Source organism: Staurois parvus, unplaced genomic scaffold, assembly GCF_062004578.1.
Source record: "Staurois parvus isolate SC_StPar_1 unplaced genomic scaffold, SC_StPar_1.0 ptg000198l, whole genome shotgun sequence".
Taxonomy (NCBI): Eukaryota; Metazoa; Chordata; class Amphibia; order Anura; family Ranidae; genus Staurois; species Staurois parvus.
Window position 1 is genome coordinate 16,245,259 of NW_028317994.1, and position 144,179 is coordinate 16,389,437.

The 144,179-nt window shown below is 41.9% G+C and overlaps 1 protein-coding gene across 1 annotated transcript; it reads left to right on the forward strand.

Moving 5' to 3' along the window:
- Positions 1 to 12,862: 12,862 nt before the first annotated feature.
- Positions 12,863 to 99,662, forward strand: PLGRKT (plasminogen receptor with a C-terminal lysine). Its single transcript, XM_089678140.1, has 5 exons — positions 12,863 to 13,030; positions 25,894 to 25,974; positions 68,028 to 68,158; positions 84,995 to 85,104; positions 99,293 to 99,662. Exons 2-5 carry the CDS (start codon positions 25,894 to 25,896, stop codon positions 99,424 to 99,426), a joined length of 456 nt encoding a protein of 151 aa, XP_089534266.1. The 5' UTR covers positions 12,863 to 13,030; the 3' UTR covers positions 99,427 to 99,662.
- The last annotated feature ends 44,517 nt before the right edge of the window (positions 99,663 to 144,179 follow it).

Genomic DNA, 144,179 nt, shown 5'->3' on the forward strand with positions numbered 1-144,179 from the left:
TTCAAAAAATATAATCAAACCAAAAACACTAAAATTTGAAATACAGAGGCAAATTCGCACATCGCTGAGCAAAGTCGCAAAATCGTTTTCAGTGTCTGATGACGAATTTCCCCCACGAATCATTATCACTCAATTCTGCAAGTGGTTCTGATTTACTATCGCTGTTCTCTAGCTGATCTAAAACCACTTTTGACGTAAAGGGACGCTTTTTGGACGCCATGGACGTTTCTAAGTTTCCAGGCAGAAATGCAGGCAGGGCACAGGACAAAGCAGTAGGGACAAAATATATGAGAGATGCATTGAAACAGCAATGTTTTACTATATAATAATCATTTTTAAAAAAATGAGCGAAGGACAAGGTAAGCTCTGCAGGGACTCCCTTAGCAACACCGCATGCTAAGCCCGAGTGTAGCTCGGGGTTACCGCTCTTGGTACTGAAATTTTACCCTGAGCTACACTCGGGAATACCGCCAGGGAGGTTAAGGTTTCTGTTTCTTTTGGATGCATTTAGATTTAGTCTGGGTTCACATATATGCGGTGCGGTATATCACATGTGATTCGCACAGGAACCGCACCGCATTCCTGTGCAAATCACATGCGTTTTGTGTGCAGTGCGATTGGAGCCATACATTTTGTATGGCTCTAATCGCACCACACCAAAAACGTGCAGGACCCTTTTTTTGGTCCACACTAGAATTGGATTGCATGGGTATTCACACCTATGCGATCCGATTCTGCACACCGCACTGCATTTTGCAGACCGCTTTCGGGGCATTGTAAACTTAACATACACACCCGCAGCAGTTCGCATGAACGGGGTACGATTCTGATGCAGTGCGGAATTTGCAATGAAAACGCTGCAAATTCCGCAACACATCAGTGTGAACCAGGGCTTAGTGTTAAATCATCTCTGGCTCCTGACGAAGTGGATAAAATCCAAGAAACGCGTGAGCTTTCAGAGAGTCTAAATCTGTTTCCCGCGATTTGTAATGTATCTAGAGTTGTTGCTTTTAAGGCAACTGTGATTTTAGTTATACAATTTGATGTCAAAAATTGTTTTATTGTGTATGTATCAATAAAATGTATATATTATGATAATGGTTGTACTGTGTCTTGAAAGTCTCACCATGTCAAATGTCAGTTCATATACCTGCACACTGAGAACATTCAGCTGATATATATTGATTCACTTTATATGGGCTGCTTGCGCACAGTTGCACGCTAGTACAAAACGTAAACAAACTGCTCTTAATGCTGCATGGCCATGTGAATGAGCCCTAAACTTATGCACATGTGTAAGGGTGTAGATGTATTCAAGTGGATGAAGAATGATAAGCTTTTAAATGCTGTCTGGATGTATACGTATCTAAGGGCTCATTCAGATGGGTGGTGAGACCCATCCTCCATGCTGAGCTGCCTGTAAAACCCTCCCTGAAGCTGCATGCAGTCAGCCCATAGAAGTGGATGCAGATGCTGCACAGTCACATGTCAAAATCTGACGTGGGTAGGAGTGGGTTCCTAGATCCATGCTCATGCATGTATGTCAAATTTTGACATGAGACTGTGTCCGTGTAGCTGCTTCATGTGTGAGGAGGGTGCAGCGTGGTGTAGGACAGAAATAACACAAAGCCGAGTAATATTAACTGTATATTGTAAACTTTCCAACAACTAGGCTTGGTAGGTGTTCACAGATCTCCATAGCCACTTACGGGATACATAGCAGCGATTCTGTAGCTTGAACTTTGCTGACAGATTCTACATTGAGCAGCAGGAATGAAGGCCTCTTGAACCTCCTTTAGGGAAAGGGAGCCTTGACTATTGGAAGCATGGCATCACTGTGGGCATGAACCTAAAGGAGGAGTTAAGTGGCTCCCTTAGGATTGGCTACAAAGACCTGAGGTGACTGGGTGAAGCCTGAACTCTAGGAGAAGGCTACGTGGGTGCATGTTCAACTGCTCTGAGGAGATTCAGCTGTCACAAGAGTTGCCCATTCCCCGCCTGTTGTGATGTTTTGTCACAGCTTTATTGGCAATTTTGACCTAGCCAGCAATTGATGTTGCTTTATGGGCTATGCCCTCAAGTTAAAATCTGGAGTCAGTCTAATGCCTGTTTGGCACAGCTGGTAAGGCCGCTTAGACCATGTGAGTTTATTTTTATGGGTGCTCACATTATACCTGTGACTGGCATTGTTCTTTGGTACAACTTAATCAGATTACATGTCTTTTGGTTTATTAGTTGGTCATAAATGAGCCTATACTTCTTAGCAGTCATGCGGCCTGGCCAGTCCAACCCAAATACGAGGCTTCCTAAGTGGAGATAGCATAGTCCCTGCACATTCCCTACTCCTCTGGAACCTCTCCCTGCCACTACCTGTCCATAACAGACAGGGAATCTGTCCCTACCCTACCTACTCTCAGAATGCACCCAAATCAGGGCCTAAATAAGAGCTGCCCTCACCTAAGATGGCCGTAGAAGTCACGTGGAGCCCAGCGTCCACTCAGAAAGCTGCACACAGGTGACTGAAAGAAATCATAGAAGAACTAAGGCCGGCCATACATGGGTCGATTTTCAAACGATTTTTTGTTCAAAAATCGGACCTAAGAATAATCAGCTGATTTTTGCTCTGTTAGTGGGGCAATGGCACTGGCCGATTTTCGTGGTTCCTCCCCATTTCGTTTATCGGGCACGCTGGAAAATGTGTGAACAACAACCAATTTTCGAAATCATTGGTGGCACCATCGGATTACAGAACAAACTATGTTTTCGATTATTGATCGAAAAATTTTTGGAATTCGACCCATGTATGGCCTGCTTACATTTCCCACAACTTCCTTCCCTTTCTGTATTGCCACTTTAGCTCAGAACCGCCTACAGTGGGGAGCTTAGACTGCACCTGCTTACACATGTGCATCCACATCTATGGGGTGCCTGCACACAGCTCCAAGGTGGATGCACCCACAGCAAAAAACATGGACGACAGTTTTCAGTGCCCATCTGAATGCCATAAATGTGCAGAAATACAAGAGGTTATGCCACTATGTGACATTTAAAACTGGATATTTTTTTTCAAGTAGGATCCTGCATAGATATGAGTATTTTAAAATTACACTTGTGTGCATGAGCCCTTATGCATGAAACAATGGACACTTTTTGTGGAAAATTCTAGCAGCACAGAGAGCCTAGCTCCTCACATATGTGCCCTGGTCTTAGGCAAGGGTTCCCACCTCATCCCTTTAAACCAGAACACATATTCATTACACAGGTTCTGAGGATAATTAAATGCAGATAAGGCATTAAGTGAGTTTCACTACCACCTTAATCTGCCCCAGAACTTGTATAAATAATATGTGTTCAGTGGGGTTGCCACCTCATCCCTTTAAAACCAAACACATATTCATTACACAGATTCTGAGGCTAATTTAATGCAGATATGGCACTGAGTTTAATCACCACCTTACCCATATGCCCTCCAGAAGATTTACCTCCCTTCCTGACCAGGCCATATTTTGCGATACCGCACTGCGTTACTTTAACTGACAATTGCGTGGTCATGCAACGCTGCACCCAAATCAAATCTGTCCTTTTTTTCCAACAAATGGAGCTTTCTTTCAGTGGTATTTGATCACCTGTGTGGTTTTTTTTTTTTGCGCTATAAACAAAAAAAACCAACAACTTTGAAAAAAAAATTTGGGGACTTTTTGCTATAAAACATGTCCAGTAAAATTAAAAAAAAAAAATTTTTGACAGAAATTTAGGCCGAAATGTATTCTGCTACATGTCTTTTACGTGTAAATTTATTGGTTTACGTGAAAGTTATAGCATCTACAAATGGTGGTACATATAATGGGATTTAAATTTTTTTTTTTTACTAACAATGTCGGCGATTAGCGACTTATAGCGGGACTGTGGGACAGCAGCGGGCATTCAGACACTGGGGGGAACTGACTAACTGCCACTGACATCCTCAGTGACACTAATACAGTGATCAGAGCTAATAAAAAGCACTGACACTGTACTAACCACTTGCCTTCCTGAGGATTTACCCCCCTTCCTGACCAGGCCTCTACTCGGAGCTGCACTAATTCAACTGATAATTGCGCGGTCATGCAATGCTGCACCCAACAAAATATACGTCCTTTTTTTCACACAAATAGAGCTTTCTTTCGGTGGTATTTGATCACCTGTGCGCTTTTTATTTTTCACGCTATAAACAAAAAAAGATCAAAAATTTTGAAGAAAAACGATATTTTTTTACTTTCAGCTATAAAAATATATAGTAAACTCAAAGTTAGTTATAAATTTAGGCTAAACTGTATTCTGCAACATGTTTATGGTAAAAAAAAATCCCAATAAGTGTATATTGATTGCTTTGTGTAAAACGTATTGTGTCTACAAACTATAGAATAGATACTGCAATTTACGCCATTTTTTTGCTATACAGCGCTGCACTAGTTTAACGGACAATTGCGCGGTCATGCAATACGGTACATAAATTAAATTTATGTCTTTTTTTCACACAAATAGAGCTTTTTTTGGTGGTATTTGATCACCTGTGCACTTTTTTATTTTTGGCGCTATACACAGAAAAAGTTTTGAAGAAAAAATTTTTTTTTGAAAAAAACAGTATTTTCTCATTTCTGTCATAAAAATATCCAAAAAAACTAAAAAGCCTGAAGGTGCGTAACTTCCTCATTACACTTCCTCACTACCTATCACAGTTTCGAAGGCCCTGACATGCCAGGATAGCACCAAACCCCCCCTAATGACCCCTTTCTGGAAAGTAGACACCCCAAGGAATTTAAAAAGAGGCATGGTGAGTATTTTTCAGATCTCATTTTTACTCACAAGGTTTTGAAATATAAAAAAAGAATAGAAAAATGTTTTTGTTTTTTTTCTTCATTTTCCAAAAACAAATGAGATCTGCAAAATACTTACCATGCTTCTTATCAAATTCCTTGGGGTGTCTACTTTCCAAAAAGGGTTCATTTGGTGGGGGGGTAGGTGCTATCCTGGCATTTAAGGGTCTCCGAAACTGTGATAGGTAGTCTGGAAGTGTAACGAGGAAATAAAGCCCTTTAAAAGCCTGAAAGTGCTTATTGGATTTTGGGGTCCTGTACTTGGCTAGACTGCCAAAACGTCTCTCACATGTGGTACCCCCATACTCGGGAGAAGTAGAAAAATGTATTTTGGGGAGTAATTCCACATATACCCATGGCATGTGTGAGCAGTAAATCATTTAAGTGATAATTTTGTGTAAAAAGAAAATTTTTTTTTGTCATTTTCCAAAAACTTGTGGTAAAAAAATAAATTCTTCTATTGATTCAACATGCCTCTCAGCAAATAGTTTGGGGTGTCTACTTTCCAAAAAGGGTTCATTTTGGGGGGTGGGGGCATTTTATGCCCAGCATTAGAAGTTTATGCCACACATCATTCACTATTCTAACCACAAGCTTTTTCTGACACTTTTTGTTCACATGAAAAAAATCTGTATTTTTTGCTACGAAATTCATTTAAACCCCCAAACATTATATATTTTTTTTAAAGCAGACACACTAGTGAATAAAATAGTGGGTACTACAATTTTTTATGGTACATAGTACTCACGCAGCGATTTTTCAAAAGCAAATTTAAAAAAAAAAAAACTTTTTTTAACTTTTAATGCACAAAAACACAATATATTGGCCAATTATTTGGTAAATTATAAAAGGTAATGGTATGCCAAGTAAATAGATACCAAACATGACATGCTTTAAAACTGCGCATGCCCCGTGCAATGGCGACAAACTGCATACATTTTTAATATCCATAGGCAACGCTTTAAAAGCCTTTAACCTCCCTGGCGGTTTTCCCGAGTGTAGCTCGGGGTAAAATTTCTATACCACAAGCGGTAACCCCGAGCTACACTCGGGCTTACCATGCGGCGCTGCTCTGGGGGTCCCTGCAGCACTTACCTTGTCCTTCGCTCCCACGATGTGTCCCCTGCAGCGTCCCCGGCCATCTCCTCCGGCCGATGCCGGCATCCGGCTTCTGTGTTCCGGTTCCCGTGAAATCGGGACGTACGGGCGCCGGCGGCGGCGGGAAATTTAAAAAATTTAAAAAATGTCATTTTTTTTTTTTCAATTTTAAATAGTAAAACATTGCTGTTTCATCCCATTTCACATACATATTGTCCCTAGTGCTTTGTCCTGTGCCCTGCCTGCATTTTGTCTGTTCTTTCTGCCTGGAAACTTAGAAAAGTCCATGGCGTCCAAAAAGCGTCCCTTTACGTCAAAAGCGGTTTTAGACCAGCTAGAGAACAGCGATAGTAAATCAGAACCACTTATAGAATTGAGTGATAATGATTTGTGGGGAAATTTTCCTAAAAATTACAGCCTACAATAAAAAACTATTTCCATGCGAAAAAATGGTACCGCTTTCAGCACAAAAAAATCGGAAGGAATCATACCGCTAGGGAGGTTAAAAGCTGCCATTTTAGATTTACAGAGGAGGTCTAGTGTTAGAATTACTGCCCTTGATCTGACGTTCACGGGGATTCCTTACATGCATGGTGCAACCGCTGTTTACATACCGGCACAGGGTCAACACCGGCACAGGGTCAACACTTGTGCACACAGGTGTGTGCACATGGGAGGGGCGAGTTTTTTAAAAAGTTTTTTATTATTTTCACTGTACCTTTCATTTTTTTTTTTTTTTTGCATCACTTTTAATGCTATCACAGGAAATGCAAATATCCCCTATAACTTCAATGGACATTGTCATATATTCTTTTTTGAGAAATCTGGGGTCTATCATACTCTGGATATCTCCTCTGCCCTTACATTATCTAATCAAACCAAAATCAGTGTGATCAGATGCTTTCCCAATTTACAAATGGCGCTGTTTATATCCTGCCAAACTGAAGTGATGAAATGCTCATAGCTTCCGAATTCCTAGACTACAGAGATGATTGGCACCACTCTGGTCTCCAATCAGCTCTATGGTCAGCTGGCAGAAACACCGGCTGCATTCTCAGGTTCCCCCGATGGCACAGGACTGCCCGAGAAAGCAGTGGAAGGCAGGTGGGCATCATCTCCCGCTGCTTTTAAAAGCAATACTGCAGCTTATTAGCCACTAGGATTGCTTTTACATGAAAGCCGATCGCCGGCTGAAAAAAATTATACCAGGATGATGCCTGCAGCTGTAGGTATCATCCTGGTATAACCATTCAAAGTCCAGTGATGTACCAGTACATCGCTGATCCTTGTTGGGTGTATATGCTGTGTTCTTTTTTTTTGTATGCAGCCTGTGGACTGAATGAAAAAAAGAGAAGAAATCTCTGTCAGAAAAAGTGTGTGGTATGCCCACCATTAGAATATACCGCCCTGCATCCACCCACTTCTAATGGTGGGCACACATTAGGTCACACTTTGCCACAAGCGCCAGTTCCAAGATTGAACAAATGTCTAAATAGTGGCACGCTTGAATAAAAATTGTCCACATATAAGTGGTACCCCATATGGAAAAAGGATGACACCAAGTCCCAAACTATCTTGTCACTGCTCCCCATGTAGTCTGGGCATCCGGGGGGCTCCACGTGACTATCTTTTCCCTCGTAAATCCGAAACTTAGAAGTATAGCCTGTTGCCCTCTCACAGGTCTTCTACATCTTGACCCCATATCTGGCACGCTTGCTGGGGAGAAATTGTTTGAATGCAAGGCGGCCAGAAGAATTAATCAGGGACTTATCAACGCAGATGTTTTTTTGGGGAGTAAAGACATCTGCAAATTTTTAGTTATGGTGATTTACGAGGGGCTGAATTTTGTGGAGCTGGTAAAATTCAGGGTTACCCCAAAGACAACAGAGTGCATTGTCGTTGAAATGCATAAAACACATTATACTCTCATATCTATGCCTGGCCATGGCAGCAGAGAACACGGCATATGATGAATCGGGTCTGTGGACCAATACAACCGCAATTCATTTCTTTTAGTAATGCCCATGTTGAGGGTTAGGCCCAAAAACAAATGTAAATTCGGAAACCGTAATGAGTTTCCATGCGAATGGTCTGGCAAGGTTTGAACTTGGGTTGGCGGCGATAAATTGTTGTGCATATAAATTGCTTTGATCCACAATCAACGGATACAGATATTCTGTGAACAACAGCTAAAAAAATCAAGGGGAGGAGTTAAATTTGCTATTTCCACCTGAATTCCGGGTTGGGCAGTGAAGTACGGGTGCTGCAGAATTTGTGGGCTGTCAATCAGGATTTGCAAGCACATCTGGAAGGATACTAGGGGCTCTACATGCCTGTGTGCGAATTCTCGGTGGCTGCGGGACAATACTTTTGCTCGCCACCAGCTTGTATTGCACTTATGGGACTCACCATGTCGCCAAGTCATACTGCAGTGATGGTATTATTATTATTATACAGGATTTATGGCGCCAACAGTTTGCTCAGCGCTACAATATAACGGGAGACAATACAGAACAATACAGTTCAATACAAGAGGGTTAGGAGGGCCTGATCCTGGGAGCTTACAATCTAAGAGATATGTGAAAGACCAGGATGTACTAGGCCACTAGTACTTGCCAGTTCACCAAAAGGTAGCGTGGCACTAGTACTGGCACTCTGCTGCATATGAGAGTCATCAAAATTTACTGACAAGTGCTAACAGAGATCAGGCCTGATTCTGCGAACACTGCAGTTTTGTGTGTAATGTATCAAGTGACAGTGACCTACTGACACTGCACTTGCTGGGGGAGAAGAGGGGGGTAAGCATAGGGGCTATACGCAGGTGCTGGGGCTCATCCCGCTAATGCTGCATTTTTGGAGACACTATACTAATGTGGACGCTGGTATAGTGCTGATCTGATCAAAGATATTGATTCGTTCAGACATTATACTAGCAATGGAGGTTTATTGTGCATGCGCGTGTTCCTGGCAATCAAGGGGTTAAATGTGATGACTGGTGTACTGACGGACAATCTGACGCTATCTGGGAGGGGCGTGAACACGTATATATATATATATATATATATATATATGTATATATGTGTGTGTGTGTGTGTGTGTGTGATTTTGTGCACCCATGCCGCCCTGTAGCAGTATTTCTGCTACAGGGCGGTCAGGAAGCGGTTACAAACAAATAAAATTGTATAAAGTGAGCGCTCCTAAATAAGCAGCTAAAGCACTAAAGGTAATCACAGTATACCTATAAAATCACAAGTAAAACAAAGTGCAGCGCTGAAATGTATAAAATATATATTAATTCATATGAACGAGTCCCAAGGATAGCTGATGAAAACAGGAACCAATGGAAAAAGTGCGCACTCACCGGACACGCATGGATAATGCGCATATAATTAATATCCACTGGAATCTTTATAGTAGATGAAGAGGGTAAACTTCCATCTATAGATCATTCAGCCTGGGAGAATATATACAGTCAGGTCCATAAATATTGGGACATCGACACAATTCTAACATTTGTGGCTCTATACACCACCACAATGGATTTGAAATGAAACGAACAGGATGTGCGTTAACTGCAGACTGTCAGCTTTAATTTGAGGGTATTTACATCCAAATCAGGTGCACGGTGTAGGAATTACAACAGTTTGCATATGTGCCTCCCACTTGTTAAGAGACCAAAAGTAATGGGACAATTGGCTTCTCAGCTGTTCCATGGCCAGGTGTGTGTTTTTCCCTCATTATCCCAATTACAATAAGCAGATAAAAGGTCCAGAGTTCATTTCAAGTGTGCTATTTGCATTTGGAATCTGTTACTGTCAACTCTCAAGATGAGATCCAAAGAGCTGTCACTATCAGTGAAGCAAGCCATCATTAGGCTGAAAAAACAAAACAAACCCATCAGAGAGATAGCAAAAACATGAGGCATGGCCAAAACAACTGTTTGGAACATTCTTAAAAAGAAGGAACGCACCAATGAGCTCAGCAACACCAAAAGACCCCGAAGACCATGGAAAACAACTGTGGTGGATGACCGAAGAATTCTTTCCCTGGTGAAGAAAACACACTTCACAACAGTTGGCCAGATCAAGAACACTCTCCAGGAGGTAGGTGTATGTGTGTCAAAGTCAACAATCAAGAGAAGACTTCACCAGAGTGAATACAGAGGGTTCACCACAAGATGTAAACCATTGGTGAGCCTCAAAAACAGGAAGGCCAGATTAGAGTTTGCCAAACAACATCTAAAAAAGCCTTCACAGTTCTGGAACAACATCCTATGGACAGATGAGACCAACATCAACTTGTACCAGAGTGATGGGAAGAGAAGAGTATGGAGAAGGAAAGGAACTGCTCATAATCCTAAGCATACCACCTCATCAGTGAAGCATGGTGGTGGTAGTGTCATGGCGTGGGCATGTATGGCTGCCAATGGAACTGGTTCTCTTGTATTTATTGATGATGTGACTGCTGACAAAAGCAGCAGGATGAATTCTGAAGTGTTTCGGGCAATATTATCTGCTCATATTCAGCCAAATGTTTCAGAACTCATTGGACGCCGCTTCACAGTGCAGATGGACAATGACCCAAAGCATACTGCAAAAGCAACCAAAGAGTTTTTTAAGGGAAAGAAGTGGAATGTTATGCAATGGCCAAGTCAATCACCTGACCTGAATCCGATTGAGCATGCATTTCACTTGCTGAAGACAAAACTGAAGGGAAAATGCCCCAAGAACAAGCAGGAACTGAAGACAGTTGGAGTAGCGGCCTGGCAGAGCATCACCAGGGATGAAACCCAGCATCTAGTAATGTCTATGCATTCCAGACTTCAGGCTGTAATTGACTGCAAAGGATTTGCAACCAAGTATTAAAAAGTGAAAGTTTGATTTATGATTAATATTCTGTCCCATTACTTTTGGTTCCTTAACAAGTGGGAGGCACATATGCAAACTGTTGTAATTCCTACACCGTTCATCTGATTTGGATGTAAATACCCTCAAATTAAAGCTGACAGTCTGCAGTTAAAGCACATCTTGTTTGTTTGATTTCAAATCCATTGTGGTGGTGTATTGAGCCAAAAATGTTAGAATTGTGTCGATGTCCCAATATTTATGGACCTGACTGTAGTAGGTCTGGAGGTCCCCTTAAGGATGGTATGGCGCTCAGCCAGGATCCAAAGCTCCGTCCCTCTGGTGGTGGTGGATCAGACTACAGGTGTCCTTCAGCTTTCTTCTCTTCCTCTCTATGTGTTCTTATAGTTGATCGTGACCCTAAAAAGGGCCTACAAGCTTTCGGGATCACTCCTGGACCCTCCAAGACCGGATTCCTCTTAATAGTATCCTCCAAACAACCTCACATCAGGTGAATGCGTATAAGCCTTCCAGCCTACTTTGTTTTACTAGGAAGCGGTTACAGAAGCGGTTTGTGTTACGTCTCTGCGTTACTTTAACTGACAATTGCGTGGTCATGCAACAATGCACCCAAATTAAAATTACGTCTTTTTTTCCCACAAATTAAGCTTTCTTTCGGTGGTATTTGATCGCCTGTGCGGTTTTTATTTTTTGCACTATAAAAAAAAGGCAGACAATTTCGAGAAAAAAAAAATATTTTGGACATAAAATATTTAGACATGTTTTATAACTTTTTGTTATAAAACATGTCTATTAAAAAAATGTAAAAATCAAATTTCGTCATAAATTCTGGCCAAAATTTATTCTGCGACATGTCTTTGCTAAAAAAAATCCCAATACGTGTAAATGAATTTGTTAACATGAAAGTTATAGGGTCTATAAATGGCGGTATAGATACTGGATTTTTAAATTTTTTTAAACTAATGATGGCGGCGGTCAGCGATCATCCCCAGTGACACCAATACAGCGATCAGTGCAGTGCAGGGGGGGTGTACTTTACAGGAACACACTGATCCCGATAGCTAAACTCTGCTCTCAGGAACAGTGTGTTGGGAACTGACAGGGAGCAGAGCTGCATTGAAAACAATGCAGCTGTGCTCTGTGTCACTGTTTGCCGGCAATCGCCGGCATTGACAGGGGAGAGCTCTGTATTGTTTACATACAGACCTCTCCCGTCAGTGTTCCTCGGCGATTGATAGGGTGCTGGTGGGGAATCTCCGGCCGAGACCTGCTGATTGACAGCTGTAGCCGCCAATGGCGGCGTGGGTAGGGTGCGTGCGCCCCCTACCCAGAGATACAAAATCACTGCGGGGATCGTTGACATGCAAGCTATACGGGGTTAACTGATCTCTCCACGAAAAGCCAAGTTTTAAAGCAAGCCGACGATCCCCGCAGGATGGATCGGATCTGCGGATTGGGGAGCATAATGGATCGGACTCCGATCCATTATGCTCAATCTGCAGATCCGATCCATCCTGCGGGGATCGTCGGCTTGCTATAAAACTTACCTTTTCGTGGAGCGGGTCCGGTGTCACCCCATGCGATAGGTGTCACCCAGTGCAGCGTGCACCCCCCACACCTGCCTAGGGACACCACTGAGGAAAACGCATAGATGTGAACATAGACTTAGGCTTGATAACAGAGCATTTCCTGTCACCTTCCTGGTGCCAGGTCTCTAATGCCAGCTGTCCCTTCAGAGCAACTTCCTGAACTTTAATACACAAAAATATATGGTTTATTGCTAAATCATCCACTTAGCAACTAAACCCGTTCGTGTTGTCACATGGTCTAAAAGGAAGGTCACAAGGCAGTGAGATCACGTGGTAGGAAAAAAGCCTTGCTTTGTTAGTTTGGTAGTGTGCTGCGATATTAATGAACTGTCCATAGATGGCGCCCTGATACCGGCAGACTATACTCCATTCACCACAAGACGGCTCAGCCTCTAGCACGCCCACCAAGTTGCAGACCCCTCCCTTCCTGTACTGCCGGGAACACCTTCCATTAACCACTTAGCCGCCGTTACTGAAAAGTATTGTGTGAGAAATGCATAGACTTGTAGGCCCAGGGCGGGACACGAAGAGTTAAGAATGTAAATGTCATTGAGAAGCCTTTGACCTATCTCCTGTACGGTAACGTGTGTCAGTGCTAGGAAGGACGTCTGTGGTCGGAACGGTAAATGTTTTCTTGTAGATGTGTTCCTATACAGGGAGGTGACCGTAGCACCATGTGTACTCCTAGGAGCCGAGTGCTGGATGATCTCCTAGCCTGTGTACATAGTGCTGGTGTATCTGGGGCAGGGGAAGGCTTATGGGAAGAAATAAAGTCATATTAAACCCAAAGCAAAATGTCATACATGGCAGCTTACCGGGTGTTCGGTTATATTCACACCACATGCGATGGGATTGTAGGGTTGTCACCTCATCCTTTTAAAACCGAACTCATATTGATTACACAGGTTCTGGGGCTGATCAATGTGGTAATTAAACTCACTTAGTGCCTTATCTAAATTAACCTCTTGGCGCCAGCCGAACACAAATGTGCGGCCTCCCGGCGTGTGGGCCTAGACACAGAGCGGCCGCACATTTGTGTTCTTTTAAAAAAAAAAGTGCTGAGAGTGCGCTCCCAGAGCACATGTCCGGTACTCACAGAAAGGTCCCGATCTCCTCTTTCGATCGAGACCTTTCCCGGTCATGTGACGCCGTGTCACATGACCCTAAATCCCACCCTGCCCTGGCTTCTGAAACCCTTAAAGGGTTGGGAGGTGTCGGCACCAAGGGGTTAAATTAGCCTCAGAACCTGTGTAATGAGTATGTGTTTGGTTTTAAAGGGATGAGGTGGCAACCCTATGGGATTGCATCAGGCGGCTATTCCAGTGCAGACTCTCCGTATGGATGAGGCAAAATCCCTTGTCTCCTGTGTGCCTGGTTCACACTGCTGTGCTGCGATGGTGTGCAGGTGCCTTGCACTGAGAAAAAGTACTGCATGCAATACTTATCAGCACAGTGCGTGGCAATCCACTGACTAGAGCGCACAGCCAGCAATTTAACTTTATGAGATGTCTGTGTGACGTCTCAATAAAGTTTGTTTAACCACTTGTCTACAGGGCACTATCACCCCCTTCCTGCCCAGGCCAATTTTCAGCTTTCAGTGCTGTCACACTTTGGGTGACAATTGTGCGGTCATGCAACACTGTCTATATGAAATATTTATAATTTTGATCACACAAATAGAGTTTACGTTTGGTGGTATTTAACCACTTGCTCTCCTGAGGATTTACCCCCCTTCCTGACCAGGCCATTTTTTTGCATTATGGCGCTGCACCACTTTAACTGACAATTGCGTGGTCATGCAAATGAAATGTACGTCCTTTTTTTTGCTATGAATTGAGCTTTATTTTGGTGATCTTTGATTGCCTGTGCATTTTTTATTTTTTGCGCTATAAAAAAAAAAAAGACCGACAATTTTGAGAAAAAAACAATATTTTAGACTTTTTGTTATTAACCATTTGCCGCCCGCCCTATGGCCGAATGGCAGGCAGCAAATGTCATCAGCGTTCCAGGTGGACGCCATATGGCGTACTCCCACACATGCGCAGATTGCGCTCCTGCAGAGTGGCGCTAGAAAGCTCTAGTTGTGTAAAGAAAATTATAAAATTTTAGTTTGGGTACAATGTTGTATGACCGCGCAATTGTCATTCAAAGTGTGAGAGCACTGAAAACTGGCCTGGGCAGGAAGGTGTAAAATTGCCCGGTATTGAATTGGTTAAACATGTCCAGTAAAAAAAAAAAATCAAATTTCCTCATAAATTTAGGCCAAAATATATTCTGCTACATGTCTTTGATAAAAATAAAATCCCAATACGTGTAAATTCATTGGTTTACGTGAAAGTTATAGTGTTTACAATTGACGGTATAGATACTGGAATTTTTTTTTTCATTTTTACTAGTAATGGCTGTGATGACTTATAGCTGGACTGCGGTGGGCATTCTGACACTGGGGTGAAGTGACTTGGTGTCACTGACATCTCCAGTGACACCAATACAGTGATCTGTGCTAAAAAAAAAAGCACTTACTAAGAGCACTGGGCAGGAAGGGGTTAACATGAGGGGCGATCAAAGGGTTAACTGTGTGCTGTTTCACTGTAAGCTTTGTCTGTGTGCTTCTTTGTAATCACACTGCTTTGCATGGCTGTGCTGTGCACAGCCATCCAAAGCAGTGTGCACGAGTTGACAGGGAGGAGAATTGTATTGTTTACATACAGTTCTCCTCGTCGGAGATGCTCAGCAATCACCAGGCGCCGGCGTGTAATCACCGGACGGGACCCAGTGATTGCAGACGTGAATGGTGGCGCGGGTAGGACGCGCGTGCACCCCCTACCCGGAAATGCAAAATCACGTGTATACGTGATTTTGCGCACCAATGCCGCCCTGTAGCAGTATATCTGCTACAGGCAGTCGTGAAGTGGTTAATCACTTCAATACCAGGCACTTTTACCCCCTTCCTGCCCAGGCCAATTTTCAGCTTTCAGTGTTGTCGCACTTTGAATGACAATTACACGGTCATGCAACACTGTACCCATTAAAAAAAGTATCATTTTTTTCACACAAATAGAGCTTTCTTTTGATGGTATTTAATCACCATTGAGTTTTTTATTTTTTGCTAAATAAACAGAAAAAACCCCTGAAACGTTTGAAAAAAAATGTTTTTTCTTCATTTTTGTTATAAAATAAATAACACTTCTTCATAACTTTAGGTCACAATTTCTTTGGTGAAATTACCCCAAATTAGTGTATATTATTTAGTCTGTAGGAAAGTTATAGAGTCCGCAAACCATGGTATATATATCTGACAATCGATCTACCAATGTACTGATGGCTAATCTCATTTCTTCATACCAAGACCAGCATAGTACAAATTATCCCCAAATTACCCATTTTTGGAAAATAGACAGTCCAGGGTATTTAGTAAGAGGCATGGTAAGTTTTTTGGAGGTTGTGAATTGTGTTATTTTGCAAATAATATTTTTTTTTCCTGCCTTGAAAGGCACTGATGAGACTGCACTGATGTGCATAGATGGGCACTGATATGCTGCACTGATAATCAGGGCACTGTTGATCATTGTCCTTATTATCAGGGTAAATGGACACACTGCAGGTATTACACCATAGTGACAGTGTACTACTTTGGGAGGATGATCAGGGATATTTTTTTTTTTGTGATTGCTTGATGATTTGTGATTGCTTAAGGGCAATTGTTTAAACTGTCATGAATAGCTTTTATTCGTGACTCATTGTTTACTATTGTAATGCTGTAATTGGCCCACAGCTATCACATGGTACAGGGTGCTGTGATTGGCCCATGTACCATGTGATAGCTGTGGACCAATCACAGAATCACAAAAGTATGCAAGCTCATGTCACGGATAGATTTCATTCATGACAGTTTTGCTTACATGTTATGTGATCGCTATGATTTGTCATAGCAACCACTTGATACCCTGACCCGGTCGGGTACTGAGCATCGCGATCTGCTGTGTCCTCCTTAGACCCTCATTTTCCCTCCAAAGCAGGTGATCAAACAAAGACCTGTTTTATCAGCTACTTCCCTGGCCACTAACACAGCACTGAATCTGCAAATGACGAAAATCTTCATCACTTTCAGCTTCAGCTGGGGGGAACAGATGTTCCTCCATCTACTCTGTGGACAGCCAACCCCACTGTTATCAGCATTTTTGGGCCTCCCCTGTGGAACAGCAGTGGCCGAAAGGTGTGTGTGTGTGGGCGGGGGGGGGGGGGGGGGTTGTGGTCTTTCAAGCCTTGTAAAGGTGATAGCTGCTCAGGTCACTTTTACCTGAAATCCAACCATCGGCTCTAAAAGAACAATACAAGATCCTGGCTGCAGCCATGATCCTGGTATAACCACTTCCCATGCACAACATATACACAGCTCAAAGAAATTAACAGAACACTTTTTAATCAGAGTATAGCAATTAAACTCCTGGGATATTGATCTAGCAGAGGGGTTTGTTAATCAGTTTCAGCTGCTTTGGTGTTAATTAAATTAACAACAGGTGCACTAGATGGGCAAAAAGGAGACAATCACCAAAACAGGAATGGTTTTACAGGTGGAGGCCACTGACATTTTCTTTCCCTACTCATCTATTCTGACTGTTTTTCACTAGTTTTGCATTTGGCTAGGGTCATTGTCACTACTGGTAGCATGAGGCAATACCTGGACCCTACAGAGGGTACACAGGCAGTCCAACTCCTCAAGGATGGCACATCAATACATGCCTTTGCCAGAAAGTTTGCTGTGTCTCCCAGCACAATCTCAAGAGCATGGAGGAGATTCCAGGAGACAGGCAGTTACTCTAGGAGATCTGGGCAGGGCCATAGAAATTCCTTAACCCATCAGCAGGACTGGTATCTGCTCCTTTGTGTAAGGAGGAACAGGATGACCACTGCCAGAGTCCTACAAAATGACCTCCAGCAGACCACTGTTCCTCTAGTTGGCCCTGCGCTCACTGTGTGGCACCATAGAGCTCAATTGGCATTTGCCATTGAACACTCGAATTTGCAGGTCCGCCACTGGTGCCCTGCGCTTTTCAAAGGTGAGAGCATGGAGTGACGCACAGACCTCTACAGGCTAGACAATGGCACCCAGATTGCCATTCGGTATCGGGATGAAATCCTTGGACCCATTGTCAGACCCTACGCTGGTGCAGTGGGTCCTAGGTTCCTCCTGGTGCATGACAATGCCCAGCCTCATGTGGCGAGAGTATGCAGGCAGTTCCTGAAGGATGAAGGAATTGATATCATTCAATGGCCCCCACGCTCACCTGAACTAAATCCAATAGAACACCTCCTGGGATATATTGTTTCAATCCATCCAACACCACCAGGTTGCACCTCAGACTGTCCAGGAGCTCAGTGATGCCCTGGCCCAAATCTGGGAGGAAATACCCCAAGACACCATCTGTTGTCTTATTAGGAGCATGCCCCAACGTTGTCAGGCACGCATACAAGCACATGGGGGCCATACAAACTACTGAGTACCATTTTGAGTTGCTGCAATGAAATTTCAGTAAAACGGACTAGCCTGCTGCATCATTTTTCACTTTGATTTTCAGGGTATCTTTGAATTCAGTCCTCTGTAGGTTGATCATTTTCATTTCCATCCAATGATAGGGCATCCTTATGTTCCTAACACATTACCCAGTCCATATCAGTATAGATATCCAGCATAATATTTTTCCCCATTGAGATCTGATGTGTTTTCAAAGTGTTCCTTTAATTTTTTTGAGCAGTGTATATACATATGCTGGACAGGTAGTGGTTAAGCTCATTTTCACCCTCAACTTCATTTAAATCAGGATCAAAGGCTGAAAAAATTGTTAACATGTAGTTTCTTTCTGCAATAAACTACACCTACCTGCCTCTTCACAATCCTGTGCAAAATGTATATTGCCAGCACTCTGCTAGCTTTCCAGGATGACTGTACTCCTGTGCATGTGCGGGAGTGATGTCATCCTGCACTGGCCAATCAAAAAGGCCAAAGAATGCCATCCGGAAGAAGCTGGGAAGAAGAAACTGTGTAACTTCTTATGAAGGTAATCTAGGCTGTTAGTGGCAAACCTTTTCCTATATGACATGGCCATTTTTTTGTGGTTAGCTCTCTATGGTACACCAATTGATTTAGACGTATGTATACCTGAGGTCTACTTCTCAGCCCTGCAGGAGTAGAGGGTCTCCATGCCTTGCCCTCCCTAAGGAAGGCCATACATTGAACACTTTTCTTTCCTTCAAGAATGATTACTGCTGCTGGCTATAGCTGGCGGCAATAATCAAACAAAAAAATAAAACCGACAGGTTGGTTGTCCTGAAGTTAACCTATAGATTGACTTCTGTACAACCAGCCTGCCCATAGATGGATTTGTCCGGTTCCTGCTAACGTGGCCAAAGTTTGATCCAGCTATGGCTGGTTTAACCTAGTAAGATTTTGTTTAGTCTCGTGCTGTCCTGAAAGACAATTTGGGAAAACCAGACTTGCCTCTAACTATTTCCAACTGTCTTCCAGGGCAGTAGGGTAACTATCCTTTTATGTTCTTTTGTGGTATATGAGATTACATGCTTTTGGTTTTTACCTTTTACAGTTTGTAGTGATGCATTTACTGTTCGTGAGGAAATACCTATCTCTCATGCTATCCTGGAAAACTTTTGTAAAAAGAATTAATGGTAAGTCTAAACCTAGCCATACAGGATAAGATTTCTCTCATTCAGCCCTGAAGGAATCATCCAAAATTTGAGCCCTGGTTCTTGTGTAAAAAGTTTAAATAATAATGGTAAATTATAAAAAAGCAAACAATAATAGTGGTGAAACAGAGGAAGAAGCTAATAGGGGCCTAGTAAGGTTAACTAAGGAGTTAAGTAGGTAACATTTTTATTAAAAAAAATGAAAACATCTTCCTTTAGTTGAAAGGTTGCTTTAACTGATGTGATAATCAAGACTACCCCATTCTGCATATAAAGTACCTAGTCTAGGCACCCTGTAACAATAATATGGTTACAGTGTACTAAATCACTTGCTGCCCACCGACAGTGCATTTACTGCTGGCAGGTGTCTCCCACGGCTCAGCGACATACCTGTACCTTGTGCTGAACTTCCGAGTTTACAGGCACGTGCCCCTGCCTCATGTGCTGTGGTTGGATACAGCACAAGTTTGTCAACCGGCTCACAGCCAATGATTATGACCTTAAATCTGCTGATTGCTGGGGCCAATCATAGCGTAGATATTGTTTGTGTTCGTAAACACACAAGCAAGATATATCTGGTTCTACTTCCTAGTTTCATTTACCACTCAGAGCTGAAATCAGGGAGGAAAGCCAGCCAGATCTGTGAGTAAAGCAACATATATACACTTACATACACTTGTTAGGCACATATTTAACCTCTTGATTGCCCTGATCACCCGTCACCCAGCCAGTGCCAATAGTACAAATCTTCAAAGAGTATTAATGCTGATCACTATGTTAGTATCACTAGCAATGTCAGCCATTGTCAGCGCCAGTCCCTGATTGCCCACCACACTATCACAGTCACACTTTACGTCGCTCATCACCGCCATTACTAGCATAGTGTCATTCTAGGTCCGTATCCTGGTCTCGGTCAGAACTATACTAGTGTCCCCAAAAATGCAGTGTTAGCAAGATCAGCCTCAATCACTGTCAGCACTTGTGTTTAACACCCCTCCCTCCAACAAGTGCAGTGTCAGTATATTATTTCTGATCACTGCCACTTCTGATACATTGTCCTCGACCACAGTTTTATCAAGATCAGGCCTGATTTCTGCTAGAAGTAGCAGTTAATTTTATTTCTAGGGCGCAAGCAGTCCCTGATTGCAACCAGGATCTCTTTTTCCTATAGTCACCACTAGGTACCTGTAAAGTTAGTGCCCACAATGTCCAAAAAAAGGTAAACTAGTGAGCTCTTTTTCCTATAGTCACCACTAGGTACCTGTAAAGTTAGTGCCCACAATGTCCAAAAAAAGGTAAACTAGTGAGGAGGCATACAGGATTCTGAGCATGTCAGAAGAGAGGTCTCACTGTAAGAATCGGGCTCAGAATGTGAACCTGTAGAAGGCAGTGGCACCCTAGCAGCTAGCTCGTACAAGGGTGCAGAGGTTCCTGCTAAAAAACAGGTTTGCCCAACCCGATGTTGCTGAAGTGCTGGAAACACATGATTATGCTCAGATGCATCAAGACGCAAGTACTAGTGCTGCACTACTTTTTGGTTATCTGACAAGCACCAGCAGTGTAGTGCATACTGGCCTTTTAAACACTAGCACTGCAGTATTTTATGGTGACGTGCTGTGCACCAATAGTGCAGTACAAGCTGGTGAGATAGCTAACACTCGTAGCATAATGGAACCGCAGCCACCAAGAATTCAAGCACAGGCTCATGGTAGCCTTCCAGAGGTGCTCGCAAACCCTAATTGGCTGCCCCTAGATTCAGTAGCACCCACTATCCTCCCATCCCAGCTCAGGATTAAGGTGGAAACAGCAATCTTAACAACACCCCTTGACATTTTGAGCTGTTTTTCATCGAAGACCCATATAATTTGATTGTGGATCAAAGTAATGTTTATGGCGAACAGGTCGCCTCCAACCCAAATTACCTTGCCAAGCTATTCAAGTGGAAACCTATCACAGTTTTCAAATTTAAATCTTTTTGGAGCCTAACCCTTAACATAGGCATTACAAAAAAAAAATGAACTGCGGTCATATTGCTTAACAGACCCAGTTCATCATATGCCCATGTTCTCTTCTGCAATGGCCAGAAGAAGATATGAGACAAAAAAGCGTTTGATGCATTTCTGTGACATTAACCTCTGTCGTCCCTTTTGTGACCCTAACTATGATTGGCGCCACAAGATTTGGCCCCTCATAAATTACCTGTCCCAGAAATTTGCAGAAGTGTATATGCCCCAACAAAACATCTGCATAGATAAGTCCCTTTTTTACTGGCAGGTTTGTATTCAGGCAGTATCTCCCCAGCAAGCATGCCACATATGGGGTCAAAATGTATAAGCTCTGTGAGAGGACCACAGGTTATACATACCCCTTAAGAATTTATTAGGGAAGAGACAGTCAAATGGAGCCCCTGGGATGCCCAGACTGCATGGGGAGCAGTGATAAAACAGTGTAGCACTTGTTGTCACCCTTGTTCTGTATGGACTACCATTTCTACCTGGACAACTTTTATGTGAGTGTGCCACTTTTTAGACATTTGTTCCTTCAAGAACTTGGCAGCTGTGGCATCATATGACCTAAGCACAAGGGCTTCCCCCAAGGGCTTGTTAATACCGCACTTAGAAAACAGGAGAAAGCCTGCTTGCAGAATGAAGAACTACTGACAGTAAAATGGAAGGACAAACGTGATGTACTGTATTCATCTTGCCTTCCATTCAGCCAGACAAAACAGTAGAAAGTCACAATTATAATCTGAATATGGGAGGTGTAGACTTCAATGAACAAATGATGAAGCCATATTTAGCCTCCCGCAGAGCTTTATACTGGTACAAAAAAGTGTCTATATAATTTTTTCAGTTGGATCTATACCAGGGGTTAAAATTTCGAGTCCAGACCTACTAGCCAGGCACAAACCTTACTCGTGTCCCCCAAGGCGTTGCAGAGCGGGCCTCGTGTCCCCAAGGCTTTGGAGAGCGGGCCTCGTGTCCCCCAAGGCATTGGAGAGCGGGCCTCGTGTCCCCCAAGGCGTTGGAGAGCGGGCCTCGTGTCCCCCAAGGCGTTGGAGAGCGGGCCTCGTGTCCCCCAAGGCGTTGGAGAGCGGGCTTCGTGTCCCCCAAGGCGTTGGAGAGCGGGCCTCGTGTCCCCCAAGGCGTTGGAGAGCGGGCCTCGTGTCCCCCAAGGCGTTGGAGAGCGGGCCTCGTGTCCCCCAAGGCGTTGAAGAGCGGGCCTCGTGTCCCCCAAGGCGTTGGAGAGCGGGCCTCGTGTCCCCCAAGGCGTTGGAGAGCGGGCCTCGTGTCCCCCAAGGCGTTGGAGAGCGGGCCTCGTGTCCCCCAAGGCGTTGGAGAGCGGGCCTCGTGTCCCCCAAGGCGTTGGAGAGCGGGCCTCGTGTCCCCCAAGGCGTTGGAGAGCGGGCCTCGTGTCCGCCAAGGCGTTGGAGAGCGGGCCTCGTGTCCGCCAAGGCGTTGGAGAGCGGGCCTCGTGTCCCCCAAGGCGTTGGAGAGCGGGCCTCGTGTCCCCCGAAGGCGGTGGAGATCGGGCCTCGTGTCCCCCGAAGGCGTTGGAGAGCGGGCCTCGTGTTCCTCGAAGGCGTTGGAGAGCGGGCTTCGCCCCCGCGGCGGCGGAGAGTGGGCCTCGTGTCCCCCGCGGCGGCGGAGAGCGGGCCTCGTGTCCCCCGCGGCGGCGGAGAGCGGGCCTCGTGTCCCCCGCGGCGGCGGAGAGCGGGCCTCGTGTCCCCCGCGGCGGCGGAGAGCGGGCCTCGTGTCCCCCGCGGCGGCGGAGAGGGTGTCTCCTCTCAACGTAGGAGAGCAGACCTCTCCTGCACGTGCCCCCTCAGCGGCACTGCCACTATAATGGCGATGCCGCGGAAACCAGAAGTTGTAATCCGGACCTCGGCTTCACAATGAGGCTTGGAGCGCATGTGCAGTCGCTCCATGCTTCTTCATCTGTGCTCGCAGCCGCTCGCCACAGAGGAATTTCTCCTCGCATTTGGCGAGCGGGAGAGCGGCTTTTTCAAGCCCTGATCTATACAATGTGTTTGTTATTTACTGAACTACAAAAGAACTGGATCCTTCCTAAAATTTTAGGAAGCTATCATCTCAGCCCTTTTATATCCAGAAGGCTCTCTTACCAAAATCCAAATGCAGTTAGCCGGCTGCACGAAAGGCATTTTTAAGATGTCCTTCAACCTACCCCAAAACAAAAGTCACCCCCAAAAAAAGTAATGTCTATGGTAAATGCAGAATAAAGGACAACTCCCATTTTTTTGTCCCTCCTCTCCTAGCCATCCTGGCCTGTGCCTCAAGGACTGCTTTGGTCACTACCACACTGTAGTGGCTATTAGTCTAGGGTACAGCACTGCACAGTATAGGGGTCCACACAATTTTGCACAAGAAGGGTCTCTAAAGATATTCGGTAGTCAGTTAGGTTGTTAGGTAGTCTCATTTTGAGAGACCCTAAAATCATAGGCTTGAAAGGTGATTGTTCTGAAAAGTTGTTACCAAAAAAAGGAGGAATCTGTTCTTTTTTTTTCGTTCAACCTTTGGCCTGTATGTGGCTAGGCTGCCAAAAAGTCTCTCACATGTGGTATTCCCATACTCGGGAGAAGTAGCAGAATGTGTTTTGGGGTGTAATTCCACATATACCCATGGAAAAAAAATTTTCTGTAATTTACCAAAAACCTGTGCCAAAAAATACAAGCGTCTATGGACTCAACATGCCTCTCAGCAAAAGGGGTCATTTGAGGAATGCTTGAACTGTCCTGGTATTTTAGCACCTCAAGAGATGCGATTAGTCAGAGCTGCTTGAAGGCTGACTAAATTCCAGTATACAGTGCCTTGAAAAAGTATTCATACCCCTTGAAATTTTCCACATTTTGTTACAACCAAAAACCTAAATGTATTTTATTGGGATTATATGTGATAGACCAACAAAAAGTGGCACATAATTGTAAAGTGAAAGGAAAATGATAAATGGTTTTCAAAATGTTTTACAAATAAATGTCTGAAAAGTGTGGCATGCATTTGTATTCAGCCCCCTTTACACTGATACCCCTAACTAAAATCTAGTGGAACCAATTGCCTTCAGAAGTCACCTTATTAGTAAATAGAGTCCACCTGTGTGTAATTTAATCTCAGTATGAATACAGCTGTTCTGTGAAACCCTCAAAGGTTTGTTAGAGAATGTTAGTGAAGAAACCGCATCATGAAGGCCAAGGAACACACCAGACAGGTCAGGGATAAAGCTGTGGAGAAGTTTAGAGCAGGATTAGGTTATAAAAAAAATTCCGAAGTTTTGAATATCTCACAGAGCACTGTTCAATCCATCATCCGGAATGGAAAGCGTATGGCACAGCTGCAAACCTACCAAGACATCCACCTACACTGACAGGCCGGGCAAGGACAGCATTAATCAGAGAAGCAGCCAAGAGGCCTTTAGTAACTCTGAAGGAGCTGCAGAGATCCACAGCTTAGGTGAGAGAATCTGTCCACAGGACAACTATTAGTTGTATACTCCACAAATCTGGCCTTTATGGAAGAGTGGCAAGAAGAAAGCCATTGTTGAAAGAAAGCCATAAGAAGTTCCATTTGCAATTTGCAAGAAGCCATGTGGAGGACACAGCAAACATGTGGAAGAAGGTGCTCTGGTCAGATGAGTCCAAAATTGAACTTTTTGGCCTAAAAGCAAAATGCTCTGTGTGGCAGAAAACTAACAATGCACAGTACTCTGCACACACCAGCTCCACCATGAAACATGGTGGTGGCAGCATCATGTTGTAGGGATGCTTTTCTTCAGCAGGGACAGGGGAGCTGGTCAGAGTTGATAGGAAGATGGATGGAGCCAAATACAGGACAATCTTAGAAGAAAACCTGTTAGAGTCTGCAAAAGACTTGAGAATTGGGGTGGAGGTTCACCCTCCAGCAGGACGACAACCCTAAACATACAGCCAGAGCTACAATGGAATGGTTTAGCTCAAAGCTCAAAGCATATTCATGTGTTAGAATGACCCAGTCACAGTCCAGACCTAAATCCAATTGAGAATCTATGGTAAGACTTGAAAATTGCTGTTCACAGGCACTCGCCATCCAATCTGCCAGAGCTTGAGCTATTTTGCAAAGAAGAATGGGCAAAATGTCAAAGATGTGCAAAGCTGGTAGAGACATTCCCAAAAAGACTTGCAGCTGTAATTGCAGCGAAAGGTGGTTCTACAAAGTATTGACTCAGGGGGGCTGAATACAAATGCACACCACACTTTTCAGATATTTATTTGTAAAAAATTTGGAAAACCATTTATCATTTTCCTTCCACTTCACAATTATGTGCCACTTTGTGTTGGTCTATCACATAAAATCCCAATAAAAAACATTTATATTTTTTGTTGTAACATGACAAAATGTGGAATATGTCAAGCCGTATGAATACTTTTTCGAGGCACTGTATATACCATGGTTTTTATTGGATATGTTTATAACAGAACGTAGAAAATATTGTTTATTTTTTTTTCAAAATGTTCTGTCATTTTCGTTTATATAATAAAAAACCCAGTGGTGTTCAAATACCACCAACACAAAGCTCTATTTGTGGGAAAAAAAATGATTTAAATTTGAGTACAGTGTAACATGACCAAGCCATTGCCAATTAAAGTAGCACAGGTTTGAGTAACAAAAATGCTCTGGTCCTAAAGGCAGTAAAACCTTCTGGAGGTCAAGTGGTTAGAAATGAAACTTATAAATATTGTGCAGTAAATATACATTTAAAGTGTAATATTAGTGTTTATTTTTTATTTTATAGATGGGATCCTTTTTCTCCAGAAGTATGGACGCAAACCTAAAGAAACAGCAAGAATTTATGTTGATAAACTCACAGCTACAGGTAAAGTCCTATACTTTATCAGTCACTGGATTGTGAAACTTTATGGTTTACCATATTTGTTTTAAAAAGTTTATTAATTATTGTATTTTGTGATGCTACGCAAATGCTATTTATTACAAATTGCAGTTAGGCAGTGGATCTCTCTCTGCAATGAAAGCTGTTATCTTTCATGCCTGCTTGGTTGGACACTGTTTTTTGTGAATTTCAAAGGGTTAAAGAATATTTAAACCCACATTTTATATACCTGATATGTGCCTGCTGTACCATGTACTTGTATAAAAAAGTATCCTTTTCTCTTTGTATTGCTTCCTTTGTGTGAAATCCCTGGTGTTCTTGCCTGTCCCTCTGCTTTCCTAACAAAAACTGACCGCAGGATAAAACATTGTGGTCAGTTCTCGAACTATGCTGGGAACTAAACCTGCTCTCCTCCAATGATCAGACTTTTCATGATGTGCCTCCCCTCCACAGCCTTTCATTGGGTGTACTGCTGTTTCTCCTCCCCCCAGCTCTTTTGCAGCTGAGAACAAAGGGAGTGTGATCACTTATAAAAAAAAAAAATGGTATTTATAATACAAATGTTTTACCTTTCATTTCTATTTTACACTGATTGGGTTGTTTACAAGGTGAGGGCTTAAAATCAGTTTAAGCCAGTTACATGTCAATTGTATTCCTCAGGAACTGGACAAAATTTGCTACATAGATGGCCCTGTCAGTCACTTCCCACACAGCATCCCTTCATTGAAAAATTAAAGGAGGTGGGTGGAAAATTGAATGGATGGTGAAATCTGTTCCACTATTTTCATTCAGCCCACAGGTTGAATGAAAATAATCTATGTGTGTGCCCAGCTTAAGGCCTCATTTACACAGGGCGTTTTTGCAGTCTCTTTTAGGAACGTCAGGTGTTTTGTTTTTTTTACTGCTTGTAAACATCCTTATGTTATCTTATGTGTCCATACACACATAGATTTGTACAAGCTTTTAGTGCCAGGAGCGTTTACAGGCAGGGAAAAAACCCAGGGCCAGTGCGTCCGGGAGCTGCTGCGTTTTGCCAGAAAAAACGCTTGACACATCTAAATGCTTGTTAAAGTGGTAGTAAACTCTCTCTAACAACTTTATCCCAATAAATTCTGCATTAGAAACCTTACTGATCCATGGTTTCAGATGTCTCTTTGCTTGCTTGCATTTCTAGTAATCCGTCCCATTTTAATTTTTAATGACTTAATCGGCGCATGCGCATATATTCTGTGATTAACAGCGCGATCTGTGTGCCATCCCTCTGTAGAAGAAGACGCCGTGTCTCGCATTTCCGCTCCCAGCGGCACAGCTACCAAAAGCCTCAAGACTACAGCTTGTATGTAAACTTCTTGCTCTATCCCATGCTCTATCTATGTGACGTCACAAGTGGGTGTAATCATGGCCACAAGCAGTATGGTAAAGCAGCACTATCTATCCTGTGGAGTAAAACAAGTCAGCTGTGAACAGCGGAGCACAGTTGCCATAGGAACATCGGATCGAAAACGAGGCTGTTAGAACACTACTGTGCATGCGTGAGATTTTGGCAAGAGCTAGAGAAATGCACAGCAATGTGATCTCACAGAAACATTACCTAAGATGGTGTCACCGAACCCCAGGAGAAAATATTCTTTCAGCATTACTAAACCAGTATGTAAGATGTCGTTTGGACTGTATTACAGTGTGTAATGCTTCTTAATAACATTCTTTAATGAAACATAAAAACAGCAGAAAAGAATTGGGAGAGTTTACAACCGCTTTAATGCTAGACAAATTTGGCACTTGAGTGTTAATTCATTTAATTGGCTAGAATAAATTGTTATTCTGGCCAGTGACAAATTAATGCCCAAACGCTTGACGCCTGGAAATGCACCTAAACGCTTGTAAAAGCATTAGATACTTTTACACGCTTCGTGTTTTTTCTGCAAAAATGCTGTTGCCAGGAGGAGAGCTTCTAAGAGATTTCTTTTTTTAATGTCCTGTGTGCATGAGACCTAACAGTTGTTTTTTTTTTTTTTTAACTTTTCAATTGTAGTCATTGCTTTGGTGATCTCCCTCTTGTTTCCCAAAAACAGAAAAATAATAACTTGGACAACTGTGAAAAGCCATAGACAGGAGCAGAATACTACAGAAAATTTTGGGGGTACATGTAGCCATAGTTAGTCTTCTATTTTGAATAAAATACATATTGGTAATGTATAGTTGTGCTCATTCAAAAAGCATGTTTGCAGTTCTACCTGCATTTAAAAATTAAAAGAGACAAATCTTCCCACTTGGAAAGGAACAGAATTAAGAAGAATTAATATTTTGAACATATTTTAATTACAATGTTGACAGGAATAGGAGTGTTTCTTATAAAAGATCACCAATGTTGTAGGTCATGGGTTATTTATTGCAGCTGTTGCTGATACCTGTTAACTCCAGATGGTGATGCTCATACTAAGGCTTTAATGGCATATTGTGCCATGGATATGGGGTGCATGGTTCCCACTCAATGTCAGTCCAGATGTCTCTCCCTCTCAGCTGGCTTGTAAACATTTATCAGCTAGTGGGTGGGAGGCGTGTCTCCAGTAATTAATATGTGAAATAGAAGAAACATAATTTCATAGGTTCTTTTATCATTCAATTGCATAATTTTGTAAGCATGAAATCCAAAATACAATGACAGCTGATGTCTATAATCAGTAAACTGAGAACCCAAAAATATTAGTTTCCTCAGATTCCTCTGAAGTGGAAGAAAGTACAGTGTATCACTAACGACAGAGGGTAATTGTCATGGTGTCCCTCTTCATCATCTTCTCTTGTGGCTGTCCTTAAAGCGGAGTTCCACCCAAAAGTGGAAGCCCCGCTTGTTTGCCTCCTTCCGCCCCCCACTGCCATATTTGGCACCTTTTGAGGGGGAGGGGGGAGCAGATACCTGGTTTTGACATGTACCTGCTCCTACTTCCGGCTCAATTTGCCTCAGCCCCCTCCTTCCTTCCACAGTCTCCTGGGAACTTTCACAGGTCCCAGAAGACTGCTGGACCAATCAGGTGGCACAGCGCGACTCGCGTATGCGCAGTGGGCACCAGGCTGTGAAGCTGCAAGCTGTCACATCCTGATGCCCACAGTTGAGATGCCAGCGCCATAGAAGAGAGAAGGAACCGCGTGGGTGAGTACATTGCTGGACCCTGGGACAGATAAGTGTGTATTTATTAAAAGTCAGCAACTACAGTTTTTGTAGTTGCTGACTGTTAAGAAACACAAAAATGGCTGTAATCCCGCTTTAAAGGTTAGTAAGTAGGGATCTTTTTTTTTCTACTTTCAGTCCCCTAGACTGTCCTCCTGTTGAGTGAGGGTCGGGCCCCTTCCTCACCTATAAAAACACAAGTCCCCTTCCTCAGCTGCTTCATAATACTAGGAATGCAGAGTCTCTCCAGGCTGGGAGAAACTGGGCTTTGGGAAGCTCAGCTTCTTTGGACCACAAGATTTTCCTTCCACTAAGGGTAAAGGCTCTCTCTTGTGGTGGAAAGAAAGATGAAATCTCTCCAGAGGTCTTCTGTGGTCCTTTCTGCTTTCCAAAAGACTCATGATGGATACGATTGCCTGGGTTGGGGCATATACAGAAGGTGGCATAGAGTTACTGGTACAAGGCAGAGTCCAGGAACACCTCCAATTAGCAGGAATTACAGGCTGTATGAGATACACTTCAAGTCTTTCATCAGGATCTGGAAGGTCAACCACCTTTGAATTCTATCAGACAATGCAACTACAGTAGCTTCCCTGAACAAACAAGGGGGCACTCAGTCTGCCCTTGTGCATGCTGGCACCTACTGTCTCTTTTAGCAGCCTGTCTCAAGGGGACTCTGAATTGTTTAGCAGACTCCTTGAGCCAGAGATTAGAAAATCGGAATGGATTCTGAATCCAAAGGTCTTCTTGGCAATAGTACAGAAGTTGGGAGCCCCACAGATAGGCCTGTTTGCCAATCAAGCAAATACCAAGATGTTCAGTATCTTCTATCTTAACAGAGGGAGTGTGGTACTAGGGATAGATGCACTGGCCCATCCTTGGTCATTTCTGCTCTGTTACATATTCCCTCCTTTCAAGCTTCTTCCGCTAGTCTAGAAGAAATCTGATGAAGAAAATGCAATTATGATCCTAGAGTTTCCACTTTGGCAGCAAAGATCTTGGTTTTCCAACTTACATTAGCTGCTGGTTGATCCTCTTCTGATGCTACTCCTCCTTACAGGATTTTCTCTCTCGAGACCCAATCATTTACCTTCAGTTAGAGACACTAAACATTAAAACTGATGGCTTAATATCTGAAGAAAAGCTTCTAAAAAGTAAGGGCAGAGTGGTTAAGTCTTATTGCTTGTAGAAAAAAGGTCACCAGAGTTATGTATAGCAAAACTGTGTTTGAAATTGTTAGTTTTGTGCAGATCAAGGTATGGCTGTCTGCACATTAAAGGTATGGGTTGCCTCTTCCAAGTGTCTTTTTGGACCAAAGAAAGCCCTTTCAAGATCTAGACCAATTCCAATTAAAATCTGTTTTTAATCTCTCTGGTTTTTCAGAGGCTGGTCAAAACTAATTTCAAACCCACAGGTTATTTCTATTGGCACGGCCCTACTGGTGGCTGTTACTTCAGCTAGGCTCATCATTGAGATGCAAGCCCTGTTTGTAACACAACCTTTCTTAGGAGTTAAAATTATTCTCAATACTGATTAAGACTTCCTACCTAACGTTTCACCTAATTGTCATTCATCTTGAGATATTGTATTGCCCTACTTATGCTCTCGTCTTGCTAACAAGAAAGAGGAAGAACTATATTTGCTTGATGTTAGAAACTGTACATTGCAGTACCTTTTTATAAAGTCAGAAGCCATCTGATTAAAGTAAAGGTCATCAAGCATCCAAAAATATGTTATTGGACTAAAAAAGCTATCCAAGAGGTGTACTGAGCCTTATGTCTTATTCTACTAGGGCTTTATCCACCCCTTAGGCCAAACGGGCTGGTGCCATTCCCGACCAAATATGCAGTCAGCAAGCTACTGTACGTTCTATGTCATCTCTTTTCTCTGGCTCAGTCCTTTGGGATAGTTCTTCTGGCAGTTGTGGAAAAACAATGCCTGGTCTGATGAGTCTCGATTTCAGCTGCGACATTCAGATGGTAGGGTCAGACTTTGGCGTAAACAACATGAAAGCATGGATCCATCCTGCAATGTATAAATGGTTCAGACTGGTGGTGTAATGTTGTGGTGGATATTTTCTTGACACACTTTGGGCCCAATTGAGCATTGTTTAAACCAGGGCTTGACAAATTTGCTTTGAATCTTGGAGCCAGCTAAAAAGGTTAGGAGCCAGGTTGGGGACAGCGTGACAGGAAGAGGGGGGCAGGAGGAAGGCAGCAGGATAGAATGTGGGCAGTGTCACAGGAGGGGGGCAGCAGGACAGACGGGGTGCAGCGTCACAGGAGGGGGCAGCAAGACCGGTGGGGGCCAGTGGGACAGGAGGGGTAATTGTCATGGGAGGGGGCAATGGGACAGGTGGGGGGCAGCAGGACAGGTGTGGGGGCAGCCTCACAGGAGGGGGCAGCAGAACAGGTGGTGGCAGCATCATAGGAGGGGGATGTCACAGGAAAGAGGCAGCATCACAGGAGGGGGGCAGCGGGATAGGTGGGGGACAGTGTCACAGGAGGGGGGCAGAGAAACAGGTGGGGGACAGTGGGACAGATGGGGTGCAGCATCACAGGAGGGTGACAGGGACAGGTGGAGGACAGCATCATAGGAGGGGAGCAGCTTGACAGGTGGGGTGCAGTGAGACGGGGGGGAGTAGCAGGACAGGTGAGGTGCAGCGAGACAGGTGAGTGGCAGAAAGACAGGTGGTGTGCAGTGAGACAGGTGGGCTGCAGTGAGACAGGTGGGGGGCAGCAAGACAGGTGGGGAGTAGAAGGACAGGTGGGGTGGTGCTGCGAGACAGGTGGGGGTTAGAAGAACAGGTGGGGGGCAGTGAAACAGGTGGGAAGCAGTGTTACAAGAGAGGGCAGAAAGACAGGTGGGGGCAGCGTCACACAAGGGGGGCAGCGGGATAGGTGAGGGACAGTGCCACAGGAGGGGGGCAACGAGACAGATGGGGGGGGGCAGCCTCACAGGTGGCGGGCAGCATCATAGGAAGAGAGCAGTGGGATAGATTGGGGGCAGCGAGACAGGTGGGGAGTAGCGGGAAAGGTGGGGGGCAGCGAGACAGGTGGGGAGTAGCAGGACAGGTTGGGTGCAGAAAGAGAGGTGAGGAGTAGCAGGACAGGTGGGGGGCAGAAGGACAGATGGGGGGCAGCGTCACCGAAGGAGGCAGCGGAACAGCTCTCACCTGTCCAGCAGTGGCTCCTCCAGATGTCCAGCTGGTTGTTGTGGTTGGTTGGGGGGGGTCAGCACCGTGGGTGGGGCTGTCCGCTGTCGCACAGGTGGCGGGACTTGGTGGCCCTGGTGAATCAGGTCCTCTGGTAGGGAGTACCGCCACAGTTGAAGGTGGCATTGATGGGCTCTGTGGGGGGGGTTGGTGTGGGAGGCCATGTCATCCGCTCCATGGGCTTTGGGGGGGCTGTGGTGTTCTCCAGGGGGCTGGCTTTCATAGAGCTGTGCAGCTCTGTGTTCCTCCTGGACTCTGTGCACGGGAGGGATGGTGGAGACTCCAGGGCTCCCAGAATGCTGGGTCCCACTTTGTGGGGCGGGGGAGAGGTGCCGGCCGAGGATGTGGGGTGGGGGACAACAGAGCAGTGTGGGCTGAGGGGGGCCCAGGCGCCAGGATGCAGTTTCTGGTCGCCCTGGCTATCTAGCACCTGGGAATTGTCAAACCCTGGTTTAAACACCACAGCCTACCTGAGTATTTTTGCTGACCATGTCCATCCCTTTATGACTACAGTGTACCCATCCAGTCCAGTGGCCTCTATAGTCACCAGATCTCAATCCAATAGAGCACCTTTGGGATGTGGTGGAACTGGAAATTCACATCATGGATGTGCAGCTGACAAATCTGCAGCAACTGCGTGATGCTATCTTGTCAATATGGACAAAAATCTCAGGAATGTTTCCAACACCTTGTTGAATCTATGCCATGAAGAATTAAGGCAGTACTGATGGCAAAAGGTGTCCAACCTGGTACTAGCAAGGTGTGCCTGTTAAAGTGGCTGGTGAGTGTATATCTTGTTTTCCATATTTTCTTATTAGAAGATTTTGAGTAAGTTATTATGGAAAGGAAATGACATTTCACTTATAAGACTCTTCATAGGGCAATTTTCTCCTTCCTCCAGAGACAATTTTCTCCTTCCTCCAGAGACAGATTGTTATTTGTTAGCCTGTACCTAGTAAATGCTCTCTTTAAAGTGCTTCCCTATCATCACTAATCAATTTCAGGAGCATAACTGCCCCATCCAGCTGTTCATTACATTGGCTCTTCCTGGCAACTAATGAGCTGGCCCTACAACTACCCACTAATTGATCTGTCCCTCTTTCCAAAGCTATAGATTTTGCGTTGTTTGTCATAAACTAGCAATATTTTTTTGACATGTGAGACTGTTTCAGTATCCTTTGAGCAGAAATACCACCAGGTATTAAAGAACGGTCAAGAGTTCTGTTTTCAGGGGTCAAAATCAAGATATTTGTCAAATTAACAAGTCATTACACAATTTGCTTTTGCTTGTATGAGCTTTAGATGTGTAGTTTCCCAAAAGCATGGCTTATAACAGACCTTAAGAGAAACATGTAGAACACTCATGGACTGCCTAAACAATAGTGCTAAAAGTCATTGAACATACACAAGCCCACATATACCTATTTTACTTTTAGCTGAGAATGGAAAGGTCACATGTTGATGTAAGAGTGACGAACAGAAGAGAGCCTGAAACCAGAGGTGACATTCTTTAGTTATTAGCGCTAGAAAGCATAGTCTCCACAGAAAACTCAGCAAGTTCACAGATTCCCATAAGTGGAAGAATTGTTCACTTTTTTTTTGTCAACTTTCTGTGAAGGATAAAATAATTGCTTGTACATGTGTGTCACAGAGATCGTTATCTGGGTCCTGCTAATTTGATCGCGTTTGGCAGTAATAGTCCACATTTTGTCTTCATTATCCCTGAACCATAGATGTCCATCCTACGTAGTCACTCATAATAGCCATCATTAGAGAAATAAGTGAGGCAAAATACAGACGGCCTAAAACGTAAATAAAAAGCTTTATGTCAAAGACGTTCTAGTATCTGTCTCAGTGGAATAAACCTAGTATGAGAATGTATTAAAAGACATACTAATGAAGAAAAGAAAAAAAATTGCTGGAACACCAAAGCTACACTTTTATGATGCCGGTCATTTGAAAAACTATTTTCAGGACATGTTTGATATATAGTTGTGCTTCAGTCTGATGGAGGGCAATCACTGACTTTTTTGGAAGAGTAAGCTGCTTTTTCAGCTTTGCATTTTAGTATTGCTGATAGTCAATAGAGTATGCATATGGTAGTGGTGAAGCTCCCTGACCAGCCCCCTGCTGTCATTATAATTTACCAAACTCCTTCTATAATTGAACTTCTGAAATCCTATGAGTTTAAGTTAAATTCCACCATCCTAATGACCTACTATTCAAGGGCCAAATTTGTCTTTATACAATCTCGAGGCATGTCCAGTTTTTCCCAGCTGCACGTGCCCAAATCTAGCATGCTGCAGTTTGAAAATTGTACACACATCTGCATGTTTTTAGATCGTTTCACAGATAACCTTAAACAGACTACCAGACAGATTCAAGCTGGACAATGAATATTTTAAAATACTGCACAAACATAATTTAACAAGCTATGAAATGCATTTATTTTTTTTAATGCATTTTTGTGTTTCACTGCCATGACTTGGAGAAGTCAGACAAATGGAATAACAAAGAACATTTTAGTGACTTCAAAACTTTAGGTGTTTGATTTATTACTGTACAAAGGTGAAATTTAATTGTGTTATAATTAGTAGTAAAAATCGAAACAATATGGGAGTACAGTCTATAAACCTGAACTTACTGACCTTGTAGAAAAAGCCCTGGAGATTGCGACTAAATGACAGAATGCTAAAGCTAGCAAGAAGTAAAACAGGTTTTTATTTTAATGGTATATTAAATAATTACCAGTTGTAATAGTGATACCAATAGATTTGAGTATGGCCTATATTGATTTTATTTGAATGTTTGAACTCCTCTCTCAACTCTTTCCAGCCCTGGTTGCAATTACAAAATTTCTGACGCATGTTGTTAGTAAAAGATGGAATTGAGCAGTTCAGTTTCCCTGGATCAAAGAGCAGAGGAAACCTAAAATGTATTAATGGAAAAAAAAACCAATAGAAAGACATTCATTATGATAACTCACTGTTTTAAATGCTCTGTTGTCTATTCTGCGTTCAGAAAACTTGTTATATTTCATGTAAGTAAAGGCAATTAAGGTCACTCTAAATAAAACAAAATACCCAATGTCCAACCAAGTGAAAATAAAATTATAATTCAAGTCCTTCCAAAGTCCTCCATATACCCTGATAGAGTCTTCTTTAAGTCCACCAGTTCTTAGTGATCCTTTATTCTCCAATACTCCTCAAAACAATGTGTCTTCTTCTACCCTTAGTCTTTAAAATAAATAAACATAGTGCGTTATCCTTAAACACAAATATAAATAGTCATGTGCATCCAAATGTTCACAAAACCAGTGTCCAGTGATCACATGTACATCCAGTGATTGGGGTTCCTGCTTTTATCCAAACTGAGTAGGAACCGCTTGTGTAATCAACACTTCTCCATGTATGGTGAGTAAGTGCAACGCCAGACAACAATGAGTGATCAAACAGTGCAATCAAATCATGTGACAACTGCCAATTAATGTACCTTACCAAATAGACAGGTAGTGCAGACTTTATTACAGACAAACTCTCTTGCAGAGAGCAGAGGTGCAGAGCCGTTGTGGTGTGTGACTAGGGCTCAGGAGTGGATCAGATCAGTCAGCTGCAAGAGAAGTAGCGGCTGTGACAGCATTTACATCACTGATTTTGGAGTTTGGTACTAAAAACCTGGAACAGCAACCTGGTCTGAGTTAGGGCTTGTTCACACTTGACTTTATTTCTAACTCTTGCCAAACACTCCTATAGCGTTTGACAGGCGTTAGGGAAGTGTTTTTAATTCTCCTCAAACGCTCCCCAAATGCCCCATGCATTTTTTTGAGGCGGTTGATAGATGTTTGCCAAGCATTTAAAACCGAATCACAAATGCCTATAATGAAGTTAAATGGTATTAACGCTCCGCAACCGCCTCGCAACCGCCTCGCAACCGCACCGCAAACACCTGCCAGGCATTTTTGGAGCGGTACCATAGACTTGAATGAGAGGCGTCAACTCCTCCTGACTCGAAACGAGGTGTCAGTTTTGCCGCAACGTGACTCTAATGTTTCAGTGTGAACAGCACTGTGTGCTGCCATGTGCAGAATTTTCATAGGCGTTTGAGAAGCGTTAAAAACGCTTCCCAAATGCCTGTCTGATGCCTGCTGACAAGGCTAGTGTGAACTGAGCCTTAAAGCTTGCACTACCTGTCAATCTGGTAAGGATATGGGTTGACAGGTGTCACATTTATTATCATATCACGTGTTACCTGATCACTTGTTGATGTTTGTTGGGGCACGGATTCACATTACATGAAGGATAATTGACTCCACAGTGTCAGAAGGATCCTGGAGCAAGAGAGTTTGTCTGTTATAAAGTCTGCATTACCTGTCTATTTGGTAAGGTACATTGATAAGCAGTTGTCACATGATTTGATTGCACTGCTTGATCACTCGTTGTGTGGTGTGGCACTTACTCACCATACATGGAGAAGTGTTGATTACACAAGCGAGTTCCTGCTCAGTTTGGATAAAAGCAGGAACCCCAATCACTGGATGTACATGTGATCACTGGACACTGGTTTTGTGAACATTTGGATGCACATGCACATGCACTATTTATATTTGTGTTTAAGGATAATGGACTATTTTTAGTTTATTTATTTTAAGGACTAAGGGTAGAAGAAGACGCATTGTTTTGAGGAGTATTGGAGATTTAAGGATCACTAAGAACTGGTGGACTTAAAGAAGACTCTATCAGGGTATACGGAGGACTTTGCAAGGTTTTGAATTATAATTTTATTTTTACTTGGTTGGACATTGGGTATTTTGTTTTATTTAGAGTGACCTTAATTGCCTTTACTTACATTTGAGGACTCTGGGGGGAGTTGTTTATGCATTGGGTCCTAAGGGGTTTTCACTTTAAGTTAGGTGTGGTTTTGTAACAATATATTTCATACCAATGTCTCCAAGTTTGTGTTATATGGGAAGCGTGAGGGTCTAGGTCAGCGGTTCTCAACCTGGGGGTCGAACGACCATTTCACAGGGGTCGCCTAAGACCATCGGAAAACACATATTTCCGATGGTCTTAGGAACCGAGACACCGCTCCTCTGTCTCAGGCGATGTGTGGGCGGGATGATATGCTGCCCCTGTCACCTGGCCACACCTCCGGGATCGCTCAACAGCTCTGCCTCCTCGCCGCTGATTGGCCACCGGAACTGTAGCTCAGGAGAGGCACACAGGCGGCCAATCACCAGCGAGGAGGTGGAGCTTGGAGAGGAGGAGCCGAGCGGCAGCGCGCGTAGATCAAAGAAGATTGAGGGAGCTGCCGGGGCAAGTGAAGAGGAGAGCGGCCAGAGAAGGAAGACAGCTGACAGGTAAGTGCAAATTTTGCTGCTGCAGCCAGGTATGCAGGCTGTAGATGGGAGAGGGAGAGAGCGAGCCCAGGCTGGAGCAGGGGTCAGCAAGGTAAGTATCATTGGTGTCAGTGGGAGGAATAGTGCCCCATCATTGCTGTCACTAATACCAACGATGGGGCACTATTTCTCCCACACATACACCAATGATGGGGCACTATTCCTCCCCCCACTGACACCAACAATGGGGCACTATTCCTCCCCCCACTGACACCAACGATGGGGCACTATTCCTCCCCCCACTGACACCAACAATGGGGCACTATTCCTCCCCCCACTGACACCAACGATGGGGCACTATTCCTCCCCCCACTGACACCAACGATGGGGCACTATTCCTCCCCCCACTGACACCAACGATGGGGCACTATTCCTCCCACTGACACCAAGAATGGGGCACTATTCCTCCCCCCACCGACACCAACGATGGGACACTATTTCCCCCCCCCCACTGACACCAATGATGGGGCACTATTCCCCCCCCTGACCCCAATGATGGGGCACTATTCCCCCCTCCACCACACTGACATCAATGATGGGGCACTATTCCTCCCACTGACACCAATGATGGGACACTATTCCTCTCACTGACACCAATGATGGGGCACTATTCCTCCCACTGACACCAACGATGGGGCGCTATTCCCCCCACTGACACCAACGATGGGGCGCTATTCCCCCCACTGACACCAACGATGGGGCGCTATTCCCCCCACTGACACCAACGATGGGGCGCTATTCCCCCCACTGACACCAACGATGGGGCGCTATTCCCCCCACTGACACCAACGATGGGGCGCTATTCCCCCCACTGACACCAACGATGGGGCGCTATTCCCCCCACTGACACCAACGATGGGGCGCTATTCCCCCCACTGACACCAACGATGGGGCGCTATTCCTCCCACTGACACCAACGATGGGGCGCTATTCCCCCCACTGACACCAACGATGGGGCGCTATTCCTCCCACTGACACCAACGATGGGGCGCTATTCCTCCCACTGACACCAACGATGGGGCGCTATTCCTCCCACTGACACCAACGATGGGGCGCTATTCCTCCCACTGACACCAACGATGGGGCGCTATTCCTCCCACTGACACCAACGATGGGGCGCTATTCCTCCCACTGACACCAACGATGGGGCGCTATTCCTCCCACTGACACCAACGATGGGGCGCTATTCCTCCCACTGACACCAACGATGGGGCGCTATTCCTCCCACTGACACCAACGATGGGGCGCTATTCCTCCCACTGACACCAACGATGGGGCGCTATTCCTCCCACTGACACCAACGATGGGGCGCTATTCCTCCCACTGACACCAACGATGGGGCGCTATTCCTCCCACTGACACCAACGATGGGGCGCTATTCCTCCCACTGACACCAACGATGGGGCGCTATTCCTCCCACTGACACCAACGATGGGGCGCTATTCCTCCCACTGACACCAACGATGGGGCGCTATTCCTCCCACTGACACCAACGATGGGGCGCTATTCCTCCCACTGACACCAACGATGGGGCGCTATTCCTCCCACTGACACCAACGATGGGGCGCTATTCCTCCCACTGACACCAACGATGGGGCGCTATTCCTCCCACTGACACCAACGATGGGGCGCTATTCCTCCCACTGACACCAACGATGGGGCGCTATTCCTCCCACTGACACCCAACGATGGGGCGCTATTCCTCCCACTGACACCCAACGATGGGGCGCTATTCCTCCCACTGACACCCAACGATGGGGCGCTATTCCTCCCACTGACACCCAACGATGGGGCGCTATTCCTCCCACTGACACCCAACGATGGGGCGCTATTCCTCCCACTGACACCCAACGATGGGGCGCTATTCCTCCCACTGACACCCAACGATGGGGCGCTATTCCTCCCACTGACACCCAACGATGGGGCGCTATTCCTCCCACTGACACCCAACGATGGGGCTCTATTCCTCCCACTGACACCCAACGATGGGGCACTATTCCTCCCACTGCAAAATTACAGTTATGAAGTAACAACGAAAATAATTTTATGGTTGGGGGTCACCACAACATGAGGAACTGTATTAAGGGGTCGCGGCATTAGAAAGGTTGAGAACCACTGCTCTAGGTGAACATGCTTACAGATAAAAGTTTGCACGCATGCTTCCTGTCCTGGTGACAAAACCATCACTGGGACAGAGGGGAAATATATGTTACACAGACAGCAATAAGGAAATAATCTTTTTTAACCACTTGCCCTTCAGAAGAATTACCCCTCTTCTCACCAGGCCATTTTTTGCTATTCGGAACTGCTCTATTTCAGCTGATAAATTTTTGGTCATGCACCGCTGTACCCAAGCAAAATTTATGTAGTTTTTTTCTTCTTCACACAAATAGAGCTTTTTTTTGGTGGTATTTGATCACCAATGGGATTTTTATTTGTTGTGATATATATGAAAAAAGACTGAACATTCTGAAAAAATCCAACATTTTCTACTTTCTGTTATAAAAAATATCCAATAAACTCAAGTTTCATCATAAATTTTTTCCACAATGTATTCTGCTACAAGTCTTTGGTAAAAAAAAATCCCAATAAGTGTATATTAATTGTGAAGTTATAGCGTCTACAAACTATGGCATAGATACTGGAATTTACGCAGCTTTTATTTTCTGACTGCTTATCACATTTTTTGAGGTGCTAAAATGCCAGGGCAGTACAAACACCCCCCCCAAATTATTATTATTATTATTATACAGTATTTATAATGCGCCAATAGTTCGCTCAGCTATTTGCTGAGAGGCATGTTGAGTCCATGGAACATTTATTTTTTTTCCACAAGTGTTTGGAAAATTGACCTAAAAAAAAAAAAAGTGTTTTCTCTTTACACAAAGTTGTCACCTAAAAGATATATTGCTCACACATGCCATGGGTATAGGTGGAATTACACCCCCAAATATTCTGCTATTTCTCCTGAGTATGGGCATGCCACATGTGAGACTTTTTGTATGCACAGCTGCATACGGGACCCCGAAATCCAATTACCCTTTTGAAAGCCTAAAAGTGCTTAATTTCCTCATTTCATTTCCTCACTACCTATCACAATTTCAGAGGCCCCAAAATGCCAGGATAGCACCCCCCCCCAGTGACCCCTTTTTAGAAAGTAGACACCCCAAGAAATGTATTAAGGGGCATGGTGAGTATTTTGCAGATCACATTTTTTTTCACAAAGTTTTGAAAACCTGTGTAATGTAAACTCATGCACAGAGAGATCTCTGATTCGATACAGCCGATCAGCAGGTCCAGGACATCATGTGCCTGGATCTGGTGAGTGATCGGTGCTGTATCGAACCACAGCACTGGTGCGTGGGCCCCCAGCCCGTGAACACGGCAGAACCGAGGATCACGTATATATACGTGATTTTGCGCAGGGTGGCTGGCCTGTAGCAGTAAAGCTACAGGAGGTGGTCGCCAAGTGGTTAACTCTTGGCCACTTTATCCAAAATGGGAAAAAAAACCTTTTCTCTAGAACTCCAATGTAAAGCCAAAATGCAGTTCAGATATCGATAGCAAGACTTGGGTGGATTTTTCTTCTGCATATATACTTTTTCCTGGGATCTTTGTTCCACTCGCATGATCTACCACATCCTCATTACCCTCTTCATTCTCCAGTAGTGACAGACCTTGAATGATGTTAGATTATCATTCAACCTGGAAGAGTAGCAGTGATAGACCATGAAAAACAATGCTTGGGGCAGCACTGGAACATACTGTAGATAGGGTGAGTACTTTCTGCTAATGTGACCCCAGTATTGATGGAGAGGGGCAGGGGAGGAACAAACAAGGATGCTGTGCTGGTGTCCAACATCCATCTTATCAACTGATGACATCACTGGTTGTTAGGACACCTGTGGCTGGCTCACACGGTACTAAGGTTGTAGTGCTGCAAAAAATAAATTGTGGCTTTGTGTAGCAAAAAAGCAGGCTTGATCCACTCAATTGCTTGTTGACAATTTGGGGCATTTTGTGGCAATTTTAGGCATTTTGCCAAGAACCTCTGAAGAACCCAGAAGGCACCCTGGTTGAAAAAGGCTGCTCTTGCGCACAGCTCACTCCTTGAAGTCCATACCACAAGCAAGATCTGTACATTTGGAGATACAACTCAGTTCCATTATCCATACCATCAGTGAGATCTGTACTTATGCAAACAGTGTATCACAGTAGGCTGTTTACCTCTAGTATACTAGGCAAGTGAAAGGAAATTCAAAATCAATTGAACTAATACCAGCTCAATCTATTACCTGTCAGGCCTACTTATAGTTTGACGTTACTTGGGGAGCAGAGAGTAGCAGACAAAGGTGGTTACCTCTGACTAATTTATTACCACTATCACTTTCAGAGCCAGTGACCTTTTCTCCTTCTCCCTTATCTGTCACTTCATATTCAGTCAGCATGGATACATTTTGTTATGTTGCAGTCTTCAAATATATCGTATCATTCAATACATCATATTTATATTGGTCTTTGACAAGCTTTTTTTTAGCATACAATGTGTATGTTCAATTATTTGTTCATTTATTTCTTGTTGACTCATGGCAGCTCTGTTGAATCATGGCAGCCACTAAAACAAGTACATTCCTCCTTTTAAAAGTTAGTTTTTTGGTATAGGTAATTTCTTCATTATCCACAATAAACAGTACTGTTAAAAATACAGTACCGAGTTAAAGTTTTGGAAAAGTTGGCATACGTTTTGCAGTTTTCTAACCCATAAAATGTGCTCTTGTAGTCATGATACACGTTATCCAAACTTGAAGCGCTTCCCGACCGCCCTATAGCAGAACTACTGCTACAGGGCTGCACAAAATCACATATATATAAGTGATTTTACATTTACGGGTAGGGGGCATTCGCACATCCCTACCTGCGCCACCATTGGCAGTTACAGCTGTCAATCACCAGGTCCCGGCAGGAGATTTCCTGCCAGCACCCAGCGATCACCAAGGAACAGTGAAAGGGGAGAGGTCTGTGTGTAACCAGCGCAGATCTCTCCCCTATCAGCACGAACAGGCTGCTTTGTATGGCTCTACACAGCAGAGCCATACAAAGCACCTTGTTTCCCTAGCACACAATTAACCCTTTGATTGCCCCATATGTTAATCCCTTCCTGCCCAGTGTCATTAGTACAGTGTCAGTGCTTTTTATTAGCACTAATCACTGTATTAGTGTCACTGGGGATGTCAGTGGCAGTTAGTCAGTTCCCCCCCCAGTGTCAGAATGCCCGCCGCAGTACCGCTACAAGTCACTGATTGACGCCATTACTAGTATTAAAAAAAAAAAATTCCAGTATATATACCGCCATCCCGTGCAGGCAAGGAAATATACTGACAGTTTTGCAGGAGACCTGCATGGCACCAGCAATCTGCTGATCGCTGGTGCAATGCTTTATTTGCAAAAAAATTAGCATTTATTTTTTTTTTTTAAAAAGGTGAATTTATCCTTTAACCAAATCAAATTTTTTTTAGTCCTGGCAAGTTTATAGACTCTTATTAGGTATTTTATTGCTTTGTGTGGTTGAGGAGATTTCCTATTACTTCCTGTCCCAGTGATGTCTATTACCTGTAAGGACATTGGAGAGATCTCAAGAGGGTCATAGAAAACATAAAAACATTATAAGCATTATTAAAACAAAAAAATATTTAATGTTGTTCATATGTCTTTTGGGGGAGAGTTCCATTCACTTACTGCCTGCTATAAATGTTTGTAGTGGGCACACAGCTCTGCCCAGCCCTGCTCTCCCAGTTCTTCCTTGCTATACTATATCAGCACCTCACCCTCTCCTCATGTTCATATCACTTCATTGTTTGCATTTGCAGCATTCCTCCTCTGCAAATTCAGTGCAGCAGTATTGTTAGCTCACTACACAAAGTTAGGAGCTGACTGTCTTTTGGCAGGATCATTTTGTGTATTTAAGGAGACAACATGCATGTATTCGTAACAGGTGCTACATATGTTTTTCTCTGTCGTCCATTGAAGGACACGGCATGATGATAATTAAGCAACCCAAGGTTATTCTGAAGCCTATAGGAAAAGTGTATGCTAGCAACATAGAAAAAGGAATTTCAGCCCCCTTCTACATCACACGTGCCCAATTCCACTTAGTCTCCTTAGGAGAATGTACTGTATGTCTCTTTCCCTTCTGCTATTTTTTTTTATTTTTGCTTGAATTGAAAGAATTATGGATTCCTTATAGAGTTTGAAGACTAGGTATGACGGTTCACCTGCCCCATCTCTGAAGGCTCACTGTTGTGAGTGACTGGCAAGCTTTATGCTCTTGTTTTACTGAGGTCAGTTTGTGGAGGAGTTAACATTTTCCTTTTTAATACTGGGATTGCTTTGGGACCCCAGCTCTATTTTAAATCTCAGTTTGTGTGTTTTCTTTGCTCCAGTGCTCAAGCACTGTTAGACCTAATTCGCCATTTTAATTTTCCCGCCTCCTCCTTCTCAGGCTTTTGATATTGCATCACTTGGAAAAGGGAGCATGCACAAGACCATCTTAAGGTTTGCATCTAGTGGTGCAGAGCACTTTACAGGACTCCAAAGAGTCTCTCTCACAGTTCACACAGAGTAGCATCTGGTGTACTCCCTAAGAGTGACAGCGTCTCCTCTAAAAACAAATCAGAGTACAGGGAACTCAGCTAGAAGTCTCCATTGTACAGATGACTGTCCAGTTCTCTAAGTCTTCTCTTTTACCCCAGCTCAGTGTCCATGGTCTATCCAGATTTGCAGTGCACTCTGGTGTAAGTGCTAATTGGCAGAGCAACAGTGTAAGAAGGACTTTTTTCGTATACCCTTTGTGGCAGACTGTCTTTTTGACTCTTTGTTGGCCAAGATCATTTAAGTTGTGAAGGCGAGTAAGAGTAGCCAAGTTCCAGTTGCCTACATGTCTTCCTTTTCCACCTCTGATTCAGTGGGTTCCAAATGGCCAAGCTGGGGATAACAACCTGTGGATTATTCTGTTAATTCATGTAGGGTCTTCTTCCAGCAGCTTCTTCAGCAGAGTATTGGGGATACTAGCATATCTGACACATGGTGCTGGAGGTTGTATCCAAAGGTTACAAAACAGCGTTTTACCTCTGTCCACTTTAGCATCAGACAAAGACTTTTTTACCCATTCAGGGTTCTCATTCCCATTCCTCAGAATGAAAAATCTGAAGGTTCTTATTTAAACCTTTTTACAGTTTTCAAATAGATGAATGAAAGGTACACCTCCTCTATTCAAAGACTGCTGTTCATTGATGGCAGCTGAACTACAGCTTCTATGAAAGTGGGGAGGAAAAGCCAGGCATAGTAAGCACTCTTGATAAGTGCCTTTGACAGTTATAGCAACTGTATTCACCCCCACAGCACCAGAAGATTACCATTTTGTGGGGGTATTGAGGGGTCAAAGGATAGAAGATCAAAGCCCTAAATACAATAGACACTTCTAATTGAATCCTTTGTGCTGTTGTTTTTTTTTTTTTTTTAAACCTGTCTTCTAGATCCTCTATTTCTATGTGGATTTGACAGGTTATTGTGCAGACCTATGAGTTGCAAGATAAGTGCCTCCTTTTCCTCTAAGCCTAGCCTTCAAGAGCAGTGAGTGTTTCTTGGCTCTTTACCATCAGGCCTCTGTGCTTCAGATATGAAAGGCTGTATTCTGTGCATTCTTTTTCTAATTTCTGCAAAGTCGATATGTCTGCTTCTGCCTCACTGCTTATGGACATTTATAGGTTGCTTAAGTATCATCAGGCAGTGTCCCTCAGTGAGCGATAGAGAAAAAAGGGTTTTTGGAACTCATTGTGAAATCCTTTTTTGGACCCCATTGAAGGACACATCTCCCTCAAATGCAGTTGTTCTATTGATAGGATTCTTGTTTGCTGAGCACATGCAAAGTGGGGTGATGACTAGCCTCAAGGGGGGCAACCTATGGTTTTCTATGTGCTTAGTAGCCATTTCTCCAAGGTGACAGTATTACACTGTGTTACATAATTAGCATCATACCGTGTCCCTCAATGGACTCTGAGAAAAGCATTTTATGTTCAAAAATTCAGCTTTGTTAGATTTTTGCCTGAGCATATACTTTTTACAGCCAAACTCTGGTCAGCTATAAACAAATTCCATTAAGTCGGCCCCACTCCTGTAATTTCATAATTTAATTGTTGTTTAGGCCTGGTTCACACGATTGTGGATTTTCAGCCCTCGTTTATGGGGGCACGGTAGCCCTTTTTGTTTCGATTCGATTTGTTTTTTGGACAAAAATTTCACTTTCAGAGATACATAGTAACGAATGTCCACAAATCAAAAAAAAAATTATAACGAAATGTATGAATGCATTTGTTTCATCCAGATGATGTCACATAGTAGTTCAAGACCATGGGGAAATTACTAAAAAAAAATTTGTTTGTTCGATCATTCTGATTCGGGTAACGAATGGATTTGAATTTTGTTCAATTTTTTAATTCGGATGCACATGATTAGCTGAGAAAACCCCTCCTGAAGACTCCTGGAATGTATAACAACATTTGATGGGGCAGGAAACCAGGAAGTAAATGAAGACATTTTAAAAAAAGTTTAAAAGAAGTAAATATAATATACACTATATTGCCAAAAGTATTGGGGCACCCCTCCAAATCATTTGATTCAGGTGTTCCAATCACCTACATGGCCACAGGTGTATCAAGCACCTAGGCATGCAGACTGCCGTGATAGGTTGCCACTTGTACAATAAGTCCATCTGTGGAATTTCCTTGCTACCAAATATTCCACGGTCAACTATTAGTGATATTATAACAAAGTGGAAGCAACTGGGAACAGCAACTCGGCCACAAAGTGGTAAGCCATGTAAAATGACAGAGCAGGTTCAGCGCATACTGAAGCGCACAGTGCGCAGAAGTCACCATCTGTCTGAAAAGTCAATAGCTAAAGACCTCCAAACTTCGTGTGACCTTCAGATAAGCACAACAACAGTGCGTAGAGAGTTTCATTGAATGGGTTTTCATGGTCAAGTAGCTGCATCCAAGCCTTGCATCACCAAGTACAATGCAAAGCATCGGATGCAGTGGTGTAAAGCATTCGGCTACTGGACTCTAGAGCAGTGGAGACATGTTCTCTGGAGTGACTAATCACACTTCTCTGTCTGGCAATCCAATGGACATGTCTGGGTTTGGCGGTTGCCAGGAGAACAGTGCTTGCCTGACTGCATTGTGCCAAGTGTAAAGTTTGGCAGAGGGGGGATTATGGTGTGGGGTTGTTTTTCAGGGGTTGGACTTGGCCCCTTAGTTCCAGTGAACGGAACTCTTAAGGCTTCAGCATACCAAGAAATTTGGACAATTTCATGCTCCCAACTTTGTGGGAACAGTTTGGGAATGGCCCCTTCCTGTTCCAACATGACTGCACAACAGTGCACAAAGCAAGGTCTATAAAGACATGGATGAGAAAGTTTGGGGTGGAGAAACTTGACTGGCTTGACAGAGTCCTGACCTCAACCCGATAGAACATTTTTGGGATGAATTGTGGAGACTGTGGGTCAGGCCTTCTCGTCTGACATCAGTGCCTGACCTCACAAATGCGCTTCTGGAAGAATGGTCAAACATTCCCAAAGACACTCCTAAACCTTGTTGACAGCCTTCCCAGAAGAGAGGAAGCTGTTATAGCTACAAAGGGTGGGCCAACTCAATATTGAATCCTATGAACTAAGACTGAGATGCAATTAAAGTTCATGTGCGTGTAAAGGCAGGCATCCCAATAATTTTGGCAATATAGTGTACCTTCTTATCTATTTACTAATGCTAACAACATAAGGATTAAAATAGTCAATGTTGATTGAGAGAATGAAGTTCCACTTTAATATACAAATGAACAGTCATGTTATGTAGTGTTTGGAATAGTTTCACACTTTTAATAAGTGAAAATGCATATTTATAATGTAAATCTAATGAAAAGTAGGAAAAGGAAACAGGTTGCTTTATTAACTGAATATAAAAATATATTTGTGGGTCTAAATTGACATTTAGTGTGTAGATGTGTCTATTTTTGCTTATTTTTAGGCAAACACTTCAGAGTCCCAACACTGAAACCGTGCCCATCCACATGGGTGTAGCTTACTCTTAGCTCTCCTAGCTCTATACCAAATTACATAGTGGCTTATGTAGCAGTTATGTCTATCAGTTTTAACAAACTGATTTAATTAATTCATTTAAATGATCTATGATACTTTTTTTATGAAATTACCATAATCCCATTAGCCCAAAAAATTTAAAAGCAGTCTTAAGCAGACCATATAGCAGCACAGTGGCTAAATGGTTAGCACTTCCGCCTGGCAGTACTAGGGTTATTGGTTCGAATCCCAACCACGGCACCACCTGCCTGGAGTTTGCATGTTGCCCCGTGCCTGCGTGTGTTTCCACCGGGTACTCCAGTTTCCTCCCACACTCCAAAGACATGCTGGTAGGTGAATTGGATCCTGTCTAAATTGGCCCTAGTATGTGTATGTATGAATGTGAGTTAGGGACCTTAGATTGTACACCCCTTGAGGGTTAGGGACCGATGTGAATGTATAATATATATGTAAAGCGCTGCGTAAATTGACGGCGCTATATAAGTACCTGAAATAAATAAATATATTAGGCAAATTTCTTTCCTCTGTGGGGGAATCCCTCCCGCAGAGCTTTTCTATTCTGACAGCAGGAGGTTTCCCAGCAATCAGAGTATAGTCCTCACTGTCGGCTGCCATAGCCACCGGTAGTGATGGAATAAAAAAAACCTGACAGGCTGGTTGTACTGAAATTGATCTAGTGATCAACTTCAGTCAGGGTGGATTTGATTTAAATCACGATTTAAATCACTAGTCAGTAAGGCTTGATTTAAATCCTAGTTTTCTACATGAAGACTAATTCTTGCTGGTATAACTTTAATATGCAAGTAGATGAAGATTTTTAGAATAACAACTTTTCATATTAGTTTTTTTATCCCCAGTTTAAAAGGTTAATCATTCATATTTGGACAACTTTTCTGTTGTACTTAGGAAGGAGAAAAATAATCATTAACTTAATAACAATTTAAATAGATTTATTCAACTGAAACAATAACATTCCAGCATATGTTATTTGCTTAAACAAACATCCATGTTTGTTAACTAATTTGGCTAAACACAATATATATATTTTAAGAAACTTAGACTGTCAGCCCCTTCCTCCTCACACTTAGTTTCACTTTCTTCTTGTGCAGATCTATTCCACTCCAAACAATCAGAAAAATATTGTTTCTATTCTATTCACTGAACTTCTTGAAATTTAGCACTGAAGGGGTTGATTCTGTATTCATAGGTTTGTAGAAGTTAGGATTAAGGTCTTTTTCTTAACTCTGTTCATGTTATAACATTTTTGCTGTGAAGAAGAGGCATGTGATCTCCGCTGAGTCAAATTCAGTTTTGAGAACTGCGAAAGTAAACCAAGCATCTGTGATAGTATCTTGTAGGCAGAGAAACTGCCCAATAATCTTACAAAAACCTCTGGAAGAGCATGACATTGTGAATGGATTCATGGAATTTATTTACCAAAAAAATTAAACATATACAGCCTTATTCTACATAATTAAAAAACTAATCTTTATTTCATGATGGAATAACCTTTGGATGGCAATATATTTTCCTCAAAAAACATTTTATTTAAAAAAATCCGATTTAAATAAAAAAAAATCTGATTTAAATAAAAAAAACTCATTTTTTTTTTTATTTTTTTTAAAAAATCATTGATTTTTATCCACCCTGACTTCAGTACAACCAGCCTGCCCATACATGGATTGGAATTTGGCTGGTTCAGCATTTCGATCTGACTTTAGCTGGCTTTAGAAGTACTCAAGTTACTGAAAAGGCAAAGCAGAAATGTCCAATTCAAAACTATGTCTACAGTCTTCTGGTCTACAGATAATACATTGAGAATGTTTAGAATTTTCACTGAATATATTGTACCTGCGTTCACTCTGAGTACCCAGTCATGTGTATATGAAAAGAAAGAAAAAAAAGAATTTTCATGTGATCTTATTGATGGAAGTGTGTTCAGGTCTTTTTCAGGAGGCAAAGATCAAACATATAAAAAGGGAGCCTTACATGTAAGGTTATAGTGGTTCTATTGCATAGGGAAAATGAGGGAAAGATGAAAACAAAAATAAATAGTTTTACAGATATTTGCATTATTCATCAATTGCCCAGAAATAGAGTTCCCCTTTCTGATAAGTATTCACTTGACAGTGCTACCTGCCACCCTTCCTTTTTTCCAGTTCTTAAGACCTTAGTATTAGTACGTTTCCCCAGAGTAGGATTAAAAGCATTTTATTAATACAAATAAAGATTACATATCTACACTCCCCGGCCACTTTATTAGGCACACCTGTTGAATTGCTTGGTAATACAAACTGCTAATCAGCCAATCACATGGCAGGAACTCAATGCATTTAGGCATCTAGACGTGGTGAAGACGACTTGCTGAAGTTCAAACTGAGCATCAGAATGGGGAAGAAAGGGGATTTAAGTGGCTTTGAACATGGCATGGTTGTTGGTGCCTGACGGGCTGGTCTGAGTATTTAAAAAAAACTACTGATCTACTGGGATTTTCACACACAACCATCTCTAGGGTTTACAGAGAATGGTGTGAAAAGAGAAAATATCCAGTGAGTGGCAGTTGTATGGACAAAAATTCCTTGCTGATGTCAAGGAGAATGGGCAGACTGTTTCGAAATGATAGAAAGGCAACAGTAACTCAAACAAGCACTCGCTACAACCAAGATATGCAGAATACCATCTCTAAATGCACAACACATAGAACCTTGAAGCAGATTGGCTACAGCAGCAGAAGACCACACCAGGTAGCAAGGTGCACCTAATAAAGTGGCTGGTGAGTGTATATTGTACTGTTAGGGTTCATTGTGAAGCATTTACTTTTTTTTTTTTTTTCTTTACAGGATATAGACAAATATGGCAAATAAAGTAATGAACATCAAATTCTTCATTCACCCTTTGCACCATATTCTACGTAAGACTGGACTTTCATTAAGACAAAACATAAGAAAAAAACAAAGCAGGAAATCTGAAGTAATGATGAGAATGTGTTCCTATTAGAGGAAACATGAAACATTTGCTTCCTGACAGTATTGATTAGGGCACAGAGGTCCCATGTATTTGTCTTTTGACAGGTAGCATGAGCTGCTGTGTTTCATTGCAAGCCTTCACACATTTGTATCATTTTATACAGACGCACAAAATACAACCTCAAATTAGGTCCTCTGAGGTAAGATTTCCGAGCATTATTTGCTGTCACGCTTCATTATGACGCCACTGTGTGATCTCGTCAGCCTGGATGGGATAATTAGTGCAGGTTGCGTGCCTTAGTCTTCTTAATTGGTCAGTAGAGCCTGACAAACTTTCTACTTGTGTTTTCTAAGCACAATGTACAATTTTCACTGCTACAGTATTAAATTGGCACTAAAGGACATAATTGTGATATAACCATAGTAAATTATCTATATTTAGTTGTATGCTTATTATGATCAACAACAGGAGCACAAGACAATCATATATACAACGTATTCTAGTATTGGTACAGAGAGTTAAAATGCAAAATGTAAAAACAAAACTTGTGATTAACCACTTGACCTGCGGAAGGTTTTACCCCCTTCATTACAAGGACATTTTTTTGCTATGCAACACTACCCAAATGAGATTTATATATATTTTTTTCACATAAATAGAGCTCTCTTTTGGTGGTATTTGATTGCCACTGGGTTTTTTTATTACGCTCATGTAAAAATAACCCAGTATTGTCTACTTTTTGTTATAAAACATATCTAATAAAAGCATTAAAAAAAGCCAATTTCCTCATAAATTTAGGCCAAAATGTATTCTGCAACACGTCTTTGGTGAAAAAAAAAATATCCCAGTAAGTGTAAATTAATTGGTTTGTATCAAAGTTAAGTTAAAGTAAAGTGTCTACAAACTATGGTATATGTGATGAAACGCCTGTCCCTCCGATTGGGTGATTCCATCAGAGAACCGCTTCCTCGCCACTGGGACACTGGACCAAGGTATTCTAGTTAAGTGAAGCAAAAAATAGCGCACCAACCTTGAGCATTACCTCAGTAATTCTGTGATTTTATTAAATAAAATATATATACTCACAAACAAGGACACAAAACAAGCATTACAGAACCTCAAAAGAACTAGGAAGTGTAGAGCCAGTGTGAGTCATGTCACGAGGGTAGACTCTCAAAGTGACACACAGATCTCAGAGTCTGTGTGTTTTGGGGAGACATGGACTTGAATCCAAAGTAAACTACTCCTAAGGTCCCTCCAGGCACACACCAAAGAATAGAGCCCTCTCAGATGCCAGGGCCATGGTCAGTAGGCAAGAGGCTAGCCTGCAGTGCCCTCCAAAAAGCCCCTGTCCTAGTTGGGTATGTTACAGTATATATAGTGGAATTTATAGATGCTATACTGGTAATGGCGGTGATCAGCGATTTATAGTGGGACTGTGATAGTGTGGATGGCAATCTGGCACTAACAGACACTGGTTGAAAGGGACACTGACTATCTGAGATTGATGTCACTAGTGACACTAATACAGTGATCAAATATAATACTGCACACTGACACTGGCTGGGAGGGGGTTAACATCAAGGGGAAATCAAGGTGTTAACTGTGTGCCTAACAGGTGTAATGTGTGCTGCTTTTACTCACAGATCTGGCTGCTTTTTCTCCCTGCTTTTCATGGAAAAGAAACAGCCATATCACTATTTACAGAGTCCTGTGTGTTTGGACACAGACGCTCAGCAGGTTTCAGCCAAAATCATTGGATGTAACCTGCTGACAATTTCATGCTGCTTCCAGTCACAGCATGGGTTCGCAGGGGGTGCGCACATGCATGCCCCAAACCCGGAAGGAGGCCAGCAACGTACATTTATGTTGTTGAACCTGCATCTGCCATCCACAGTACATTTCCTGTGAGTGAGGGCAAGTAGTTAAAGTTTGGGCTTAAACTTAAACCAGGCTGACAGATTCACTCTAATGCTTCCACGGCCTAATCTTTGCAGTTGAGTTGCAGTAGAAAAATGCATATCCATTGGTGGTGGTGGTGTACCTAATAATTTGGAAGGTAAGACATCACTTTTTTCAAAATACATTAAAACGTTTACCATTAAATTTATGAAATGATGCACTGCCAGTTTTTGCCGGCCCTTCTGATTTGCCCCGGGCTCTGGGGAGAACTACTAACTGCCATGGATATGGATTAGTATTTTAACTCACCCAGTGTGGACAGTGTTCTTATACTATGTCCTTGGTTTTCTTTCTCTCACATCTGTCATTTTTATGCATAAAAGGGTCTTTTAAAAATTGATTTGGATTTAAAGGGAACCCATGATTGTCAGTGAATGCAAATGTACACATAACCACCAAGCAACTTTCTACGACATTTTTTAGTAAAGTACCTTGCAGACATAAAGATGTGCGATGTACAATCTTTATTTTATGGCTTATAACAAATGTTAGTACACATATATGGGCACATTAGTTATTGTAACAGAAATATATGCTCATATTGCAGTATAATTGCTCAATTTGTCTTTTTCAAGCCTGTACATTTAAATGTTCAACTCCTACACACAGCGTCTAATAAAAAAGAATGGAGCAGATTGGGAGATTTGACTTAATAGGTGTGTGCTGCTCCACCTGCTCCCAGCAGAAATGGAACAAAATCTATATTTTATTTCTTCACTTTCTATAGCAAGGAAAACATAACAAAGATTTTACATGTTTTTTATTAGTAACATTTAATTGCATTAGATCATACATTTAAAAGAAATTAGGTAATAAAATGATTTTAGTGTGTCTTGAACTTTTGACAATATTGCTGATGATTCCACACTGTTGAATACAGATATTTATTCATCAATATTAATTTAATAATGTAAATTTACAATTAACTAATATTAGTACCTCAGTGTGTCTAGATATCAGCCTCCTGTAATCTCCAGTATTGGTGAACTCACAATAGGATAGAGATGGGCTGCACTCTTAAGCTGGCCATAGATGGATTGAAATTCCCTGCTGAACTGGCCAAATTTTGATCCATCTATGGCCATTCCTGTTTGACAGAAGTTGGTCTAATGATCAACTTCTCTCAAATGGGATTCTTGGAAATCTTTCATCAGCACCTGCAGCCAATCAGCAGTGGCTCCAGTCAGTGTATTCTGACAGCGAAGGAGCGCTCCCTATCCAAATACATTAGCACATTGGAGAGGATTCCTCCATCCACCTTGCTTGTGTGAATGGGGGAATCCGCTTGTTTTGTAATTGTTTTTTTTTAATCAGCCCACCAGCTGATTGAAATAAACAATGCATCTATGGTCAGCCTTAGCAACAATTGCTTAAGAGAGAAGAGAGCAGAGGAGGTATGACCTCCTGATTGTTCTGTTTTTCTTTTATTGTCCAGTCAGCTGACTGTAGTGGTCTGGTGGCCTGACTGTATTGCATACCTGCAGTGAAGAATAATGCCACCAATCTAGTTCTGCTGATTAGCAGTAGCTCAAGAGTGACTTCACCCCGTCTTCTTCTGGGTTCCTGGGCTCTGATGGCTTGAATGGCTGAGCACAATGATGGCACGGGAGTCACGGTTTGCAGCACAAGGCTCTGAAGGAGTGGCACAGGCATGCTGTTCCTTCAGAGTGGATGCCCCGATGCTGCTACACAAGTAAATATCTCACAAACGGTGCATGTTTATGAGATATTTATAGTACCTATGGGTAAGCCTTATTATTGTCTTACCTGTAGGTAAATGTAAACAAAGAGACTGTACTACCACTTTAAGGATTAGTTTCATGTATCTGCACTAACAAAAGGTCAACAAGACCCACTATGTTTTGAACTACAGGTGCCCTAGGAGGATACCTGTTAGAACAGTTTGTGCAAAATGCGGCTACCATGCTGCATGCATGAAGTTTGGCTTGGTCTCTCACAGTAGACCACCTATAGCTGAAGAATTGTATCACTAGGAGTAATGATACAGAGAAATAATCAGTTTACATGCAGTGTGCAGGTGTGCTAAACCTTGCTAAAGCACATGCTGAGATATAGTATGTGCTTCATGTCCCCTCTTTTTACACAGTACAGACAGGGTTATTGATGGTAAGCATTAACTCCCTCAACATTACATAGCGGGATAAAACGTTTAATTTTGGTGTTTTCAGCAAAGGGCAAGTGAAAATGTTCGGAGCAATGTTTAAATACTTTAATCACAGTTAAGCTGTGTGAATGGGAATATTTAACATATAAAGTAAGTGTCTTACATAGTTAGTCTGGCTGAAAAAGACAAACGTCCATCCAGTTCAACCATTAAAAAAAAAGTTATAATCCTATATCCACAGTTGATCCAAAGGAAGGCAAAAAACCCCAGCAAAGTGTGATCCAATTTGCTCCTGCAGGGAAAAAAATTCCTTCCTGATCCCACGAGAGGCAATTGGATATTCCCTGGATCAACTTTACCTATAAATGTTAGTATCCAGTTACATTCTGTGTATCTAAGAAAGCAATCCACTGAGCTGGCCAGAATCCACTCTAGAGGAAGTCTATTCCACATTTTCACAGCTTTTACTGTGAAGAAACCTTTCCATGTTTGGAGATTACATTTCTGTTCCTCCAGACATAAAGAGAGCCCCCTTGTCCTCTGTGATGACCTCAGGGTGATCAGCTCTACACCGAGTTCACTATATGAACCACTGATGTATTTATACATGTTGACCATATCCCCCCTTAATCTCCTCTTCTCAAGAGAGAATAAATTCAGTTCCTCTAATCTTTCCTCATAGCTGAGCTCCTCCATGCCTCTTATCAGTTTGGTTGCCCTTCTCTGTACTTTTCCCCAGTTCCCCAATATTCTTTTTGTGAATTGGTGCCCAAAATGTAACTGCATATTCCAGATGAGGTATTAATAATGATACGTACAGGGGTAATATGATATCTCTCTCTCTGGAGTCTATACCTCTTTTAATACAAGAGAGGATTTTCCTCACTTTAGAAACTGCAGCTTGGCATTGCATGCCATTATTAAGCCTGTGATCTACCAGAACTCCCAGATCCTTCTCCACCATTGATTCCCCCAGTTGTACCCCCCCCCCCCAGTATGTATGATGCATGCATATTCTTAGCCCCCAAGTGCATAACCTTACATTTATCAACATTAAACCTCATTTGCCACATAGTTGCCCAATTAAACAGTGCATTGAGGTCAGCTTGTGAGCTGAAGACATCCTGTAAGGACGTTATTCCACTGCACAGCTTGGTGTCATCTGCAAAGACTGAAATGGGATTTTTAATACCAGACCCTATATAGTTTATAAATATATTAAAAAGTGTCATCCCAATTTGGCTGCAAAAGTTAAATTTAAAAAGAAAAAGCTCTGGCCCTCCCCCTTCCCCATGCACATTATACGTTTAGGTGAATGATGTGCACTTTGCCCACTGTGCCTTCTGGGATATGTACATCACATATCCCAAGAGGCATAGTTGTTCATTGAGAAAGGAGGAGGACGCAAGCCTAGCGACTCCTTTATTGGGAGAACCGCCAGCTAAGCCCAGAAGAGTTGGTAGCTTCCCGATGCTGTTATTCAAGAGGATGGCGGTGTGGGGCTGAGTTGGGGGCAGAAGAGAAGATGTTCTTAGCAGGACAACGCTGATTACTCTGGGCAGGTGAGTATCTTAACTGTGCAGGACCTGTAACCAGGTAAACGAGTTTAAAAAAAAAAAATGGGCGAGGGTGAAGATCCGCTTTAAATTACTCAGGCTTTAAGATTGGTGAAAATTCTATCTGCTAGATTGGATAAAAAGTTTAACCCTTCACTATTCTTATGCTGATCTCAACTTTACAAAAAAGTTGTAACATTTTTTTTTTTGCTCAAAATACAAATTACATTATGTTCTATTAGTCATTGTGACTGTCACATAGGGAATCTGAATGCACTTATCAGATCTCCCATGGATCATTGCATAGTATGACTTTTTGTATTCTCCAAAATCACTTTAATAAAACTGTATTGATAGCCATGGTTGGACTATATAAAGCACTCCCCGAAGAGACACTAAAACCCCTGATGCCACCTTTCATTTTGTAAGTGCTTTTTTAAAATGCTTTGGGAGTCATAAATATTTTGATTTCTATTGTAGTTTATTTTTTTGGGAATACACACCGTGTTTTGTGATGAGACCAAAATGACTTTGGGCATTTTATGTTTTGACACTGTGCTAAACCTTTGTTTTAATGTAATTTTACAAGTTTTAGGAAGATTCATTATATAGTAACGTGCAGTGTGATCACTTGAATGACCACTTTGTTTTTCATTCTTCTTTGCCATAGTAATTATGTTTAATTGTTTTCTGTCATTTTTATTTTGCTCAGTTCTATGGTTGAAATATTAGGAACAATTACATAATTGGTTTATTTCTTTGAAGGGAATAATTAGTAAACCGTTTTTACTGTTTCAGTCATTTCTATTCAAGCAAATATTAGGTCAAGAAATACCAATAAGTAAAATAAAAATGGATATAGATAAACAAAACAACATAAACAATCAAAAAAGTAAGTTACTATAGCTTGGCAAGCTTCTCATTAAGTGTTATTTATATATTAATGACTGGTAATTAGTCCAAAAGTAGTTTTGGGCACCAATTCGCAAAAAGAATATTGGGGAACTGGAGAAAGTACAGAAAAGGGGCAACCAAACTGATAAGAGGCATGAAGGAGCTCAGCTATGAGGAAAGATTAGAGGAACTAAATTTATTCTCTCTTGAGAAGAGGAGATTAAGGGGGATATGATCAACATGTATAAATACATCAGTGGTTCATATAGAGAACTTGGTGTAGAGCTGTTCACCCTGAGGTCATCACAGAGGACAAGGGGGTACTCTGGAGGAAAAGAAATTTAATCTCCAAACACGGAAATGTTTCTTCACAGTGAGAGCTGTGACAGCGTGAGGAAAGTGCAGCCGAGAACCGGCAATTGCATTTCCCGGTGATCAGCGTGTCATTGGACACGGCTAATCACGTGGTAAAAGGCCGCTGTGATTGGCCTTTTACCACATCACGTGATCAGCTGTGTCTGTAGGACACGCCGGGGGCGCGCAGTAGAGCGCGTTCTGGGAAGACGTCATATGACGCCCTCCCAGAACTGGCCGGCCGCAGTGTAACCGTCATTCGGCTATCTGCGTTTGGCAAATAGTTAAAGACCTCATATCTTTTTCTGAAACAGTAGAATGATGGGGTTTACCAAAAAGCTCTAATTTTGTTTAGAATTTTGGCTTCCTCAGGTAAGTTTTGGCAAATTGCATTATGTCTTTTTTTTATGTTTGTGTCAGCACTGGGGTCCTTCTGGATCTCCTACCATGGCATCCCTTTTCATTCAGATAGCAACGTATAGTGTGAGCTGACACAGTTGTACCCTGTGCCTAAACGTCAGCTTGAATTTTTCTGAAAGTAGATCGAGGTTCTTTATGCACTATTCGAACAATCCTTCATTTAACTCTTTGATCAATTTTTCTCTTTCATCTACATCCAGGGAGCTTAGCAGGGATGCCAATTTTTTTGCCCATGACTGTATATATTAGGTAACGGAAAATAGGGGAAATTTTAACTATCTCCTCTGAATCAAAAAACAGGCGAGGATTATGTCTCACAAATTCCATGCATATTACAGTGCCATTGTAATATTTAGAGCTATATTTGGATTCGATCCCAATAAATTCTGGATCTATGTGGAGAAAAATGATGTGACTTAACCTTTTGCCTACTGGGGTAATCTTTCATATACATGTTAAAATCAGCATTTTAATTGCTAGAAAATTACTTAGAACCCCCAAACATTATTTATTTTCTGAAAGCAGAGGTACAAATACACTTAAATGAAGTTTAGGGCACACATGCACAATATAGTACCCAATTTTGGGGTAAAATATGGTGTTGTGTCGAGTAAGTAAATATCAGACACGTCAAAATTTAAAATTGCGCATGCCTGTGAATTGGTGACACAGGCATGCACAAAGCACAGTACCTAAAATTGTCCATAAGCAACACTTTAAAGTCTTAACAGGTTATCATTTAAGAGTCAAATATGAGCTATGGTGTCAGGATTATTGCTCTTCTTCCGACATTCATAGCAATACCTAACTTTTATGGTGCAATCACCGTTTACATATGCGTGTTAGACCTATGTGCGCGTTTACATTTTCATATGAGCACAGGGGGTGCGTTTTATTTTTTTTAAATTAATTTTATTTAACATTTTTTTGTACAATTTTTTTTTTTTCATGATATCACAAGGGATAAACAAGCACCTTGTTTTTGACTTTGGGGAATGCCAGGTACTCTTTCTTGAGACATCAGGGGTTCAATGTATTCCCTGCCCTTCAAAGCAGCTCATCAGACATCAGATCAGATGCTTTTTTAGATGTACCAGCCAGGAAAAGGCAGCACTAAAACTGAAAGGGATTTAATCTTTGTTGCTTCTGACTTCATTTGTTACAGTGTACTGGAGATTGCAGCAATGATCTTGGTATAACTGCTTGCTGCTGAGGCTGTATTTAATGTCCCTTTAAATAGTTCAGTTGGGCTAAGATGGCCCAGAAAAACTATTTACTAATAGGTGCGATTGCTGAGTGCAGGTTCAACAGCTATTTTTCTGTGTTTGCAGAACATTTAGTTATCCTGAAAAAGAAAAACCAATGCCATTATATTTAAGGAATAGTAAAATGCACTATATTATGTTTTTATTACCCTAATTATCAAATTAATTTACCCTCAAAATATTTCTTAGTAACAAAGAATTCAACCTTCTGTACCTTTAAATTTAAAATGGACAAATATTATATAAGAACTTGGGGTAAAACAATTTGAAAATGATTGTAGCAAAGGTTGACAAACATCCATAACAATGTTTCTCTCAAGAGGTAAAAACAATCCTGTTGTAAAATTTTCAACATGTGGTACAGAGCCATTATTCTTTTAAATAAAAAATGATCAGTGAGAGATGTTGCAGACACAAAAACCGGGGAGTGACATATTGTATATTTATATGAGTAATTATTGCATTTATGTGTGAAGATTAGTTTCATAATAAACATTTCTTTTAAAAATCATTTAATTGAACCCACAGAATATGTTCCTATTTTTTTCTTTTACAAAGAGCTTTATTGAATATTAAGCAAAGATAAACAAACATTCGGAACATAGATGCAATGACCAACAGTTAGAAATTGTAGTGGGCGAGGGGAAGCTAATTCAAGGCATGCACTGGAAAAGGCATAAGCTGAAAAGTTTACATATGTGCCCAGTAGGAAAAGATGGGGGAAGGGGTTGGGAAAGGACGATTAACAAACCTTTGTGGGTCAATGATAATATAAACTCTAAGGGGGAGTTTTGCTACATCAACATTATAGAGAACGGGAGAGGCACGAGAAGAGGCCTTCTCCAAAAGGTGATACATGTTCAAAACCTAGAGATTACAAATAAATCCAGATTGCGTTGGTAGTATTGCAGATGTAGTGCAGGCACTATCCGAAAAATATGTTTAAGGACAGATTTGACAGGAGGTTAGGAAAAGACAAACAGTAGAGACACGGACAACAACAACACCAAAAAAAAAAAAAAAAGAAAGGGGGGGGGGGCTCCGGGGCGATCACAGCGAAATCCAACCTCATATCGACAGAAGGGACTGGTCAGATCTCGAAGGTTGAGATACATCCAGCCAGGGACACCATACTTGCAGAAATTTTGTATGGGTATCCAACAATATGGCCGTCAGTTTTTCATTAACCATTATGAAGTTCATTCGGTTTTTGACAGCCTCAAAACTAAGGAGAGGAGTTTTCCAAGCTCTCGCAATTGTCAATTAAGTTGCCATAAATAAAAATGATGCCAGCTGCCGTTCAGAACGGAGGAGGCCCTCCAGCGGTTTAAATAGAAGCGCTTCATACGGGTTACGCTTAATGTCTGCGAGAAGGATAGTGCGGAGGAGGGCATACACTCTGATCCATAATCTACTTACTTTAGGGCAAGTCCACCAGATATGAGCCATAGTACCCGATTGTTGGCATCCCCTAAAACAGACCGGGGAATATGTAGGAATAAAACTAGCTAGACGAGCAGGCGTATAATACCACCGGTATAGAATTTTGTAGGCATTCTCAAGAATAATGACATTCCTAGAACATTTAGATAGTGCTTGAGTCATGTTCTGCCAGTCCTGTTGATCCAAGGTCCCCCCTAATTCAGACTGCCAACGCTGATGATAGGAGCGAACTGGAGGGGTTCTATAAGATATAATGGAAGAATAAATCAAGGAAATCAAACCCGGAGCATGAGGTCTATGTCTGCACTGGCTTTCAAAAGGGGACAGACGGTACGGTCCCGGATGCGTGCGTATTAGTGTATTAATAAAGTGACAAAGTTGAAGATATCCAAAATGTTCTCGGAGAGGGATGTTATAAGAAGAACGCAGAGCGTCAAAGGTAATTATTCTAGTGGGAGATAGGAGTGAGTGAACATCATAAAAACCATGCGCTTGCCACCAGACAAACTGTCTAGGATTATCTTTACCCGGAGGGAATAATGGGTTATGCAATAGACGTAACAGCGGCAGGTGAGGAGAGATAAGGCCAGCGGAATATTTGATAGAATCCCAGAGACGTAGCGAAAGCGTCAGCGTTGGACTAAGGATAGATGGACGTTGAGAGATAGGAAGCCATGTCAAGGAGGAGAGCGGTATTGGGTGAGAGTCCATCATATCTACAACAGCCCACAGGGGGAAGTGGTGAGATGCATGAACATGAGCTAAGGGGGCAATGTTAGCTGCCAAATAGTAAGACTGGAGATTTGGAACAGATAACCCGCCCATACTCCGTCGTGCGAATAAGATATGTTTGCTAATTCTGGGTCGTGAAGAGCTCCAAATAAAGGACAAAAGTTTTCGCTGATGAATACGCAATATGTGCGAAGGTACTGGAACTGGCAAGACACGAAATAGATACAGTAGTTTAGGAAGATAGGTCATACGGATTGCGTTAATTCTGCCGAACCATGAAAGCGGGAAATGAGACCAAGAGGACAATAGCTCTGTTAACTCATGAAAGACAGTGGGAAAATTAGCCTGATACAGTCCGTCATATGTCGGGGTAAGCTTAATTCCTAGATATGGTAAGGCCGAAAGCCATTGAAAAGGGAACGTTTGTTCCAAAGTGGTCAAGAGTGATGGTGGGAGGGTAACTGACATAGCTCTTGATTTAGCTGGGTTAACATGTAAGCCTGAAAGGGTTGCAAAGAAATCGAGAACCGCGAGCAAATTGGGCAAGGTAACCCCCGGGTTCGAGATTGACAATAATATATCATCTGCAAACAAAGACAATTTATGTTGGGAGCCTGCCACATCAATCCCTTTAATATCAGGATGTAAACGAATGGCTTCTGCCAATGGTTCCAAGGCTAGGATAAAAAGTAAAGGGGAAAGTGGGCAGCCTTGTCTAGTGCCTCTGGCAACCAAGAACGTAGAGGACTCAAATCCATAGTATTTAAGCTTCGCTTGAGGGGATGTGTATAGCGAAGAGATCCATCGTAGGAAGGAAGGACCGAAGCCAAAGCGGTGAAGGACCGATAGGAGATACGGCCAGGATAGAGTTTCGAAGGCCTTATTGATGTCTAAGGATAAGAGCATCATATCGAATTTACGAGTATGGGCCAAATGTTGCAATTGTAAAATACGTTTAATAGCATCTCCGGCCTGCCTGTGGGGAACAAATCCCACCTGGTCCTTTTTGATTAGGCGAGAAAGGAAGGAATTCAGTCGAGTAGCCAAGATCTTAGTAAGAATCTTCACGTCGATATTGATAAGAGAGATAGGCCTATAGTTTGCCCAGGAAGAGTGATCTCGATCTGGTTTAGGGATCATAACCACATTAGCAGTTAACGAGTCCGGGGAAAAATTCGAACCTCCCTTCACCGCGTTAAACATAGCGGCAAGGTGAGGAGCGAGTACATCAGCTAATTTCTTATAGTATAGTGCCGTATATCCATCGGGACTAGGGCGTTTGCCCGTTTTCAGGTCTGCTATGCATTGCAAAACCTCAGATACTTGGATATTACGATCCATCAAATGCTTATGGGCTGACGTTAAAGTAGGCAGGGGCAGACGAGATAAAAAGTCAGAAATAGACTGAGGGTCGGCCCTCTCTTCTAAAACCGCTACAGGGTTGCTCGTAAGGGTATTGTGACGAGTACGTAAAGATATCGGTTTAGGATGCTGCGCAAAAGAACGCAATCTACGGGCCAACATAGAGTCTGGTTTGTTTGCTTTGCTATACCACTTCTGGCGAGTCCATCGTAAAGAGCGCTCAGCCTCATCCGTTAAGCAAAGATCCAATTCTAAACGAGCCTGATCCAACAGTCTACGGTTCGACGGGGAAGGTGATTGTTTAAATTGGGCCGACGCAGAAGCTAACTTCGATTCCAACTGACACTGTTTAGACTGGCTTTCCTTCTTTCGCCTTGAAGCTATTTGGATAATATGTCCCCTAAGAACCGCCTTGTACACTTCCCACAATGTTACTGAAGAAGAGACAGAACCCAAGTTCAATTGGAAATATTCCTGAGACTTACGATGTAGTTCCGCCTGGATCTCCTTTAATGAAAGCAAGGAGTCATTCATTATCCACGAAGAGGAGGCCGGCCTACATAGGAGAGATCGACAGACCACCAAGATAGGCTCATGATCTGACCATGGGACCGTTAAGATAGAAATAGAGTGAACTAAAGGGAGGTGTTTACGTGAAACGAAGGCATGATCAATTCTGGAATGCGAATGATGAGGATGTGAATAATGAGTGTAGTCTTTCCCCCGAGGATGAAATTCACGCCATAAATCTACCAGATCATGAGAATTTAACGTACGTGCAAAGGACTTCGCTGATGCGGAAGGGCCAGAGCACTCCGCTGGATATTTATCCAATGCAGGATTTAGCACTAAGTTTGAATCCCCTGCCATCAAAAGCGTACCCCTTTGATGTGTAGCCAGGAGAGAACATAGGTGCGACAGAAAAGGTCCAGGATTAACGTTGGGAGCGTAGTAGGACATTATGGTAACATCTATGCCATGGATCGTGCCCTGGAGCAGGAGGTATCTGCCATTGGGATCAGAAATACGCCTCACACAGACGAATGGAGTTTTACTATGGAAGGCGACCAATACGCCTCTCTGTTTAGTGGGACCAGTAGCTTGAAATATCGGAGGGTAACGTGCATCAAAATATTTTGGGGCACAGGTAGTGGAGAAGTGAGTTTCTTGCAAGCAAGCAATATCAACTCGGCGAGCCCGGAGAAACTTAAATATCTTTACCCGTTTCTGCGGAGAGTTCATCCCCTGGACATTCAGTGATAACCAGTTCAACGACATGGTGATCTAAAAAAAGGAAGATTAAATCCGCCGCGATCCCCGGGAGCCCTGGAAAAAAATGTATAAAAACACACATAACAAACGACAAGGAGAAAGAGACGAAAAAGAAAAGAGAAAACCAGAAGACATCTGATATACAAGCAAGATATCTGTGAAACATTAATATCAATTCAAACAATATAGTAATCAACTGTGGGTAAAACACCCACATAAAGGCTAGGTAGCGGGCAGGACAAAAGACCATACCGCTAGCCAGCTCGATGGGGGACACGACCATCCACCGGAACAACTCGGCATTAATACAAAATATAAAAATATTATACATACAACTAAGGCTAATACACCTGTGAATAAGTAATCTGAAACTCGCAGGACAATAGAAATCTCAACCAATCAGTGCGGAGAAAAGAAACATCCGCTCTAGATTGGAAGAGATAAACCACACGGAGGCATGAAATCCCTGAACAAATCTAGAGTCAAATCTAGAAAGTGGCAGCCAAAAATCCACATGGAACAAAGCTACCTACTGGCGGCCTGCCTCTAAACATCATGTCGCGGAGACTTCCTGAAAACGCTGAGCCTGTAGGGATCTGAGAGCCTGGGAACTACTTTGACTAGGAGGAGATTTACGCGAAGGCTGGGAATTGTGAAGACGCGTAGGGATTGATGTCTCCTCATTCTGGGATTGTGGCAGTTCCAGGTTGAGCTCCCGAAAGTGACGCCGAAGATCCGCTGGCGAAGAGGCCTGGAATTGACGACCTTGAAAGGAGAACGAAAGCTTGAAAGGGAAGCCCCATCTGTACTTGATATCAGCCGATTGAAGAACTTGAAGATAAGGTCTTAGGGTACGACGTTTGGCAATTGTGACTGGGGACAAATCCGCGAACAGATGTACAGAGTGACCTTGAAATTCCAGAGCTGAGCGGTTCCGAGCCGCCTGCAGTAGACGTTCTTTAGTACGATAAAAGTGGAATTTAATAATAATGTCTCTGGGAGGACCTTCCGTGGGCTTGGGTGCTAGAGTTCTATGGATACGGTCAAACTCCAGACGTTCTATGGGAATCTCAGGGGCCAACTCCTGGAAAAGAGCAGTAGCAGTGCCCTGCAAATCGGTGAGTGCCTCGGGGATTCCGCGGATGCGGAGATTATCCCTGCGTGCTCTATTCTCAGCATCCTCCAACTTATCTTTTAAAGTGTCCAGCTCGGCATGTAGATCCTCCACTTCCTGTTCATGACCCTCCAAAACTGTAGTCGCCAGATCCATACGTTGCTCTAATTGGTGGGCGCGAAGGCCCAGCTCCTTTAGGCCTCTCGCCAGATCAGAAGATAATTTACGTGAGGCAGCTGTAATCTCCTCTCGCACTATAGCACGGAATTTGTGTAGCAAGGCTTCGGGATTGTGTTCAAGAGAATCAGCCATCCCCGATGGAAATTGCTGCTGACTATCGCCATCAGACTCAGGGTCACCTGGAAGCTGGGTGTTGTCATCAGGCTCAGGCGGGTTAGGTATCAGCTTAGCGATATGGCCCTGCGGAGGGGATTGCTGACGGGCCCGATGTTTAGGTTTAGTGCGGTGCATTGCCGGGGGTGGTCCACAGGATTCCAAAACCCCCTAAGACTATTGAGGTGATACGCTAGGGTGTAAAAGCCCAGTAGCCGAGAGAAATGTTTCGGTGGCACGGCACAGGAAGGTCACTCTGGCGTTTTCCTCCTGGCTCGTGTACGTGTCCCCCACCGGGGAGGCGGTCACAGGAGGCTCAACATAACGCTGCGGCCAGTGAAATGTAGATGGTTATGGTTATGGTAACTTGGCAGGCTGCGTATAGGCTTCCAAAATATGTCCCAGACACCCCTGATGTATCCACTCGAGGAAGGGGGTCATTAGAAAATTCCCTCCCCCATCCAGCACTACCTCTGCATCCACACTGATCTCCAGCAGCTCACTGGGGTCCTGCAGGGATGTGCTGTAAGCCACAGTGCCACCAGGAGGATCAAAGGAGCCCACCCAGCCTGTCCCCGCAGCTGACCTGTCCAGAGCCGGCCGAGCAGGGCGGTGGTGCGGCGATGCAGCGATCCGGCCGCGGCGGCGATCCGCTCCGGCCGCGGATTCAGGATACACCGCGGCTTCACACGCCGCGGTAGGCCTCAGAGCATCCCGCGCCCCAGATGCTCAGAGAAGGGGCAGAGTAGCTCGACGCCCCTCTCCGAGTGTCAGGAAAGGTCTAGGCAGCCGGGGATCTGCTCTGGACGGCCGCCGTTCCCTGGATGGCAGCGGATGGGAGATCAGGGTGCCGGAGCTCAGGGAAACACAACCTCTCTCGGCGCCATCTTGGACACACCCCATGTTCCTATTTTTTTAATAAGTGGGTGTTTAGCAGTGAAAGAACTCCCTGGTGGTATTGCCTATTTCTGTAATAAAATTGGTAGTTACAAAATGTTGCAAGTAGTCTGTGATCCTGTCTATTAAAGACTGTATAATGAAAGGTAACCAGTTTAGAAAACTTAGATAAACATTGGAAAAACAGGCATAAAGTTGGAAATATAGTTTGACAACGCTGGATTGTATTCTCTGACATTTACTAAAATGTAAATACAAGTAGACAGCTGAATAAATCATGGGCTCAACATGTATAATGCTAATCTATGCAGAACTCCAGCTTGAGGAGTAAATGTGACCACCCCACTCCAGGTTGTCTTTTTTTTTTTTTTTTTTAACCCTATACTTCCCTTTTTCCTGCCATCTTCTAGCCGGTCCAATGATGTCACTGTTACTTCCCCTTCTTTCTCTGTGGTGTCAAGGGAGGGTGAGTATTGTTGCTGGACTGAGTGGCAACTTACATAATGATGTGTGAGTGCCGCTCAGTCCTGGAGTATGATGAGCCCAGCCTGCGTGATGACTCAACACCAAGGCTGGGCTTACTGGAAATGGGTAGAATGACTGTCACTGTCAAGCTACCTGAAGAGGACTGATGGCAATGGACTTAGGATGAAGCTGGAGAGGGTAAGTACAACTTGGGCTCCTTTTTTAATCGGGATGGGGGAGGACCCAAAAACTAGTACAAAATTGAGTTTGGAGTTCCACTTTAATGCAAACTTGTGTTGCCATTTAACAGTGACACCAGGACAGTAAGTGATGGGAAATCTTTCTAATCAAACCCCAGATGACTGTAAAAACTGAGCAGCAGTTCAAACATTCCCTATTCCATCAGAAAAATGCTGGACATTTATTTTGTAATTTCAGAACAAACTTTTTTTTTTTTTTTTAATGTACTGGTCAATGTTACTCGAATCTAACCTCTTGTTGTCTGATTTCTATTTACTTTCTGTCTCAGTGACCTTGAGTGATGTGAGGACAGAGTGTGTAAATCTTCACAGAAATGTAAAACTTTCACCATGTTACTAGAAAAAAAATATATAACTACAAATTCACATTGTACAGTGATATCCGCTTCAGAATCAAAGGCATTGTCAGCAAGATTTATATCTATTGCTATCAAAAATATTGCTAACATTCATATAACTCCAAAACCACCTGAAACCCAGTAATAATATGTACACACGTAGTTATTGATGTGCACACCATTTGAACACCTTTGTAACCTTTTTTATGAGTTTATGTACTTAATACTTAGCTGAGTGAAAAACTATGTGTGTACTGATGGATGGGCAAATCTAACCAACACTGCTGCACAAGAATGAAAATTGCATTTTGTTTCTCATAACTGAGTTTGTCATATATTGCTTTTCTTCTGCAGTTGGAGAGACAAATCCTGATGCAGAATCAGATGCGGGAGAAGCAGATGGCTATGCAGATTGCCTGGAGTCGGGAGTTTCTGAAATATTATGGGACTTTTTTAGGATTTGCAGCACTTGGATTGACAGCAGGGTTTGTACATTTTATATTACATGTTAAATCAGCTGTAAGAAACAACTGTCATCTTAACACCTTCTCAAACGGCCTATTGCAGATTGACGGCCGGGTGGGACAATTGTGGTTGTGACTGGGCGTCATATGATGTCCTGTCAAAAGAAGCCGTTCACGGGGCCACGCAGCGATGCGATCTGTTATCGGCTATGTCCATGGGACACAGCCGATGACATATCACTACACCGGCCCGTTGCCAGTGCCATGTGACCGCTGTGACCAATCACAGCAGATCACATGTCAATTGTATACTATGGATGGCTTCCTGTCATGCCATTCATTGTATACAATTGTGTTGTTAGCTGTGATTGATCAAAGCAGTCACTTGGTACAGACAGGGCCAATCACAGCCCATCTGTATCATGTGATCAGCTTTGCCCAATCACAGCTAATCACAGCAAAAGACTGAATTAATCAGTTTCACTCAGTAACAATGATTGCAAATATCAATGAAATACATTGGTATTAGCAATCATAATGTGTAAAAAAAAAAAAAAAAAAAATTCTCATCGCTTTCCCAGAGTAGTTCAATTTTATTATGGTAACATTGTATTGCTTTGGCCACAGTGCGTTGAAAAAAAAATAGTAAAAAAAAAGAAAAAATAATGTAATAAAAAATACAAAAATAATAGAAAGATTTGAAAAAAAATTAAATTATTTTAATAATTAAATTATTTTCACATACTGTCACCAGTTATATAATCACGCTGTACTGGCCTGGTGACAAAATGTGAACAGAACAGTACAAATACCCCCCAAATGACCCTTTTTGGAATTAGACACTACAAGGTATTTAGTAAAAAGCAAGGAGAGTTATAATTTTTCATCACAATATTTTGGAAAATTAGGAATTAAATAAAATGGTTTTTTTGTTTTTTTTTTTTTTTTACGTACTGTAACCAATGCAGTACAGTGTCATCATATGACTAGTGTAGCACTGATCAAGGATACTGACTGGTGACAGTATGTAAAAAATAAATAAACATATTATATGCTGTGTGTGTGTGTGCGTGTGTATATATATATATATATATATATATATATATATATTTTTTTTTTTTTTTTCCCCCTTCATTCATTTATTTATTTATTACAATGTTTTTACATACTGTCATCAGAATAGTTCAGTTTCACCATAGTGACACTATACTACTCTTAGGAGGGGGGTGATCAGGGTTTTTGTATTTTTTTTGTTTTTTTATTTACACCATGGTTCCTTGTTACAGTGATGATCACTGTAACAGCAATTGTTTGAAATATCATTAATGGCTTTCATTCATGACTCATTCTGATGCTGTGATTGGCCTCCAGCTATTACGTGGTACAGGGTGCTGTGATTGGCTCAGGTACCAAGTGATAGCTGTGGGCCAATTGCAGTATCACAATAGTAAGCAAGCTGTCATGAATGAAACAAAAAATAATCCTGATCACCTCCCCAGAATAGTACAGTGTCTCTATGGTAACACTGCACTGCTCTGGTCACAGTATGTAAAACAAATAGTTTTTTTTACATGCTGTCACCAGTCAGTATCTCTAATCACCGCAACACCAGTCATATGGTGATGCCATACTGCACAGTATGTAAAAAAAAAAGACCCAATTGTTTTAAATTTCTTCATTTTCCAAAAAATTGTGAGAAAAAATTACAACTTAAAAAAACTCACCATGCCTCTTACTAAATGCCTTAGACTGTATACATTCCAAAAAGGGTCATTTGGGGGGTATTTGTACTGTCCTGGCATTTCAGGTTCTTAAGAAATGAAAACATTTTCAAATATACAGTTGTGTTCAAAATAATAGCAGTGTGTTGAAAAAAGTGAATAAAGCTCAAAATCCTTCTAATAGCTTTTATTTCCATACACACAAATGCATTGGAAACACTACACATTCTATTCCAAATCAAAACATGAAGAAAAATATATCAAATTTGTGTTGAAAAAAAAGTGAATATTAGATTGTTCAAAAAAATAGCAGTGTTTGTATTCTTCTTTACAAACTCAAACATTCACTATATAAACTGAAAAATGTTTGAAGATTTTGCTTTCCTTTGAATCACTTAATGAATATTTAGTTGTATAAGCACTGTTTCTGAGAACTGCTGTACATCTGTGTTGCATGGAGTCAACCAACTTCTGGCACCTGTGAACAGGTATTCCAGCCCAGGATGATTGGACTACATTCCACAGTTCTTCTCTATTTCTTGGTTTTGCCTCAGAAACTGCATTTTGATGTCACCCCACATGTTTTCTATTGGATTAAGATGCGGGATTGGGCTGGCCACTCCATAACGTCAATCTTGTTGGTCTGAAACCAAGATGTTGCACGTTTACTGATGTGTTTGGGGTCATTGTCTTGTTGGAACACCCATTTCAAGGGCATTTCCTCTTCAGCATAAGGCAGAATGACCTCTTCAAGTATTCTGATGTATCCAAACTGATCCATGATCCTTGGTATGCGATAAATAGGCCCAACACCGTAGTATGAGAAACATCCCCATATCATGATGCTTCCGCAACCATGCTTCACTGTCTTCACAGTGTACTGTGGCTTGAATTCAGTGTTTGGGGGTCGTCTGACAAACTGTCTCCGGCCACTAGACCCAAAAAGAACAATCTTACTTTCATCAGTCCACAAAATATTGCGTCATTTCTCTTTAGGCCAGTCAATGTGCTCTTTGGCAAATCGTAACCTCTTCAGCACGTCTTTTTTTCAACAGTGGGACTTTGCGGGGGCTTCTTGCAGATAGCTTGGCTTCACATAGGCGTCTTCTAATTGTAACAGTACTCACAGGTAACTTTAGACCTTCTTTGATCTTCCTGGAGCTGATTGTTGGCCGAGTCTTTGCCATTTTGGCTATTCTTCTATCCATTCGAATGGTAGTTTTTAGCTTTCTTCCACGTCTTTCAGGTTTTGGTTGCCATTTTAAAGCATTTCAATCATTTTAGCTGAGCAGCCTATCATTTTCTGCACTTCTTTATATGTTTTCCCCTCTCCAATCAACTTTTTAATCAAGGTACACTGTTCTTCTGAACAATGTCTGGAACAACCCATTTTCCTCAATTTAAGAGAGAAATGCACTGTAACCAGCATGTACAACATTTGCTGCCTTCCTTCCTTAAATAAGGGCAATAATTGCCACCTGTTTTTCAAAGAATGAATGACCTCACTAATAGAACTCCACACTGCTATTATTTTGAACATGCCCCTTTCAATTAGTGATTCAATTACACAGAATTAGCAGCATGCATGTCATGACTGTTGGATCTGTTGGATTTCTATTACTCTACTACACCTGCTAGTAAATTATTTGCCATGTAGAAATATCATTTCTACCAAAAACAGTGATTGATCAGGTTAGTGATGTCTGACTGCTATTATTTTGAACAAAACTGTATATACACCATAGTTAGTAGATTCTATAATTTTCACACAGACTAAATAATATACACTGATTTACATAGTTAGTCTGGCTGAAAAAAGACAAAAGTCCATCTAGTTCAACCATAAAAAAAAACTTATAATTCTATACCCCAGTTGATCCAGAGGAAGGCAAAAAAAACAGCAAAGCATGGTGCAATTTGCTCCTGCAGGGGAAAAAATTCCTTTCTGATCCCCTGGATCAACTTTACCAAGTAGGGTAAAACTAACCTGTCTCATGACGATTTGGGCTAAGAAATGTAGCAGAATACATTCTGCCCTAAATTTATAAAGAAAGATTATTTGCAAAATTTTATAACGGAAACAAAGAAAAAAGTGTTTTTTTTTCAAACTTTTTGGTATTTTTTTATTTTTCTATAGCAAAAAAAAAAAACAAAAAAAACCCATGGGTGGTTAAATATCAACCAAAGAAAGCACTATCTGTCTAAAAATTTTCATTTGGGTACAGTGTTGCATGACTGAGTAATTGGCCTTCAAAGTGTGGCCTGCACAGGAACGGTGTGAAAGTGTCCGGTATTGAAGTAGTTAAAAAAAGCTATAACAGGACAAATTTTTTAGAGCTCCAGTGCTGCTTATCACTGGAAGTGTTCAAGGTAGAGGCATGGAGATGAAATGTTTCCTTTAGCAGGGATATGATAATTCCATTATAAGAAAGGCATATGATTCTGCTAAGCACTAGGAGGATCTTCTAGAAAATCACCTAATTAGAGGTAACGGGATGTGGTAAGAGTAATTGCCAATCAGTTTGTTTTAAACTCACTATAGCTCCAAGTTTAATGAGGTTAAAAACTTGTATTACCTAGTTTACAAAATAATGCAGAGTTAAAAAAAAGATATTGCTTTCAGGAGTTTCTATTTCTGTTGCATTGTCTTGAAGCTCTCTGATACAGACACGCAGTTGCTAGAAAATGCAATACAAAGGCAGTAAGAAGAATTTTTTTTTTTAATTTGAAAAACACAGATGAGAATTATGTTATTATAGATCATGGCACAGAGTACATTTTGCTCTTTTGGAATGTGGCGTTAGGGCATATTCACACTTATGCACTGCGGTAATGTGTGTTAAGACAAGTGTTGTAATGCACATTTCTGCAAAGCTTACTAATGTCCAAGTGTTTGAGAGTTACAGTGCCGTTCTGAATGACTCCTCAACACACACATACAATAAAAATGAAAGCATTTAAGCTATAACACATTACAACAAACAAAAGTAAATACGTTGGTGATTTGGGGGCTGCTACATTGTCAAAAATAGAGCAGTTTTCTGCATAAGACATCTTGAGAGCCCATTCATCAAACTACCACTTTGCTTATGTCAGTTTGACGTATAAAAGGCTCCGAATGAGCATATGATCTGCTGGTGATATTTTTCAATTTGTACATTTTTGGGTAATAGCAAACTTATAGAAATTACTTAAAGTGGAATTTTACCCATAACAGCTTCATAAAAAAATAATGTTCTTTAGCAAGGAACTTACATTCCACATTCAAATTATGCTAGTAAAATGTGTGAGTGCTGTAAATTGCCTTCATCATTGTTCCTGTTTGGTCTGCTGGAGCCTGCCATTTTGTTGAAGCCCATAGTCCTGAGCTCGATTAAATCTTTAGGCTGTCAGCAGATCGGCCTCTGCAAATTCAGCACAGTGCCTAACGTTTGAGAGCAACTGAGCATGTTCAGAGCAGGGTGAGACAGTGTATTGCTGGATTGTAAACAGTATAGGCACCTATTTTTAGTGTTTTACATAGCTACAGTTGCAAGAAAAGGTATGTGAACCCCTTGGGATTACGTGGAGTTTTGCATGAATTGGGCATAAAATATGCTCTGAACGTCATCTAAGTCACAACAATAGAAGAACACAGTCTGCTGAACATAATACTGCACAAACATTAGATGTTGCCATGGTTTAATTGCACATAACATGTAAACATTCACAGTGCAGGGAGGAAAAAGTATGTGAGGCCCTAGCTTAATGACTTCTCCCAGAGCTAATTGGAGCCAGGAGTGAGCCAACCTTGACTCCAATCAGTGTGATGATATTGGATGTGTTGCTGACAGCTGTCCTGCCCTTAAAAAACACACACCTGTTTTGGGTTTACTGGTTTCAAGAAGCACTGTCTGATGGGAACCATGCCTCGCAGAAAAGAGCTCTCAGAAGACCTACGATCAAGAATTGTTGACTTGCATGAAGCTGGAAAGGGTTACAAAAGTATCCCCAAAAGCCTTGATGTTCATGTGTCCACGGTAAGACAGACTGTCTACAAATGGAGAAAGTTTAGCACTGTTGCTACTCTCCCTAGGCGTGGTCATCCTGTAAAAATGACTGCAAGAGCACAGCGCAGAATGCTGCATGAGGTAAAGAAGAATCCCAGAGTGTCAGCTAAAGACCTACAGAAATCTCTGGCACATGCTAACATTTTTGTTGACACATCTACAATAAGGAAAACATTAAACAAGAATGGAGCACATGGGAGGACACCACGGAGGAAGCCATTGCTGTCCAAAAAGAATATTGCAGCACGTTTGAAGTTTGCAAAAGAGCACCTGGATGTTCCACAGCACTACTGGCAAAATATACTGTGGACAGATGAAACCAAGAGTGAGTTGTTTGGGAAGAACACACAACACTATGTGTGGAGAAAAAAAGGCACAGCACACCAACATCAAATCCTCATCCCCACTGTAAAACATGGCGGAGGGAGCATTATGGTTTGGGGCTGCTTTGCTGCCTCAGGGCCTGGACGGATTGTTGTCATTGATGGGAAAATGAATTCCAGTGTTTATCAAGACATTTTGCAGGAAAACGTACGACCATCTGTCCGCCAACTGAAGCTCTGCAGAGGATGGGTGATGCAACAGGACAATGACCCAAAGCATACAAGTAATTCAACAAAACAATGGCTGCAACAGCACAGAATACGCCTTCTGGAGTGGCCTAGTCAGAGTCCTGGCTTCAACCTGATTGAAATGCTGTGGCATGACCTTAAGAGAGCGATTCACACCAGACATCCCAAGAATATTGCTACACTGAAACAGTTTTGTGAAGAGGAGTGGTCCAAAATTACTCCAGATCGTTGTGCAGGTCTGATCTGCAACTACAGGAAACGTTTGGTTGAGGTTATTGCTGCCAAAGGAGGGTCAACCAGTTATTAAGTCCAAAGGTTCACATACTTTTTCCTCCCTGCACTGTGAATGTTTACATGTTATGTGCAATTAAACTATGGCAACATCCAATGTTTGTGTAGTATTATGTTCAGCAGACTGTGTTCTTCTATTGTTGTGACTTAGATGACGTTCAGAGCACATTTTATGCCCAATTCATGCAAAACTGCACGTAATCCCAAGGGGTTCACATACTTTTTCTTGCAACTGTATACCTGCAAAAGAGCCAGCCTGAAGTCATCTAGCAGAACTTAAAGCAGAACTTTACTCTTTCAGTCAACATTGACTATTTTAAATCTTCATGCTATTAGCATTAGTAAATGGCTAGAAAGTATGTCATATTTAGTTGTTTTAACCCCCCTGGCGGTATTCCCTAGTGTAGCTCGGGGTAAAGTTTCAGTACCACAAGCGGTAACCCCGAGCTACACTCGGGCTCACCATGCAGCGCTGCTCCGGGATCCCTCGGTCACTTACCTTGTCCTGCACTCCCACGATGTCCCTCCTGCAGTGTCCCCTGTAATGTACTCCGGCGGATGCCGGCATCTGTCATCTGGTTAGCGTCCCCTGCGAGCGTCGGGACGTACGGGGGACGGAACAGCGGGAAATTTGAAAATGACATATTGTGACATTCACTCAATACACTAAAATCACATAGTAAAACATTACTGTATCAAACCATTTCACATACATTTTGTCCATGGTGCTTTGTCCTGTGCCCTGCCTGCATTTTTACTGTTCTCTCTGCCTGGAAACTGAGAAATGTCCATGGCGTCAAAAAAGCGTCCCTTTAGGTCAAAAGCGGTTTTAGACCAGCTAGAGAACAGCAATAGTAAATTAGAACTACTTGCAGAATTGAGTGATAATGATTCGTGGGGAAATTCGTCATCAGACACTGAAAACGATTTTGCGACTTTGCTCAGCGATGTGCGAACTTGGCGCTATATTTCAAATTTCAGTGTTTTTGGTTTGATTATATTATTGAATTAAATTTATTATTATTATATTATTGTTTTTTATGCTTATTTATTAAATTATAATTTATGATTTCGTGTTTCAAATTTTAACATACCCGGGATGTTTACTAGACTCTTGTTTGGACAGATTTCAGTGAGTTATTCCTAAAAATTACAGGCCTGCAATAAAAAAACTACATATTTCCATGCAAAAAAAATCTACTGCTTTGAGCACAGAAATATGGACATAATCAGACCGCTAGGGAGGTTAAACTTCTTAATTTCCATGCCTAGGCAAATGATGTCATACATACCAGGAGTTTTCAGGAGGGGAGGAGGGTGGGAAGGGTTTTCTCAACTGACCACGCCCTCCTCTCTGCATGCCAGAGCTAAGGGCAGATTAATTCCAGGACGTAAGTGCTACATTAATGATTTGCCCTTACCCAAGATAGCCACAGCCAGAAATGCTACGTGGCGTTTTTTAAACTGATTTCCCAGCAAAATAAAGTATGGAGACACGGTTGGATGGTAGAGTTTGCTTTGAAAATGAAAAATGAATGTAATAATACTTACGGTTTGTGGTGGTCAGATGCAGTGTAGTTCCACTTTATTTTCTGTCTGAAGTTTCTCTTTAATTTCTCACAAGGTTGAATCTGTTTGAAATTAACCATGTCTTTCCTTGAGAGCCCATTCAATGTGCATCAACACGTTGACACAAGCATCACACAGAAAGGTTTGATTGGGCCCTTTAAAGTCTTTTAAAACTTGGCTAAAGAACAGAGGAATGAATGCGACCCAAATCAATGAAATCAGACTGATTGTTTTGATCATGTTACAGCTATTAAAGAGAAACTTAAAATGTGTTATAATGTGTTTATTCTTGCTACCTTAGGAAAACTGAGCACTGTAGTACATTTTAAAGTACATTATCTTAATCAAACACTACAGAACAAAATATTTATATTCACAGACTATGGATTATATGCAGCTACCTTCAGTTGAGTGGAAACTGCCAAAAAATTTGCTAGGGCCATCCACAGAGCACACTGTATAAACCCAGCCACTCCATGAGACTCCAGATGAGGGACCTGTCCTCTTCTGGAGAAGTATTTTTACTTTTTAAACCATTCAATTTTTTTATTTGATGCTTCTATCAAGATCTGACTACTTACTGCCATGGGCTATCTAGCAGTTTCCAGAGCAGTTGCGCTCAGTGTATACCTTGGCAACTACACCTGGGCCCCATTTTATGGGGCTGGCCTGTAATGTTTGTTTTGGGCACTGAAACCCGGTTTAGGTGCTCACCTTGGCAAATAGTGCAGCGTATGTGGTTAGCCACAGGGTGCTATACAGATACAGGGCTGTGTTCCATTTCTCTGGTTCCCACATCCTGAAGACCTCTTTGGGGGTATGCCAACAGTGATGGGTGAAATCTGGACTCCTACTAGGCCCAGTATTGAAAGGTATGGTAAGACAGGGCTTCCCTGTAAGTATACACCAGCTTGTGTCTTTTACGAACTCTATCTGCCATTCATAGCACATTCTGTGGTTTTATAGGCAGATGAATTGGGTGTTATTCACTTTCCTGTGGTAAACCCTGCCCATAATCCTCTTATCCAGTCTAAGGAGGATGATGTAACTGTGTTATAACTTATGGAAAAACCCCCATGGTCATATGTCTGGTCCTAGAAATGATATATCTGCCAGTGCGTAACCCTAAATTGGGGAGATGCATCCAAAAACAATACACTACAGAAAAACCCACAAAAGAGGATATACAGTTGTAAGAAAAAGTATGTGAACCCCTTGGGATTACGTGAAGTTTTGCATGAATTGGGCATAAAATGTGCTCTGAACGTCATCTAAGTCACAACAATAGAAGAACACAGTCTGCTGAACATAATACTACACAAACATTAGATGTTGCCATGGTTTAATTGCACATAACATGTAAACATTCACAGTGCAGGGAGGAAAAAGTATGTGAACATTTGGACTTCAGCATTAAAGGAGCAAGTTCAGATACTGTGTAAAAGGAATACTCCTAATTAAAGGAGCAGGGTACGAACTGGTAATATACAACAAGGTATTACCTGCACTCTGTTTACAGTAAAGATTGGTGGCTATATACCAATCAGGTCCAATGGTGACCTAAAGATCCAGAAAATACACTTTTTTGTCACTGTAAGTATGTGTAAACTTCAGATTGCAGTCATTAATGTTTAATGCCTCCAAAAAAGAGCATAAATAGACTTCAGAGCCTGTCCAGATTATCATCAGATGATCAATGAAATGGAACCAGTAAAGGATAGAGGGTAGCCATGGTGCATGTGAATCGAGAAGATCACTCTTTCACAACCCCGTATGATGGTGCACAACATGTGCCCATGGCAACTCGAGTTTGTAAAAACAAATGTAAAATACTTCTTAGTCAAAATAAATGAAAGTAACTCCAAGATGAACCTATTCAGTGGCTAGGTTGATTGCTCTTGTTCCATGAGAATGGACTCAATCATCTGGATACTCCGCTCGTGCGGGATACTAAAGTGTAATGCCTCTATATCCACAGCAACAAGGAGGGCACCCAGGGGAATATGAGTCCTCTCAATATGTTTGAGCAAATCAACTGTGTCACGGATGTAGGAAGGAAGTCTTAATACATGGGGAGGGAGAAAGGAATTAACATATCTGCTGGCATGTTCTGTTAGCGATTTGATACCAGAAATTATTGGCCTCCCTGGAGGATGTTTTAGATCTGTAAGTACTTTGGGCAATGTATAAAACTGGCACCCGAGGATGTTTGATCACCAAGTAATCCAGCGTGTCTTTGTCCATTAAGCCCTAAGGTGTTCACATACAACATTTGCCCTCAAAGCAGGATACTTGTTCAAAGTCAATAGGGTAGTAACATTGTCTATTTTGTAATATGTCTAAAGACATCTTTTTTATAATGATGGTGAGACATTATAACAATGTTACCCCCTTTATTTAATGATAATTTAGATTTAATAATCAGATCATCCCTGGCCCATAGCTGTTTTACAGCAGTCTGTTGCTCATGTGAAAAGTTTGAAGGAGGAGTATGCCATTGCTGCTGTTTCAAGTCTACAGTTGCAAGAAAAAGTATGTGAACCCCTTGGGATTACGTGGAGTTTTGCATGAATTGGGCATAAAATGTGCTCCGAACCTCATCTAAGTCACAACAATAGAAGAGCACAGTCTGCTGAACATAATACTACACAAACATTAGATGTTGCCATGGTTTAATTGCACATAACATGTAAACATTCACAGTGCAGGGAGGAAAAAGTATGTGAACCTTTGGACTTAATAACTGGTTGACCCTCCTTTGGCAGCAATAACCTCAACCAAACGTTTCCTGTAGTTGCAGATCAGACCTGCACAACGATATGGAGTAATTTTGGACCACTCCTCTTCACAAAACTGTTTCAGTGTAGCAATATTCTTGGGATGTCTGGTGTGAATCGCTCTCTTAAGGTCATGCCACAGCATTTCAATCGGGTTGAGGTCAGGACTCTGACTGGGCCACTCCAGAAGGCGTATTCTGTGCTGTTGCAGCCATTGTTTTGTTGAATTACTTGTATGCTTTGGGTCATTGTCCTGTTGCATCACCCATCCTCTGCGGAGCTTCAGTTGGCGGACAGATGGTCGTATGTTTTCCTGCAAAATGTCTTGATAAACTCTGGAATTCATTTTCCCATCAATGACAACAATCCGTCCAGGCCCTGAGGCAGCAAAGCAGCCCCAAACCATGATGCTCCCTTCGCCATGTTTTACAGTGGGGATGAGGTTTTGATGTTGGTGTGCTGTGCCTTTTTTTCTCCACACATAGTGTTGTGTGTTCTTCCCAAACAACTCAATCTTGGTTTCATCTGTCCACAGTATATTTTGCCAGTAGTGCTGTGGAACATCCAGGTGCTCATTTGCAAACTTCAAACGTGCTGCAATATTCTTTTTGGACAGCAATGGCTTCCTCCGTGGTGTCCTCCCATGTACTCCATTCTTGTTTAATGTTTTCCTTATTGTAGATGTGTCTACAAAAATGTTAGCATGTGCCAGAGATTTCTGTAGGTCTTTAGCTGACACTCTGGGATTCTTCTTTACCTCATGCAGCATTCTGCGCTGTGCTCTTGCAGTCATTTTTACAGGACGACCATGCCTAGGGAGAGTAGCAACAGTGCTAAACTTTCTCCATTTGTAGACAGTCTGTCTTACCGTGGACACAGAACATCAAGGCTTTTGAAGATACTTTTGTAACCCTTTCCAGCTTCATGCAAGTCAACAATTCTTGATCGTAGGTCTTCTGAGAGCTCTTTTCTGCGAGGCATGGTTCACATCAGACAGTGCTTCTTGAAACCAGTAAACCCAAAACAGGTGTGTGTTTTTTAAGGGCAGGACAGCTGTCAGCAACACATCCAATATCATCACACTGATTGGAGTCAAGGTTGGCTCACTCCTGGCTCCAATTAGCTCTGGGAGAAGTCATTAAGCTAGGGCCTCACATACTTTTTCCTCCCTGCACTGTGAATGTTTACATGTTATGTGCAATTAAACCATGGCAACATCTAATGTTTGTGTAGTATTATGTTCAGCAGACTGTGTTCTTCTATTGTTGTGACTTAGATGACGTTCAGAGCACATTTTATGCCCAAATCATGCAAAACTCCATGCAGTCCCAAGGGGTTCACATACTTTTTCTTGCAACTGTAGCACCTCAAAGGCTACCACAGCAGTATTTATTGTGGACATAATAAATGTAAAAATTCACATATTCCATATAAATGCATGTACTCCAACCCTATCCACCTCTCCACCCCCCACCAGTCCCCCCCGACCCCACACCCCCAGTACCACCCCGACAGACCCCCACTCCACTCAAGAGCACCCAGGGTGTGTCATACCTACTGGATGATACCTTCTCACCCATCTTTTCCACAGAGAACACACACAACACATTGCTGCTTTTCTGCTGCCATCTTCTACAGTGACAGCCACATGAACATGTTTAACGCCTGAGCTATAGCAGCTCCTATATCTGGACATACAAAACCACATCTATTCCAACCTTCATTCTATGGGTACCCCACTGGAGTTCTCTTGCTTAGCAATGATGGATCACATTTACAAGGGAGCTGGAACAAAGGGGACAATAGCATGTGAACCGCAGGAGGCCTACAGGAAGCTCAAATCATCATTTAGGGTGATAGCTGGTCCCTTGTTCAAAAGAAATGTCTTATTATGATACTGATTTATTTTCTGTAAAGCTCACACTCAAGTACACACAATGCAGCCTGCCTGACAAAAACAGATCTCTCTACCACTATTTGTGAATTCTTTAAAAACTCACTTTATGAGGACCAGCTCAATCCTGGAGGGATTTTAATTCCTCCTAAGATTTCTTTCTGAAATTTATCATGAATGAAAGGAATTTAAGAAGAAATGGACTGTCCCACTAGTGGGTCCTGCCATTTCAGTTCTCTCTCAACACCTTTTTGTTCCTATTGAGGATGTTTTCTTTTTAAAGGATTCTGTTGATGAGTGTCTGGAATTATTCTTAAAGGTCTTCTTTGCCCCTGCAGGTCCTGCCCATGACCTAGCTATTGCTCTTTTCCTTTTTGGTAAAGACCTATTGCGCAGGGATATAACACCTTTTACTGGGTGCAATTTTACCCCTGAAGAAGAAGCCTACGTTTTCCATTCTTATGGCTGCTACTCAGTGAAAGAGTTCTTTTTACTCTCCTGAGTCATCTACTTACAAACCAAGGCATAGCACCTCGTTTCATCTCAAGCTCTGGACTCACAAACATGCCCAGAACCTCTACTCACAATGGCGTTTTGTGAGATGTCTTTAACCTCTATGTCTGGCCTGTCATTTTAAAGGGGTACAAAATATAGTTTTCATCTCTGCGCCCTCCTCACGTTCTGCCAGCTTCAGACCAAAATAGGTTTTTCATGGTACAAGGTGGGGTTGTACAACTTCCTGCCTACAGAAAATTAGTTTCAAGGTATCCATGCAAACCTATTCACAGTCTCAAAACCAAATGAAGGCCTCTGTCCAATACTAGACTTAAAATCTCTCATATCAAAATGAAACTGCTCATTTAGCTTCTGCATGACATCATGGACATGATTGTAGCCTGCTTCGAGCCAGACAAAAACTCACCCTGACATGGTGGATCTCAAGTCCTTCCCTGAAGTTGAAAGTTTTGCTTTACACTCCCTGGAAGGATGACATCCTTACAAGCTGGGGAAGAATTTACAATGCTCTTAATGTCCAGGGGACCTGGTGTCAGCAGGAGTTAACATTCTGGAACTGGGACCCTTCAGAATGACTTTGCCTGACTGGACCTCTCTCCTGCAAGGTCACCCACTCAGGGTACAATTAGACGTTGCCATGCCAGTGGCCTACAGAAATGATCTGGGGGGGAGTGAGACTGCTCATAAACAGACAAGTCTGATACTTTCCTTGGTGGAAACCCACATACTAGCTCTCTTGGGCTGTCCACATCCAAGGAGTGGACAATTGGTTTGCAGACACCTAAACCCATATAAGTGCTCTTTGCAGCCAGATATCTTTCAGAATCTCTAATAAAGGTGGGGAAAACCAGATGTGGACATCCTGGCCTTCAGACTCCATACTAGCTGAACAAGTGTGTGGCCAAGACCAGGGCTCTGGCCTTCACAATGGATGGCTCTAGTGATTCCTTGGACTCAATTCAGACTGGCTTTTGCCTTCTCTCTGATGAAGATCCTTCCCTGCACTGCTGTGCAAGACAGAGGGGGAAAGAGTTCTAGTAATTCTCATCCCATCAAATTGGGCAAGAAGAACATGGTACGCAGATATACTTGGGCTACTGGCCGAAGGACCTTGGCCTTTTCCAAACAGACACAAAATGCTGTACCAAGGCCTCCATCCTACTTCTTAGTCACTGGCTTTATCTGCAATGCTGTTGAAACCCAAGTGCTAAAAGATGGGGGTATTTCTGACACTGTTATTCCCACTTACACCACCCACTGAGAGCAAAAAAAAAACAACTCCCACAAGAGTTACAGTTGCACACGGAAGGCTTACTTTACCTGGTGTGAGGACAGGGAGTTGAGTACCAGGGAATACTCTTATTACTCAAATTTTGGCCTTTCTTCAGACTGGTCTTGACCAGTGCCTGGCCCTGAATACCAACAAAGGACATATTTTTTCTTTAATTATCTTTTTCCAAAAACCTCTTGCCTTTCAATCCCCTATCTTTTCTTTAAGTTGTTGCTCCCATAAAGTCCGTTGCACATGGGAGTAAAATATGCTGAGTTTTTTACTGATCTGAAATGAGGTGCATTGTTGTCTATGGGACATTGCACAAAGCTGAGTAAAGATCAGTAGTACAGAGTTGTGTACACAGCAGTAAAACAAAAACAGAGAATTTTTCATTCTAGTGCAGTAAATTACGTGTGTGTTTACTCGCTTAGACCCCTTGCCCACTAGCATCATAATTTACTGATGTTTATTCAGGAACTTGTGACACCCATGTGCAAGGGACCACAACACTGGCAATGAAGAATAATTTTACTTGTCTGTACTCATCTATACGCTTACATACCTTTATCACCTATATTCAACAGTACTCAGGTTTTTATACACAGTTTTTTGCCCCTTTTCACACGAGTGTCACAAGTTCCTGAGTAAACATCAGTAAATTATGACGTCCCACCAAAATCCATCAATTTGACCTCCTGTTTCACTTTGGTATCTCAGCCTGGCACTCTCTACTTCAGAGACCTTCCTTTGAACCAATTAGAGATTTTGAGTTGGACCGCGCTTGTAAGATCACCATTCTGGTAGCCATTACATCTATTAGGCATGTTTCTGAATTGGCTGAAGTGGTTTTGAGACCGAAATCTTCCGTCCTACCCAAGATGGTTTCAATTTTCCACCTCAAGGGGACATTTTTCTTCCTTCCCTCTGTACTGCCTCAAAACATGACAAGAAAAATTGCCTTTCATATCCTGGTCAGGGCTGTCAGGGTTTACATGAAACTACGACCTCTATTAGAAAAACTGGTTGCCCTCTTTGTCCTGCCCGTGGGCCCTCATAAAGCACATCCTGCTTCTGTTTCCACTCTAGGTGGATTAGGCAACTTATTTCCAGGGCATACAAACTTAAGGAGATAGTTCTTCCTTTCTCTATCAGAATCCGTTCCACCAGGGCTGTTGGTGTTTCTTAGGCTTTTCAGCATCTGCTCCCTAGATTTGCAAGGCCACCGCCTGATCCTCTGTTCTCCAGGTTTTACGAGGTGGAAGTTCCAGTATCAACTGGTGTGAGCTTCAGGTACTTGAAACTGTTATCTGAGTGCATTGTTTGGGTTCTTTAACCCTTGTTTTTTGGGGCCTGTTGGCAGTCCTGTTTCCTCTGTTGTTATCCACCCCTCAGTTTGTTGCTTGAGTACATCCTATGGTCTATGAATGCAAGTCTTGTACTCTTATGATTAGGATTAAAGGAATTTTGACCTGCCTGTAAATTCCACTTCTTGGATATAGACCCCCCCCCCCCTTTGTGTTTTGATCACTCTATATTGCTTGCTAAAAACTGAAGTTACATGGAGTGGGTGGAGTTTAATGGTGCACTCTGTTGGTACTGTGTTCCAGATCAGGAATTCATAGTTAAAGCTTAATTTTTCAGACTAAAGATTAGAAACGATTTGCTTCCTAAAACAATAAAAATATTGCCTTTGATAGCTTCTGAATGTAAGTATGATATAGAAAGTAGGCATTTCCATGGCAACTAAGGAAAGCAAAATTAGTAAAAAATAAAAAAAAGTGAAGTTTAAAACTGGCTAAATATGGAAGTGCTTGCTCTGTAACTGGCTGCTGAAATGTTAAAGAAGGTGAGATAGTAGGCATGGTTGACATAAAAGCATCTGCTATCTGCATCCCTTGCAGTTTAATGAAAATGAAACCAGTTAGCATAGAGGAGACTCATAGAACCATATTAGAAAAACAAACCATTTTACAGATAGACCTTGACCATTATATAAACCTGGAAAGATGGCTTTCTCTTTTCACCATGCTTTGAAGAACTGTAAAGAAATCTATTTTTAGCAGCATAATGAACCTTTGCATAGCAATCTAACCAGAATATTGCTAGCAGAAGTTAATATATATTAACAAATTGATGGTATGATAATCAGATTATAACTCATAACTTAAATAACCATGCTATTTTTTTGTGTGCAGGGCTATCAAAGGAAAGAAGCCAGCTTTATTTGTCCCTCTTATACCACTAGGAATTGTTGGTGCATACCAGTATGATATGGCCTATGGGACCCTAATTCGAAGGATGAAAGGTATAAATTCATCTTACTTAGTTTACCATACACAATTTTTGCTGTTCCTCATTGTCATAACACTCTGTGGAAATAATGTGAAACCTAATTGCTTTCGGGATTCATGGGTTCTTGCCATAATGTTCAAGTAAGCACATCATAGCACCCATCCTTCATTGTGTCCTCCTCCATTGAAGCAATGTCTGGACTTTGCTTTGTCGCTTTGTTACTGCCACTGACATCTTCTGCCAGGATCCAGCATTTTCTGGATTGGCCATTGGACAGCCATTGATGATGTATCCCCTGATCAAGATTGCTGGGGTTTTATTACAAATAAAATTCAATAATTATATTGAAGAGGGAGCTTTATGCAACATACCTAAGAATGTTGACAAGCTCATTGCCTTTGTTTGCAAAAGCCTTGGCATTGTGCAGGTTGACTCTGTTTCGCCACTCCCCCTTGGGCACTAAGAGACCTACAAAAGCTCCCAAAATGTTACCCGTTCATGAATAGATAGAATGTGCTGTCTGTGATGATTGGGTTGCCCCTGAAATTTTCAGCCCCCCAGAAGTCTGCTGAATTCTATATAATTGTACAAGAGTCTACAAAGAGTGGGCTATTCCTGTAGTCGACCCTGTCGTCTCTGTCCTAAATCAACATCTCACTGTACCTAGTAAAGATGTTCCTTCTTCTAAAGAGGAGAGAAAATTTGAGACTCTCTTAAAAGCTTTCTTTAACCTGGAAGGCCCAGGCCTGCAACCAGCACTTTCCTCTATTTCTTTGTGTCACACTACACCTAACTGGACTAAGACAGTGAATAACGAGCATGACCCTGTTTTTCAGGATTTTGCTGTTGCAAAGCAGTTACAGCAACTGCCCTCTGCCCTCCTTTTCTGTGTAGAAACCCTGGAGTATGTCATGAGACAAATATCCAGAATGATTTCCATCTCTCAATGGTGCTTGAAAATCCCAGTAGATCAGCAGTTTTTGAAATACTCAGACGAGTCTGTCTGGCACCAACAACCATGCCATGTTCAAAGTCACTTAAATCCCCTTTCTTCCCCATTCTGATGCTCGGTTTGAACTTTAATAAATCGTCTTCACCACATCTTGATGCCTAAATGCATCGAGTGACTGCCATGTAATTGGCTGATTAACAATTTGTGTTACCAAGCAATTAAACAGGTGTGTCAAATAAAGTGGCCGGTCAGTGTGTGTAAAAACATACAAGCCACATATTTAGAATATACTAAAATTCACATTCTCTCAGGGCTCTCTACCGCTTCCTCAAGAGTATTTGAGAGAATGTATTATTGAAAAAATAAATAAATAAAATATATATATATAATATATATATATATACGCACACTAATACCATATATGTAGAAAATAATCCATAAATCAATTAAAGAGGGGTGGGCTTACCCAGCACACCCAAATTGGTCAGCACACGTGATGTGGCGTCCCAATCAGGTCTATCCGGTGAGTGTGGGAACAATGTACAGGACCTGGTAGCTATATAAAGAAACCATTATCACATTATTATAACCATACTGAACACAAATTATTGTACCATCACTATTTGATCAAAGAGAAAAGCATACGCAACATAACTGAATTTCACAGAGTACTCAAACGGAAGGTGAACAGAAAAGTTGAACAAGGATACACAATGCAGGATTCACTGCTCTTACAGCAGATAACCATTCAATGCATGAATCTATAAAGAGAATATGCATATCCTATGGCAGCAACAGTCTATGTGTCCAGTAGCAGCTAACTAGATCTCACCTTATAAATAAAGAAATCTTGTTCTCTTCATATAACCATGGTGAGTCATTCCCCTTTTAAAATTGTACAGCACCAAAGACAATGATATGTTCCCTAAAACCAGAGAACAAAAAAGACCATAAACCCTCCTACACATGAAAATGTCTGGTCAAAACCCACACTTCGTCATCAAATTGCTTTAACCGCTTCCCCGCCCCCCTATAGCAGAAATACTGCTAATATATATAGACGTGATTTTGCATTTGTGGGTAGAAGGCGCCTCCATTATGTCAATGTACCTAGTACCTAAAGGTTTGAATGTCGAATTTGATGTCAACTTTATAGACTAAATTGTAAATGATTGCGGTATTTGGTGCATATTCTGTATATGGGGTCGAAATTTCCACGTTACAATATCAAATTAGTTATTTTGGGGACTCATATATTTGGAAATCTGTAAATAGTATATTGGTATAGACTCATCTTATATTAGCTGTACTGCTTGATGATGGGGAGTTGCCTTGGTAACCATTCACTTACACAGCTACAAATACATATCATGTCACTACTCCACGTACCCTCTGATGAAGCCACGTGGGCATAACGTGTAAGGGTGTGGAGAGAGTGATACTTCTAACCACTGTTGGCACCCATGGGGGTGAATTAGACAGGAGGAAACCAGGGGATGCGAGCAAGGGAGGGAGGATGCTGACTTGTGGTACACACTATGGTAGCATTGTTTCCTACATATACATCAACAATATATAGGCACCAGAGGCTTTGAGCATCCCAAGATGAAGGAAATCCCCATAACCTAGGGAGAATAGGGTTAAAGGCACAACTAGACTGAAAATTAGTAGGTCTATTCATCGGGTGAGATGCTGATGGTGACGGTACCCCACAAGTGGTGATTTTATTAATTACAGCTTCATGCACACAAATGGGTTGGATTCAATCTGTATGGAAGTTGACAAGGACTTTTACTTATGAGGATTTTAACTATGAGGTTTTATTTTAGATATAGAGGGATCCAGTTTTCTTGTGTTTATTGGACTTTTATAGGATCTCAACATTGTGATACATGCAACTCTGTCCTGTCACCATATTTCTCTCATTCGTTCTTTTAGAGCATAACATTGGTTGTAGTGTTCATTTTGGTGATTGCGCACAGGTTTTACTTATTTATTCATGCTGCTGTGTATTTCTCTTCACAGCAGAAATACACAGCAGCATTTTTCCCTGGTAGAACAGTAAAACAGCACACAGTTAACCCTTTAATTGCCCCAGATGTTAACCCCTTCCTGTATTAGTGTCATTGGGATGTCAGTGGCAGTTAGTCTCCCCCCCCCCCCCAGTGTCAGAATGCCCGCTGCAGTCTGGCTATAAGTTGCTGATTGCTGCCATTACTAGTATAAAAAAAAAAATAAAAATGAAAACTCCAATATACTGTATATACCGCCATTTGTAGACGCTATAACTTTCATGTAAACCAAATAATTTACATGTATTAGGATTTTCTTTAGCAAAGACATGTATCAGAGTACATTTTGGCCTAAATTTATGATGAAATTTGATTTTTTAAATTTTTTTTACTGGATATGTTTTATAGCAAAAAGTAAAAAACATTGGGGATTTTTTTCAAAATTTTCTGCCTTTTTTTGTTTATAGCGCAAAAAAATAAAACCGCACGGGTGATCAAATACCACCAAAAGAAAGCTCTATTTGTGGGAAAAAAGGGACATAAATTTAATTTATATACAGCGTTGCATGACCGCGCAATTGTCAGTTAAGGTAACGCAGTGCCGTATCACAAAAATTGGCCTGGTCAGAAAGAGGGGTAAATCCTCTGGAGGGCAAGTGGTTAGTTTACCTGCAAACAGAGACCCACACCATATCTGTCCACCTCCAGAAAGCATCCACACAGCCTGGAGGAGTACACCTCCTTAGGTACTTGTTCCTGCCCGGCACATCCCACCACAGCTGCTGCTGATGGCAGTAGATGTTTCCAGACCTGAGCCCAGTCTGTGAATGCGCCAATGATGATGCACCCATAGTGCCAATTGCGTTGCGGCCATGGAAACGGAAATAAAATTCATCTCTGGACGGCCTGCTGCAGGGAAATAGGGACCACCAATGCTGCCAGAACATGGATAAGTGTATCCGGTGCCATCAATGGATCCCTACCTGAGATCGCACACCCACCAGGTAAGCCACATGAGAGCGCGACCCAGTGTCCAGACCAGTGGGCAACCAAAACCTGGATGAGCCAATCAGGAACTGGCTGAGAATCAAGAACATATACTAAACAATTCCATAGTTCACTATAGTGGCTGGATATCAATTGATCCTGCAGTGAAGTGGCTCATCTAAACACTATTACTGGAGTTGAGTGTAAATATTTAGACAGAGTATACTCATTTGTTAACAGATGCCAATTCCTGGAAATCACCAGTAGCAGTATCTGCACAGAATATCGTGTAACAATCTTCACAGTTTCAGTATCTTTCTGGTTGGCATTACCATATAACGAACATATTCTAGGCTGGGCCCAGGCTTTGCTGTAGGCCTTCCTAAGCAGGGTCCGTGAATATCCTCTAGCAATTAGATTTGTCGTATAAGTTCTGCCTGCTCTTTAAAGTCAGCATTAAAGGAGCAAGTTCAGATACTGTGTAAAAGGAATACTCCTAATTAAAGGAGCAGGGTACGAACTGGTAATATACAACAAGGTATTACCTGCACTCTGTTTACAGTAAAGATTGGTGGCTATATACCAATCAGGTCCAATGGTGACCTAAAGATCCAGAAAATACACTTTTTTGTCACTGTAAGTATGTGTAAACTTCAGATTGCAGTCATTAATGTTTAATGCCTCCAAAAAAGAGCATAAATAGACTTCAGAGCCTGTCCAGATTATCATCAGATGATCAATGAAATGGAACCAGTAAAGGATAGAGGGTAGCCATGGTGCATGTGAATCGAGAAGATCACTCTTTCACAACCCCGTATGATGGTGCACAACATGTGCCCATGGCAACTCGAGTTTGTAAAAACAAATGTAAAATACTTCTTAGTCAAAATAAATGAAAGTAACTCCAAGATGAACCTATTCAGTGGCTAGGTTGATTGCTCTTGTTCCATGAGAATGGACTCAATCATCTGGATACTCCGCTCGTGCGGGATACTAAAGTGTAATGCCTCTATATCCACAGCAACAAGGAGGGCACCCAGGGGAATATGAGTCCTCTCAATATGTTTGAGCAAATCAACTGTGTCACGGATGTAGGAAGGAAGTCTTAATACATGGGGAGGGAGAAAGGAATTAACATATCTGCTGGCATGTTCTGTTAGCGATTTGATACCAGAAATTATTGGCCTCCCTGGAGGATGTTTTAGATCTGTAAGTACTTTGGGCAATGTATAAAACTGGCACCCGAGGATGTTTGATCACCAAGTAATCCAGCGTGTCTTTGTCCATTAAGCCCTAAGGTGTTCACATACAACATTTGCCCTCAAAGCAGGATACTTGTTCAAAGTCAATAGGGTAGTAACATTGTCTATTTTGTAATATGTCTAAAGACATCTTTTTTATAATGATGGTGAGACATTATAACAATGTTACCCCCTTTATTTAATGATAATTTAGATTTAATAATCAGATCATCCCTGGCCCATAGCTGTTTTACAGCAGTCTGTTGCTCATGTGAAAAGTTTGAAGGAGGAGTATGCCATTGCTGCTGTTTCAAGTCTACAGTTGCAAGAAAAAGTATGTGAACCCCTTGGGATTACGTGGAGTTTTGCATGAATTGGGCATAAAATGTGCTCCGAACCTCATCTAAGTCACAACAATAGAAGAGCACAGTCTGCTGAACATAATACTACACAAACATTAGATGTTGCCATGGTTTAATTGCACATAACATGTAAACATTCACAGTGCAGGGAGGAAAAAGTATGTGAACCTTTGGACTTAATAACTGGTTGACCCTCCTTTGGCAGCAATAACCTCAACCAAACGTTTCCTGTAGTTGCAGATCAGACCTGCACAACGATCTGGAGTAATTTTGGACCACTCCTCTTCACAAAATTGTTTCAGTGTAGCAATATTCTTGGGATGTCTGGTGTGAATCACTCTCTTAAGGTCATGCCACAGCATTTCAATCGGGTTGAGGTCAGGACTCTGACTGGGCCACTCCAGAAGGCATATTCTGTGCTGTTGCAGCCATTGTTTTGTTGAATTACTTGTATGCTTTGGGTCATTGTCCTGTTGCATCACCCAGCCTCTGTGGAGCTTCAGTTGGCGGACAGATGGTCGTACATTTTCCTGCAAAATGTCTTGATAAACTCTGGAATTCATTTTCCCATCAATGACAACAATCTGTCCAGGCCCTGAGGTAGCAAAGCAGCCCCAAACTATGATGCTCCCTAGCCATGTTTTACAGTGGGGATGAGGTTTTGATATTGGTGTGCTGTGCCTTTTTTTCTCCACACATAGTGTTGTGTGTTCTTCCCAAACAACTCAATCTTGGTTTCATCTGTCCACAGTATATTTTGCCAGTAGTGCTGTGGAACATCCAGGTGCTCTTTTGCAAACTTCAAACGTGCTGTAATATTCTTTTTGGACAGCAATGGCTTCCTCCGTGGTGTCCTCCCATGTACTCCATTCTTGTTTAATGTTTTCCTTATTGTAGATGTGTCAACAAAAATGTTAGCATATGCCAGAGATTTCTGTAGGTCTTTAGCTGACACTCTGGGATTCTTCTTTACCTCATGCAGCATTCTGCGCTGTGCTCTTGCAGTCATTTTTACAGGACGACCACGCCTAGGGAGAGTAGCAGCAGTGCTAAACTTTCTCCATTTGTAGACAGTCTGTCTTACCATGGACACATGAACATCAAGGCTTTTGGAGATACTTTTGTATCCAATATCCAATATCATCCAATATCCAATATCATCACACTGATTGGAGTCAAGGTTGGCTCACTCCTGGCTCCAATTAGCTCTGGGAGAAGTCATTAAGCTAGGGCCTCACATACTTTTTCCTCCCTGCACTGTGAATGTTTACATGCTATGTGCAATTAAACCATGGCAACATCTAATGTTTGTGTAGTATTATGTTCAGCAGACTGTGTTCTTCTATTGTTGTGACTTAGATGACATTCAGAGCACATTTTATGCCCAATTCATGAAAACTCCACATAATCCCAGGGGGTTTACATACTTTTTCTTGCAACTGTATATATATTTGGACACAGGCACAATTTTTCTTTTTTTTTTTCAGGTATTTACCAAAACATATTCAAACTATAGTTATATAATGGATATGGCCTGAAAGTGCACACTCTCAGGTTTAATTTGAGGGTATGTATATCCAGGAAGGGTTTAGGAATTACAACTCTTAAGATTAGCCATCTCACTTTATTCTAGGGATCTATTGGAAAATTGAATATCGTCATAAATAAAATGTTCATTTTTAATATTTTGTTGAGAATCCTTTACTGGCAATGACTTCCTGAAGTCTGAACCCATTACCAAAGACTGGGTTTCCACCTTTCTGATGCTTTGTCAGGCTCTAACTGCAGCTGTCTTCAGTTCTTTGTGGGTCTTTCTGCCTTTAGTTTTGCCTTCAGCAAGTGAAATGCATGCTCAATTGGGTTGAGATCAGGTGATTGACTCAGCCATTGCAGAATATTCCACTTATTTTCCTTCAAAAACTCCTGGGTTGCTTTTGCAGTGTGTTTTGGATCATTGTCCATCTGTACTGTGAAGCGTCATCCAATCAACTTTGCTGTGTGTGTGTGTATATATATATATATATATATATATATATATATATACACAGTTGTGTTCAAAATAATAGCAGTCAGACATCACTAACCTGATCAATCACTGTTTTTGGTAGAAATCCAACAGACCCAACAGTCATGACATGCATGCTGCTGATTCTGTGTAATTGAATCACTAATTGAAAGGGGCATGTTCAAAATAATAGCAGTGTGGAGTTCTATTAGTGAGGTCATTCATTCTTTGAAAAACAGGTGGCAATTATTGCCCTTATTTAAGGAAGGAAGGCAGCAAATGTTGTACATGCTGGTTACAGTGCATTTCTCTCTGAAATTCTGAGGAAAATGGGTCGTTCCAGACATTGTTCAGAAGAACAGCGTACCTTGATTAAAAAGTTGATTGGAGAGGGGAAAACATATAAAGAAGTGCTGAAAATGATAGGCTGCTCAGCTAAAATGATCGAAATGCTTTAAAATGGCAACCAAAACCTGAAAGACGTGGAAGAAAGCAAAAAACTACCATTCGAATGGATAGAAGAATAGCTAAAATGGCAAGGACTCAGCCAACAATCAGCTCCAGGAAGATCAAAGAAGGTCTAAAGTTACCTGTGAGTACTGTTACAATTAGAAGACACCTATGTGAAGCCAAGCTATCTGCAAGAAGCCCCCGCAAAGTCCCACTGTTGAAAAAAATACGTGCTGAGGAGGTTACGATTTTCCAAAGAGCACATTGACTGGTCTAAAGAGAAATGGCGGAACATTTTGTGGACTGATGAAAGTAAGATTGTTCTTTTTGGGTCTAGTGGCTGGAGACAGTTTGTCAGACGACCCCCAAACACTGAATTCAAGCCACAGTACACTGTGAAGACAGTGAAGCATGGTTGGCAAGCATCATGATATGGGGATGTTTCTCATACTACGGTGTTGGGCCTATTTATCGCATACCAGGGATCATGGATCAGTTTGAATACATCAGAAAACTTGAAGAGGTCATTCTGCCTTATGCTGAAGAGGCAATGCCCTTGAAATGGGTGTTTCAACAAGACAACAACCCCAGACACACCAGTAAACGTGCAACATCTTGGTTCCAGACCAACAAGATTGACGTTATGGAGTGGCCAGCCCAATCCCGGATCTTAATCCAATAGAAAACTTGTGGGGTGACATCAAAAATGCAGTTTCTGAGGCAAAACCAAGAAATAGAGAAGAACTGTGGAATGTAGTCCAATCATCCTGGGCTGGAATACCTGTTCACAGGGGCCAGAAGTTGGTTGACTCCATGCAACACAGATGTACAGCAGTTCTCAGAAACAGTGCTTATACAACTAAATATTCATTAAGTGATTCAAAGGAAAGCAAAATCTTCAAACATTTTTCAGTTTATAGTGAATGTTTGAGTTTGTAAAGAAGAATACAAACATTGCTATATTTTTTAACAGTCTAATATTCACTTTTCTTCAATTTTTTTAGAGGAACAACACAAATTAGATATATTTTTCTTCATGTTTTGATTTGGAATAGAATGTGTAGTGTTCCCAATGGATTTGTGTGTATGGAAATAAAAGCTATTAAAAGGATTTTGAGCTTTATTCACTTTTTTCAACACACTGCTATTATTTTGAACACAACTGTGTATATATATACAGAAATTCTGAAATACAACTATATCTCACACGGGTCATGTTTGCCATCCACATTGCAGTTATTGCTCAAATAGTTGACTGATTTATACCTGACACTTGAAAGTATACAAAATTAATATGAAACAAAACTGTAATACAATGTGCAGACCTCTCTAGTATTGACATATTTCTCCTTACATCATAGTTAATTGTTTGCCATGCATTATTGTAGTAAGTATATTGTGGCAACAAGTTCTTGTTTCCTAATTAGTAATAGTCCATATAAACATATAAGGAGTTGTCTGCATAACAAATATGTGCATCACTGAAATTAAAATTGATGCAATGGAAATTGAGATGTGTGTTACCTACAATTTACAGACATCTGCCTGTTACATTATGTATGTTAAAGCTTAAAAAGGGGATTATTTGGTGACTATTGCATTAAAGATATACATTATTACTTGAAATACTAAAGAACAGGTGCTGTTGACATAACTAATCATATTAACAGAATAAACATCAATGGCCCGTTTATTTATAAATTAAAAAATATATGTGTGTGTTTTATTTTAACCCAGTTACAGGATCATAACAATTGTTCATTTTATCGTTCTGTCTAGCTTTAGTAGATTTTATTAACAGGAAAATATTTTTACTAAAACTGCTGCACAAGCCATTGTGTATTTTAATCTGTAGCCACCTGTGTTTTTCCATAACAGACACAAAATTCACATTTCTTTCTTGCAGACATGGAAACAATAATTACAGTACACAACTTCATTAAAAACTCCCTTCTCTATTCTCATGTAATTGGTTCATTGCTTTTCCAAGAGTTTAAGAGAGAAGTCGTTATTTCTAATCATCTGAGTTTCCATTCTTGAGTTGTTACTGAATGCTTACTTCTCAGGGATTACATTTGTTGTATGGTTTTCCTTCATACAGAATAGTATGAATCAATAAACTACTGAAAAATGGCCACTAACTAGAGCTGATGTTCATAAATATTTATTTACTGTTATTGTTGGTTCCATCTTGTGGTCATAATGCATTATTTTCCCAATCCACTCTACACTGATTAACTGAAAAATATTCAACCTGGAGATAATGGCCTAACATTCATGATTGTGCCCATTTGCACAGACGGAATGTACATGCAGTTTCTCAAGACAAATAGTTTGTTTGTACAAATACACTGCTACGGGGTAGATTTACTAAAACTGGAGCACTCAGAATCTGGTGCAGCTGAGCATGGTAGCCAATCAGCTTCTAACTTCAGCTTGTTCAATTAAGCTTTGGCAATAAAAACTGGAAGTTGATTGGTTTCTGTGCAGAGTTGCACCAGATTTAGCATTCTTCAGTTTTAGTGAATAAGCCCCTAAGTGTCAGGTTGCAGAGTAATCCTTGTATTTGTCAATGCTGAGAACACACTGTCATATATAACTAAGGTTGTCTGAAATACATGAAAGATAACTGAATGCTTTCATAATTCACAGATTTAGCCTTCTTCAGATGTCTGAACAGAGTGGAGCTAGCAACCCTTATCTTAGGCAGGAGCATGACAGTGTTGCCAACCTCCTGAAGTGAAATTTCTGACAGCATGCCAAAAATGTACTGACAGCACCAGTTGTTTTTTTTTCCTGGCAAAACTCATTACATTTACTGACAGAGTCAAATGTTTAACTGACACTTCAGAAAAGTACATAAAATGACTATTTTCAGTACAAATATCAATATTTAAGCTACAAATATGTAACCAGTGCTATTAGCAATATGTTTACGGTATAACAAAAGGCAAAACACATATTTCTCCATTTACATGAAGGTCAGGTTAACCAATTGCCCTCCAGAGAATTTACCCCCCTTCCCCCCACCTTCCTGACCAGGCCATTTTTGCGATACGACGCTGTGTTACTAACAATTGAGAGGTCATGCAACGCTTCACCCAAATTAAGTTTGTCCTTTTTTCCCCACAGATAGAGCTTTCTTTTTGTGATAGTTGATCGGGTCTGCATTTTTATTTTTTGCACTATAAACAAAAAAAGACAATTTTGAAAATAAAAAAACATTTTGTTATAAATTAGGCCAAAATGTATTCTGCTACGTGTCTTTGCTAAAAAAAAAATTTATATACATGTAAATTATTTGGTTTACGTGAAAGTTATAGCGTCTACAAATGGCAGTATATATATACTGGAATTTTTATTTTTTTATACTAGTAATGGCGGCGATCAGCGGCTTTTGGCATTACTGCGGGACTGCAGCGGACATTCTGAAACTGGGGGGGACTGACTAAGTGCTACTGACATCCCAATTACACTAATACAGTGATCAGTGCTAATAAAAAGCACTGAAACTGTACTGACACTGGGCAGGAAGGGGTTAACATCTAGGGTGATCAAAGGGTTAACTGTGTGCTGTGTTGTGTTTTACATAGTGTGCTGTATGTGTTTTACTAGAGAGACAATCTGCTTTGTATTGCTCTGCTGTGCAGAACAAAACAAAGCAGCCTGTTCATGCTGACGGGAGAGATCTGTGTTTACACATACAACTCTCCCCTGTCACTGTTCCTAGGTGATCACCGGGTGGCGGCGGGGAATCTCTGGCCGAGACACAGTGATCAACATCTGTAGCCACCTAGGGCGGCGCACATGCTCAGGAATGCAAAATCACATATATATAGTAGTTCTGCTATAGGGAGGCGGGGAAACAGCTAATATAACCCAGCACAGAGTCCCCCCTTACATCAGAGTCTGCAGGGTTCCCTTTTACTTCAGGGTCTGCACAGTTCTTCCTTGCACTGTAAAGGGAAACTCTGCAGACCTGGATGTAAAGGAGAACTCTGATGTAAGGGTTAATGCTGCTAGTGTAAAGGGAAACTGATGTAAGCACCCCCCCCCCTTTACATAAGAGTTCATGAAGCTCTCCTTAACATCAAACTCCACAGAGTTTCCCTTTATATCAAGGTCCAGAGAGTTCCCCCATGCACTGCAAGGGGGAATCCTGCAGACTCTGATGTAAGGGGGAATGCTAGGAACAGCACACCTTACGCAAAGTGAATACACTAAAGTAAGGGAGAGTTACTGATATAAGAGGGAATCTTTATATCAATGTCCCACCTTACCTTAGTGTATTTATTCCTCCTTACATCAGTGACTTCCCCAAAGATTTTGTGTGACCACTGGAGGCTGCAGCTGTCTGTCACTGACTTCCTCCATTGCTGTCTCGACTTCCTCCACTGCTGCAGGGCAGTCAGTCATGGTTCTCTGGGCAGCTCCTCTCATCACCTCTGTTTTCCAGAGTCCAAGCTCAGTCCTGTAGTGCGTGACACAGTCTTGACCGGGGCAGACAGTGGGCCTTACCCCGATTCCATCACTCATCTTTTCATCTTCACCCCCCCCCCCAATCCATCACTCATCTCTGCACCCTCCTACATTTCACAACTCATCTCTGTACTCCCCATTCTGCCAGTCACCTCTGCCCCCCCACTCTGCCAGTCACCTCTGCCCACCCCCATTCCACCACTCACCTCTGGAGGCACCTTCCTATCCCTGTGTGTGTGGGAGGGGGGTCTCGCTTCTCTCCCCCTTCATGGACCTTCACTGTCTTCTCTTTTGTCTGCCCTCCCATCTCACTCCAACAATGAGTACAGAAGGAGACAAAATTAATAAAATACCTCCCAACCTGTCTTCATACAGTACAGCAGATATATTCCATCATCTCCATCCTCTGTATTGTACAGTCCTCTCCATCCTCTGTATTGTACCATCATCTCCGTTCCATCCTCTGTATTCTCCCACTCTCCATACTGTGTATATTCTACCATCATCTCCGCACCACCCTCTGCATTCTACCATTATCTCCATCCTCTGTATTCTCCCGCTGTCTGTCCTCTTTATTTTACCATCATCTCTACTTTATTCTCTGTATTCTACCATCATCTCTATCCTCTGTATTCTACCATCATCTCCACTCCATCCTCTGTATTCTATCATCATCTCCATTCTCCATGTGTATTCTGCCATCATCTCCACTCCATCCTCTGTATTCTCCTGCTCTTGGCTCCCCTTCCATTCAGTCCTCCAGCTCTGAGTCCTTGTCTTGACTCCTTTCTCATTCATAAAATGAGCCAAGCGGCGCCATGATGCGGCGCCATGCTCCTGGCATGACATGTTTGGTACCTGTTTACACTACATCATCTTTTTTATTTTACCAAAAAATGGATATTCTGTTTGTGTTTACAGAAATTCATTGGATTGCATATTTACTGAAAATATAGATTTCATATGCAACGGAGAAAAAAAGGCAACTGCCAACATTTTATTCAACAGGGTTTCTGCTTTCAGAAGATATACAGTGGTTAGGGGATTTTAAGTACTCTTCATGCCTAAAATGTGGATTTTAAATGAAAAAAAAAAAGCCTGTGGCAGGGAAAGCGTTGGATGCATCTCTTGCCATAGAAATTCCATCTTTGATGTCTGACCATAGACTGAAAACAGCTTTCATCTTATTGTAGTACTGGGACCTGCTGCTACTTCCTGTGTGACTTGTCCAATTGACAGAGGAGCACTTGTGATTAACAATTTTCAGTTTTAGTATAGTGGGTGCATAAGCATTCCTAAATGAGCATTGGGCCATGTATATTTTTCTCAAACAGCACAATCCTCATCTGAGCCACACAACAGGATGCCTATGCACCCTCCAAGGCTGATCCTGTAATTATAATGAAGGAAGACTCTCCCAATTAGCAGTCACAATCAGAAAGTGCTAGTGAGACCCACAATGTTTATAGAAAAAGATGAGGATCTGTAATAAAGTTTACTAAGGTACCTGTATGTTTATTCTATATAGTTGACCTGGAGGGGATTGCTTATTGTTTTCTCAACGAGAATGCAGTTTAACTTTAAACCTTCATTTTGTAATACCACCTCTTGTAATTATACTGAAAAAACTCTTAGAGACTAGTGTAGTTTATATTTCCTGTATTACTGTGTACATTGATGAATGAATATACATCTGTTCTTTTTTCATTTCAGGTAGTGCCGAGAATATTATTGAAAATGAGTGCAATTTGCTTGAGTTGCCACAAGGATTGCCAACTTTTGAGTTAATTGAAAAAGCTAGAAAAGCACAAAGAAAATTCTTTATAGATCCATCCAAGGAAATATAAAACCCAAAACCTCTTCCTGCCAACTGTTTACACAGTGTTTGGATACTAATATATGTTATTCTGTAATGCTGTGGGTAACAGACATACTGGTTGTTATACAATACAAGAAAATTACAATTACAACTTGACATTTGACTGTAAGTATCAGGGAGTATTTTTATTGCAGCATAATTAAAGCTGTTATTTAAAAACAATATTCCGAACCAATATTAAATAGAAAATGCTTTCTCTATTAACTTTCCCTTTGTTGTGTCTTCTTTGTTCATAGATTTGCATATTTGGTGCTCACCTAAAAATCAGTAGCTTTGCCAGCTGCATATCTTGCCCTCCATGTACTCTGGTTCTAATCTGACTAATATTTTTAAACCGTACAAAAATTGCTGTGCTCAAGAAAGTAGAAAAGTCCATTTAGCTTTCATGTGTACAGCAATAAGTGGTGGAAACGTCTGGACATTGAGGTGGGCAGTAGCGGTCTCAAGCTCAAACTACTTAGAGTCCAAGACTGGTTACACAACCTTATGAAATTACTATTGAGCCACGCTATGTTACACAACCCTTATATGTGAAAATAAAAAATTTCCAAACCTATATTACTATCTTCAGTGAAGAAGCCCTGTGGGAGGGGTGAAACGCATTAGACGGAGTCAACTGGTGATGCCACATCCAGTCCATGCAGTACACGCTTGCACGGCACTTCCGTTTTCGGTGATCTCAACTCATTCATTACATCTTTTAAGTGAGTGTAAACCAATTGTATCTGATATTTAATAGGAGTTATGCTATGCCTTCTTTTGTCTTTTTGCATGATGAGAGAGACATCTTTATAGAGCTAAGTCCATATGGTGGAGGAGTGGTGAAGAGCAACAGCAAACAGTGTAACTAGGGAGCCCAGTTGTGTCAGTGGATACAGCAGTACAAGCACTTTTGACTCTTGATGCTTTAGCAAGGGTCCATAGATCCCAGTGAGTGTGGGAACACCAGAGGGGGGCACAACACTGGAATCCATGCAGGTGGAAAAGTGGAGTGTTGCACCCGCATATGTGTATAGAAGAGTGCACAAGATTTATTTGTCACCAGCACTATAGAGACATTAATATTTCTGAGTAGGTAATTTTCTTTGTGGGTGTTAAGTAATATATCTGAATGATTTGGAAGGGCAACACCGTGAATTTGGATTACTTCACTGGTGGTTGCACAACCTGTAATGTTGCTATTTGGTATAGCATCTGGATTCTTGCCCTTATCCTTATAAAGTAGCAGTAGTGTACAATGATCTACAACCTAGAGTTTATATTTCTATTTTGTGCACACTAAGAAGCTGTTTCAATTCTCATGTAAAATAAAGCTAAGGTTTTTCTCCAACTGCAGCCATGAGAGTTGTTATTCAGTTCTTATCAATACAAAAGTATTTACTAGTGATGCACCGATATATCGGCTGCCAAAAATTATCGGACTATAATGATATTTGACTTATTTGCAAAATTGCGTCCCTGGGAAATTTTTTAAATTTCATATTACTGGGTTGTATTTTTTAAATTCATATTCATTTAAATTCATGATATTAATTAACCATTTGATGCCCGGCCAATAGCCGTATGGCGTCCGGAAAAATGCACTAGCTTTCCGGGAGGCCGCCATATGGCGTACTCCCGCACATGTGCAGTTCGCGCGCTTGCAGAGTCGCGCAGTAGCGCGACCTGTCACTGGCCGTGTACCTCGGACACGGCCGATGATAGATCTGAGTATCGGCCCCGTTGCCGGTTCCATGTGACCTGCCGTGACCAATCACAGCAGGTCATATGACAGTTGTATACAATGGATGGCTTCATTCATGCCATCCATTGTATACTAGTATCTAGCTGTGAATGGTCACAGCTAATCACATGCACATGTCATGTGATTAGCTGTGGCCAAATCACAGCTAAGCACAAAAAAAAAAAAAAACCCTGAATGAATCGATGTCATTCAGGTAAATGCTCGCTTATAGAAAAGTAATTCTTTGCTATAAGCAAATTGTGTAAAAAAAAAAAAAATACTGATCACTTCCCCAAAGTAGTACAGTGTTACTATGGTAACATTGTACTACTTTGGACATAGTGAAATATGAAAAGAAAATCTGAAAAAAAAATAATAAAAAATGTGATTAAATACTACCAAAAGAAAGCTCTAGTTGTGTGAAGAAAATGATAAACGTTTAGTTTGGGTACAATGTTGTATGACCGCGCAATTGTCATTCAAAGTGTGAGCGCTGCACTTTCCATTTTTTGTCGAATTTATACAGATTTTATACAGGTTTTGTGGTTCCTTTTAGTGCAATAGCCGCTTGTTAGAGTGCGCTCACTAATCTGCATATATACAAAGTGTGAGAGCACTGAAACCTGAAAAATGGCCTGGGCAGGAAGGTGTAAAATTGCCCATTATTGAATTGGTTAAAAAGTAAAATATAATACAATTATATATTAAAAAAATATATATTTAAAAAAAACTGTCCTTTTTGGTTTTCAGTCAAGTGCATCCTGAATTTTCGGTTTTGGTCCAGAATTTTCATTTCAGTGCATGACTAGTATTTACTCTATACATTATGTGTATTTTTACACCAAATGTAAACCTACTTGGGCACAAATGTTTTATTGGCAGTCAATAGTCATAATTGGGTTATGTAGCATTTTTAGAGTCCTGCCTCATAAAGCATATGCAGTTTTGTATCCCATAACTTTTAGTTATGGGATATGATGATGTTTTGTGAAAAAAAAATATGAGACTATAGATACCATACTGTTGTATGAATAAATGGATTGCATTTTTAACCATTTTCCCTCTAGAGGCTTAATGACCTGGCCTCTTTTTGCTACTCGGCACTGCACTAATTCAACTGATAATTGCGCGGTCATGCAACGCTGTACCCAAACAAAATTAACGTCCTTTTTTCACACAAATAGAGCTTTCTTTCGGTGGTATTTGATCACCTGTGCGCTTTTTATTTTTCGCACTATAAACAGAAAAAGACCAAAAGTTTTGAAGAAAAATTATATTTTTTACTTTCGGATATAAAAAATATGTAGTAAACTCAAAGTTATACATTTAGGCCAAAATGTATTCTGCTACATGTTTTTGGAAAAAAAAATCACAATAAGTGTATATTGATTGCTTTGTGTGAAAGTTATAGCGTCTACAAACTATGGTACAGATACTGCAATTTACGCCATTTTTTTGCTATACAGAGCTGCACTAGTTTAACTAACAATTGCGCAGTCATGCAATACGGTACATAAATTAAAATTATGTCCTTTTTTTCACACAAATAGAGCTTTCTTTTGTTGGTATTTGATCACCTGTGCGTTTTTTATTTTTGGCGTTATAAACAAAAATTGTTTTGGAAAAAAAACTATATTTTCTCATTTCTGTAATAAAAAATATTAAAAAGAAAACAAAAATGTTGTCATAAATTTAGGCCAAAATGTATTCTGCTACATGTTTTTGGTTAAAAAAATCCCAATAAGTGTATATTGATTGCTTTGTGTGAAAGTTATAGAATCTACAAACTATGGTATAGATAATGGAATTTATACAGCTTTTACTTTCTGACTGCTCATTACATTTCTTGAGGTGCTCAAATACCAGGATAGTACAAACACCCCCAAATGACCCCTTTTCAGAAAGTAGACACCCTAAGCTATCTGCTGAGATGCATATTGACTCCATGGAAGATTTATTTTTTTTCCACAAGTTTCTGGAAAATGACAAAAACTTTTTTTTTTTTACACAAAGTTGTCATTTAAATTATATATTTCTTGCACAAGCCATGGGCATATGTGGAATTACACCCCAAAATACATTCTGCTACTTCTACCAAGTATGGGGATACCATATGTGTAAGACTTTTTGGGAGCCTAGCCACATACAAGAGCCTGAAATCCAATGACCACTTTGAAAGCTCACTACCTATCACAGTTTTGAAGGCCCTGAAATGCCAGGATAGCACCAACTCCCCCCCCCAAATGACCCCTTTTTGGAAAGTAGACAACCCAAGGAATTTAAAAAGGAGCATGGTGAATATTTTGCAGATCTCATTTTTCTCACAAGGTTTTGAAATATAAAAAAAAGAAAAAATATGTTTTTGTTTTTTTTCTCCATTTTCCAAAAAAGTGGCAACAAACGAGATCTGCAAAATATTCAACAAGCTTCTTATCAAATTCCTTGGGGTGTCTACTTTCCAAAAAGTGGTCATTTGGGGGGGTTTGGTGCTATCCTGGCATTCCAGGGCCTCCAAAACTCTGATAGGTAGTCAGGAAGTGTAATGAGGAAATAAAGCCCTTTAAAACCCTGAAGGTGCTTATTGGATTTTGGGGTCCTGTACTTGGCTAGACTGCCAAAACGTCTCTCACATGTGGTACCCCCATACTTGGGAGCAGTAGTAGAATGTATTTTGGGGAGTAATTCCACATATACCCATGGCATGTGTGAGCAATAAATCATTTAAGTGACAATTTTGTGTAAAAAAAACAAAACATTTTTTTGTTTGTCATTTTCCAAAAACTTGTCGTAAAAAAATTAATTCTTCTATTGATTCAACATGCCTCTCAGAAAATAGTTTGGGGTGTCTACTTTCCAAAAAAGGGGTCGTTTTGGTGGGTGGGGGCATTTTATGCCCAGCATTAGAAGTTTATGAAACACATCATTCACTCTTTTTAACCACCTGAAGACCAAGCCTTTTCTGACACTTTTTGTTCACATGAAAAAAATCAGTATTGCTAAGAAATTAATTTAAACCCCAAACATTATATATTTTTTTAAAGCAAACACCCTAATGAATAAAATGGTGGGTGCTGCAATTTTTTATGTCACATAGTACTCGCACAGCGATTTTTCAAATGCAATTGTTTTTAAAAAAAAATAACTTTTTTTTACTTTTAATGCACAAAAACACAATATATTGGCCAATTATTTGGTACAATATAAAAGATGATGGTATGCTGAGTAAACAGATACCAAACATGACATGCTTTAAAACTGTGCATGTCCCGTGCAATGGTGACAAACTGCATACATTTTTAATATCCATAGGCAATGTTTTAAAAGCCTTTACAAGCTACCATTTTAGATTTACAGAGGAGGTCTAATGTTATAATTACTGCCTTGATCTGACGTTTGTGGTGATACCGCACATGCATGGTGCAACTGCTGTTTTCATACTGGCACATGGTTTTACACTGTCCCTTTAATTTTATTTATCACTTTTAATGCTATCACAGGGAATGCAAATATCCCCTATAACTTTAATGGGCATTGTCATATATTCTTTTTTAAGAAATCTGGGGTCTACCAGACTCTGGATATCTCCTCTGCCCTTACATTATCGAATCAAACCAAGATCGGTGTGATAAGATACTTTCCCAATTTACAAATGGCGCTGTTTATATCCTGCGAAACTGAAGTGATGAAATGCGCATAGCTTCTGATTTCTTAGGCTATAGAGATGATTGGCACCATTATGGTTTCCAATCAGCTCTATGGTCAGCTGGCAGAAACATCGGCTGCATTCTCAGGTTCCCCCGATTGCACGGGACTGCCTGAGAAGACCGTGGAAGGCAGCAGGGGAGGGGGGGGGCATTGTCTCCCGCTGCTTGTAAAAGCAATCCTGCAGCTAATTAGCCACTAGGATTGCTTTTACATGAAAGCCGATCACCAGCTGAACAAAATGATACCAGGATGATGCATCATCCTGGTATAACCATTCAAGGTCCACTGATGTACCAGTACGTCGCTGGTCCTTGTTGGATATATATACTATGTTCTTTTTTTTTTCGTATGCAGCCTGTGGACTGAATGAAAAAAAGAGAAGAAATCTCTGCCAAAAAAAAATGTGTGGTATGCCCACCATTAAAATATACCGCCCTGCATCCACCCACTTCTAATGGTGGGCAAACATTACGTCACATGGTGCCACATGCGCCAGTTCCAAGATTGTACAAATGTCTAAATAGTGGCACGCTTGAATAAAAATTGTCCACATATAAGTGGTACCCCATATGGAAAAAGGATGACACCAAGTCCCAAACTATCTTGCCACTACTCCCCATGTAGTCTGGGCATCCTGGGGGCTCCACGTCTTTTCTCTCGTAAATCCGAAACTTATAAGTATAGCCTGTTGTCCTCTCACAGGTCTTCTACATCTTGACCCCATATCTGGCACGCTTGCTGGGGAGAAATTGTTTGAATGCAAGGCAGCCAGAAAAATTAATGAGGGACTCATCAACGCAGATGTTTTGCTAGGGAGTATAGACATCTGCAAATTTTTGGTTTTAGGTGATTTACGAGGGGCTGAATTTTGTGTAGCCGGTCAAATTCAGGGTCACCCCAAGGACGACAGAGTGTATTGTCGTTGAAATGCATAAAACACATTATACTCTCATATCTATGCCTGGCCATGGCAGCAGAGAACACGGGCATATGATGAATTGGGTCTGTGGACCAATACAACCGCAATTCATTTTTTTTAGTAATGCCCATGTTGAGGGTTAGGCCCCAAAAAAATATAAATTCGGAAACCGTAATGAGCTTCCATGGAATGGTCTGGCAAGGTTTGAATTTGGGTTGGCATTGATACATTGTTGTGCATATAAAATGCTTTGATCCACAATCAATGCATACAGATCTTCCTTGAAAAACCGCTCCAAAAAAACAAGTGTAGTAGTTAAATTTGCTATTTCCACCTGAATTCCGGGTTGGGCAGTGAATGGGGGAAGTACGGATGCTGCAGAATTTGTGGGCTGCCAATCGGGATTTGCAAGCTCATCCGGAAGGATACTAGGCAGGCAGGCCTGTGTGCGAATTCTTAGTGGTTGTGGGACAATACTTGTGCTCACCACCGCACCAGCTTGTACTACACTTATAAGATTCGCCACATCACCAAGTCATACTGCAGTGCTGGTATTTTTATTATTATTCAGGATTTATATAGTGCCAACAGCTTACTCAGCACTTTACCATATAACGGGAGACAATACAGCAACAATACAATTCAATACTTGAGGTTTAGGAGGGCCTGATCCCGGGAGCTTACAATCTAAGAAGTATGTGAAAGACCAGGATGTACTAGGCCACTGGTGCTCGCCAGTTCACCAAAAGGTAGCACGGCACTAGTACTGGCACTCTGCTGCATATGAGAGTCATACAAATATACTGGCAAGTGCTAACAGAGATCAGACCTTATTCTGCCAACACTGCGGTTTTGTGTGCAATCTATCAAGTGACAGTGACCTACTGACACTGTACTTGCTGGGGGAGAAGGGGGGGTTAAGCGTAGGGGCTAAACGCAGGTGCTGGCAGGTGCTGGGCTGATCCCGCCAACGCTTCGTTTTTGGGGACGCTATACTAATGTGAACGCTGGTATAGTGCTGATCTGATCAAAGATATTGATCCGTTCAGACACTATACTATCAATGGAGGTTTATTGTGTATGAGCGTCTTCCTGGCAATCAAGGGGTTAAATGTGTACTGACGGGCAATCTGACACCATCTGGGAGGGGAGTGAAAACCACGGGAGTGCGAGTCACATATATATATATATATATATATGTGTGTGATTTTGTGCACCTGTGCCGCCCTGTAGCAGTATTTATGCTATAGGGCGGTCAGGAAGCGGTTACATAAGCGGTTTGTGTTACGGCGCTGTGTTACTTTAACTGACAATTGCGCGGTCATGCAACATTGCACCAAAATAAGATTTACATCCTTTTTCCCTACGAATTTGGCTTTATTTTGGTGGTATTTGATCGCCTGTGCATTTTTGTATTTTTTGCACTATAAAAAAAAGACCGAAAATTTTGAGGAAAAAAAACAATATGTTGGACTTGCTATAAAACCTGTCCAGTAAAAACATTTAAAAATCAAATTTCGTCATAAATGTCTGCCAAAATGTATTCTGCTACATGTTAAAAAAAATCTCAATACGTGTGTTCCAAATTATTACGCACAGTAAGTTTCAAAACACTTTATAGATTGTAAAGAACTGAAAATTGTCATTTGTTGTGTTTGCAGCATATTTACTGAAATCAAAAGCTATTTCCATCAAACTTTTAACAACATTTTAACTTTTTAAACATTTTAACAGGTCACGTTACATTGTAACATAGGACCCCTTATTTGATAGCAGCTTCACAAGTCTTGCATCCATTGAACTTGTGAATTTTTGGACAGTTTCTGCTTGAATTTGTTTGCAAGGTGTCAGAATAGCCTCCCAGAGCTGCTGTTTGGATGTAAACTTCCTCCCACCCTCATAGATCTTTTGCTTGAGCATGCTCCAAAGGTTCTCAATAGGATTGAGGTCAGGGGAGGATGGAGGCCACACCATGACTTTCTCTCCTTTTATCCCCATAACAGCCATTGATGCAGAGGTATTCTTTGCAGCATGAGATGGTGCATTGTCATGCATGAAGATGATTTTATTACGGAAAGCATAGTTCTTCCTTCTGTACCAGGGAAGAAAGTGGTCAGTCATAAACTTCACATACTTTGCAGAGGTCATCTTTACACCTTTGGGGGCTCTAAAGGGGCCGACCCGCTCTGTTCCCATGATTCCGGCCCAAAACATGACTCCACCACCACCTTGCTGACGTCGCAGCCTTGTAGGAACAGGGTGGCCGTCCACCAACCATCCACTACTCTAGCCATCTGGACCATCCAGAGTTGCACGGCACTCATCAGTGAACAGGACTGTTTGAAAATTAGTCTTCATGTATTTTTCTGCCCAATGCAGCCATTTCTGCTTGTGAGCATTGGTTAGTGGTGGCCGAATAGAAGGTTTATGCACAGTTGCAAGACTCTGGAGGACTCTACACCTTGATGTCCGTTGGACTCCAGAGGCACCAGCAACTTCAAATATCTGTTTGCTGCTATGTAATGGTAATTTAGCAGCTGTTCTCTTGATCCGATGCATGGATCTGGCAGAAATCTTCCTCAATGTGCCTTTATCTGCACAAACCCATCTGTGCTCTGAATCAGCCACAAATCTCTTAATAGTGCGATGATCATGCTTAGGTTTTCGTGAAATATCTAATGTTTTCATACCTAGTCCAAGGCATTGAACTATTTCACTCTTTTCGGCAGCAGAGAGATCCTTTTTCTTCCCCATGTTTCTTGAAAATGGTGCTCTGCTTAATAATGTGGAACACCGTCCTTTAGTAGTTTTTCCTTATATTGGGCTCACCGGCCAATCTAATTATCACAGGTCTCCGAGATTGTTTTCAGTGATCAAAAGAGCCCTGACACACAATGCCATCCATGAGTTAAACTGAAAAACAAAATATTTCATCTTTGTGACACTTAAATAGAATTTGCATAATAATTTGGAACGCTGTGTAGTCCCACCTACAGGAGTAGGACATAAAACCCTGCTATAGTCCTGCAGTAATTTCTGCCTAGTGTCTTCAAGAGTTTGGACATGACTTTTTTGCTGGGACTTGTGGTCCCATCACTTTTCTTTCTTCCTTTTATTTTTCCTGGAATTTTACTTTTTCTGTGGAGATCTTCTATCAACAGTCAGGCTGGACAACGGGCTGAATAATCTAGATCCAGTGTTCACCCCAGTCTAACCAGCGAGCACTTGCAGACTGCTAACTCCACACTCGGTTGGCGGCGACATGCCTCATCCTGGAACGGGGTGGCCAGTGCGTTAAGCCTCTCGCAAAGACACATATGACTGAGTGCCTATAGTCTTGTCTAGTCTAGTGTCATAGTATTACCCAGGCCAACAGCCCCCCACTTCAGTGGAGAAGAACATCTGTTTCTGGAACCTTACCCACATATTCTGGTGGGTGGATCATCTTGTACTGGTAATTAATTGCCCCCTCCCTTCCAAGGTGTGGGGTTGGTTGCTCCTAGAGTGGCCTGTGAATGTTCCTAACTGGAGATGCATATGACCGAGTGCCTACCTTGCTCTGTCACAGTGTCTCCCAGGGCCGACAGCTCCCCAGCTGTGGCGGTGGTCTGTCAGGAGTTGATACCCCCCTGGAATGGTTGGTAAGTACAATAGTGGCCTGTCCTCTCCCCTCTTCTTCCCTGGCTGACTGGAGTGGTGAAAAAATGGGTACATCATGCCCCCCTGAGTGTATGAGTGTCTGTGTACTCCCCAAATGGGACTTACGGTAGTGTCCCCTATTAAGCAGGTGACTCCTGGCCCTCGGGAGTCCCGCCATTTTTACGGAGGTCCCTGAGCCGTTCGGGGGTGCTGTGTCAAGTCCTTATGGCTTTTTTTATGTTTTGGGTGTTTTTTTATGTTTTGGGATTCCCTGCTGTGGCTCTGAGCTCTGGCGGCTTCCCTTCCGGGTAGCAGGGCCAGCGCATTTGCCGTGTCTCCCGGGGCTTGCTACCACATGGTCTCCTAAAGGGCAACAGCCATGCTGGATCTGGGTTCTGGGTCAGTCAGCAGGCCTTCGGTAGCCATTTTAATTGTGGACAGCACTGGTGCCCCTGTTTTATGGGCAGGAGCTGTGTGCATAGGGGACCCGAATGTGCCTTTTGGAAAACATTATACCTGGGAAGCAGCCTGTTTGTTTACAGGCTGGCAGGATGTGGGGGCTACTGGCTGTCGCTGGCGGATGGATCCAGTGAGTTTGCCTTGCCCCCCTCCTCTTTGTGGCCTGTGCCTGGCTCTTCCAGTATTCAGCCTGTTTTGCACTGTAGGCTGCAGCCTGTTGGAGTGGTGTCACTTCAGCTGGTTCCGTAGTCTGTGGCATTGGCCAGCTCTGTTCCTGAGGTTTCTCCCTCTGGCCGTGGGTGCTCCATTTCCTTTGGAGGGGTGGATAGAATAGGTACTACTGCCTGGCTGCTGGATTCTGTTTGCCCCCCACCAAAACCCAGCTGCGCTGCTGTTGCCAGTTTTTCCCTTATGGTTTACAAAAAAAAAAACCTGGAATGCTGGAAGATTGGGTCAACCTACCTCTGGTATGGTCCTGATCCCTGCTGCCTCCCCAGCTATTGGGCCATTCACCTTTTTAGCTATTATTTCCCCTTCTGGGGCAAGCCATGGCCCTGCACCTTTTTCTACCACCCTTACTTTGCAAATGCAGGTGGGTGGCTTCATTGTTACCTCTGTACAAGTGTTTTTGACACCTTGAGAATGCTCCTGGGGCTACCAAACCTGATGGCCATCCTCTCTGGTGCCAACAGGCTGGCGGGTTTTGTTGAGGTTTTTATCCTTACCCTGCATTTTGTGTTGAATTATGTAGATGGCCTGGAAATGCCTGAAGGTGACTTTTGTGGTTCCACTGCACCTTGTGGTGTGTTACCCCTTGGGGTGGCCCTCTTTGTCTGTGGTGGATGTCCTTCTTTAGGTTACACTAGTAGCCATGATGCTGGGGGTATGGTTTGTGTTGGCTGTGGCCTGGTGTTTTGGGCGCCTTCTGCATGAACCAGGATTCTGCTTTGTGGTCTGCATACTGGACACATATCCTAGGTGTACAGTATGTGGGGCTGACAGACCGGTTGGTCCAGGGCATAAATACGTATGTGATCCACCCCTAGATGCAGCCCTACTATACCCAGGTGGTAGCACTTAGACAAGTGCTAGGATTACCTGTTGGTCTGCTGATCTTTCAGTTTACAAAATAGAATTTCATTCCTTCCCACCAGATAGGTTATTTCCTTACAATCTGTGTCTCTCGCCAGCACATCTGTGGGGCTGTGCAGGATCTGATGCTTCAAGGAGTGATTGTTCCGGTGCCCAAGTTAGTTTAGGGTTTTTCACTGCAGTTTGTTCACTGTTCCTTAAGACAGATGGGATTCACCCAATCTTGGGCCTCAAGGACCTGAAGGCAGGTTTACAATAGAATCCATTCGCTCTGGGGTTGGCTTCCTTCACAGGGGTATTTTCTGGCTTCTATAGATATCAGTGGCGACTACTTGCACATTCCCATTTTTCTACAATTTACTATCAGGGACGTGCTTTTCTGATGTAACAGAAAGTCCTTCCTTCCCATTTGCTGGAGTGTGGTCATGATGGATGCCAACTTGTCAAGCTGGGGAGGAGTCCTGGGATCGGTTTAAATTTTTTTTTTTTAGCACTTTTATAGTTATCTGACAGGTACTCTTTATGGAGAAATCTGGAGTCCAAAAGACCCCACATCCCTCCTCTGCCCTTTAAAGCATTTGATCACACCAAGATCAGTTTGGTCAAATGCTTTTCATTTTTAAAAACGGCAGTGTCTACCTCCGGGTAAACCAGAAGTGAAATAAGGTCATTGCTCCTGGGTTACTATATCATAGAGCTGAACAAAGCTGATCTGGTCCCCTCTGCAGAGGTCACTAGATGTCAAGTTTATTTTTTTTCTGCTAAGCACCTGAACTAATATGGCTAATTCATTTCATCAACAGAAATTGCTTAGCAAACAGGAGTGGTTTGGGGGGCGGTACAGTATGGCATCAGTGTTTGTTTCCCCTGGCTGGGGGTAGATGGAAATTGGTAGAATGCCACCTTTGTACCTAATTGTTGTACTGGATACATTGTCTACATGAATCCAGTCTTACCTATTACTGAAAGTCCACAAGCCTTCTAGTAGTCTGACTCTCCCTAATCATTTCCTGCATTACAGACGTTTCTCTGCCTCTAGATTTGGTGCTTTGTTTTGAATGCAAAATATATTTGCCCAGGATACTTTTTAAAGACCAGGTGCTCTTAGATTGCTCTTAGGGAAAGTAGTGTCAATCGCTAGTGAAACAGAGCGCCCATTTATTTTTATCCAAAGGCTGTGTATTTAGGCATAAATATGATTGTGTATCATTGCTTTCATTCTGCATGAACCAAATATTGCTTGCTGCTACTGAGAAGAGGCTGGTAAATGTCCATCATGTTCAAATTTATTATAAAACTTAACCTGGTGCTCTGGTGTATGGTAACACAGTTATAAATACAACCCAAACAATTCCATGTAAGCACAACAAATGATGAACTTGAATTAAAGCTGAATAAATTAAATTAAATGTCAACTTTAGCACATCAGATAGACAAATAGGTATCCATATTTGGATTCAGTGTTGCTGTAATTACAGTAATGAGAGCTAAAAATATCTTGTGGATTTTAAAGCAATTTGACAGTCTTATTTGTGTGGATAATAGAGTGGTTTAAAGTGCCTATGTTCATACCGTTTAGTAAAGTTAGTTTTGCCTATTCCTCTGAAGGTATCATTAAGCAGAAATAAAAATATCATATCACTGAATGGTTGCAGTGCCATCCAAGATATACAAAGGATGAAAACCCCCCTACCACTCTGTAGGCTCGTGCGAATATACAGTACCACTTTACACAACACTTACACTGTACTATTACAGTATACAGTACTATTATACAACACTTTAAAGGGTAGCACTCCTGCCACTCAGTCTTTCCCCTTAAAGGGGTGTTTGAAGAAGGGCTCAGTGAGACACAGTCTATCTGTGTCATACTCCTTCCTTAACACCCCCTCAGATGACTACTGACCTGTCTATTCAAGTGAATAGGAAAGAGATTTGGAAAACAAATCAACCACTCAACAAAAGGAACACAACTTTTTTCAACCATAAAGTATCAATCTCCAGCACACTTCTGCAAATGGGTTCTAACACATCCCTGTTCTTAGGGTGAGAGCATTGCTCAGCACAGTTATCACCCTAAGGGCTTGTTCACACTTGACTAAACTTCTAACTCTTCAAAAATGCCCCTATAGCAATAGCATGGGCATTAGACAGGTGGTAATGAGTGTTAGTATGGGCATTTTACAAGCATTAAAAATGTTCCCCAAATGCCCTATGCATGGTTTTGAGGTGTTTTAGAAGCGTTTTACAAGCGTTAAAACTGCACCACAAATGCCTATAATAACTCTAATGGTAATAACGCGCTGCAACTGCACTGCAAACGCCTGCCAGGGCTTTTGAGGAGCGTCACCATAGACTTAAATGGGTGGCGTTGAAATGATTCAACTCCTCCTGACTCGACATGAGGCTTTAATTTTGAAGCGACGCTAACTCTTCATGTTTTGACAATGTGAACAGAACTGTGTGCTGCCCATAGTATCATTTCCATAGGCATTGGAGGAGCGTGAAAATGCCCCTCAAATGCCTGCTTTCAAACCCAGTGTGAACTAGGCCTTAGAGAAGAAGTATGGCATTATCACCAGGTGAAAAAGAGTGTAAAAAAAAGAGAACAAATGCAGCCTCCAAATAAAAAGACTGGTAAGCTGCAATACTATAAATTTTTTGAAAGTTAATAAATTTATGTCCATGAGTTTAGTTTTTTTAAATAAAGAGATATTAAACACACACTGTTTAATTTACATTATCCCTTCTCTTTCTGTATATGGATTATGGCACTGTAGTTATTTTAATAAAAAAACTAAGTACATTTTACCTCATCGATATACAGTTGTCACATGACCCAGCTCTTTCCCAGCCAGTCTGCAGGGAAACATGGTAACATGTTCAAAAAAAAAAAAAGCAGCATTTGGAATGCAGAGTAAAATAGGTAATATCAGTAAACTGTTTTAAATTGTGATACAAATATATATTTGAAATTAAATCTTTATTATTTTGTGGAAATAACATGGTGTGGGCTGATTTCTATCAGTAACAATCTGTGTCATGCCTCTCCAGCCTGTGTTTTAGAATAAGAGGGAGATAATTCCACCATTAATCTACATGTAATATCTCACCTCCATTATATTTAGCTGGTTAGTGGGCATGGAGGAGGAGGGAGAGAGTGGGCTTTCATTTACCACTGTGTATACACACACAGTGGTACTGTGTGACTCTATAGTCACATGGACAGCTCATAAGTGATAAGGTTAGTCACATGGGCAGCTCATAAGTGATAAGGCGGAAATGCTCGGCATAGAAACTCCCTGAATACTGAGCATGTGCAGAGTTGCCACTACAGCTGCAAAATCCCTAGCAGGATTAGGGGCATGAACAGTAGGTGGAGATAGAGAGCAACAGGATCAACTAGGTCTTTTTGCAGAATACCGAAAACAAATTTTATAGTGACTGAGTGAGTGCAAATAGCATGTAATAGAGCATTTATTGATAGTTTATTTATAATGTGGGTTTAGTAACACTTTAAATCAAAATCATGCAAGAACTTACCATGAAACAAGAGGAACAATAATGAAAGACATGGTTTATTGGCTAGATTTAATATAGTTTCAAGAATACCCTATCTTCCTAGTTAACACCTAAACTGCAATATTATAGTTTACTACAATGCTATACTTTATTGATCAGGTTGGACACCAACCCCCCTCCCCACAGTTGCCCTTCCCTCTATTATAAAAGGAACACTGTAAGGTGGTAGACAAAGCCTCACATTTGAGGAGCTGTAATGCTTCCCAGTTTCCTCAGGCTAATGTTATGCTAGAGATAGAATATGAAGTGCACAAAGTGAAACAAGGACAGCACAATAGGAAAAGGTAATAAAACCACAAAGACAGGAGACATACAACCAAGTCAAGAGTGCAGAAAGAATAGATCAGCAAGAAGGGAAAATACATTGAGAGCAAGGAGACAATGAAACCTGATTCTGACTCCGTATAAAGTCATAGAAACTCCATTATCAGTTGTGACTACAAAGGTGAAAAGTAATGACCAGCTGCATAAACATGGGTATATAATGTTGCTGCTCAAATAAGGTACTTTAGGTCCTCTAGAGCTTTTCTTTTAAAGGAAAATGAACAAGTGACTGCCTTCTCTCTGAAATCTAGCAAGGTGCCTCACATTCCAGAGTTTTTGGCCAACTAATGAGTTCTACACCATTAGGATTTGATGAAAAGACTGGGTAATTAATTGCAGGGGACTGACAAAGTGTCAGTGACCCAGTGCCGGGGTCTCTGATGGAATAAGCACTGCTTATAGAGTCAAACACTTTCCTCAAAAACCCTACTGCCAGATCATTGTAGTATAGAAAGATCACAATTCCATGTTTTTCAGACTTTACCATCTGAAAGTCCTATGAAAACGTCTGAAAGTCCTATTACAAGAACCTTGCAAACCCTGTGACAGAAAGAGTCCTAGGTCTCCTTAAGGCAGTAGGCACCATATGAATTTCATTAAGTATCCGGTGAGCAGGTGCACTCTAAGTGCCACATTTCACTTGGACCTACATTCTCGAATTGCCTTGAAAAAACCCTATATCTTTATTGCAAAGTACAGGACAGTGGACTTGTATTCTAAGACCATGGGTTATATGCAGCTACATTCAAGTCATTGCAAAAAAAATTCTGACTTTTGTTAGTCGTCTTAGGTCGTGGAACTGTTCTCTGGAGAATTCTTTTTCTAACCATCAATTTATTTTCTCTTGAGAATCTGCTTATTTCCCTGGTCTATCCAGCGGTTTCCAGATTGGCTACCTTCAGTGTGTGTACCATGATGACTGTACCCAGACCCCAGTGTGTGGCACCAGCCTGTAATGTTTACTCCAGGCACTGGATCCTGCATTAGGTGCTCACTTTTACATGTGCAGTGTGTGCAGTTAACCACATGGTGCTATAGAGGACCAAGGCTGTGATCCATTTCTGTGATTCCAAGACCCAGAAAACACCCTGGGGGCATGCCCACCATGATGGGTCAAGCCTGGATCTCTAAGGTAAGACAGATTTCCCTGACTTATATACAATGGGTCCTGGCTTTCAATATGCAGTTTGTACAATGTTATACGGTTTTAAAGGCAGAGAATTTGGGTGTTTTTACTTTATTGTGCCAACCCCTGCTATTTTGTCTCTGTTTTTCAGCATGAGCAATTAAACTTGGCAGTTTTTTGCCTCCTTTGAAGAAATAGTCTCAGGAGGATGAGGTAACTGCATCACGGTTTATACAAGATACATTCCCACCTACCTTTTTCACAAAGAATGCACACAGTACAATGCTGCACTCCTGCTGCCATCTACTACAGAGACACAGGCAGAGGAACACGGTCAGCACCTGCATATAGTGGCTCCTAAATTTGGACATGCACATCCCCATCCATGACACACTCAATAACCATAAGTACCCCATAGTGAACCCCCTCATTTAACAATGGTGGATTACAGATTTAAGAAGAAAATGGCAGGACGCCCGCCCTTTGATGATGAAATGTGTCAGGTGGAGCCACGCACTGACATCATCACGTTTGAGAAAGCTGATGTTGATGCTGGCTTTTGTCTTTCTATATACATGCACATGCTATTTTATTATATGTGAGTATATTTTAATCAAATAAAATTATCTTGAAGAAGGTTTTATACTATGGAGAGGCTCTCTTCCTCTTTTTGCTTTGCATGATATCACACTGTTAGGATCATTTATACCATATTGGCGGTGTCCCTGTTTATCATTGAGGCTGATGTAAGAGTACCTTTGATACCAAAGTATATTATAAAAGTGCTTTTTGAGCACTCTTAATGTAAGATGTCATTGGGAGCTGGTAAGTGTGTATCCCATTACTTTGGTTGGGCGATGGCACTTTAGGATACTAGAAAGGAAGGAACTTTCCATATATTTACACTTGGTAACATTTGGATTGGACTTTTTCACACGATCTTTGTTTTATTCACTTTATATTTTTTTTACATATGGTTTTGTGTTTTTCATGCTTGTATAATTTGAACACTTGCAACACTAATTTAGGTTGAAATTGGCACAATTTATTAAAGTGTATTTAGGTGGATCACAGATGCAAAGAAGATGGGCCAAAAGGGCTAAATAGCATGCTTTCTGCAGACAGCCTACAGGAAACACTAACTACTGCTGAAGGTAAGAGCACTTCCATCGTCACAGAGCAATTCTATTATGACACCACTCCCTTTAACTAACTCTGGCTCTCTCTCAGACACACAACATGCCTGATAAATGCAGGTTTGTCTGCCACTACATCTGAATTCTTCAGAAAACTCTTTGCACTTCTAGAACCTTTGGTTTCCAGAGGCCAGAAAAGCTACATATCTTATATTCCCTGGGATTTAGTTCAGGATTCAAAAGTGCAACCCCCTTTCCTTGGGGATATTATGGAGGAAGGCATTTAGGACCCTGATTCTATATCAGCGCCTTCAGAGGATTTTCCCTCCTCTGCATTTTATAAGGTAAAAGCTGTGACTTCACAACAAATGCTCCCTATTGTAAACATACTAATTGACTTGGTGCTCACTTGTCTTTGCCAAACAGCACATGACTTTACACAGCCTAAACATGCCCCTAGGAGCACTAAAAACTGGTTACGTTCAGAAAGATTTTTCCAATACATGCACAGATTAACTGTGCACTTTATGAGGACTGGCTCAATACTGAAAAGAGAAACACTGCTCCTAAGCTTTTTGCTGAGATTTGTCCTATGAAAAAGGATTTTAAAAAGACATGGACTGTTCTGGTGGTAAAGCCTGGCATTTCAATAAACACAGTGTAAAAATGTTCACTGATCTTCCTCCTCTCACCTGGTGGTGGAGAGTCCAGAGCCCGGGAAACATGTTGAAATGCGTGCAAGAGGGACCAAAAGTTATTGTGATGTGTGGAAGTGATCCAGCAGCACATCCGACAGTCAGCATTCAGATTTACACATACTCCCGTCAGCTGCAGCCACCGGGAGTGTGTGAAACCCCCAAGGAGCAAACAACGTACCACATATGTCGGTGGCAGTAAAAAGGTTAAACCGTTGGCTGGATAATCAGCTTTCCATAGTCCACTCTCCAGCCCTCACCATCTGAAGTATCTGAGTTTAAATCTTGGACCCAGCCCAAGCCAGAAGGCTTCCTCCCTAATATAATACAGCCCCTCCCCCCAAGAACATCAGATCAAAATGACTCCCATCATTTAGTTTTTGCAGAAGGATTCTGTGCTTGATGGTAGCCTCCTTTTAAGGCATTTTCATTTGCCCACTGTCACTACAAACCAATCCAACATACTCACAACATGGAACTTGCTTTAAGCAACTCCAGTTCTTGCATTGTTCAATGCTTCTGTCCTGCCAGAAAAAGCTTTCCCTGAAATGGGTAAATCTCCAATCCTGCCCTAGAATTGGGAAAGTCTTTCCTTCAGTTACATAGTTAGTCTGGCTGAAAAAAGACAAAGGTCCATCCAGTTTAACCATTAAAGAAAAAAAAAAAAAAAAAAGTTCTAATCCTATACCCACAGTTGATCCAGAGGATGGCAAAAAAACCCCAGCAAAGCATGATCCAATTTGCTCCTGCAGGGAAAAAAATTCCTTCCTGATCCCCCGAGAGGCAATCGGACATTCCCTGGATCAACTTTACCTATAAATGTTAGTATCCAGTTATATTCTGTGTATCTAAGAAAGAATCCAGGCCTTTTTTTAAAGCAATCCACTGAGCTGGCCAGAACCAACTCTTGAGGGAGTCTATTCCACATTTTCACAGCTCTCACTGTGAAGAAACCTTTCCATGTTTGGAGATTAAATTTCTTTTCCTCCAGACGTAAAGAGTGCCCCCTTGTCCTCTGTGATGACCTCAGGGTGAATAGCTCTACACCGAGTTCACTATATGAACCACTGATGTATTTATACATGTTGATCATATCCCCCCTTAATCTCCTCTTCTCAAGAGAGAATAAATTCAGTTCCTCTAATCTTTCCTCATAGCTGAGCTCCTCCATGCCTCTTATCATTTTATTTGCCCTTCTCTGTACTTTCTCCAGTTCCCCAATGTTCTTTTTATGAATTGGTGCCCAAAATTGAACTGCATATTCTAGATGAGGTCTTACTAATGATATAGGGGTAATATGATCTCTTTCTCTCTGGAGTCTATTAATACAAGAGAGCCTCTTTTAATACAAGAGAGGATTTTGCTCGCTTTGGAAACCGCAGCTTGGCATTGCAAGCCATTATTAAGCTTGTGATCTACCAGAACTCCCAGATCCTTCTCCACCATTGATTCCCCCAGTTGTACCCCCCCCCCCCCAGTATGTATGATGCATGCATATTCTTAGCCCCCAAGTGCATAACCTTACATTTATCAACATTAAACCTAATTTACCACATAGTTGCCCAATGAAACAGTGCATTGAGGTCAGTTTACTGTGGAAAGTTGTGACAAAAGATGTCAGCCATACAGGCTTAATTTGCAGTTTCCTGACTGTCAAGGGGACCTGGTCACCACAGGAGTAAAAACGTACTATCTACGTCCTGGACAGCCATCAGTTTTTTCACAATCTTGGTCAAAATTGAGGAAAACGTAATGTGGACAACCTAAACTCCAGGTTTACAAAAAGCTGAACACATTTTTCAAAACCAGGGAACCCCAAGACCTACCGATTCAAAGTCCCCTATTCCATCCTGCATCCCAGTCATGGCTTTAAAAGAATGATTGTTGAAACCCAAGTGCAGTGGTGTTCCTAACTCTGTTATTCCCACCTTACTGAGAGGAAGAAAATCCAACTTTTATAAGATTTACTATCACACATGGAAGGTCTGGTGTGGGGACAGGATGCTGAGTCCTAGGGAATACTGTATATTACTCATATTTGGCCTTTCTCCTGTCTAGCCCTGAGTACACTCAATGGACGGGTTTTGCTTTATCCATTTTATTCCAGAAAACCCTTGCCTCACCAAACACTTTTCTTCAAAGAGTAGCTCGTATAAATGCCCCGGTTTGACCTCCTGTATCACCTTAGGAATCTCAACCTGGTGCTCTCTGTACTTCAGAGAGCTTCCTTTGAACCAATTAAAGATATTCTGTTGTAAGACCTAATTTATAGGCCTTCAGCCATTACATCTCTTAGGCATGTTTCTTAGTTGGCAGCTGTTTCCTGTAAAAAGCCCTTTCTAGTTTTACACAAGGTAAAATTGGTTTTGAGCTCAAAACGTTCTTTCCTATGCAAGGTAGTCTCTTCTTTCTACCGTAATAAAGACATTGTTCTTCATTGACTTTTTCTTGCCCCAAAACAACGACATTGCCCTACATTGGTTACATTAGGGTTAGGGCTGTAAGGATCTACCTGAAAGCAGCAGCGTCTAGTCACAAGACTGAGTCCCTCTTTTTCCTGCCTGTGGACTATCATATAGGGCACCCTGAATCCTGTGAAAAGCCCCACCATTGCAAGGTGGCTCAGGCAACTTTTTTTCAGGGCATACATCGTTAGGGAAAGTTTCAGAGCCCATTCCATCAGGGCTGTATTTTTGGGGCTTTTCAGCATTAAGATTCTGCTTCCAGATTTGCAAGGCCACCACCAATTCTCTGTTCACACATTTTTGAAGTACTACCTGGTAGATGTTTAGGCCTTGGTTGATGCAAGCTTTTGCCACAAGGTGCTGTAAGCTGTTATCTGAATGTTCTTTAAAGCTTGTTTTCTTGTGAGCTTGTTGGCAGTTCTGTTTGCTATGTTGTTGTCCACAAGAGAGTTTATCCAATCCATCTCATGGTCTAAGAATACAAGTCATGTACTATACAATTAACCACTAGCCTACCGGGTACTTATAACCCGTTCATGCCCAAGCCAATTTTCAGCTTTCAGCACTGTCACACTTTGAATGACAATTGTGCAGTCATGCAACATTACTGTATACCCATATGAGATTTTTATCATTTTTTTCACACAAATAGAGCTTTCTTTTGGTGGTATTTAATCACCACTGGATGTTTAATTTTTTTTGCGCTATAAACAAAAAAAAGCAAAAAATGTGAAAAAAAAAACAGTTTCTTTGTTTCTATTATAAAATTTTGCAAACAGGAAATTTTTCTCCTTCACTGATGTGCGTTGATGAGGCAGCACTGATAGGCGGCACTGATGGGTGGCACTGACTAGCGGCACTGATGGGGTGCACTGGTAGGTGGCACAGATGGGCACAGGAGGGTGGCACTACTAGGCCTAGATGGGCACAGGTGGGTGGCACTGATGGACAATAATGGGCACAGGTGGGCGGCACTGCTCATCAGGGCACTGATCATCAGTCGGTGTTGACCCGTCATCTGACAATTCCCGGTTATCGTCAGTTATCGTCAGAACAGTGCAGCCATTAACCAGCAACTGCATTTACCAGTGATCTGCTGTGTCATTGGACACGGCTGATCACGTGGTAAAAGGCCGCTGTGATTGGCCTTTTACCACATCACGTGATCAGCGATCATGGAGATTGCAGGGCGCCCGGAAGGGCACGTTCTGGGAGGACGTCATGACAACCTCCCAGAACTGGACAACCGCGCTGTAGCCGTCATTCGGCTATAGCGCGGTTGGCAAGTGGTGAAGATAAGAGAAGTTTTGACTTACTTGGTCAGCTCCATCTAGTGGCCATAATGCGTTATATTACTGAAATACCATAATCTGGAAAATACCACATTAGGGCTGTGCGAATTTTGAGGCATTTGCACAGTGAATTTTTTAAAAATAGACCCTTAAGGGTGCTGTGGTGAAAAGTAGGCCTGGCTACATTGCAATGTATGTTGGGCGTGGCTTAAGAAGCATAGTTAACCACTTTCCCGCCATCCTATAGCAGTAATACTGCTACAGGGTGGCAGGGGTGCACAAAATGACGTATATATACGTGATTTTGCATTTCTGGGTAGGGGGTGCGTGTCCTACTCATGCCGCTATTCGCGGCCTCGGCTATCAATCACCGGGTCCCAGCCGGTGATTATTCGCCAGCACCCGGTTGTCGCCAAGCATTACCGACGAGGGGAGAGAACTGTATGTAAACAATACAGTTCTCACCCCTCTCAGCTCCTGCACACTGCAGTGTGCTTACAGTTGAAAGCACACACACAGCTTACAGTAAAACAGCCCACAGTTAACCCTTTGATCACCCCAGATGTTAACCCCTTCTTGCCCAGTGCCGTTAGTACAGTGACAGTGCTTTTTATTAGCACTGTATCAGTGTCACTGGGAATGTCAGGGACACCAAGTCAGTTCCCCCCAGTGTCAGAATGCCCGCCGCAGTGCCGCTTTAAGTCGCTGATCACCGCCATTACTAGTAGAAAAAACATCCCAGTATATACACCACCATTTGTAGATGCTATAACTTTCACGTAAACCAATTCATTTACACGTATTGGGATTTTGTTTTTAGCAAAGACATGTAGCAGAATACATTTTGGCCTAAATTTATGACGAAATTTGATTTTTAAAATTTTTTTACTGGACATGTTTAAAAAAAAAAAAGTCAAAAATATAACTTTTTTATAGCGCACAAAATAAAAAACGTACAAGTGATCAAATACCACCGAATTTACCCATCTATTTGTGGGGAAAAAAAGGACGTAAATTTAATTTGGATGCAGCGTTGCATGACCACGCAATTGTCAGTTAAAGTAACGCAGTGCTATAACGCAAAACATGGCTTGTCAGGAAGGGGGGTAAATCCTCTGGAGGGCAAGTGGTTAAACTGTGACACAAATGAGTCTCACGGACACACATAAACATCAAAACAAAGAATCATTTAACTAGTTGCCGACCGCAGATAGCCGAATGACGGCTAAACTGCGGCCGGCCAGTTCTGAGTGGACGTCATATGACGGCCTCCCAGAACGCGCTCTCCTGCGCGCCCCAGGGGGCGCGCACCAGGCGATCTCCGTGATCGCTGTGTCCTACGGACACAGCTGATCACGTGATGTGGTAAAAGGCCGATCACAGCGGCCTTTTACCACGTGATCAGCAGTGTCCAATGACACGCTGATCAGAGGGAAATGCAAGTGCCGGTTCTCGGCTGCACTTTCCTCACGCTGTCAGATCGTGAGGAAAGTACTGCCGAGAACCGGCAGTTGTCAGAGCGGGGATCGGCACCGATCATCAGGGCACTGATGATCAGTGCCCTGATGATCGGTGCCCAGCAGTGCCACCCGCAAGTTCCGCCCACCTGTGCCCAGCAGTGCGCCCACTAGCTCCGCCCACCTGTGCCCAGCAGTGCACCCACCTGTGCCCAGCAGTGCACCCACCTGTGCCACTCTGCAGTGTCACACACCTGTGCCCAGAAGTGCCACCTACCTGTGCTCAGCAGTGCCACCCACCTCTGCCCCCCCTCACCTGTGCCCACCAGTGCCACCCACCTGTGCCCACCCACCAGTGCTGCCCACCAGTGCCACCCACCAGTGCAGCCCAGCAATGCTGCCAGTCATTGCCACCAGTCAGTGCCCAGGGGTTGTGCCAGTCAGTGCCGTCTATCAGTACCCATCATCAGTGTCACCTATCAATGCCGCTTATCAGTGCTGCATATTAGTGCCGCCTATCCATGACACCTCATTAGTGCTGTCTATCAGTGCCGCCTATCCGTGCCACCTCATTAGTACTGCCTATCAGTGCCCTTTAGTGCTGCCTATCAGTGCCCATCAGTGCTGCCTCATCAACGTACATCAGTGAAGGAGAAAAAATACCTGTTTGAAAAATGTTATAATAGAAACAAAGAAACTTTTTTTTTTTTTTTAAATTTTTTGCACTTTTTTTATTTATAGCGCAAAAAGTAAAGCGCCCAGCGGCGATTAAATACCACCAAAAGAAAGCTCTATTTGTGAGAAAAAAATTATCAAAATTTCATATGGGTACAATGTTGCATGACCGCGCAATTGTCAATCAAAGTGCGGCAGCGCTGAAAGCTGAAAATTGGCCTGGTAAATAAGGGGGTATAAGTGCCTGGTAGGCAAGTGGTTAAACAAAGAATCCATGATTGTATGCCTTCCTCTACACAAAATATAGACAGAGCTAACATTGTGTCTGTGCCTATCATAACCAGTTCAGGTCTCGCATTAGTATTCGCCCCCAAAGACCAGAACACTTTTTATTTCTTAACTGCTTGCCCGCTGCCCTATAGTAGAAGTACTGCGACAGGGCGGTAGGGCTGCGCACAATCACGCATATATACGTGATTTGCATTTCCGGGTAGGGGGCACGTGCACCGCCCTACCCATGCCGCCATTGGCGGCTAGAGATGTCAATCACAGGGTCCCGGACGGCGATTCCCTGCCGGCACTCTGTGATCATCGGGGAAAGCTGACGGGAGAGACCTGTGTGTAAACACAGGTCTCTATCCTGTCAGCAAGGACATGCTGCTTTGTATTTCTCTACACAGTAGAGAAATACAAAGCAGCATGTCTCTGTTGTAAGACAGCACACAATGTGAAACACACACAGCTAACCCTTTGATCACCCCAGATGTTAACCCTTTTCAGTGTCATTAGTATAGTGTCAGTGCTTTTCATTAACACTAATCACTGTATTAGTGTTACTGGGGATGTCACTGGCAGTTAGTTCCCACCCAGTGTCAGAATGCCTGCCGCAGTCCCACTATAAGTGGCTGATTGCCGTCATTACTAGTATAAAATAATAAAAATAATTCCGGTAAATATACTGCCCTTTGTAGATGCTATAACTTTCACATAAACGTATAATTTACATATATTTTGCCCTATATTTATGACAAAATTGGATTTTTTAAAAAAATTTTATTGGATATGTTTTATAGCAAAAAGTCAAAAATTTTTTTTTTTTTTTTTTCAAAATTGTAGGTTTTTTTTTATTATAGCGAAAAAAATAAATGCAGAGGTGATCAAATACCACCAAAAGAAAGCTCTATTTTTGGGAAAAAAAGCACATAAATTTCATTTATGTACAGAGTTGCATGGCCATGCAATTGTCAGTTAAAGTAATGCAGCACTGTATCACAAAAAATGGCCTGGTCAGGAAGGGTTGTAAATTCTCTGGAAGGCAAGTGGTTAATCATAACAGGACGGTAATCCTGCAGCCAATGGGTTACTCAGCTGCCTTTTAGGTGCTTAGACACTGGCAAAGCAAAGCTGTAAGTGCAACCCTGTATAAACCTATTTCACTCCCAGTATGCCTTCAGTTTTTTGCTGGTGTCCTTAGTCAAACTGACATCTTCTTGGTCTGCTTTCAGAAATGCAAATCAATGTATTTTTTCTTTAACCACTTCCTGCTCAGCAACTGTGTGTGTGTGTGTGTGTATGTATGTATATATGTGTGTGTATATGTGTGTGTATATATATATATATATATATATATATATATATATATATATATATATATATATACACACACACACACACACAGTGCTCAGCATAAATGAGTACACCCCAACAGTTTTGTCAGAAAACCTTTACTTTTCTTTCCTTTCAGAATCAACATTTTCTATGGGCCACTATGCTGCAAAATACTCCCATACATTCGGGCTATTGATTGCAAACAAGATTTGTTCATTTGCACTCACAAAAATGTTTTTTTCCTAACAAATTCATTCAAGACCATGTTGCAAAAATGAATAAACTCCAATGAAAGTCTTAGGAGCAAACCTAAATTTTAGACAACAAAATCCTAATTAACAAGAATTCAACTACAGGTGAGTATAAATATTCATTAAACAGGTATCCAGCAGACAGTTGATCATAAAAAGGTGTTGCTTAATGAGAACAAGAAAACCCCTTCCAATTTCATGCTGTCAGCAATGGCACCACATGGAAGAGAAATGCCACAAGGCCTGAGAAAGAAAATAATTTCTTTACACAAGAAAGGTGAAGGTTACAAGATCAGCAAAGCTTTACTTATCAGCAAGGATACCATAGCAAAAGTGATAGAAACATTTAACAAAGATGGAACTGCAACCATCTCACAGAGACATCCAATCCATCCACGGAAAGTGACACCTCAACAAGAGCATCTTCTGCTGAGAAGGGTTGAAGAAAATTTGCCATGCAAGTTCACTGTATGTAGTTAGCTAAAGAAGTAGAAAGCCAAACTGGGGGTGACTGTTTCCCATGACACAATACGGCGTACACTGCAAAAGAATGGCATACATGGGTGCTGTCCATGAATAAAGCCTGTCCTAAAGCCCATGCACAAAAATGCCTGCCTAGAATTTGCCAGGGCACATGCTGAAAAAGACTAATAAAACTCTGTATTGAAAAAAGAAGATGCTACCATCACTCCGTGCCCTTGGTCTTTTGTGCACTTTTCCAAAACACACCTCTAAGGCCACTGTTGTACTTCTGAAGAAGAACAGGGTGAAAGTGATTCAGTGTCCAAGTATGTGTCCTGATCTGAACCCAGTAAAACACTTATGGGGAATTCTGAAGGGACAAGTTGAGCATCACTCTCCATCCAGCATCCAGGCTCTAAAAGAGGTCATTCTGGAAGAATGTAAAAAGATGTTTCAATATGTTGCCAACTTGTTCATTCCATGCCTAGAAGACTTGGTGCTTTCCTTACAAATCATGGAGGTCATTCAAGATACTTGATGTAGTCGTTTTTGTTGTGGGGTGTATTCATTTGTGCATCAACTAATTTGAGTAAAACTGAAGATTTTGTAATCGAAGTTAAATTATTAACCTTACTTTCATGTAATGAACTAAACAAATGTTCTATAAAACTCAGTTTTGTCAAAATTTTGGAAATTGTTCTTTTGTTCATTGAGATATTGATTAAAATATTACTTTTCAAAATGGGATTACTCATTTATGCTGAGCACTGTATATGTATATGTGTGGCCAAGCAGGCCAAGTGTTACCCGTTACATCCTCCCAAACCAGACGCTTGTCAGCAGCAATGTTCCTGATTGCAAATAGCAACCATGGTGACAAATATATATATATATATATATAGTATATATATTTTTTTCTCTTTTACATATTGTCACCAGAGCAAGTGCAGTGTCACTATAGTGGCATTGTACTATTGTGGAAATGACCATGTACAATGGCTGGCTGCTCTGATATCGCATGAAAAATAACTTGTTAAAATTACAACTTTTTTAAAAAAAAGTTTTGTTTTCGTTTTACAAAAATTGTGACCAAAATAAATTACAACTTTGAAAAAACTCACCATGCCTCTTACGAAATATCTTGGAATGTCTACTTTCCAAAAAAGGTAACTTGGAGGGTGTTTGTACTGTCCTGGCATTTTAGGACCTAAGAAATGGGATGGCAGTCAGTACAAGAAATGGGATGGCAGGATTGATCAGTTTTCAAATATATAGTATATAACATAGTTTATAGACTCTATAAATTTACATACACTGATATGGGTTATTTTTAGCAAAAGACTGTGGCAGGTTTTCTCCAAGGTGCTAACATCTGTTCTTGCCCTGCTCTGCTCTAAAGTGATCCCCACTGTGTGATACCTGGAAAACCTGCTGGGGGAACTGTTAACATAGGGTTTGCCAGCAAATGTTCACCAGACAGTGCAGACTCTGCAGAAATTCGAATGGATCTTGAATCTCCTTTCCTTCCCCCTGGAAAAACTATCTACTCACATGTTTGGGCCTTACAGACCAGGATCCATCCAACCATTCCTTTCTGCATAAGCATTCTGAGCCTAATGGTGGCTTACTTCAAAGCAGTAAAATGCTTTATTTCATTGTAGACCATTGCAGCTCAACATTTTGGCAGTGTGGATGAATAGGTTTGTTTTTAGGATTGCCATATACAGTTGTGTTCAAAATAATAGCAGTGTGTTGAAAAAAGTGAATAAAGTTCAAAATCCTTCTAATAGCTTTTATTTCCATACATAGAAATGCTTGAAGATTTTGCTTTCTTTTTAATCACTTAATTAATGATCCCTGGTATGCGATAAGTAGGCCCAACACCGTAGTATGAGAAACATCCCCATATCATGATGCTTGCGCAACCATGCTTCACTGTCTTCACAGTGTATTGTGGCTTGAATTCAGTGTTTGGGGGTCGTCTGACAAACTGTCTCCGGCCACTAGACCCAAAAAGAACAATCTTAATGTCATCAGTCCACAAAATGTTGCGCCATTTCTCTTTAGGCCAGTCAATGTGCTCTTTGGCAAATTGTAACCTCTTCAGCACATGTCTTTTTTTCAACAGTGGGACTTTGCGGGGGCTTCTTGCAGATAGCTTGGCTTCACATAGGCGTCTTCTAATTGTAACAGTACTCACAGGTAACTTTAGACCTTCTTTGATCTTCCTGGAGCTGATTGTTGGCTGAGTCCTTGCCAGTTTGGCTATTCTTCTATTCATTCGAATGGTAGTTTTTCGCGTTCTTCCACGTCTTTCAGGTTTTGGTTGCCATTTTAAAGCATTTGCAATAATTTTAGCTGAGCAGCCTATCATTTTCTGCACTTCTTTATATGTTTTCCCCTCTCCAATCAACTTTTTAATCAAGGTACGCTGTTCTTCTGAACAATGTCTGGAACGATCCATTTTCCTCATAATTTCAGAGAGAAATGCACTGTAACCGGCATGTACAACATTTGCTGCCTTCCTTCCTTAAATAAGGGCAATAATTGCCACCTGTTTTTCAAAGAATGAATGACCTCACTAATAGAACTCCACGCTGCTATTATTTTGAACATGCCCCATTCAATTAGTGATTCAATTACAGAGAATCAGCAGCATGCATGTCATGACTGTTGGATTTCTATTACTCTACTACACCTGCTAGTAAATTATTTGCCATGTAGAAATATCATTTCTACCAAAAATAGTGATTGATCAGGTTAGTGATGTCTGACTGCTATTATTTTGAACACAACTGTATATGTCTGTCCAGGAAGACAAAGATTACCCTGGCATGGTAGATTGCTAGTCTGGCACTGGAATTACAAAAAATCCTTTCTCTCACTGATCTGCAAGGGGATAATGACAGCTACCAGTCAGCTAACAGTCTATCAGAGTATGGTGGAGTTCTGGATACCCTCTTGGTACAGGAGACTTGGTGCCCAGTACATATTCTAGAGCTCAGGACAATTAGATTGTCCTTTCAACACTGGACCTCACCAAATCAGGATTCAATCAAACAATGTATCTGTAGCTTACATCAACCATCAGGGAGGTACCAGAAGTCACATAGCTATAGGAGAAGCAGACCTGATTTTGGCTTGGGCAGAGCTTCAGATTCTGGCTCTGTCCGACACACACTTTCCAGGCACAGAGAATTGATAGGCGGACTTCCTCAGCCTCATTGTCTGGCCCCCAGGGAATGGTCTCTTCATCCAGAGATATTTTGATATCCTTGTCAAAGGTGGGGAACACCAGATATAAATTGTGACAGACCACCTGTCACCCTGATTGGGTGATTCCATCAGAGAACTGCTTCCTCACCGCTGAGACACAGGACCAAGGTAATATAGCTAGGCATTGCACCCAAGACTAGGTAAAACTCTTTACTGAACAGAAATACAGGTTTTTATACACTTCAGAAATAGGGTCAGTCCCCATGTGAACAATCAAAACAAATATTACACATTGGGATAAACATCCCACACTACTTAGATAACAAGGTAAAGTACACAACAGACTAATCCCATCATGTAGGAACCCTCAGGAGGACTCGCCAACAGACAGAAACAATAGGTGACTCAATTAACACTGGGAGAAAGACACAGTAAACACATCACACCTTAATAAACAGATTACAGCAAGAGACTTCAGCATCAGGTAGTTTTGAGCTGAGTACATTAACATCTGCTCAGAGTATAGGAGGAAGGAGGTTGAAGCAGTCAATGCTAGTGGGAGCACAGAGACCCTAAATCTGTATCCTGGTCCTGCAGTTCTCAGAATCTGTGTTTCGAGGAGACATGGACTTGAATCCAAAGTAGAACTACTCCAAAAGGTCCCCCAGGCACACACCTCCCCCCCCAAAGTTTAGAGCCCACTCAGACACTAGGGCCCATGGTCAGTAGGCAAGAGGCTGGCCTGCACTTTCCTCCAAAAGCAGATTAGTTGCCAGGACTATGGATCCTTCAGCCTTTGCACTGGTTACTTTGTGGGATTAGTTCAAGCCGATTTATGCCCGTGCCCCTCTGAAACTCCTTCCTCATTTCTTCCACAGGATTGAGATGGAGGGCCTTCCACTGATCCTCATTTCACTGAATAGGCCGAGAAGACTGTATTGTGATATTGTCAAGCTTTTTGGCAAATACAGTGAAGGAAATAAGTATTTGATCCCCTGCTGATTTTGAATGTTCACCCACTCACAAAGAAATTATCAGTCTAAAAATTGAATGGTAGGTGTATTGTAACACTGAGAGAGAGAGAATAGCAACAAAAAATTCAAAAGAAATGCATATCTAACAAATTATGCACTGATTTGCATGTTCATGAGGGAAATTAGTATATGATCCCCTATCATTCAACAGAATTTCTGGATACCAGGTGTCTTTCATACAGGTAGTAAGCTGAGATTAGAAGCAGTCTGTTAAAGGACACCTGTCCACAGGAGCAATCAAACAATCAGATTCCAAACTCTCCACCATGGCAAAGACCAAAGAGCTGTCCAAGGATGTCAGGGACAAGATTGTAGACCTACACAAGGCTGGACTGGGCTACCAAACTTTCACCAAGCAGCTTAGAGAGAAGGTGACAACAGCTGGTGTAATCATTCGAAAAATGGAAGAAACACAAAATAACTGTCAGTCTCCCTAGGTCTGGTGCACTATGCAAGATCTCACCTCGTGGAATGTCAATGATCATGAGAACAGTGAGGAATCATCCTAAAACTACACGTGAAGATCTTGTCCATGGTCTCCAGGCAGCTGGGACCACAGTCACCAAGAAAACAATTGGTAACGCACTACGCTGACAAGGCTTGAAATCCTGCAGTGCCCGCAAGGTCCCTCTGCTCAAGAAAGCACATGTCCTGGCCCATCTGAAGCTACCACTGAACATCTGAATGATGCAGAAGAGCACTGGTTGAAAGTGTTGTGGTCAGATGAGACCAAAATCGAGCTTTTTGGCATCAACTCAACTCAACTGTTTGGAGGAGGGGGAATGCTGCCTATGACCCCAAGAACACCATCCCAACTATCAAACATGGTGGTGGAAACGTTCTGCTTTGGGGGTGTTTTTTTGCTAAGGGTACAGGACAACTGCACCGCATCAAAGGGACAATGGATGGGGCAATGTACCGTCAAATCTTGGGTAAGAACCTTCTTCCCTTAGCCAGGGCATTGAAAATGGGCCGTGGATGGCTGTTCCAGCATGACAATGACCCAAAACACACGGCCAAGGCAACAAAGGAGTGGATCAAGAAGAAGCACATTAAGGTCCTGGAGTGGCCTAGCCAGACTCCAGACCTTAATCTGATTGAAAATCTGTGGAGGGAGCTGATAGTTCGAGTTGCCAAATGTCAGCCACCAAACCTTACTGACTTGGAGAGGATCTGCCAAGAGGAGTGGGCCAAAATCCCTCCTGAGATGTGTGCAAACCTGGTGGCCAACTACAGGAAACGTCTGACCTCTGTAATTGCCAACAAGGGATTTGCCACCAAGTACTAAGTCATGTTCTGTGAAGTGGATCAAATACTTATTTCCCTCATGAACATGTAAATCAGTGCATAATTTGTTAGACATGCATTTCTTTTGAATTTTTTGTTGCTATTCTGTCTCTCAGTGTTACAATACACCTACCATTCGATTTTTAGACTGATCATTTCTTTGTGAGTGGGCAAACATTCAAAATCAGCAGGGGATCAAATACCTATTTCCTTCACTGTATCATGTGAAACAAAAAATTGCAACCGCAACCATTTTTTTCTCCAGGAGCTCTGCTTTCAGAAAATATATGATGTTCTTAGTAATTTTCTAGCAAAACAATTTAGATTTTAACGTGAACAATTAAAAAATTGCCCTGTTCAGAAGGGCTTTGCACCTTAATTTTTTTCTTTCCTCTCCCCCTTTGGAGGGAGAAGACCTGGCCTTATTAGTTGACACTTCAGATGATGTCTGTCACATGCCCTGAACCTATGTTTTGTGCCCCTTGGGGGCTTGACGGGAATGGTGATGCTGCTGTGAGGTGCCCTTGCTCCTGTTGTGTCTTCTGCGGCATGGGGGGGCTCCTCTCGGCCCTCCTTAGTAGGCCCCTAGACTGTCTCGGAGGGTGTTCATTGGATATGGTTATGCCATGTATTTGCATGTTTTGAGGGGCTCCTTACCTTGGGTGGGCTGGAATACCGGGGGCGGCAGTAGTCTGTTGACCAGACATATGGCGACTGTTCGTCCCTGGGGTTTCGGTTGCCAGGGAGGGAGCTACTAATGTGCCTTATTGTCTGGCTCATCATGTGATCTTTGCTCCATGTCTCCCCCTCTTCATATCTTTTTATTTCTGACTTATAATTGTACTTGTGATGGCATTGTATTCTATATTTTGCACATCCAGGGATCCTTTACTGTTAATGTTGTTGTAGTTATTTTTTATCTGGCAGTGGGGGGGTGTGGGGCCTCCCCCTTGGCTGTCTCCTACCTCATTCCCCATTAGGCCCGTCCTCTGGGGGCCATTGGCAGCCCTAAGGAGTACACTTGGCCGCAATGGGGGTGTGTGGGGCCTCCCCCTTGGCTGTCTCCTACCTCATTCTTCATTAGGCCCATCCTCCGGGGGCCATTGGCCGCCCTAAGGAGTACACTTGGATAATCAGTTATAGCGTTAACCCGAGATTCCCGCAACGTGGTGATCTTGTAGTTTTTTACTGCTCGTTCTCTTTCCGTTTCTCATCTCATTTTTCTTTTCCTTTTTCTTTACCTCTCTCCATCTTTCTTTTCTTCCCTCTCTTATCTCTTTTTCACCCTCCTCTCCCTTTCCCCACCTTTTTTTTTCTCCCTTCCTCTACCTCCTCTGGCCTGTGGAACCATGGACTCTTTAGTCATTACCTCTCTCAATGTCAAGGGGTTGAATGGTCTGGAAAAACGCCGCATGTTGTTAGGTGAGCCTCAAACATCTTTGCTCTGATGTGGCTTTTATACAGGAAACCCACTTTCGAGAAGACAGACTCCACTATCTGAGGAATAGACAGTTCCCCTTTGTCTACCACGCTACTAATAAGTTAGCTAAATCCAAAGGTGTATTGATTCTTATATCATGTGGTGTGCCGTGGCTCTAGCGAGGGACCTTAGCGGATGATGATGCGGGCCGGTTCCTTTTTGTGAAAGGTAAGATCGGTACCGTTCTGGTGACATATTGGCTGTGGTGTATGCTCCAAATGTTCAACAAGACTTCTTCCTTAGTGGTGTACTTGTTCGATTGCTGGAGTTCTACGAAGGACACCTTATTTTAGGTGGTGACTTTAGTGTACCCAACGTCGGCACCTCAACAGGTTCCTCTTCTGTTTCCCCCGTGTCCGTAAACATATATTGCAAGTTCTGTGTAGGGCGCAACATCATGATGTATGGCTTCTTCATTCGGGGGAATGTGACTATACTTATTTTTCTCCGCCCCATAAATTATACTCGAGAATAGATTACTTTTTGATTCACCACAAACAACTACACAGGATAACCTTGGCGACTATCTGTAATATTACTTGGTCAGATCACTCTCCAATCACAATCCGTTACTCGCTGTCCGGGAGTCGAGATCCTCGATGCTCCTCCTGGAGACTGAACGAAAGCCTTCTACAAGTTCCGGTGGTCTTGGCCGATGTAGCTCGGGAAATTGACACGTTTTGCCATCAATGACATACCAGATAGTAACCTGGGAATGATTTGGGAAGCCCATAAGGCTGTGATCAGAGGGATTCTTATTAAACATGGAGCTAGACTTAAGAAGGAGCGGGAGGCACAGCTTTCTGCTCTCCTGACTAAGGTCCAAGTGGTGGAGTCGCGTCATAAACATGCACCTTTCCCGGGGCTAAAGGCGGAACTATTTCTCCTTTGCAGTCAGATTACTGATCTTTTACGTTTCAAGGCCAAATGTGCTCTGCAAATGTGTCTTTGAATCTTTTACAAATTGGATGACAAATGTGGCCGGACCTTAGCCTGTTATCTACAATCACAGCGCCAGGCGACGTACATCCCGCGCATTGCTAGACTGGATGGTGGTAGTAGTACTCTCCCTCAGCATATAGCCACAACCTTTGGGGATTTCTACTCTAACGTATACAACTTGGGACCCTTTCTCTGCTCTAGGTTCTGTACAGGAGTACTTGATGACTTCGGGTCTACCCAGATTACCCTCCCCTATTTGTCAGGAGCTTGAGGATCCTATCTCCTTATGTGAGGTATGTGACGATCGCGGCGTCAGACCCCGAGCCCTTCTCACCAACTCGAGACCGAAGGACTAGCCAATCTAAAACCGCGCTGCCACTGCCACGCTCAGCTGCACCCTGCACAAAGATTTTCCAGCTAATGGGCCACAATCGATGTACCTGCAGCCTAAGAGCAATTGTTGCTGGGTCAGGTTAATTACGCAATTAACCCTTCACACTGCCACCACTGCCTTTTTGTACAGTGTAGGAGAAAACTTGCCAATATTAGCAATAACACTATGATGTTTGAATAATCGTCTATATACCACTGTCACCGCAGGCAGAGATATATAGAGGTTTAAAAACACACAGTAGCGCTCTTCAGAGACAGAGATTCTTAGTTTGCATTAAAGAGCTTTAGAAACAATTGAACACTTTTCAGATAATAGGATTTATTACTAAAAAAGGTCAAAAGGGTGCAATAAAAATATTTACAGAAAAAGATGTATCCAATATATATATATAAATACAGAGAGCAATAACACAGCAAAGAGATAACACATGTGCCATTGGGTCTCTGGTGTCTAATGCCTTCCCTTCTCAAGGTAAATGGGTTTCTAACTGCTCCATTCCCTATCTCAAATGGAACCCAGCAGGGCTGCCCACTATCACCTCTTCTTTTTGCCCATACATTAGAACCTTTTCTTTGTAAGATTAGGCAGAACCTAGATGTAGTGGGATTGGCGGTGGGGGGATGGAGCATAGGATCTCGGCTTATGCCGATGATATGATGTTCACGTTAACGAACCCCTTGATTTCCATCCCTAATCTCTTGCAGGAGTTTGACCATTACAGGGCCCTCTCTAATCTTAAGATCAACTTTACCAAGTCAGAGGCAATGGGCGTTAAGCTGCCCCCCTCCCTTCGAAGTACCTTACAAATTTTCACTTCCGATGGTCTGACACAGCTTTGAAATACCTGGGCACCTTGATCCCCCGCACAGATCTCACAGACTTTTTGCTCTGAATTTTCCCCCGCTTCTAGCTGTGGTGTGCTCTCTATTATCTACTTGGTATGGGGGTCTACACTCGTGGTTTGGTCACTGCAATATTGTCAGGGCTCCGGGTATGACCAGAGGTGTGTGAACTGACACAGGGAAACGCAGGCTTCAGATATGGTATAAACAATATGATTTATGAAGACTAACAATACAAAACGCAGTGCAAAACTAAACATAAACACAGTGCAAACAAACCAAACCTAACCACCCACCGATAACAATACATACAATGCAAGAGTCGTCAGGCAGGCCGGGTCAGTAGCAAATGGGCAAACGGAGTACCAGGAACAGGCGGGAGAGTGGTCGGGGTCACAAGCTGGGTTCAGTAACTCATGGGCAGCGCGGTGCAGAGGGTGAGGCAGAGAATGGTCAGGGTTACAAGCCAGGGATCAAACAGGCGAATCAGCAGAGGTCAGGATCAGGCAGGGTCGGCAACAAGTCAGGCAGGAACAGGAACACAGGATACAAGATACAGGGGCCCACGGAAAAACACACACCAAGGCCCTGACTGTGAGTCTGGCCATTCCTTAAATACAACCCCTGCAATCAGCTTCAGGTGTTTGGCTGACTGCAGGGGTCTCTGATTGCTGAGAGCACCCGCTGGCCAGCCCTGGTACTGCAGCCCACAAGGCAGGTGAGTCCCACCATTATTGGCAAGTCCATTCCTGACAAATATTGTGAAGATGTGTATCTTTCCCAAGTTTCTCTCTTTCAAGCCCTACCAAATTATATTCCTCTATGATTTTTTAAACAGGGGGCAGAGGTGCTGTACGACTATATTTGGGCAAGGCGTAAACCACGGGTCCAGCGTAAACTTCTCTCTTTGCCCAAATGCAGTGGCAGACTTGCAGTTCCAGACCTTTGCAAGTATTATCAAGCGGCGCACCTAGGGAGGTTGATGAACTGGTGCTGCCATGGTGGTCCTAAATTATGGGCACATATCAAACAAGCAGACTCGGGTCTTTCTTGATAGGGCTTGGAATGGTAGCTCCCCTGCGAATAAGACTCATCCACTGATTGGTACGATGTTGCATATCCGTTCCTCTCTATTTGTCTCGACCTTTTCTAACATCAGATTGCTCCCCCCTTTATACCATTTTGGGCAACCCTCATTTTACACCTTCTTAATGGCCCCTTTATGTTCTTGTTATGGTCAGGGAAGTTTCAGGCCTCTCACTTCCTAGTTACATCCTTGCAATTGCTGTTTGATCCAGCAGGTCACTTCAACTTACATTACTAGAAGGCCTTCCAACTGCAACATTTTTTGGGTTCGCTTCCCCCACCTGCCAACTTCTGCCGCCCGCTTACCATACTAGAGAGCTTCTATTCAGAAGAGGGTGCTTTACCCCATGCTTCATCCAAAGTTTACAGCCTACTTTTGGCGCCACCCCTGGACTATACACCTTCTTAAGTGGGAATCAGACTTTTTCGGAGAAGCAAAGGTCTTCTATTCTAGTTTCCTCGTGTACAAGAGTATAGGAGAGTAATTTTAAGATTTTTTCCTGATGGTACAGAACTCCGGTGCTATTGAGGAAGCTGTCTCCTTCTAACTCTAGTCTTTGCTGGCGATGTCAGGAGACAAAGGGGATGCTCCTCCATATATTTTGGACATGCCCTCCACTTGGGCACTACTGGAAGGGAGTGCGTTGTATCATCCAGAAATTCACGGACCATCCCGTGCCTATGGATCCGGCATTCTTTCTGCTCCTTGTCACCGATATGTCACTTAAGGCTTATAGGCGGTCGATTGTGCATTATCTAATAAATGCAGCCTGTGGACTGTGAAGTTCTGTATTGCTCTGTGTTGGCAGAAGCCGCATCCTCCCTCGATGGGGCTATGGCTATGTAAAACTGAAGAAATAAACCATGTAGAGGATTTAATGCTTACATATCAGCATAAGAGGGAAATTTACTCTAAAACGTGTACCTTATGGAACTTGTTTGTTTACTCGGATGAGAGGAAATCGCTCTTTGAGACAGGGTAGGACTGATTTGTTCCTTCCTGACCTTTCCATGGTTCCCGCGTGACCCCCCCCCCCCCCCCACCTTTTTTTCCTTTCTCTGCTCTCTCCTTTTCTTACTCTATGATGCTATCTGACTCCCTGCTCTGTCCTATCTTTCCTTTTTCCCTCCTTTTTCGTTTGATTAAAAAACGCAGCAGACAGCAGGTTTTTGCCATTTGTATGTATACTGAGTTGTTTTGTATTTTGTCCTGGGATGGTATCCTTCCCAGTCGTATCCTTGAATCCCCACGTTTGTATCATTTTTGTTTGATACCTACCTCTGTATTTTATATACATATGCATATATGGATGCATGATATGTGTCTTCTGCTGTTCCATTGTTTTCAATAAAAATAGAATTTGTAAAAAAAATGCCCTGGTAGGTAAGTAGTTACTGCCAACATGTTGGTGGGCACACCCTTTAGAACCCTTAATAAAGTCTAACAATAAAGTGCATTAGACAGTCATGCATCTGTTAATTAAGTCCCTTAGGCTGCATTCAAATTTTTGTTGAGCTTCTTTGATTATTTTGCAGGCTTTTTTTGTGTTTTAGTGTTTTTTAGAAGTTTTGTTATTTTTTTGAGGCTTAAGCGTTTTTTTTTTTTGGCCAACAGAAAGCTAGTTACTAGGGAATAAAAACATGCAAAAAGGGCATTTTTCAGGCACTACTCTTGATGTCTACAAGGCCAATGCCCAATTCACACTTTTTCTGCTTTTTTATTTTTCCCTATGCCTGACTATGCAGAATCCCATTCTTTCTGAATCTAATATGAGTGTTTAATTGTTGGGTTAAAAAAGACTAATTATGGGCTGTCAATGAAAAATCACTGGACAGGTAAGTAGCTGCAAACTGGGGCTTCTTTTGGGGACAAAAAGCACTTTTCCCATTTCTTTCTCTATACACCGTCCTTACCTTGTCTTTTCCTTACCCTGTGTGCTGTCAGAACTCCCAGCAATAGCAACTTCTTTTCGGTGCTTTTCCCGAGAGCATCATTTTCAGATGCACACTTTCAGGAAGTGTGTGGAAGTATTTGCTCTGCACATGGATTCTCTAATCCACTCTGATCACTACAGCTGCAAATAGCCTCAAAATCACTCCAGGAGGACACAGCAAGCCATGGCCCAGTACCACTAGCAGCTTCTCTCTACAAGGCAGTTCCCTTCACTCAGTTTAATAGGACTTTACAGAGGGACAGATCTCAGATTTACATTTTACTGCAGACCAAGGTAAATTTGTTGCTGTTGCTTCTGTTGACTATTATGTCACAAAGTCAATCCTTCCTGATATTTTTGCTGGAAAATCCTCACCATGAATTCAAGCCTATGGCTGGGAAGGCAGTTCTCAGTGGTACAGAGGCATGGGACACAGAGGGAATCCAAAGTGTCGATCAACCTGCTGAAGATTTGGATAATACAATTGCATTGGCTCTAGCAACTAAGGGACCATCCAGCAAGATTTTAACACCACCACAAGGGTAGCATACATTAAAGTAAATGTAAAACTAAAATCTGTAACGCCAGACCCCAAACTTTATCCAACTAATAATCTGACCCCCCGTGAGTTTAGAGACACATGGGGGTTTATTTACTAAAGCTGGAGAGTGCAAAATCAGACTCACTTCTGCATAGAAACCAATCAGCTTCCAGGTTTCATTGCCAGAGCTTCATTGAACAAGCTGAGGTTAGAAGCTGATTGGTTTCTATGCAGAAGGAAGTCTGATTTTGGACTCTCCAGCTTTAGTAAATAAACCCCATGGTGTTGACTCCCAATCTTGGTTGTGGGTCGATGCAATCTAAATAAATGATCCGGATACAGCAACATTTATACATATTGCACAATTCATCTGTGCTGACTTCTGGTACCTGGTTTTGTAAAATGGATCCACTTTTTAGAGATTAGGTGTGGATAAAGTAGCAGGCTAGAATTCATATCCGTATGCTACAATTGCCTAAGGATATGGGTTGAGCACTATGTCACCCTTGGAGCTACTATTTAGCATCCCAGATGCAAGACCTTATGGATTGTGCTATCACAGAAGGGAGTGAATTCTGGCGCTTCCTTTTTGTTGTTTTGGCAGCAGGGAGAATCTTCACAGTACAAAAGATAGCTGCCTTTATAAACTTATTTATGGTGCTGGCCATTGCACCCTTAAGACTATGTAGTTGTCAGAAACATTGCCATTTGGTGCATCCAATGCTGATGGAATGAGAAAGCAGGGGGCAGTTTTGGACACTGTATAATACAAAGACCTTCTTGAACATCCAGAAAGATTATGTTTTAGGTTGATTTGAAACTTTTGTGAATTGGGCATTTTTCCTTACCTGTGACTAATTTTTTTTGTCTTTGATCATCTGTAGGCTATGCTAAATGCCTGACCTTGAGCACCAGGACACTGCTCACCACAAGTCACCCACAAGACATTTTATAGTGCAGTGTTTCTCAACCTTTTTGCAGTCAACGCACGAGGCACCCTTTTAAATTCATCAAATTGCATAGCATAAAATATAAGTGGTTAAAGTGCCATAGCAATGAAAAAACACAGAAGTAATGAGCAAAGAGTTTATTACCTGGCCAGATTTTTTTTAAGGCCATTAAAAAGTTTATTAACTATAGTAATATGTACATGATTCAGTCTGCTCATGAGGGTTTCACCTTTGTTGCCCTCTTTGAGCATACCCCTGAAGCATGCACACGAAACGTGTCGGGTGGATTCGCACTTGCTGACGTTACGCCGCCGTTGTCGAAGGTCGGAATGGCAGCCATCTTGGTACTCCATTTTACCTTCATTCTTACTTGCTTCCACGTGGATTGTCTTTTATTCATTATTTATAAAATACTACACTATATACTACTTTTGGCTCCTGTGGTGAGCTATTCCTCATAGGAGAGGTTTACCTGCATTTTGTGCCCTTGGCTGAGCATCGCTTGCAGAGGCTGCATTGCTGTTACCTGTACCCAGATGAGATGTGCTTACATGCTGTTTACCAGTAGATGTCTGGTGAGTGTATATCTGACAGAGGTGGTGGATTCCCAATTGGATCACTTCACATTATTTCACCATGCTTGCCGAACTTATATCCTTACGGACAATTTATAGCTCTTACTCTACTGAACATAGCTTATTTATTATTGGGAGGGGACATAAACCCTACATAAGATAACCTTTGTTAGGAATAATGTTGCTGCCCTGTAGAATATTGGTGGTTTGGGTATTGGGGCAAAGCAACATAGGGCCAGGGAAGTACATCCTACTGATATATTGTAAGCAAATTCATAATTTACCGCCCCCATCTGTTCAGGACTTCTTTTTTCAATACAAAGGACCAATCTCCAGCTGGAATTAAAAATGCAAATTCACTATACATATAAAAATAAATAAATAAGGCAATCTTCCTTGTCACTTGTGTTAAGTGCAAAAGTACATGTGCAATTATGTTCAAAGTTCATGTAGTAGTGTTCAGTGCATAAATCAGTTTCATAACAATGGTGCATAAATCTAATAAAAAATTAGTACTCTTCAAATCACTCTTCTATCCACAAACTCTCAATGATAGCCATCTGTGCAGCAGTCTTCACATTCCTCTGTGCTCCTCCACCCAATAACACAGCCTATTCCCCAGAGGTTTTGCCCCATATTCATGCGGGTCTTAAATAACTTTCATACTGATGTTTTAGCTTTATCCCCAAGAGTCTTATATGCAGGCAGCAAAAAATAAAACTTTCATAGTGCAATTAAAAAGTAATTAAAAATGCCCATCATAGCACTCGGTTCACACTGCTGCAAACCCATTGACGTGCAACTTGTTTGCAACTTTGATGCTACATGACTTTGGCAAAAGATAATACTTAGTGTGACACAATTCCTTTTTCTGTTACTGTGATTTCTTTTTTATGTCCTTGTTGCCTGTGTTTCATGGTGCTTAGAAATCATGTTCTCTCTGTGCTGTCATGTCATGACAGCAGACATTATGACTGGTTTTGCAGTGTTAATTGAAGAAGAGATGGAGAAAGCATAGGTACTGGATCCATCCAGTCATCGCCAATAGGGAAGATAGAGGACTGTTCTAAGTCATGTCCTCGTGTACGGAGGTCTGCATACAAGTTATTCAATTACACATGCATGTCAATACCAAGGTAAGAATATGCTTGATATCAACTTCCACATGCAACAAGTATAACTTTCATATACAGTTAGGTCCATATATATTTGGACACAGGCACAATTTTCATACTTTTGGGTCTGTATGCTACCAGAATAAATTAAAACGAAACAATCCAAATGAATTTGAAGACTTTCAGCTTTAATTCAAGGGGTTGAACATAAATATGAAGTACAAATTTTAGGAACTGCAACCATTTTTATACACAGTCCCTCCATTTTCAGGGGCTCAAATGTAATTGGACAAATTAATATAGTCATAAATAAAATGTTCATTTTTAATATTTTGTTGAGAATCCTTTACTGCCAATGATTACCAGAAGTTTGGAACCCATGGATATTACCAAAGACTGGGTTTCCTCTTTTCTGCTGCTTTGCCAGGCTCTAACTACAGCTGTCTTCAGTTGATTTTTTGTTTGTGAGTATTTCTGCCTTTAGTTTTGCCTTCAGCAAGTGAAATGCATACTCAATTGGGTTGAGATCAAGTGATTGGCTTGGCCACTGCAGAATATTCCACTTCTTTTCCTTCAAAATCTCCTGGGTTGCCTTTGTAGTGTGCTTTGGATCATTGTCCATCTGTACTGTGAAGCGCCATCCAAACAAATTTGCTGCATTTGCCTGAATCTGGGCTGACAGTATATCTCTAAACACTGCAGAATTCATCCGGCTGCTTCTGTCTTCTGTCACATCATCAATAAACATCAATGACCCAGTGCCACTGGAAGACATGCATGCCCAATACCTGCACACTGCCTCCACCGTGTTTTACAGATGACATTGTGTGCTTTGGATCATGAGCTGTTCCAAGCCCTCTCCACACTTTTGTCTTCCCATCATTCCCTAATCTTAGTTTCATCCGTCCAGCGAATGCTTTTCCAGAACTGGTCTGGCTTTTTTAGATGTTTTTGGAAAAGTCTAATCTGGCTTTTTTATTCTTCAGGCTTATGAAGAAAGAAGTTTGCACCTTGTGGTGAACCCTCTGTATTTGCTCTCCTGCAGTCTTTTCTTAATTTTAGACTTTGACACCGCCTGGAGAGTGTCCTTCACTTATCTGGATGTTGTGAATGGGTTTTTTTTTATGATAGAGAAGATCCTGTGATCATCCAGCAATGTTGTCTACCATGGACGTCCATGCCTTTTTCTGTTGCTGAGCTCACCAGTGCATTCTTCTTTCCTCAGAATGTACCAACTGTTGATTTGGCCACTCCAAATGTTGCTGCTAGCTCTCTGACGGATTTGTTTCATTTTTGAAGCCTTACAATGGCCTTTTTCACTTGCATGTACAGCTACTTTGAACACATGATGTAGGTTCACAGCAATAGATTTCAAATGCAAATACCACACTTAGAATCAACTCCAGACCTTTTACCTGCTTAATTGATGAAGAAATAACAAAGCAGTAGCCCACACCTCGCCATGAAACAGCTTTTGATTCAATTCAATTACTTTTGAAAAATGGGGGATGGCTACTCTGAAGAGCTGTAATTCCTAAACCCTTCCTCCAATTTAGCTGTACATACCCTCAAATTAAACCTGAGAGTGTGCACTTTCAGCCCATATCCATTATATAACTATAGCTTGAATATGTTTTGGTAAATACCTGAAAAAAAAGTAAAACTGTGCCTGTGTCCAAATATATATGGACCTAACTGTATGTGCATATGCAAGGTAACCATGACTGTATTTCAGCATCACTATGTGCTTCTAGCCACCATCACAGCAGGTTACGTACCTGTATGAAAGAAAACCTGCAACTACCAAATGCACAAATAACAATGCAAATATAAAAAATGGTAATAAAGTGGTTCGTCCGCCCTCTGTTAACATCACAGCTCATTGGCAACTAGTCATTGTGCTCTGTACTTGATTTTGCCATGGTTTATTTAGCTAATAGCCATATTTTTGTCGCTGCAGTTTTGACGAATTGCTGGGTTTACTCTCTAGCCAGCTACAGCTACAGAACATAAACTTACCAAGGATTCTTATGCCTGTTGAAAGACTAATAATCACACGGAGGTAACTTCTTATACCTACTTTTTATTTAATTTGTGGCATTTGGTCATATGCATCGCTCAGGTGTGAATTTGGACCATTCTTTTACACAGTCTTCAAATCTTGAAGGCTCTGTGGGTCTCTTCTATGTACTCTGATCTTTAGTTCTTTCCATAGATTTTCTATTGGATTCAAGTCAGGTGATTGGCTGGGCCATTCCAGCAGTTTTATTTTCTTTCTTGGAAACCAATTGAGTTTCCTTGGCTTTGTGTTTCTGACAATTGTCTTGCTAAAATGTCCGCCCTTGTTTCATCTTCATCATCCTGCTAGATAGCAGCAGATTTTTATCAAGAATGTCTTGGTACATTTTTCAGTTCACCCTTCCATTCAAAGATATGAATTTTGCCAATAGCGTATGCTAAAAAACAGCCCCACATCATGATGTTCCCACCTCCAAACTTCACTATTGGTATGGTTTCTTTGGGGTGATGTGCATTACCATTTGACCTCCAAACATGGTGTGTATTATGGCATCAATTCAATGTTGGTCTCATCTGACCAGACTATATTCTCCCAGTATTTCAGAGGCTTGTCTAAATGTTGTGCAGCAAACTTTAAACAAGCTTCAACATGCTTTTTCTTCAGCAATGGAGTCTTGTGTGGTGAGCATGCATACA

Coding starts and splice junctions, on each gene's coding strand:
- PLGRKT (XM_089678140.1), top strand. CDS start 25,894: ATGGGATCCTTTTTCTCCAGAAGTATGGACGCAAACCTAAAGAAACAG. Junction 68,159..84,994: donor GCACTTGGATTGACAGCAGG/GTTTGTACATTT, acceptor TTTTGTGTGCAG/GGCTATCAAAGGAAAGAAGC. Junction 85,105..99,292: donor CCTAATTCGAAGGATGAAAG/GTATAAATTCAT, acceptor TTTTCATTTCAG/GTAGTGCCGAGAATATTATT.